Consider the following 144,179-nt stretch of genomic DNA (forward strand, 5'->3'; position numbering starts at 1 on the left):
GTCTATAACGATCCATATAGTCAGCTATTTTTCATCATTTTCATTTCATAAATGAGGAAGCTCAGAAAAAAGTGGCTTTTCTCAAAGTTTAGAAATTTAAATAGACTTTGTTACAGGGCAAAATTTGGTACAAGTCTGTACGGGCTTTATCCAAGAAGTGGGTTAGGGAGAATGGATTTCAGAATAAGAGGATCTTGATTACTAATGTCCTATGGCACAGGGTGTAGTGGAGTGAGCTTTAGAGCTAGAATTAAGACTCCAGGCCTGTCATATGCTAGAGGAGGAAATGTGGGCAAGTTAATGCTCATTCTCATTTTCCACATCTAAGAGATAATATGCCAGAGTATTAAATAATATAAAATAGTGCAGAGCTGCCTGACATGGTACATTATTCCCTTTCATACTACCTTGAACATGTGGATAGAAATAAAGAATCTCTCAGTAACTGTTTCATATTTTCCTCTGATTTTTAACAAATTTGGTTTCTACCTCCAACCTGACTAGAAATGGGCTAGTCAGGGTTCTTCTCTTTCAGTCAAAGGCTTAATTGGGGGTAGAGGAGTCAACTACTTGAAATTAAACCATGTAAAAGGAAATCTTTCTCATCTGCAGTCTAGCTGATAGGAGGACTACATATTCAGAGGGCAAAACATTGGCTTGTGATACAGAGGCAATCTACCTTTTCTAGGCTGACTGGCCCTGGGAGTTTTGCCCAGCGTGAGTGGCCTGGCATGGAGGTTTACTTAGCACGCTTGATTAAGCCTGGCCCTGGCTGGGAGGATTACGTTTCATCCAATACTGAAATCACTTGAAATTCCCCTCATTCATCCAAAGATGCAGAAAAGAAGTAACTCATGGTATTGCTGAGAAAAGAACTTTATTGTTAGCCATTCTTGCATCTTTTGTTTTCTATGTGTTGAAACCAGATTGATACAAACAATATCTTCTATGTTAAAAATCATAAGCACATGGATTTTATCTCACACCCAGACATTTCATCAAACTATCAAATTATCTTATTCTATCTTTATCTGTGGTCCTCAGAGCTCAACGGAAGCCAAGAAATAAAGTTTCTATTGCTCCTCGCTTTTTGAATGCACCCACATTCAGAGAGCTCATTCTTGGGTGGGTCTGATGCTTGCAGTGCAAGTGGGATGAGGCAGGAGGCCAAACCATTCTTTTTAAGGAATGTCCTGACCTAAACACATTAGTATCACACATACACACACACACACGCGCCTCGAAAGACAGAGAAATCAACTGAAGTGAAATCTAAATTCTACTTCCCCCCTCCTTTCCTCTTTACCAACCCCCTTTACCTCCTGGTGGAGGTCTTTCTGCTTCCTGTGTCTCTATTTCACCCCTTAACAGAGATGCTCAGGTATCTCATGAAGAGCTGAGGTTTCACAAACAAAATTCAATCTAAATAACTTTTTAGATATGTATTCCTGAAATATTTACTAGTCCTTTCCCTGTCTGACAAGTGATCACAACAATGAGTCATCCTTTGGTCATTAATCCACAGCAGCCTGCAATAACAGCAATACCAGAGCTATGACTTTATACTTTCCATTTGTATTAAAACTCTCACATCACTTAAACCTGATTATCTTAATGCTAATTTTATTCCATGCTTGGCCTTCAAGTTGTGCTAATTTGCAAGGCTTTTCCAAATCACTCTCTTACATGAATGCAAGAAAAATTTATCAATTCTCATCTGTGCAATTCCTTCACTCAGGAAAATGGAATCTCTCTACCCACGGAGAGGACTTTTCAGAAGTTCCTCTCTGAAAATAGATGGAAGAAATTGTTTTTACAAAATGAGTTAGGGCTAGAAACTAAATCTATGTACCTTAAACTATAAGTCAATATATATAGTTTTACCATACAAGACTTCCCAGAGATCTTATCTATATCAGATCTAAGAACCAAGAGAATAAAACCTAATGAACAAAATCTTGTGGTTCTACATCCTTAAAAAAACATAATTCCATAGTGTCATCATTATCCTCTTCTGTACTATAAGACACACACCTAGAATAATAATCCACTGTAAGTCCCTTATTCTACTTGATTTATCCATTTCACATTCAGATCTCATATATGCTGATTTTTGTTGCATGGTCTACTGCTCGTCTCCCCTTTATCTAAGAGCTTTCCCCACACTTCTTTCGGGTGCATATTGTATGCTTCTTCAAAGACAAATACACAGATTTTTTGCAAAGTGCTGAGAATGCACTTGGTAAAGACTTAGTGATTCTGTGACTTAATTGTGACTTACACATTGTTTCTATCTCCTCCCATCCAATGGTCAGTATTTGTGCCTTTTCTGTACCCTCTGCCACTTCAAATCCACCTCTTACACATACATATTCCTTCATATGCAACTCATGAGAGCTTAAGCCAAGCTCCACTGAGTTCTAAAATGTCAGCAGATGTCTGCTGGTATACTTGCTGAACATAAAACACTTGGAGAGGGGACACTTCTTTTTCAAAAACTTTTTTGGTGGAGGGAGTATGGGGGCAACATCTTTTTATTTTTTATTTAAAAAATTTCAAAATGTATTTTTACCTGCATAATTGATGGAGTAATTTTAGATCCTGCAGGTTCATAATCAGTTATTTCCCATTAAGAAGTTTTAGATATCCCTATTTCTCCACTGAACGAAAGTTCTCCAGATAGCTTTAAGAGTTTCACATTAATAAGCAGAAACTTTGTTATTTGAGAATGCTGCTGTTAAGCAGAAGAAATGATTAAGACAAGGCTTGAGTGGAATAAGACTATACATTCAGTGGGGAACTACATACCTGTACCCAAATTACAAATGACCAATTCTTCCCTTGTCTCATGACTTGTATTTTGTACCCAACCAGTACAGAGTATTTTGTAGTTTTGTATTAAGACATAATTCCTACCTCCTGCAGGAAACTGCTTTGGGCCCCCATTAATTTTCTTCCTTTAACTTCCTAACAAACCTGGGACTTACAAGTCTCTCTCTCTCTCTCTCTCTCTCTCTCTCTCTCTGTGTGTGTGTGTGTGTGTGTGTGTGTGTGTGTATGTACACAGAATTTCTGGCATCTCCAGTGAGAAGAGAGTGGGCCTCACCTTCTCCTCATGACTAACTCCAGAGAATGCGAGGTGAAGGAGTTCTGTGACTTTTTAACTTGAGTAGTATTCCACTCACTGTCCACAAATGCTTGGGTTACACTGTCTGCATCACTGATTACAGTAACAGTGTACATGTATGTATACACACACACAATTGTATTTCCAAAATGCATACTAGAAAGCAGGGCCTCACTTTCCCTGAACTGTTACAATGCCTAGCCCAGAGTACTCTGGTAATAGTTACTTCGTGGAGTTTGTACACACACCATGTAAGGATACAAGCCAAGTTACCCATCCCCACTTCATGAAACCTAAGGGAGCTAGCCCTGACTCTTGGCTCATTTAAGAAAACAGAAGCCTCAATTAATTAAACTAACCTGGGCCCCCAATCCATGATCTTGAGTTTTAACTGATAAGTATAAAATAAATGACACACTTGAAAATGTTTGGATTCACATTATACCACCAGGTACACAGCCACATTTAACAACCTTTCATACTATGTGTGATTCTTACAAGAAATTAAAGGCAGAGCCTGATTCTTTGTTGTGCAGCACAGAGGCTTTGCTGTATAGTTTCAGAGTCTCTGGCATCTCCAGTAGAAACAGAGTTGGCCTCACCCTCTCCTCATGACTAAGTAATTCGGTGACTTAACTTGAGTAGGATTCCACTCAATGTCCATAAATGCTTGGGTTACACTGCCTGCATTACTAATTATAGTAAAAGTGAGGTAACCTGGTACAAGTCGTGCCTAACCCAATATTCAAGAACACTTAGTGGGCACTTTAAAACCAGGCTGTATTACTATACAGCCCCAGCTTCCAAGGTTCAGAAGTTTGGTGGGCCTAATCATTTTCCAAAGTGGAATCTTAAGATCTCCAGCTGCCCTCTTCACTGCCAAGTATGAACAACAAATCCTGACTTTAATGCTAAAATTTGCAACTGACTTCTGAGGACATGTAATGGCAGCTGTTTTCCAGCAATGGGAATAGATTACATGGATGCATCTTCCAACATCCTGTGACAAAGAGGCACAGTGATTCATAATCAGGCCTCTAAAGTGAGAGGCACACAGGCTTTACAAGGAGAACAATCTGTGTTCAAACTTAGTGCGTCACTTGTTAGCTGGGTGAGCTTAACCAAATCTCTGTGGGCCTATTTTCTCATCTTCCAAATGGGAGTACCACCACCTTGCTCACAAGGTTGTAAAAGCTGTACATAATAAAGACCCTTGGCATATTGCCTCAATATAGTAGATAAAGTTAGCTATTATTTTTATTCTTTAAGCATTTAAATTGGCTAAAGAGTCTGATTTTAAATTGAGTCTTCTCAGATGAGCCATCCAGAACCAGAATTAACGTAAGTATATTCTGTCTGTAAGGCTGTTAAATGTCTGTAGAGGTTACTTAGTGTTAGAAAGGTTAGAACCCTGAAGTGGAAGGATGTTATCCCTGCTCCCACCCTCTTACACCTACAGCACGTACACACACCCACCCCAGACTAAATTTATATGCACATTTGTGCGTTGTCTCCAACCCTATTTAATGAAAATACCTGCAGTCCTTCAACAGGCTACAGGTGGTCAGGGAAAAAAGAAAAAAAATGCCTGTAGTCTTAATCATTTTCAGATATTTGAGATGGGAAAGTGAGGCCCCAGGGAACTATGTATATTCCATTAGAAAAGAAAATAAGGAAGAGAGAAGGGACCAACTGCTACATTTTCTTCTCCTTAGCAATATAATGGCTCCCATGTGCTGGGATCCCAGTCTGATGAGAAGAAATGACACGAAGGTCATGGATAGACCTCACTGTCCACTGTGAAAGCTCCTGCAGCACCTTTAGGCCCCACAGCTTCTTCTCAAAGAGACCACCATCTCCAACACCAATAGGCATCCCATCAGCCTCACTAGGGGGAATCTTGTATTCCAGGAGTACCATTAACTCCTCTATCTGGTAAGCAAAGGCAGCAACTTGGAGAAGAAGGGTATGTATAGCTTGATGGAAGTCACCTTCAGTTGGGGTAAAATGCACCTGCTGGTCTTCTAAAAGCCTGGCCAACAAAACATGGAAGGCACGATAAGCTTGAAGGTTCTCTTGGAGTCGCTCTGCCTCGGTCAGCTCACTCCACTGATCAGTGCTTGCCATTGGCACCCCATCCACAGAGTCCAGGTTGATGTTCTTGTTCAGGCCCTGATGCTTCACCTGGCCGAGGATACAGGAAAACACCACATCTTCTGTAATCATCCCAATGTCCTTAAAGCACCCCTAAATTTCATACAAAATCTCTCACCTCTCTGGCCAAGGATCCAAGTTGTAAAGTAAATAATATGCCTACAGTAGGAACTCTAATTTGGGCTCCGTGACTGGGCTTTAGAAAGACCCAATACTCCCTGAAATTGAGTACCTATGCATTTTTCTTGGAAGAATGTTCAGATTTCACTAAGTTCTAATGGTTGAAAACTACTGATTTAGAAGAATATTTCCTTCTCACTTCAAACTCTCTTGGAAACTGGAATATTTTAATATTAAAGTATTTTTAAACATACTTGTAGACACCAGCCACAACTTGGAAGCCCTGGAATATAGCCATTGTAGAATTTATCTAACTTCCCTCTCCCCATTGTACACTTCCAAAGAGTTTGATTTCTGTCTGGTTAGACTATACAAAGATGAATCAGTTCTCAGAGAGCCTGATTTCAGAACTCTCCACAGGGGCTGGAGTATTTCCACAGCAGATCTTAAGTGGAGACTGATGGGGATCTCCCTACTATTAGAAGACCAACCCGGAACTCCACAGTTAGCTCAAGAATTCGACACTTCCACAAGTCTCCAATGAATCTTCTAGATCTTTTTGATAGCTTACCTTTCTCTTTAGACACACTCTACTTTTGATGCAGAATACTAAAAGGTAGGTGGCTACATAGGAGAAATTGGTAGGATTTAGCAATTCCCCCAAGTTCATAGTACTCTTCCTCCCTATCCTATAAACCTTTCATTTGCATAGCTAAAAAATTCAGAACAATGGCTACAAAGAACCCAAATTCAAGAGGGCCCATGGCTAATCTGTTCTAGTAGTATTCAGAAAACATGCAAACAAAGCCTCCAAGACATATAAGCCAATTCTATCTAGAACCCCATATATATTTTCTCATTCAAGTAACATATCTCCTAAACAGCCTGAAAGAAGAAAATAAGGTAACATGGGTTTCCTCAAGGAAAGGGCCCATGTCAAATAACCTACATGAATGACTACAGGATGAGAGCTTTCACAATTGGTAACGGAGCTGCCACATGATGGTAAGTTGCTGGATCAGAAAGTACGAAAGGAAAACAGACAACAGCAAAACAGGCAACTTACATAAGATTCCGTTAGAGCAGTCAGGTCTGAACGAATCTTCCTTGCTAGCCAGATAGAGCGGCTACAGAGGTCCCGACGGTGAGGGGTCAGTGGTGAATGCTCTGCAAAAGCCATCTCCTAATTCAACTGTCCCAGGAAACAAGTGAGCTGGGTTTACTTCTGTCTACACTGGTCCAAATAAGAAATGTGACTCCCACAGACTAAACCCACTGGGCATTCTCTACTAATGGGATTGTGCACCCCACCCCCATGCGGGCCTGACTCAGAGGTAGTAGCAAATTCCTGGCTGTGGAATTTTTGTGCCTGTGGAATCAAAGGGCCCTTTTTAATCAGTCTTTTTTTTCCCCTGCAGCGTCTGCCTCCATCTCTCTCCTCCACTCAGTACTTAGCACACTTGTTTCTATGTCATTGTTTTGCTTTTGCACTTAGCAACAAGGTCACTATCATAATAATCCTCGTGGCACCCCTGCCTAATGTAATCTATCTCATACACACTTAGAATCAGTTAATTTTATCACCCTTCCTTATCCTCCCCATGTCCTTTTTTTGTAGGCTGGCGAAGGGTTCATTCAATAAAATTATTATTATTGATATAGCTGCCATTTATTAAGCATCTACCATGGGTCAGACACTGTGCTAAATGCTTTAAAGCAATCCCATTTGATCTTCAGAGTAATTCTGAGGTAAATGCCATTTCTCCCATATAAGAAACTGAAACTGCAAGAAATAACATGCACAAAATCCAACAACAAGGTTTGAATTTAAATGGAAGCCTTTGATTCTACATTTGTTTATCCCACTGACTTTCCAACTTTATTTTCTGTATAGGTAGTTCACATTTTGTTCAAGAAACAGAGGTTGTGTGAAATAAGTTCTTTAAAAACACAGCATTTTTTCATGGCCATTCTTAAGTATTTTTTAAAGGTAATTTAATTTATACTTAAAAATCAAGCAAAGGAGCATCTCTAATTTCAATCATGGTGCCTTCCTGGTAGCTACATAGGAGGAAGGTACTGTTTAGGCCTGTTCTCTTCCAAAGGACAGGAAATACCCAACGCTAACTTGGTAACATTTCTAAAGCAGTCTAACTCAAGTGACAACATGCTTTCCTTTTTTCTTCTCTACCCAGTCATATCACATGGTTCTTAAAATAAGAGAATGAGCTGGGCTTTGAAATGACGATAAAAGAGTTAAAAGGTATTTGGAGAGCTGTCAGTCTATACTGCATTTAACTTGGAGAATGACACTTATTGGGTAAGGGCTGAAAGTTTCATTCCTAAATGAATGAATTAGCTTTCATCATTTATATCATAGATATTGCCAATAAGCTGAAACATATGCCATCTTAGAAGCAAATTTACAAAAGTAAACAATAAATGGGAGATGTGAGAGAGCAGCCTGGGCAGCAGTTACAGTAGGACTTCTAAGAAGGCAGAAGGATCACAGTTTTTTCTTTTTTTAAAAAATCAGCACTTGATACATTCAGTTTTGAGAAAAAGTACTGATATCAAATGCTACCAAGGTTTTGTCACTATCAGGATAAAATTAACCTCACAGAATCCTTAATGTTCCATCTACTAGGTTAGTATGACCACTTTTCCTAGAAGGTAGTTGTCAAAACAGCAAGATTTCCAACTTTACTGAATGATAACAGAATCATGTATGTCATTTCAGCATTTTAAATCAAGAACTAAACAGTAAAACATTAACCACCTGATTCTCAACAAAAGCAAACAATAGTATGCCCACATAACACCTGTTCTGAGAGCATTTGGGTTTGCTTAGCAGCATCACGTTTCACCCCTAGGATAACTGTAACTCAGTACAACCAAGGAAGACAAGTTGCTTCCATGAAGACCACTTTTATTTTTCTTCTTTACATATTTATTTTTAATATACCTTACCTAGATTAAGAGAAAACAAAGATTTGAAAAGCAAAGTATCCCTTTTATTATAATTTCTTTTTACATAACCTTTTCAACCTATATTCAGGTAACTACCTGTCTCTCCCATGAAAGGAGAAGGGTCCTGCACATTACAACAGGCAAAAAAGGCTTTTAGGAAATAAAATATTTTAAATTGATCCATTACATTTGTTCAATTTTCTTGAGTACACTGGAAAGTGGGAAAACACAAAAGGAGAAAAAAATGGTATTTCAAACAACCAGACTATAATAACCTCAGTTAGATTGATAGTATACTCTTTATACTTTTTCCCCAAACAGGTACAAAGGAGGTTTAAGTGCTCTACGTGGATGCTTTTCTATACCTTAACATTTTTATTTTACTCCCAGTACTCCCATGGCCATGGCCAGTGTTTGCTCAAACTCTCTGAAGCATTATCAAGGAGTCTCAATTATGTAAAAGAACCCTGGGCAACCACAAACAAGAGGGTAGACATCCCCAAAAATATTAAATAGTTTTATCTCAACTACAGTTTCAGAATTTAGAACTGCCAATTCAAGATGGAAATATGCAGTGGGAAGAGTTATTAAAAAGGTAACAAAATTTGACTAAGAGTATGAAATGTAGAACTTTAAGATTAAAAGAGCTCCTTGGAAGGACAATGAGGCATATGGAGCAGTAAGGAAAGCAGGAAAAGGGCTGAGATAGTTTAATTACACCAACTCTTTTCTATGCAGCATCCCTTTATCAAAAGGAAAAATATAAAGTCCATAAAAAATATTTTAGTATTGCAAACTGCTGCAATAATTCATTGTACACAAATGGCAGCTATGAAGAGGGCCCTTGTCCCCTAAACGGAAAGGAAAAGTACAGCAAGTTTCTAATTAGCAGAACTCGTTTTTTTTGTGGGGAGGGGAGAGTGGTATAGGAAAGAATACATTTTTTCCCATCTGAGAAAGATCTTAAAAAATGCAGTTTGCTTTTGTGTAGGTGGCTAATATATCTGATGACTAACCACTGCAAATGAAACCTAAGGAGACAAAGGATAAGTGCGACAAGGAAAAAACTAAGAGTGGACTATAACTGCTAGCTAGTCAAACAGTATAAAAGGGATTGGAGATCAGAACAATGTTTTTGTAGACTCACCCAATCAATCTTGTATTTTCAAATCTACTCAATATACCAAAGTCAACTCCAAACCCTTATTGTTGGCAGGTAAGCATATTCTACATCCCTTCTATCTTTATTCCATTTTCTATCCCCATATTGGAGAAATGGCAAATCTGCAACACTCTGAAAAGAAACAATAGTGCATTTGAGACTGCTGATTGTAGGTGTCTCACTCCCTACTTCCTGGCATCCCAACTGCCGACACTAGTGGGTGTAAAGTAAGCCTCTGTCAGAAATGACATTTTGTTAATTCTCTTTTTGGGAAAAAAGTATTTAAAAAAAATTGATAAACCACGTTTGTGAAAAACAAGCTGTTCTTTCCCCCCCACCCCCCAGCAAAACCTCATTCTTTCCAATAGCCGTCATGCATTTCTGACAATAAACAATGAACAGGGTAAGCCTTCAATTCCAGCTTCTGAGGCACACAGGATAGGAACTGCCCTTTACCTAAAAATGAGCCAAAATAGGATTTTGGGCTTCTGGGGGTATGGCTTTGTACAAAAACACTAGCTTTTCTCTCCAGTGAACAGCAATAAGCAATCCATGCCCCAACAAAATCTCTATCCCAAGGAAATGATGATTCCCAGAATTTTAGGTGAAAGCCAAAGCAGTTATTATATAGAAGTATTAACTTTGGCTATTAAAATTTTTCCTATTCTGAAGTGTTACTGAAGGGGAAACAGAGCAGTTTTCTTTGACTTAAAACTTTAGGACTCATAGGCTTTGTTCCTTCACTAACAGCAGTGTCCTTCACTAATAGGGAGCTGGAATGAACTGATGATAAAGCAAAGCAAAAAAAACAAAAAGCAAGGAGCCAGAGTTGGGCCAACGAGGGAAATATAAGGAAATGGTAGGGATAACAAAAGAAACAAATTCGCAAAAATCTTCTATCTATAATTTAGATTCTGAACAACCCTCCTCATCCTCTAGAAATTCCTAAGTCTCAATGCTCTAAATATCTCAAAGAGCATACTAGTTACCACAAACCTAACATTCTTCCCTAAAAAGGCTTCCAAAAAAGCACTAGGCTATTGTAGTGATTTTGTTAGTGCTGAGGACCAGCTTTCTTTAAAGGCCACTGGAGAGCTATGATTTCAGAGGCTGGCTGTGCTTCTTCAACCCTATGTCTTGCCTTCAAAGTACCTGTTATGGAAGGGATCCCATGTCAAAATAATCTAATCTCTCTCTCTCCCAGCCCCACAAAATATAGCAACAAAGACTCAAAAAAAAAAAAAAAAAAAATCAGACTTTCTGTTAATAAATAAGGAATCTCAGGTTCCACAACACAAAAACACACATGTTCAAAGTGCAAATTTCCGCCATTAGCCCGGGACTTTTCTCATCGTCTCACTGATACAGAGCCCTGTCTTACAGTCAAAGAGACTGTGTAGAGGGCAGCCCCCTCCCTATTGGGAGCCTGCTTCCAGCAAGTGAGCACCATTGAGAGCCATATGGAGGGTTGGGAGGGGGGGACTGAGATTCTGGGATCGAAGAGGAGAGAGGTGGTCCCCATATATCCTTCCTTTCTGAAACCCAGTGGGGGAAAAGGAAGAGGGGATGAGAGATGTGTGCTGTTTTAACAGCTCACCCTGCTAAGGGGCCCTAAAGTGCCAAGTCAAGCTGCCAGCCTCTGGAGATTAGAATTCTACAGTATTTGAAAATGTGTGCCGCAATGGGAAGGAGCCAGAACCACAGGGCAGCAGTAGAGAAGGAGAAGGGATTTAGAAGACAGTAATATACTATTAAAAGCTGATCCAGAGCACATCAGAGTTACAGGTTGGAAGGGGGATCTGCCAAAAAGGAAGTCTGCTGATGGCTGGAACTGAGTATAAGAATAACCCTCACTTTAAGAGCTGCTGCTGCTTCTTTTTTGTCTACCTTTCTGGTAAAGACAACATCAATTTTATAAGGGGGGCAATAGAGGGAGAACAGGGAATGGGGGTTGGAGGGTGAATGTATGTGTGTGCTGTGATCCACAATGGAAAAAGCAGGCCCTTCGGTTATTTTACTAGATTTTAAATGCTTTAGATTTTTTTTTTGTCCTTTTAAACTCTTAAATACAAAGTCTGAGCTGTTCCATGCCCAAAGTCTTCCTTTCCACTAAGGTCCGGTAGAGTCTGAATCTTCAATCAGAACCTCTGTGGTAGCACCGAGTATGTCTGAGTTCATGACCAGCCCTTCAGTGCCCCCACTGCTGCCGCTGCCCACAAAGATCTTCCCATCAGCCATCAGGCTCACCCGTTCCGTCCCACTGCAGTATGACTTTGACATCCCTTCAGCTTCTAGCAGTAGGCACTCTCCAGAGGTTGAGTTTCCCAAGGGCTCAGGAAGAAGAGGAAGACCCTGACCATCTGAAGCCTGCGTCAGGGACTCTGGGTTAGTGCCCAAGATATCTGTGCTGGTGATAAGGGCGCCTGCATTGGCAGCCAGAGCTTCTGCAATCAGCACCTCAGGGTGGCTTTTTGCTTTGTGTGCCACTACGCTGTCCTTCTTCTCAAATTTTTTGCCACAGATATTGCAAGAAAACTGGTAGAAGGAGTCTGCATCATGCTTCTTCATGTGCCAATTAAGAGATGCCTTTTGTCGACAAGTAAATCCACAGATCTCACATCTAAGGAGAGTAGAAAAACAAATGGCTGATCCAACAGAGAAATAAAGAGTGCTCTTACTGAGGGTTAGAATTCAGAGCTCATATATAATACAACTGTCAGTAACATACTTCTTTTGAAGGATTAGGAAATGTTACTAGATGGAAAACTCTTCTGATTTTCTTCTGTTTGCTTGAAAAATAGAGGAAAACTAAGAAAAGGGCCACTAATGCCCCCAATCAACATCCACTCATTTATTTGATGAAAGTAAACAGCAGTAGCAACTAAAACGTTTGCAAAGCAGCAAACCTTCAAGTAGGACATATATCCTTCTCACCCAGATGTTCACTGGTAAATAATACTCACTGTAATGGCTTCTCGCCAGTGTGAATCATCCGGTGCACTGCGAGATTGTGGGAACTCTTGAAGGCCCGAGCACAATATTCACAGATATAATCCCTTTGATCTATGAAGAAAAATACTGTTGTTAGTGTTCTTTTTAGATACCCTGTAAGTATTTTCCCTACATTACAATAAGTAAGTAGATGATGGGGCAGGTAATTTAGAGTAAAAACAATGCTGCTTTCAATGTACAAACACTTTGGGTAAACAAAATTTAAAAACGAAAAATATTGCTTTTAAAAAAAATCCAAACATTCAGTAGCGTAAGAACCTGTTTAAAAAAAAAACTAGGTAAAAGTTGAAAACTGGAATCCTAATCTCAATTTTACTACTAATCCAGGTCTTGGACAAAGTGTTTAGCAAGTAAACAACCATATTTTCCATATATTTTATTCCTTAAAACAATTTTTTTTCACAGACCATGAAAACTGAATGCTTACACAGAAAGAATCTGGCATTCAAACAAAACAAAAACAAAAAACAAGAACTTGGCACTGTACAGAAACTGATCCAGAGGTAATCATACCCTGTTTCCAGTTTAAAAAATGTTACCCGGCTGGGCGCGGTGGCTCATGTCTATAATCCCAGCAGTTTGGGAGGCCGAGGCGGGTGGATCACGAGGTCAAGAGATCGAGACCATCCTGGTCAATAAGGTGAAACCCTGTCTCTACTAAAAAATACAAAAATTAGCTGGGCATGGTGGTACACGCCTGTAGTCCCAGCTACTCGGGAGGCTGAGGCAGGAGAATTGCTCGAACCCAGGAGGCGGAGGTTGCGGTGAGCCGAGATCGCACCATTGCACTCCAGCCTAGGTAACAAGAGCGAAACTCTGTCTCAAAAAAAAAAAAATGTTACCCAAGATAAACAAACTTTACTAAAAAGCCTGGAGATGCTGCTATCAAATAAATGTAAATAGTACCTGTACTTCTTCACCTTATTCTCCTACCCATCTTCTGCACCATTCAACTACCTCCCTTTGCCACTCACAACACCCTCCACCCCATTATACAGGATTTTTGATGAACGTGGTAACATGGTGTGGAATCTACGAGGCAAAGGAGCATTGTACTTATTCATTTCTTTGTCACTTGTTTGGGAAGCCCATGGACAAAGAGGTGCTCAATATATATATTTGCTAAATTAATGACACTACATTTTCTACTCCTTTTGCTTCAAATTACTAGAATTCATCAGAATGAAAACATGAATCTAAGTTACAAGGTGAACAGTATCCAATTTAATCCTATACTCCTTTCCAAACAGCTTAGACATCACCTGGATAGCTTATTAAATGTATATACTGATTCAGCAGGTGTGAAGCAGGGCCTGAGATTCTGTACCTCTAATAAGAACCCAACTGATGTCAATGCTGGTTGGTCTGTGTTCCATACTTTATATAGCAAGGTCTAAAAATGCACAGTTCTAACTTAGGAAACTCTTAGCATCTCCCAGGTCATGTCCACACTTCCAGTTCCGTAGCAGGACAAATCTGGGTGGGGCATCTATTTGCTAAATAAATTATATTTGCAAAAAAAGTCTGCATATACTAATTTGCAGAAGGAAAACAATATCATAAAACTGCAGTAACCAAATATAAATATTTAAAATAGACTGAATTTATACAAGTTTTTCATAGGCTTGTGATATTTAACTAAAACAACCTAAAGTAGTTGTCAGAAATGACTTTTCTATGGCATAAAACAGTATTAACAGGGAGCAGAAGGAACAGAGAAATTGTAGTACCTATCAAGAAACAGAAATAACTGTTTCTTGTGGAAATAACTCTGAAGAAACATGGTATAAGAAAACTAGACTTTGGAGTGATTAAGATTCAAGTTCAATCCTGGTATTGTGAAAAAGTCTACCATTTGCCACGCTCTGTGCAGTCAATAGCACTATATATTATCTCATTTCATCCTTACAATAACTGATACTGATATCCTTAATACACAGAGAAGGAAAAATGAAAAGCTGAGAAGTAACTTGCCTACAGTAAATGAAGGAGATAATACATTTATCAGCATAACCTTGGGCAGAAGACATACTTCTACAACTAGAATTCCTAGACTTACTCTCCAAGATTGTTGAGAAGGTATTATGTAATTATAAAGTGTCTGGCACATACTCAGTGGTATGTACCCAATTTGTTCCTATTAGGTACACTGCACTGAGATGGTCAGTGGTTACAAATAAACTGAATTTGAGTCTATTCTATAATACATATTGCATACACTCAGCATCTCTTTTTGACAGTTCCTGTGGGAGCCTACATGCAAATTCAATAGCTAGCCTTTACAGTTTCAATAGCAGCAAGAAAATTACACTTCTGCTAAAAACTGGCTATGTGACCATGGACAGGTTACTTAATCCTGCGAAGCTTCTGGTTTCTTAGCTGTAAAATAAGACCAATATAAACCAATTTAGTGGTGTTGAACAGACTGATTAGCAATAACATATATAAAGTATTTAGTCCACAGCTGACACAGAATAAATGCTCAATAAAAGATCATTATCCTGGTCATAGAAGTCCAAGAAGTCAAAGGATAAAAATTCAAAAGTCCTAGTATGTCCATCCTTTGTAAAATTTGTCTTACTACATTTTATTTTCATACCTTTCTTTCACATTTGACTACGGAATCTTTTAAAATTTATGTTAGAAAAACGTTATCATTACCAACATGCAAAACTAAAGTACAGTGCAATTATCTACTTGATAAAAACATTTTAAAAGTACCTGTATGATGTTTGGCATGTCGCAGAAGTTGCTTCTGGAGCCTGAAGAGCCGTCCACAGGAGGGATGGGGACATACGTATTTTTTCTTCAGCAAATGCTGGTATTTAATGTGGTGCTAAAACAGAGAAAGTAAAAGGGGCAAAAAAAAAAAAAAAAATTAAGGCTTTTTGAAAGTACTTGTCTTTGCTAAGTCAAAAATACTGAAGGAAAACCAAATACTTAGATTTCATACATGGATAGTGTGGGAGTATAATAAAATGACTAAGAACATAGGCCATGGACATATACAGACCTGGTTCCCAATCTGGGTCTGTCATTCACTAGCCTTTGTGATCTTAGGAGATAAATATTTCAAGCTCCAGTTCTCATGTGTAAAACAGAGATAACAATAACTACTCATAGTGTTGTTATGGTGATAAGAGATCATATATTGTACTGTGCTTTAGAGCATCAAATGACACACAGCAAAGGAGGAGCAGCTATTGTTGTAACTGAACCACAATCCAGAAGTAAGGCCCTAGTGTCATGTTTTATTTGCTGCTGAAGATCAAACAGATATTTCCTAAGCATTATTTTGCTTTCATGTTTCCTGCTGGACCTAAATATAAGCTGTACCTTTAACTCATTAATAATAGTAATAGTAATAATCTACTCAAGAAAAATAAAAACAAAACTTGATAAAACTCTTTTATTCATTCTACACAGAATCCAAGAAATCACAGGTTTGAGTTCTAATTTAACTTTTTTTCTAAATCACTTTAAAATGAAATCTGTTACTCTTGTCTTGGCATGCTGTTACAACCATCTCATATCAGAATTACTTACATTACATTGAGAATTATTGTAATATTGCAAGATTCTAAGAAAAGTCCTCTATTTGGGCTCAGATTCTTATTCACTTTTTTTTTTAAACAGAAGGTGCTATGAGTTTGAATGTGTTCACTACAGTTCATGTGTTGGAAATTTAATCCTCAGTGTGACAGTTTTAGAAGGTGGGACCTATAGGTCATAAGGGCTCTACCCTTATAAATGGATTTATATTATTAATGGAGAGGATGTTACAAAAGCAATTTCAGCCCATTCTTGCCCTTCCACCATGGGCTGACAGTTAAAAGGCCCTTGTGAGATGTGGGCACCATGCTCTGGGACTTTCCAGTCTCCAGAACCACAGGCTAATAAATAAATGTATGCTCTTCGTAAATTATCCAGTCTCCGGTACTCTATTATAGCAGCACAAATGGACTAACAGTGATTAACCCATTTATGCTGGAGGTTGCAAATGATTCTTCTGAAAAATCAGAACTTGGTGATGCTCTTGAGCAGTAGAATATAAATAAATTGCACAAGCTTAGTGTTCTAATAATGGAACACTAGGCATAAATGGGTTAACGTCATTTTACATTTAAAAAGACTTTTCTTGACATTACATGTCAATGATAAAGCCTACACAAGCCAACAAATTAAAGTCTCATGATGCAAGAACAAGTAATGGGATATAACCTGAAAGGCTCTTATATAACTGCACTAACCTGCAAATAGCGAGGGTGAGCAAGGACAGTTCCACATCCTTCCATCTCACAACGGACATATTGGATTGGAGGCTTTTTTCTATTATCAAAATGCAGAAGAAAAGTTAGCAAAAGAAAAGTGGCACTCTGCACAGTGGGCTTTGACTCAAACTGCTATAGGGAATAGCTATTTTATAGTAGGAAGCATTAAAATCTCTGAACTAGTATACATAGAATTTGTGTTAGAAGTAACCAATAATTACCAAATATTTGATAGAATTAAAAAGTAACACAAATAAACTAATAACCACACCCAAAAGGTAAATTATTAAGATTTTTAGAAATTTCAAGATCTTATAATGAAAATAAAAACATAATACTTGTACATCAAGGACACTAGTGAAGTTGTGGTGAAAGTTTTAAACAGCCATTCCTGAAGGATTATCATGAAGTCTAAATGTGTGAGTAAAGTGCCTGGTACTGGAATAAGGTGCAAAACAGTAGGGGTAAAAATTCCTCACCTCCTTTTGGGTAAACGTGGACTTTTGTCATCTTTTCGTCTTCTTCCTCTCCTATAATTGTCAAAAGAGTAATAGCAGACATATCCTGAATCAAAACTTACATAGTGAAGGCGGCTGAATACACACAGACACACAGACACACAGACACACAGACACACACACACACACACACACACACGGCCAAAGAACAGAGTAAAGGCTAGCTGAAGAGACACACACACACACACAAACACACACACACACGACCAAAGAACAAGTGGCAGATAACACACACACACACACACACACACACACACACACACGACCAAAGAACAAGTGGCAAAGGATAACCAAGAATACATAAAGTCAAAGACATATCTGGCAAATCAAACAAGATTTTACTCTTAATTTCACTTTCAAATCAGTCTGCATCCATCACAGATTAAATATATGCCTTCCATAAACTATGCAGTATTATGAAAGACTTAGATAAATCTTAATGTATTATTATAGAGTTGCTAACATGTATTATCTAAAAACTCTAAGAATATAAAATACATTCTCCTTGCAACAGAACTAAAAAACCTAAACATTTTTTACTAAGAGTCTCTTCTCCAGTGAAACTGTCAGCTGCTTGAGGCCAAATTTTTTTTAAGTTAAAAAAATACATATTTTGAAGCATGCATGTCAACATCCTTCCTCACACTCCCACCCTTTTTTCCACTTGTGGTTTCAAAATCTGTTAGATTTCCATTTTTAATAACTGCCTACTCACTTCCTTGGAGGTTCCTCATCCTCTCTAATTTCATTCTCCTCTTCTTTCACCTCCACCTCTACTTCCACTTTAATTTCCTTCTTCTCCTTCTCTTCTTTCACCTTCCCTGATTTTCTCCGTGGCTTTGGGGTTTCCCTGAAAACAGAAATGCATTTCAACACTAAACAAAAGGTCCTTTCAAGGAAGACTATGACAACAAATTAAAGCTTAGAGTTATCATTTATTTGTTATAAAACTACAATCCTCAGTTCATGAAATGTGATTTCTTACCAATCGTTCCTCACATGCATAGTAATAATCTAAATATATGTATATGATGCTCATGGAATGAACCTCCCCAGACTAAAGATGCCTGTAAATCAAATCTCACTATAATTGTAAAGAGAAATGAGACAGTAAGTTAAAAAATTCTAAGTATTCAGGCAATTCATGATACCCTGTTGAGATAAAAGATGCAGACTCATAAAAACTTGGATATAATCAAAATAAAGTTCTACAAATGGGAGAGAGGATTATATCGGGATATGGTAAGATGTTAGACTTACAAGTGCATAATTAATTACTCATTTAAAATTTATTCTATACCCATTAGCTTGGCAACAGAACAAATAAAAGTATTTAACAGTGTTTTCCTACTTCTATTTCACTGACGTGTCTGGAGTAAAATCTGAGACATGCCTTTCTAAGTGGGGTTTGTAGGTCTCATCTCTTGGATCATCTTTGAATGGTATCTCCTCTTCACTGATTAACATCTCTTCCTCCTCCTCCTCTTCCTCTTCGCTACTAAAAATAAGTAAATAGAAATGAGGCATTCTGGTTTTAAGGATTATATCTGAGGGGATTTTATTTGGTAATTAAGAGGTAGCCAAAAACTGAAAGTCATCTAGCATTTTCATCCTAATGACCTAACTGGACTGAAATCTAGCTGCTTTATCATAAAAAATAATAACTGAAACTAAAAATATATAAATCCTAGATATGCTATCACTTTATTAAATAAAGATAGGATGATAATGGCTCAATGGCATTGAAAGTTAAAAAACAACTGACTTTGTAATATTGTCTGGTGATCTGCTATATCGAAAGACCTAACAACAGATAAATCACAACTTAAGACAGGAGATTCTAATAAAATCTCAAAACCTTGGCCAGAACACCCGTATTTCACATTAGTGCCTTCCATGGAATAAGCCCAAATCTCAAGACATGATTTCTAAGCTGTATAACTAGATTACATGGTTTAAGTTCTAACCAAGATCAACATAGAATCTAAATGCAGTATCAAAAATGCAAGTTATTTTGTCTTACAGCTCAAAGTCATTTCAACTGGAAGTAACTTCTGAATCATTTACTATGACTATGCTATGTCCCCAAAGGTTTAAAAATGAAATCTTAATTTTTTTTTACCTATTGCCACCTGGAGACTGATGCTCTTCTCCAACATCTAGAAAAATAAAGCCAAAACAAAATTTTATTTCTGTAGATATGAGATATTTTCTCTCTGCAGTCAAGAAATGCAAATCAAATTATGGCATGGGGTAATTACACAAAAGTAGAATATCTGCAAATTGTTCAAAGAAATACTACCTACACCATCATACCTGTCCCTGACAGTTAAGCTGTTAAGACAAATGCTCAACACTACATTTAAAAAACAGCAACTAGTTAGTAAACAGGCATATTGTAGTTGTACTGTACCATAACCAAGTTGGTCTGTATTTGGTTCTGACTTGCAGATGAGCTGCAATGAACCGGTCTTGGACCGAGAGCTTCGAGTGTTCTCTGTATCACGATGGCGAGAAACAGATGTCCTACTACTACGCCAGCCCCGACTAGGTCTAGATGCAGCAATGGAAACTTCCTGAGGGAGGGCAGAATCCTCTTCTTCCTCTTTTTCTTCCTTGGGATCTAAATAAAAAGACATACCACTCTCTTTAAGTTTACAGTTAACCAACAACCATCCCTGTATATCTAATTGTAGATACAGTTACTTAGGGATAAATTAAATATTTTCAAAGAAAAAAAAACTAAGAGTTTTACTGAAATATTAGAAAAAAATGAGAGAAAAATTAGATAAAACTTATCCTTAATATCATCATGCTAAAGAAATTACTTCATGTTGCAAAATAGTAATTTTATGCTGCCTTATCTTCTAAAAATGCAATACTAACTATGCAAAATACATTTAAGTAACTGGATTCATGGAATTCTAGCTTTTAGATTTAAGTTTAAAAAAAAAAAAAACTAAATTAATTGGTTCCAAAAAGATGACCAGAACTAAAGAGGCACCAATAAGAAAGAACCATAGATCTAGATGTTATTTACAACCAAACAAGTCCATAACAAATTACTAAGGAAGAATTCCTAAACAGGAATGCTTTTCATCCTAATTGAGAGTTTTTCTTATAACCACACCATAAATTTGAGCTAATCTATACAGCAACTGTATGGTGAGGTCCAGCTCCGGTGCTATTCTGTTTTAGTTGTTCTACAAGACACTGTGTACAGGAGGACACACAAAATTTGTTATTGTTATCCTATATTTCGTCATGTTTTAAGAGTGAATGAAGTATGGTAGGTCATCCTCTCTTGAGCAGTTTAAGTAATAAAAAATTAACATCAGAAACTGGCTTTCATAGCTGGAATAACTACTTAGACCTATATAAACGTAGTACATTAGAAGTAAGCCCATTTTAACAATAGAAGATTCTTTAATAAACGTAGAATGGGAAAAGCCCAATAATAAAACAAAATTTCTGGCCGTAAGATACACATAAAAACCATTTTCCACATGGTAAAATCAACCATAAACAAAGTCTAACAACCCAAGAGAAAAATAGGAATAAACAGGGCAGGCAGCGTGGCTCATGCCTGTAATCCCAGCACCTTGGGAGGCTAAGGTGGGCAGATCACAAGGTCAGGAGTTCGAGACCAGCCTGGCCAATGTGGTGAAACCCTGTCTCTACTAAAAATACAAAAATTAGCTGGGTGTGATGGTGTGTACCTGTAATCCCAGCTACTGGAGAGGGTGAGGGAGGAGAATCGCTTGAACCCGGGAGGCAGAGGTTGCAGTGAGCCAAGATTGCGTCACTGAACTCCAGCCTGCGCGACAGGCAAGACTGTCTCAAAAAAAAAAAAAAAAGAAAAGAAAAGAAAAGAGAAATAGGGACAAACAACAAAAGGTCAATCCACTCAGAATGAGAGAGACTCTAATGGAAACAATAGCATGACACCATTTTTCATCGATCATATTGGGGATGATCAAAATATTTGACAACATACTATATTGGCAAGACTGTGGGAAAACAGATACTCTAATACACAGATAAGGTATGAGCAAAACCTCCATGAAGAACAATTGGACAATATATATCAAAATTATAAATATATACCTTTCCACATGAAGTTCAACTACTAGAAATTTATCCTACAAAATTGAAATTATATTTATAAAGGACTAACATATAGCAGTGTTTTTAAGTAGTAGAAGAGTAGAAAACTAAACATTCAAAGGGGGATTGGTTTCACCAATTATTTATTTGTGTATATATGTAAGATATATATATATATCTCTTACATACTATCATAACATTTCTGGAAAGATATACAAGAAATTTGTAAGTACTTCTAGGGAAGAAATTCATAAGTACTTCTAGGGAAGGTCCAAAAATATGTGTAGTAATTTTGCCTTTAAGTATATACCCTAGAAATATCAACTGGCACATGGAGATTAACTGTTTATAACAGCAAAGAACAGAAACAACCTAACCCTCTGTCAAAAGTAAAGTGCTTAAATAAACCATGATATCTTACTATGATGGAATACTATATACAGGTATCTGTTAAAAATGATATGGAATTATCAGCAAAGATATTGTTAAATGTATAAAAAAGACACAAAACTATATATAGTATGGCACCATTCTTACTTAACATTAAAAAACAGTTTACTATGTAGCAATGTGGTGAATGTAGGATATTTTAGCTTTACACTATTTTGAAAGTTGCATGAGAATATACTGAAGTAATGAAATTACTTTGAAACAGAGATAAATAGCAGTAAGAACAGTTCTAAATCATCATAATTATTCAATCAGTTGTGCATTTTCTTGCAGCTGTCTTTTCAATTCATTATTGCATCACCCTCCTATCTGAGCTATTTTAATAGAATAAAAAATAAAACATTAATACAGGTGAAAATACCTCAAAGACCATTCAATCTAAGTACAATCCAGTAAGTTTTACTCATAAAGTATCTAGAAGGTCAAAGAAGCTTATTCAAAATCACAAGGTTACATAAGGACATCTAGATTTAGAAATTAGGTTTTAAGATTAAGAATCAAGGACTTTTACATGTAGGTCATGACTACTTTTTAAAAAATTTCTTGAAAGAGAACAATTCAACACCACCTGTGAAGTATTACAACATTTAATAATAGAAACATCATTTTTTTCCTTAACCCAACTGTACTGAGTTGGACTCTGAACCCAGGTGTCTCATCTTTTGGCTTCTCTGGGCCACACTGGAAGACGACGACTTGTCTTGGGCCACACATAAAATACATTAGTGACAGCTGACAAGTTAAAAAATTTAAAAAATATCTCATAATGTTTTAAGAAAGTTTACAAATTTGTGTTGGGACACATTCAAAGTCATCCTGGGCTGCATGCAGACTGCGGGCCATAAATTGGATAAGTTTTCTTTAGATCCAAAGACACAAACTGGTTCAAAGTAAAAGAATGGGGGTAGAGAGAGAGATCCAAGATGGCTGATCACTAGCAGCTCGGGCTCCTAGCTCCCAGTGAAAACGCAGAGAACAACAGGACGCCACACTTTCAGACGAATTTTTGTTCCTCACGGACCAAGAGATTCTCAGCGGAGGAGCCCCACGGGTCGCCAGAGCGACTCTTGTGGCCGGCGTGGCAGTACTGCTGGCGCCTCAACGCGGCAGTTCTTGGTGCAGAGTCCGGAGATTCCTGGGCAGAAAAGCACCATCAGTCTTAACACCGCTGTTTCGGCCGGCGTAGTGGATTGCTCAGATTTCGGCGCTGGGAATCAACAAGTTGGACGTCTGCTCAGAGACTTACTTAGAAAGTCGGTAATTACAAAGATGACAGAGGGATAAATATATAATGAAGGGAAGAAACCAGCCTAAAAAGGCAGAGAATACTCAAAATCAGAATGCCTCTCCCTCTACAGGGGATCGCAATTCCTCATCAGTAACGGAACAAGGCTTAATGGAGAACGAGTGTGTTCCAACAACAGAAGCAAGTTTCAAAAGGTGGGTGTAAGAAACTTCTGTGAATTAAAAGAACTTGTTCTAACCCAATGCAAAGAAACTAAGAACCTTGAAAAAAGGTTTGACAAAATGTTAACAAGAATGGACAATTTAGAGAGGAATATAAGTGAACTGATGGAGCTGAAAAACACAACACAAGAACTTCGCGAAGTATGCACAAGTTTAAACAGTCGAATTGATCAAGCAGAAGAAAGGATATCAGAAGTCGAGGACTAGCTCAGTGAAATGAAACGAGAAGACAAGATTGGAGAAAAAAGGATAAAAAAGAATGAGCAAAGTCTCCAGGAAATATGGGACTATGTGAAAAGAGCTAATTTACGTTTGATAGGTGTACCTGAATGTGACGAAGAGAATGAATCCAAGTTGGAAAATACTCTTCAGGATATCATTCAGGAAAACTTTCCCAACCTGGCAAGGCAGGGTAATATTCAACTCCAGGTAATACAGAGAACACCACAAAGATATTCTTCAAGAAGACCAACCCCAAGACACATAATCGCCAGATTTATTAGGGTTGAAATGAAGGAGAAAATACTAAGGGCAGCCAGAGAGAAAGGTCAGGTTACCCATAAAGGGAAACCTATCAGACTTACAGCAGATCTCTCAGCAGAAACCCTACAAGCCAGAAAAGAGTGGGGACCAATATTTAACATTCTTAAAGAAAAGAACTTTCAACCCAGAATTTCATATCCAGCCAAACTAAGCTTTATGAGCGAAGGAAAAATTAAATCTTTTGCGAACAAACAAGTACTTAGAGACTTCACCACCACCAGGCCTGCTTTACAAGAGCTTCTGAAAGAAGCACTATACATATAAAGGAACAACCAATATCAGCCTTTCCAAAAATATATCAAAAAGCAAAGAGCATTAACATAATGAAAAATTTACACCAACTAATGGGCAAAACAGCCAGCTAGCATCAAATGCCAGTATTAAACTTATATATATTCTAATTGGATAAAAAGCCAAAACCCATTGGTATGCTGCATCCAGACCCATCATGGTCACATGCAACGATACACAAAGACTCAAAACAAAGAGGAGGAGGAAGATTTACCAACCAAACAGAGAGTGAAAATAAACAAAAAGCAGGAGATGCAATTCTCGCCTCTGATAAAGTAGACTTTAAAGCAACAAAGATCAAAAGAGGCAAAGAAGGACATTACAAAATGGCAAAAGGATCAATGTAACAAGAAGAGCTAACGATTCTATAGATCAACGAGACAGAAAATTAACAAGGACATCCAGGATTTGAACTCAGACCTGGAACAAGTAAACTTAATAAACATTTATAGAACTCTCCACTTCAAATACACAGAACACACATTCTTATCAGTACCATATCACACCTATTCCAAAAGTGACTACATAACTGGAAGTAAATCACTCCTCAGTAATCGCATAGCATTTCATAGGTTTAAATGAAATATTGGTTGGCTGCTTGTTTGTTATTTTCTTCCCTTATTCCTTCCTGTCTACATCATTAAGTATAATTATTGGTATAAAAGAGGTTTTCAATACCCATTACTAAACTGCATTCTAGCCTGGGCAAGAAAGCAATACTCCCATTCTCTCTCTCTCTTTCTCTTCCTTTTTCTTCCTCTTCTTCATTCTTTTTTTTTTTTCTTCCAAAAAAAAAAAAAAAAAGAATGGATTATGATATGACATGCAAATAGTAAGCAACAGAGAGCCGAAATAATTTATTAGTCTACCAGAGCTGCTGTACCAAATCACAACAAACGGGGATGTCTTCAAACAACAGAAATACATTCTCCCATGTTTCTGGAGCATAAAAGTTCAAAATCAATACAGTAACAGATCATACTCCCTCTGAGACTCTGGGAAGAATCATTCCTTGCCTCTTCCTAGGTTTTGGTGGTGGTGAACAAGTTGGCTTATAGCTGCTAAATTGAATTCTATCTCCATCATCACATGGTGCTTCCTCCTGTCCCATGTGTGTCTCTGGTTTTCCTCTGATTCTTATAATGACATCAGTCATAGTGGATTAGGGCCCTTTCTAATACAGAATAACTCCATCATGACTTGATTACATCTGCAAAGACCCTATTTCCAAATAAGTTCATATTCACAGGTACTAAGGGCTAGGACCTCAACACATTTTTGAGGGGATAAAACTCAACCCACAGTCTACACCTTCTACATCCCTAAAATTTATGTCCTTCCAGTGTGCAAAATACATTCACCTACACCCACCTCCCAGAGCCTTAACCCGTTCCAGTATCAAATCTAAATCCAAAACAATACCTAAAAATCATCAACTCAAAAGTTGTCAAATCTCATCATCTAGATCAGTTATGAATGAGACTGGGAGTATGGTACACTCTAAAGCAAAATTTTTCTCCGTCTGTGGAGCTGATTCCAAAAAAACAACGGTGGGCGAGTTATATTAGACATCTCAAGAAAATAGAAGTGGGGATAAAAGGGTCAGGTGTCCCAAGTAAGTCCAAAACCTAGCAAATAGCATTAGACTTTAAGCTCTAATGTGGATGATGATTTGTACTCTGAGCCCACTGGGGAAATGGCCCTGTCATCCTGGCCCCAGGAAGTCTAATACACCCAGGACCCAGCATTTGTGGCCCTACCCTCAGCATCAAGTCTTCTTTCATTCCATTCCATCTCTGTCCCATTCAGTCCAGCCTGGCCGTGTTTCTGCTGTTACAAAATTCTCAAAAACTCTGTCAATCTTTCATGAAATTCAGGTGGTCAAAGCCATCAAATGAAGGTCCTCCATAGATCTTTCCTGAAAAATTGCATCTCTATTCTGGGAACTGCTAAGATGGCTGACTGGATCCACAAGCTATATAGCAAATCTCTTTAGAGAACAGCTACCCAGTCACACCCTTGGTCCTGTCCCAGAATACACTATCTGGGCAGAATAAAAAACTTCCAAATTATCAAGTGCTGGCTCCTTTTTGGTAAACAACTCATTCCTCAATTTATAGCTTTCCTCTCACATATTAGTATATACAAGCAAGAAGAAACAAGGCTATACCTTCTACACATTGCCTGTAAATCTACTCAGCTAAATATCCAAGTTCACTGCTTACCTAATAATAGAACACAATTCAGTCAAGTTCTCTGCAACTTTATAATAAGGATCACCTTTTCTCTACCGTCCAATAACATCATTTCCTTCTAAGGCCTCACCAGAGTGCCTTTAACACTTGTATTTCTGTCAACCATCTCTTCTAGGCTGCTTTTTCTTTCTTTTTTTTTTTTTGACTTTTTTTTTTTTTTGAGAATTTCACACTTGTTGTCCAGGCTGGAGTACAATGGTGCGATCTCGGCTCACTGCAATCTCTGCCTCCTGGATTCAAGCGATTCTCCTGCCTCAGCCTCCAGAGTAGCTGGAATTACAGGCATGTGTCACACGTCAAAATACTCTAAGCCAATATCCATTACCCAATCTCAATGCTATGCCAACATTTTAGGTATTTTTTATAGCCAACTTCCAATACCATACATAACCAAGTACTTTCCTAGAGCTACCATAACAAATTACCACAAAAGTCTATTTACTGCAAAGACCCTATCTCCCAATGTTCCATTCACAGGTACCTGAGTTAAGACTTCAACATCTTCTGAGGAAAGCAATTCAACTAATAAAGGTGGTGCTACATATCAGGCAAAATACACTTCAATTCAACAACTGTTACAAAACACAAAGAACACTATACATTGATGAGAGGGTCAATCAATCTAGAAAATATAATATATATAAACCTATACATAGCTAATATAGGCCCCTCTCCCTCTCCCCCGCCTTGAAGTGTGTGTGTGTGTGTGTGTGTGTATACATACATATGACCAACACATAACATATATAGCAAAGATTTACAGAATTGAAAAAACTGGTAATACCACAATCACAAAAATGGAGACATCAGTACCCCACTTTCAATAACAGAACCAAACACCAGTCAGAAGTTTGATAAGGAAAGAACTCAAGCAGTATTTAAAAAATTAGACATATTAGACATATTATTAAAAAACAGACATACTGGGCCAGGCGCAGTGGCTCACGCCTATAATCCCAGCACTTTGAGAGGCTGAGATAAGAGGATCACCTGAAGTCAGGAGTTTGAAATCAGCCTGGCCAACATGGCAAAATCCCATCTCTACTAAAAATACAAAAATTACCCGGGTGTGATGGCATGCATCTGTAATCCCAGCTACTTGGGGAGGCTGAGGCAGGAGAATCACTTGAACCCAGGAGGCAGAGGCTGCAGTGAGCTGAGATCACACCACTTCACTCCAGCCTGGGCAACAGAGTGAGACTCCACCTTGGGACGGGGCCGGAGGGGAGCAGGACAGGACACAGACATATTGAAAAGTCTTAATAAATTCAAAATGGCTGCAGTCATATAAAGTTCATTCTCTGACCACAATGGAATGAAACTAGAAATCAGTATCAGGAGGAAAACTAGAAAACTCACAAACATGTGAAAATTAACACACTGTTAAACAACCAATTGATCAAAGAATAAATCACAAGGAAAATTATAAAATACTTAGAGATGACTGAAAATGAAAAAATATCCCAAAACTTAGGTAATGCAGTGCAAGCAGTTCTCAGAGGAAAATTTCTAGATATAAATGGCTACATTAAAATAGAAAAAAATCACATGCCCAAATCAATAACCTAACATCATACTCATGAGAGCTAGGAAAAAAGGAACAGAGTAAACCTAAAGCTAGCAGAATGAAGTAAGTAAGTTGGTTCTTTACAAGACAACAAAATCAATAAACTTTTAGCTAAACTAAGAGAAGACCCAAATTACTGAAAACAGAAATGAAAGTGGGACACTACCATTGAAATAAACATAAGAAAACACAATGAACAATAGTATGCCAACAAATTAAATAACATAGATGAAATCAACAACTTCTTAGACACAAATTACCAAAAACAATTCAACAAGAAATATTTCGAAAACATGAACATATCTTTAACAAGTAGACAACTGAATCAGTAAATAAAAAGCTCCCCAACAAAAGAGACAGAAGCCTACAGATGGTTTCACTGTTGAATTCTACCACACATTTAAAGAATTAACTCCAGTCTTTCTCAAACTCTTTTAAAAAATAGAAGATGGAACACTTCCCAACTCATCCTATAAACACAGTATTCTTCTGACACCAAAGCCAGACAAAGACAGCACAAAAAAAAAAAAAAAAAAAAGCCAATATCCCTTGCAAACCAAATATAGCATCATATTAAGAAGATTAGACATTATGATCAATTGGGACAGGTCCCAGGATTATAAGGGTGGTTCAACATTAAAAAAAATATATGTAATATGCCACATTAATAGAGGAAGAAACACATCATCATTTCAATTGATGCAGAAAGGAACCTGACAAAAAAACTTTCATGACAAGACCACACAAAAACTGGGACTAGAACTGAACTTCCTTAACTTGATAAACAGCACCTACAAAAACCCCAGGGCTCACATCATACCCAGTGGCAAAAGACAAAGCTTTCCTGCTAAAGATCAGGAACAAGACAAGGATGCCCTCTTTTTTAACTTTCATTAAACACTGTACTGGAAGTTCTAGCCAAGCAATTAGGCAAGAAAAAAAAGGGGACCCAAAGTGAAAAGGAAGCAGTAAAACTGTATCTCTATTTGCAGATGAAAATACCTTACATATAGAAAATCCTAAAGAAGTCACAAAAGAAAATTGTTAAAGGTAATAACACAAATTCAAAGTGCCAGAATATAAGACCAACACATAAAATTCATTAATTATATTAGCAATGAACAAAAAGGAAATTAAGAAAATGATGACCTTTACAATAGAATAAAAAAGAATAAAATACTGAAACACTGTTAAGATGACAATACTAATACTCTGAAAATAAACCCACAGATTAAATTTAATTCTTATCAAAACTCCAGCTTCCTTTTTGGTAGAAATTGACAACTTGATCCTGAAGTTCACAGGAAAATTCAAGGGATATAGACTAGCCAGAGCCATCTTGAAAACAGAGTTGGAAGATGCACTTTGTTCTTCTCAATTTCAAAAACAACAAAGCTTCAGTAATCGATAAAACATGTTACCGACATAAGGCTAATAATTAAATCAACTAACTGCATTAAAGGTCCAGATATAAATCTACACATCTATGGTCAACTGATTTTTAAGAAAGTGGCTAAAGACCATTTCATAGGAGAAAGCATAGTCTCCTCAACAAAATGGTGCTAAGAAAAATGAATATCCACATGCAAAGAATGAAGTTGTACTCCTTCTTCACACCATATATAAAAATCAACTCAAAATGGACCAAAGACCTAAACATAGGAGCCAGTACTAAAAATGCTTAGAAGTGAAGACAATCTACAGAATGGGAGGATATATTTCCAAGTCATATATCTGGCAAAAGTCTAATTATCTAAAATATATAAAGTCTTTCGATTTAACAAGAAAAAGAGAAACAACCCAATTAAAACATGGGCAAAGAATTTGAACAGATTATTTCTCCAGAGATAGACAAATGGCCAATAAGTACATGAAAGATACTTAACATCGGTCATTAATAAAATGCAAATCAAAACCACATGAGATTACCATTTCCCACATACTACAATGGCTACTAAAAATAAAAAAAAAAGAAAATAAGAAGTGTTGGTGAGAAGGTAGAGAAACTTGGAACCATTGTATATTGCCAGTGGACATGTACAATGAGGCAGCTAATGAGAAAAACATTAGTTATGGAAAACCTAAGAAAAATGTTAAGAAAAACTTAGACACAGAATTACCATATAATCCAGCAATTTCACTTCTAGGTACATACACCAAAAATTGAAAACAGCTATTCAAAGAAACACTTATCACATATGAACATTCATAGAAGCACAATTCTCAATAACCAAATTTGGAAACAACCCAAATATCCATTAACCAGCGAATGGATAAACAAAATGTCATATACACATACAGTGAAACTTTTATCCAGCCATAAAAAGGAATGAAGTATTAACACATTACAATATGAATGAACCTTAAAAGTATGTTATATGATCGATGCTAGAAACGAAAGCCACATATTGTATGATTCTAACTATATAAAATATCCAGAATAGGTAAATCCACAGAGACAGAAAGCAGATTAATTTTTGTTGCAACTGAACAGAGGGAAAGGGGAATAACTGCTTTTAATGGGTACAGGGGTCTTCTTTGGTGGTAGTGATAAAAATGTTTGGAACTAGATTGAAGTGATGGCTGTACAACACTGTAAATGTACTCAATGTCACTGAATTGTATGCTTTCAAACAATTTTTTATTACCATTTTGTTATGTGAATTTCACTTCAAAACACACATATGCGCTCACAAAAGTACTGCTGGGTTTCTGGAATAGAAACTGACAACTGAAGAAGAATCCATACATTAGCATAAACAATCATACACAGATAGGAAAAGAGCCAAGTTTCTTCTGTGTGGTACTTCAAAGACAATTTCCAGTTGTTTCTCACAAGAGCAGCTAACCTTGAGGAGGTTCCTTGATATGTAAATAATAAGAGAAAAAAGCCATACTAACTTAGGTAAAGAAGACATCATGCTAGTCACTGCATGAACAACAGGCAGGCACAGTGAATGTAACTACAGTTAATTAACCCTTGAACAACATAGGTTTGAACTGCATAGATCCACTCATATGCAGATTTTATTAAAAATGTAAGAAAATTTTTTGGAGATTTGTGACAAATTGAAAAAACCTGCAGACAAACTGTGTAGTCTAGAAATACTGAATAATTAAGGTATGTCACGAATGCATAAACTTTATGTAGGTGCCACTCTACCTGATGACATTACTATAAAATACACAATTATAAAAAGTTAAAATTCAACAAAACTTACACTCACAAAGTCTTAAGACTATATATGGCGTCAAAGTCTAGAGAAATGTAAAGAAACATAAAGATGTAGTATTGAATAACTGCATAAAATTAACTCAGTACATACTATACTACTCTAATAATTTCATAGCTATCTCCTGTTGCTATTGCAGTGAGCTCAACTGTTTCAAGCACCTGCTTAAACTATCGCGAGGATAATAATCGTAACCTAAGTGAATTTAGTGTCACAATAAAAGTGATCTCTCTCAGTTAACTCATTTTTCACTAGGTTTAGAGCAATACCTGAAACCTTCAATAACACTATGGGACCCACGAGTTGCCACTAGTGATACTGGAAGTGCTCCCAAGAGAGCAGAGAAAAGTCATGGTATTACAAGAAAAAGTTGGAATGTTTGATAAGCATAGAAGGTTGAGGTGTGTAGCTGCAGTTGCTCACCGTTTTAAGATAAATGAATCCAACATAAAAAGTACTGAAGAAAAGAAAATTTGTGAGGCCATCACTGCTCCAAAAATCTTGCAGGCTTTGCAAAATACTTTTATCTCACATTCAAAATGCAGCTTTTACGTGGGTACAGAATTGCCATAAGAAAGGCATACCTATAGACTCTAAGTCATCATATGACCACTTAAAGCAAAAGAAAGGTGAAGAATTCAACGCCAGCAAAGAATGGTTTGATAATTTCAAAAAAAGATTTGGCTTTAAAAATGTCAAGACAATAAAAGAAACAACTTCTACTGACTAAGAGGTGGCAGACAAGTTCCCAGACACCATTAAGAAAACCGTTGAGAAAGAGTATCTGCCTGAGTAAGTTTTTAATGCGAACTACCCTAGTCTGGAAAAAAAAGCCAGGAAGGACATTTATTAATAAGGAGGAGAAGCAAGCACCAGGATTTACAGCAGGGAAGGACAAGCTAACGCCACTGTTTTGTGTAAAAGCAGTTAGGTTTATAATGAGGGCTGCCCTTATTTATAAAGCTCCTAACTCTTGAGCCTTGAAGAGAAAAGCCAACAGTCTTTTGGTCGTACAACAAAAAAGCCAGGAAAACAAGAACTCATTTTCTAGATTGGTTCCACTGATGCTTTGTTCCTGAAGTGAGGAATTACACCTTGCCAGTAGGGGACTGTCTTTTACAGTTCTTTTGATATCGGACAATGCCCCTGGCCACCTCGTGAGTTTAACATCAAAGGTGTTGAAGTGGTCTACTTGCCTCATCAAACACAATGTCTCTAATTCACTTTCCAGATCAAGGGGTCATAAAAGCTTTAAGTCTCATTACACGACATTCTACGGAAAGGACTGTTAACTCTATGTAAGAAAATCCCAATAGAGAATATCATGAAAGTCAGTAAAGATCACATCACTGAAGATGCCAACATTGTTACAGAAAATCTCTGCTGGAGAAAATTGTGTCCAAATGTTGTGCATGACTTCACAGGATTTATGGCAGAGCCAATCAATGAAATCATGAAAGACATTGTGAATATGAAAAAAAAAAAAAGCGGTGGCAGGGTGGTGGTGGTGAAGAGTTTAAAAATATGCATCTTGGATAAATTCAAGTGCAGACACCACACAGGAGGAATTAACAGAAGATGACATGATGAAAATTAGTGCTTTTGAACAGGTGCTAGACGATGAGAAAGACAACATATAAGGAGCAATGCCAGAAAACAAACTAACATTTAAAACTTAGAAACTCTGCCAGAAAGGTTCCAACTATTCAAGATTGCTTTTGACTTCTTTTATGACAGGAACCCTTCTATAATACCTGCCCTGAAACTAAAGCAAATGGTTAAAGTGTAGAAACATTTGTAAGAAATGAAAATGCAAAAAAGAATTCAGGCAAAAATTGTATTTCTGTAAAGTTACACCAAGTGTTCCTGCCACTCCTTCTAACTCTGCCACACCTGATGTAAGAGTAACGCCTCTTCCTCCTCCTCCGTAGCCTACTCAATGTGAAGAAGACAGGATGAAGACCTTACAGACACTTAGTGAAAAGTAAATATATTCTCTTCCTTATGGTTTTTAAAATAACATTTTCTTTTCTCAAGCTTATTTTACTGTAAGAATACAGGATATAATACACATACAAAATATGAATTAGTTGACTTTATGTTATTGATGAAACTTGTGATCAATAGTAGGCTATTAGTAAGTTTTTGGGCAGTTAAATGCAGGTTTTTGTCTGTGAGGGGGAGTTGGGGCCCTAACCTCCATGTTGTTCAAGGGCCAACTGGACATTCTTGAAAGAAGGAGGTATGAAGTAAGAGTGGTTGATACTATGAATTGAGACAGTAAGAGATTAATACTAGGCCAGGCGCGGTGGCTCAAGTCTATACCCCGCACTTAGGAGGCGGAGGTGGGTAGATCACTTGAGGCCTGGAGTTCCAGACCAGCCTGGCCAACATGGAAAAACCCTGCCTCTACTAAAAATACAAAAATTAGCCAGATGTGGTGATGCACACCAGTCCCAGCTACTCAGGACGCCAAGACAAGAGGACTAACCGGGAGGCGGAAGGAGCCATGAGTCGAGAGTGAGTAGAGATCGTATCACTGCACTCCAGCCTGGGCAACAGAGTACAACCTCATCTCAAAACAAAAAAAAAAAAAAAAAAAAAAAAAAAAAAGAGAGAGAGATTGATACTACTGGCAGGAATGTTTTCTTCTAATTCTTCTAGATAGCAAACAATGAAATATGCAGGATTCATCTCAATCCTACAGCCAGAGATAACTACTAAAACAAGCCAAACCATCAAATTCCAAAAGATGAGAGCCACTTAGTCATAAAATGTTTTAAGTTAAAAGGGTCATTCTAACATAATCAATGCTAATATCTTATCGTAGGGTGAAACAGGGTGTGGTTGGTTGATAAGTTGGGAAGATACTAAAGGTAAAGGTCTTCACAACTCTCTTTAAATATTTAAATTTCTTCTGGGCAACTAACAAATCCTAAATATTAACTGCCAGGTAATATGTTTTCTTCATTTCTCAAAAATCAGTTATCATAACCCTGTCAAGTATTTATTATTCTTATCTTTAAGATAAAAAACCAAGTAACTGACTTTCTAAAGCTCACATACTAAAAGTTGTGGAGGGAAATGAACACAGGTATATCTAAGTCCAAAGTCTGTATTCTTTCTACTATACCACACCTAACCATATAAAAGAGAAACAGGAAAGCACCAGTGCAAGGGCTCAATCCACATTTGGCTCATTTCCACCCAGCCTTGGATTCAAGTGCCAAAAGAGGGCCCCATTTATATAATGTACTAACCCGAAAGACCTAAAGAATTATTCCACGAGTCAATTTTTAATCTAAAGCCAAATACTATATTTCCTTATGTTTCAAAATAAAACTAGAGAAATTTTATTGTGATTAAAAACCGAAAATAAATGAGATTTTTAAATTATATTTAAGAAATTAAAGAATGTTTACATTTCAAAATGGTTTACTCATTTTCAAATCAGCATTGTCTATTAATACTTAGATTTTCTTTCTTATTCTAGTCATCTCTCACTGTTACACCATCTACGTATGGTTTTTCCTGGGTTACCAATTTCAAAGCAGACATCAGCCACTGGTGCACTGACAGAAAGGATAATGTGAGGCTTTCACAGAATTTCTGCAGATATTATAAGTTTAGAGCAAAAAAAAAAATAGAATCATAAAGTAGTGTCATTAACTTTCAAAGTATCAGCATTAGGTGAATTAGTTCTTCCTCTTAAAAACATTAAGACTTTGCTCAGACATAAGTTTGAGAAGGTGAAAGAATGGTTTCTCTGAAAGCACAGCTCTTAAAACTAGCACTCGTTAACTTAATGATCTCTATAGCTAAGAATTAGCTCAACACTTAAGTTTAAATAAATATGGCTGAACTCTGAAAAATAAATAAGTGGTAACTAGCTGACAGAGAAGGCGAGTGAGAAACAAGAGTACATGCATATGTCTTGAGAACTGAAAGAAAGAAGATAAATATGACTGGAGCAGAGAAAACATGGTAACACCCATCATTTATGATGCTGAGGAGGCAGGAAAAAGTCTAACAAGGTCCTTCCAGAATCCTGGTTTTGGATCTTATCCTAATAGCCATAGAAAGAGTTTAAACAGAAAGGTGACATGATAAGATTTACATTTTTAACGTTCATGTTGGTTGTAGGCGAGACAATGAGCTAGGCAGAGGCAAGAGTAGATGCTAGGTGACCAGCTAAAAACCTACTGCAGTAGGCCAGGCAACAGATAATAATAGCTTTAAAGAGGGTAATACCACTGAGTATGGAAAGAATTAGAGATACAAGAAATAGGAAATAGACCAGACAGGACTATAGAGTGACTTATAAGGACAGAGGGAGACGTCAAGGATTTGGGATTCTAGATTTCTGACTTGAACAATTGGACTAATGATGAAAACACAGAAAAACATCAGGGTTTTTTGTTGCTTGTTTTGAAGAGACACTAGAGAGAAAATGTGTTCTGCTTTGACTAAGTCTGAGATTACTGCTGAGTAAAACATTAACAGGCCTGAAGTTCAAAGGAGAGAGTGGGCTACAAACATAAAACTGGGAATTGTCAGCACATAAAAAGAAACTATTATCATCTAGATTTAGCTTGGTTCATATAAAATGGATCATTTTCAATATTTATGAAATGTGTTGTTTTTGGCTATCCCCAACATTTGGCTTGCTCATTGACTTCTCTCTTCCAGCAGCAGTTTTGTATTACAAAATGAAAACAACCACAGTACAATCTGGTTCTGTTAATATCGCTTTTTCTGGGGCATGAAAGACATATACAAGTGTAGCACCAATATTGAGGACATGTTTAAGAAAAGGTAAGAGCAGAACAGCACTGCAAAAACAGAAAAGTTCAGAGATTTGGAGAACAGAAAATATTACAGGAAGAAATTTGGGGGTCTACCTAAAGAAAACTGAGCAACAAGACTAGAAAAGTATAATTCATCAACTTTGTAGAGACATTGTATTCAAGCCTAAGAAATCTGAAGTTAGTAGAGAATCTCTAAAAGAGTACAAGTTACATGACTTGATCTTAAGACTGCATGATTGCTGAGTATGGTGGCTCACGTCTGCAATCCCAACACTTTGGGATGTTAAGACAGGAGGATCACTTGAGCCCAGGAGTTCAAGACCAGCCTGGGCAACACAGCGAAATCCTGTCTCTACTGGAAAAAACAGAAAACAAAACAAAACAAAAAAAAAACCCCACTGGTTGTGACATGCCTATATTCCCAGCAATTTGGGAGGCTGAGGTGGGAGGATGACTTGAGCCCAGGAAGTAGAGGCTGCAGTGAACTATGATCATGCTTCTGCACTCTGGCCTGGACAACCAAGTGAGACCCTGTATCAAAAAAAGGAAAATGAACAAACAAAGACTGCATGAATGATTGGTAAGAAAAGAGAGTTGGTTTAAGACATGCAAATTAAGGAGACCAGCTGGAATATAACTATAGTAGTACACAGCTAATATCAATAAAGGCTTTATCTAAAAACTGTAATGAAATAAGGTTTATAGGTTCAAGTGGAGTGGGAACAAAACTGGCAGACTTTGATCATGGTAAGATGTAGAGATAAGAGATTTCATGTATTGCTTGGCTTCTGCTTTTAGCATTCCATTAAAATAGCTGTTGTTAAGGTTCCCAGTGTCTTCCATGTACAGTGTGACATTTTATTTAAGGATGGACATCCTATACGATGGTCATTTGGTTAAGATTACAATGGAGCTGAAAAATTCCTATCGCCTAGTGATGTTGTAATGCAACACATTACTAACCTGTGTGGTGATGCTGGTGCAAACAAGCCCACTGCACTGCCAGTATAATATAAAAATACAGCACATACAATTACGCAAAATACCTAATACTTCATAACTATGTTACGGTTTACATATTTATTACACTTTTATCATTTAGAATGTAATACTTCTTATTAAACTGTAAAATAGCCTCAGGAACATCCTTCAGAAGATATTTCAAAAGAATGCACTGTTACCATAGGAACACAGATGACAGACAGCTCCATGTGTGTTACTGCCCTAAAAACCAATGAGACAAGATAGTAAGTTTGAAGAGTTGAAGACAGTGATATTTATGATCTTGATCCTGTGTAGGTCTAGGCTAATGTGTTATGTCTCAGTTTTTAACAAAAAAAGTTTAAATGGTAAAAACAAAAATTAAAAATAAAATAGGCTTACAGAATAAGGATAAAAGACAGTATTTTTATATAGCTGTGTTTGCCAAGTGTGTAGTCAAAAAGATTTTTAAAAACTTAAAAGTTTATGAAATAAAAAGTTATAATAAGCTGCGATTAATTTATTACAGAAGAGAGAAAAATATCTGTGTATAAATTTATTGTAGCCTAAGTATACACTGTTCATAAAGGGACCCATGCAGTTGCATTGCCTGCTAGTGCTCTCTGAGCGTCTGGTGGCTGCTGGGGACAGATGGATAAATTTAATAAGAGTTTCATTCAAAACAACAGAACGTATCAACTCACCAACTTAGCAACTGAGAAATATGTAATACATTATTATTAACTGTGGTCATCATGCAGCGTGATTTAGTTCGGACGTTTGTCCTCTCCAAATCTCCGGCTGAAATGTGATCCCCAACATTGGATGTGGGGCCTAGCGGGAGATGTTTGCGTAATCGAGGTGGATCACTCATGAATGGCTTGGTGCCATCCCTGTGGTAATGGGTCAGTCTATTGGTTCATGTGAGACCTGGTTGTTTAAGACCCTAGCCCCTCGTCTCTTCTCTCTTGCTCTGGCTCTGTGACACACCTGCTTTCCACCTACACCTTCCACTGTGAGCAAAAGCCTCTGAAGCCCTCTCTAGAAGTATAGCCAATGCTGGCCATGCTTGTACAGCCTGCAGAACTATGAGTCAGATCAAACTCTTTTCTTTATAAATCAGTCTCACGTACTCCTTTCTAGTAACTCAAAAGAGACTAATACACAGTGCAATAGATCACTGCAACCTACTCTCCCAATTTAATTGAAAGTTTGTATGTACCTTTTCATCTCCATCTCCCCTCTTCTCAATCCACCTCCCAACCCCCCAGGCTCCAGTAACGTTTCTATGAGACACTTATTTAGATTACACATATAAGCGAAACTGTACAGTGTATCTTTCTGTGCTTGGTTCATTTCACTTAGCATAATGTCCTCTGGTTCCATCCACGTTGTCAGGAATGACAGAATTTCCTTCTTTTTAAAGATCATGTATTTGATACCTTAGAACATTCTGGCCAAAGTAATGATATAATGAAATTAGCTGGTTGCTCCTAATTAGAAAACACAAAGTGGATAAAAAAAAAGGATGCGTGGGCCAGGTGCAGTGGTTCACACCTGTAATCCCAGCACTTTGGGAGGCCAAGGCAGGCGGATCACCTGAGGTCAGCAGTTCAAGACCAGCCTGGTTAACATGGTGAAACCCCATCTCTACTAAAAAAAAAAATACAAAAAATTAGCTGGCTGTGGTGGTGCGCATCTGTAATCCCAGCTACTCAGGAGGCTGAGGCAGGAGAATCACTTGAACCTGGGAGGCAGAAGTTGCAGTGAGCCAGTATCCCGCCACTGCACTTCAGCCTGGGCAACAAGATGTCAAACTCCCTCTCAAAAAAAATAAAAAAGAAAAGAATGTGCTCAGGGGTTCAAATACCCAGCTCAAGCATCACAAAAATGACCTCAACATTTCTATGTCTTCCCTGAAAATATTACTATAGCTGCAAATCTAAGACTGCTGAAAACCAAATCTAGAGTGAGTTGTACCAAGGCTGACCTGGCTATAGCCACCGTTAAGTACCCAATGCGCCAGCAACAGAGACCAACATCAAGTCCCTGATATAGCACCATTCCCTGGGGTGATCAGCCAGCTCATCTGGGACAAGGTTCACTACAATGGACCACTTCCACCATGGAAGTGGCAATGCTTTGCCCTTACTGGAATAGACTCTGGATACAAATATGTCTTGCCTGCATGCAATGCTTCCTATATATAAACACAAACTGTATGTCTGAATCCATTTACACAAAATGTCCAGAAAAAAACAAATCTATACAGACAGAAAGTAATCACTAGTTGCCTAGGGTGGAGGGTAAGAATAAGGATTAACTATAAATAGACATGAAGGACATAATTAGGGTGAAGAAAAAGTCTAAAATTGTATTGTGATGATAGGTGTGCAATTCATAAAATGTACCCAGATCAATAAATTGTACATTTGAAACACATGAATTTTATAATATGTAAATTACGCCCCAATAACACTGTATTTTAAAAATATGCATCACAGTACTAGTCATAAAGACTAATAACTGAAAACTACCCAAATGTCCATCAACAGTAGAATAAACTGTAGTATATTCCCACAATGGAACACTATACAGCAACTAAAATTAACCATCTACCATCTATGACAAACACAACGCTTGTCACAAAATGACAACCAAAATAAGTCAGATACAAAAGAGTGCCTACTGTATTATTCCATTTATGTAAAATTTAAAAATTGGCAAAACTAATTTCTGCTATTTAAAGTCAAAATGGTGGTTACACATGGAGGCAGTTGACTTGAAGGGGCATAAGGGTGTTTCCAAAACACCAATTATGTTTTATTTCTTCAGCTCGGTAATGGTTACATGATTGGGCACACCCTGGGAATGGTCACAGTCTGCTCACTTAAAATACGTGCATTTCTGTATATGTATAGTATATTTTAATAGAATTTTTCTAAAAATCACCTGTAATCTCAGGGAAAAAAAATAAAAACAAAAACAAAAACAAGTATCAAATGCCCTTTAGTTAGGTAATGGTTAAATAATAGAATATAAATGTATAGTAGCCATGGCTGCATACCCACAAAGCATCCAGTCACCTCCTCTTTCTTAAAAAATCAATCCCACTCTTAAACACAGTGAGAATCCTGATTAATCTAAGCTAATAGCATCAAAAAATATTAAATACTTGGGGATAAATTGGATAAAAAATTTGAAAGACTTGTACACTGAAAAGTATAAAAACAATGCTGAGTGAAATTAAAGACCTAAGTAATGGAGCAGTATATCTTGTTTATGGGGTTGTAAATACTAACATCAATTTTCGGTTTTATAACTTCAATTTTCTATTGTTTGTTGCTAATATATAGAAATACAATTGATTTTTGTTAAACTATCTTTTATACTATGGGGATGGTTTCAAGACACCTTGCAGTTAATGGCTTCAGCATTGTGGAACACTGCCCTGCAACCACCATAATATAAAACAAGTCTGAACTGAATGACCAATGAGGAGTGGGGAATAGCCCAACCTATAAATAATAAATTGCTGCGTTTTAAGTCACTAAGTTTTTAGATGGTTTTGTTATAAAGCTAAAGAAGCCTTTGCCTGGATAGCATTAGATTGATCTGGCTGGTTTAAATTCAGAGAAGCGCCTTCCTTCTTGAACTTAAGAGCTGGCGGCAATTTCTTTTTGTCAGAAATTCTTATCCACTCAGGGTCATCTCAAAGTGAGGATTGGTTATGTCCTCACATAGAGACAAGTCTCTCTTAAAGGCTTTGGATTTATACTGGCTGAATATGGGTTTCCCCACCAACGATTTTAAGTTTCTTCTGCTGCAGTTTTCTTCTATCTAGGCATTCTGCTCTAACTCTCAAGTGGTCTTGGCAGGAAAAGGGATCTCAATGTAAAATAACAAATATAACAGAATAAACTTATAACTGTGTCGAAGATGGCTTTACGTTGAACTGTAATAGACAAATATTGTAAAGTTATGACTCATTTACCTAACAGACAATCACATAACTAAAAGCTGATGATCAAAGCTTTTTAAGCCTACATCACAATCCACATATATGATAAGTGACATGTATCTATTTGTAGGAAATTAACAATAGAAAGGAAGAACCAAAGGAGGTTTGGATGTCTGAAGTAGCAAAATGAATTAAAGGTTCTAGGCCATATCCAACACAGAACAAGATGTCTGAGTAAATTATTCTCATACTAAGACAAATAATTTACTTACTGCTACCTTAAGATAAAGGATCAGAAGAAAAGGACAAATAAAAATGCCTATCTAATGTATTTAGCCTCCGAGGCTTGAACATTATTATAATATTATCAGAAACTTGAGTTTCTGAAACCTAACTGAACTATTCTGTGTTATTTCTATCATTAGCTACACTTTGTTTTCCATAAATAATTAGTAAAGTCAGCTTTGAAATATTAGCCAATCTCAGTTTGTTGTATTGTTTTTAACTTACATTTAAATTTAGAACAGTATCATTTAATTTGTACAGGAGAATATTTCAGTTAAAACTAACAGGCCGGTGCAGTGGCTCATGCCTATAAATTCCAGCACTTTGAGAAGCCAAGGCAAGAGGACTGCTTGAGCCAGTTCCAGACCAGACTAGGCAACACAATGAGACCTTGTCTCTACAAAAAAAATTAAAAACAATTAGCTGGGCATGGTGGCACACTTCTGTAGTCCCAGCTACTTGAGAGGCTGAGGCAGGAGGATGGCTTGATCCCAGGAAATTAATATAGCAGTGACCCATGATCACACCACTGCACTCCAGCCTGGGCAACAGAGTGAGACCCTGTCTCAAAAACAAACAACAAAAAATCTAAAAGCCTATCTGAGGGTTAAGAACGGGGTTATATACACCCTTTCTCACCTACAGATTTTCCTTCCAGAACTCTTTTCTACTCAAAACCTACAAGATTTTATTTTGACTAAAAAAACTAGGTCATTAGCAATAAGATTTAAAATCTTTCAAGAAAGAATTGTGAAGACAATGTCCTCAGTATATCTTCGTATCTGCCTTTTGTATACAATGGTAAGAATTACAAAAGTTAGATTTTCTAACTGGACTGGAAAAAAAAGCATAAAAATGTGTCTTCTATATTTTCAGAAATAATAAAAATATTCTTTAAACTAGAAAGAAAGAAAAACCAACAAAAAAGTATACTATAAAAGAGACCCATCTGTAAAGGAAGTAGAAACAGTCAATGTTATGTCAGGGTTGCAAGCTGACAAGAGGCCAAGATGAACAGGATGCAAGAGACTGATTTGAGAGGATAAGATAATCAAAGACATTTCAATACAGGTAAAATAAAACTCTGTTGAAATCTATGAAAACTTAATAATAAATTAATTCTAATTTTAAAAAATGGAGCACAGAGGCATAATCTATAAATTAGACTAAATCAATGTAAGAAAAAAACTGAGGATGTCATTCAGACAGAAGAAAAAATTAAAAATAAACTAATATTTTAGTAGTAATTTTAGATAGTATGCTGATTATGATAAGCTAGATAAGGTGAATACTTAACAGTTAAGCTCCAAATAATCTAAGTAAATGCCTAGATCTGTTATGAATTTGATGACTTTTTTCTTTTCCTCTGACTACACACAAGTCAGAAACTCTCAGTAATCATTGTCAAACATCATTATTTCAGAAGAGCAACTGAAAAAGAGTAAAATGATTTTGAATAAAAGGTAAGTCCAGAGTTTCACACAATCAAATTTTCAAGCATGCAGTATTTCCAAGTATGTTTTCTATTAAACTCCAGTTTTATGAAATGTTCTTTAAAAAGGGGGTCTTATAAGTCAAATAGGTTCGGTAATCACTGCAAAATTGTTGGTATTTATACTGCACATAACTCAAAAATCAGAGTTTCTAAAAAGTTCTGCAATTAATAACTTATCTAATAATGACTTAAGCACTGCCCACATCCACTTGATTCTGCAGCATTTATTATCATTCCATTTAACACTTAAGACATATTTTAATAAACATTAAGGTATTCCAGTCTCCATTTTTATGATGCTTTATCTTGATGGCAGTTTTAACTACTATTCATCATTAAGGACACAAGGGATGGGAGAAAAAAACAACTAGGTTTCACAATATATCTAGTCAAAGGTTAGAAAGTGAAATAAATTAACATTGGGATAACTAAAAATTAGGTGTAGGTAGGCCATTCTTTTACTTTATAATTGTAAGTACAACACTGGTTCAAAAAACAGAGAAACAAAACATAAAGCCACGTTAAAAAGGAACTAGGCCTCCATCCCTTAAAATTTCAGTCAAAACTCTTGAAAACTCCACAATGATGAAGATAATCCTCTGGCAATGGTAAACTAAGCTTTTAAGTTTGAAGCTTTTTTTTCCTTTTTAACTTCTGTGTGGAATGCTCCTTGTCCAAATTAACTAACTGCATATTCAGGTGTAATTTCAAATGTCACCTCCAAAAGGTCTTCCCTTATCATTTCATTTAAACTTAGCTTTCCCAACTCCAACTTCATCAAACATTATTACACTCTTTTGACTTCTTCATTTCATGTATTTGATTACCAGTATAATCTAGTGCCTACAATAGTGCTAGACACATAGTGGATGCTCAACAATTACTTGTTGAATGAATTAATTAACATTTTAGCACAGTAGCTTTCCATTTGTTTTATATACCAATCAGGGTTAAAAAAGGGTAGCAAAAACAGAAACTAATACTGATGTTTCTGTTATTATTTCAGTTTGAAAAAAGTGAATGTAGCACTTTGCAACTTAATTTTAAAAAACATGTAAAGTTGCATACTCTGTGTGTGCAATATTGTTTATGTGTAAGTCATAGGTTCTTCTCTTCAACTCAAGGAAGGCATACAATTTCTAGATGGTTTCAGTAAGTAAGAGTAAAAACAATCCTGAAGACATCCTTTCAACATTAATACAACAGAGGGCAAGTCATACCTCTAAAAAATAAAACCTGTTTAAAGTTTTGAAAAACCCTTAACTTTTGAAATGAGCGTGAGTTATTCCAGTTAAAATTTAGCAGACTGAACATGAGGACTGTTCCAGAATAAGAGAGTAACTGAGAAGTTAAATGACCAGAAGAAGAGAAATAAGGTGAATTTTAAATACTAAACAGAACAGGAAAAAGTGACTACCCGAGCCTCCATTTCTTTCTTCATTCATCTTATATGAATGTAAGTTATAGTTCTTATATACCTATGTACTGTTCATAGAGCTGAACAGCTACCTTAACAGGTAAACTAATAGAGATGAAGACTGGCATTTCAGAGTATCTAGATCCAGGGCCTTTAAACAGTAGATTAAAGTGGGACTGATTTTTGGATCAAATTATCCAGAATGTAGTTTTAATCTCTCCACAGCTGCACAATCATGAAACATGCCAATATGCCAACTTCTAGTTTAAGACATCTACACATGAGGCAGGCGGATCACTTGAGGCCAGGAGTTCAAGACCAGCCTGGCTAAACACTGTCTCTACTTAATAAACTAAAAAAACCCCATCTACACAAAGGTCATCTACTTTTCTCCCCAAAACAGGCTCAAAATTTCCAACTTTCTTCAAGTTTGCTTCAAGGCAGCCAATCGTGACTTCTTTGGACACATAAGGTAATTTCAGCTCTTGACAAAGGCTGCTTTTCGTTTTAATCAGAATGCTTTAGACTTGTTACCTGTCATTACGTTTTCTTCACATTAGAAAATCTCCAAATTGATCTCTGAATAAAGAATGTGAGACCTTCAATTTTCGGCAGACATAATCTATTTTCTAAGTACCAACAACAGAAATAAAAAACTTGCTAGACAAAATAATCATGCAAAGCTTTTGACATAAAAAAAAATTCCAAATATGAAAAACTTCTGCCTGGTATACTATGAAATATTAGCCTTAGATTCCATAATTCAGAGAAACAAGAAACCTTAGCATTGAAACCTACTTATTTACAAAGCAGCCACCACCAATTCAAGTTATTGGTTCTTAATTACAGTATCATTCTTCCACATAGCACAAAATCCAGGCTTTAAACTTGCCTTATATGTTCTCGAATAATTCTTTATGAAGAACAGAAAAACTTCTTAAGATTCTCATGTACATATTATACACATATTGATATACAAAATGCATACACATATATTCTTTTATAGGAATAGTAGCAGGCTATAAGTAGACCTTAAAAACTAACCAGTCAACTCTCAGATATTAAGTGGATTCCAGGAGTTTGGAAACTGTCAGGACTGGGTGAAGATCACACACAATAAATGAAATGTACCTAAAAGCATGTTTGTTACAGTTTTAAGGAGGATGCTGTGTGTTTGAATTTAACATCAAGGAACAAAAATGAAAAGCAGCAGCAACTGGTCTAACATGTTAAAACAATTTTATTAACCTAATCTATAAAGCCAGAATCAAGTATTTTAAAAGGTATTGAAAACTGAACATTAGCTTCCCATCATAATCTAGGAAAACAGAAAACTATATTTAATACATACATCTGATGTGCACTCAAATTTAAAGAAAAATGACCTAATATTGACCTAATTTAATTATTCACCAGGCTAAATTCTTAGAACATTCAGCATTCTTCACCCTGCAATAATAATCTGGGTCTACACTAGCATAAAGACTTTTGCCTTCACTTCACTTTGTAGCCTGTTATTTCATTAAAAAAAAAGGCTTAAAAAAATTACAATAAATTACTATCAAACAATCTGATTTGTCATTAGGTTTCTAAATAATGCCAATATACGCTATTGTCCACAACTGCTGTCATCTAAATAGATTCTATTTTAACAACCGCAGTAATTTTTTTACCAAATAAAAGTTACTTTTAAATGAGAACTAATTTGAATCATAAGGCTATCTAACAGATCATAAAATAATCAACGTAATGTACACTAGAGGTATGAATGACCAAGTCTTACCTTTATCAGTTGTTACTTTTTCTATGCATCTGAAAGAAATAAGAATCAAACATTAATGAGCAATCTTGCACATTTTCTGAAAATATAAATATTTATCTCTTTCAGGTTCATCTTAAAAGTGATAAAGAAAGCATCTAGAACAGTGTTGTCCAACAGAATTTTCATCAGTGATGGAAGCATATCTGCACGGTCCAATATAGTACTTGCATGTGGCTACTGAGCACTTGAAACAGTTCATGTAATTATGAAAATGTATTTTTAATTTTGATTAATGTAAATTTAAATAGCCACATGTGGCTATCATAACTGATAGCACAGAGCTAGAATATCATTCAAAACAGCTGTTTTTAACTAAGATATTGATACAAAGAAAACATTACTAACTTTGTTATATTAAGTGGTTATATAAGAAAATGTTCTTATTTTACATAAATGTACTAACTAGAGATGAAATGACAATGTTAGGGATGTGCTTTAAAATACTTCTGCCAAAAGAGGGAATAGACATAGCAAGCATGGCAAAATCTCAATAACTATTGAATCTAAGTGATAAATACTGCGGTTTCATTATATTATTTTCCCTACTTTGTGTATTTCAATAATAAAAACTTAATTCACTTTTCGAAAGGCCCTAAAATTGATCAATCCAAATCAAAATCTACTTGTAAAAAGACCATAGATGAACCTCACAAGTAAATATAACTTGCACTTTACAAATTAAAAAGCAACAGTGAAGAGCTTAAAAATTATTATAGCCTAAAGATTTATTTTAAAACCCTAAACAATAACAACAACAAAAATCATATATATTCCCAGGTTTTTAATCTGGGAAAATTTCTCTCATACATAACCGGTGAGGACAGTATAATAAACTTCCCTATACTTACTACTAAAATTCAAAAGTCAACAGGTCCTGAATGTTTATCATATAGATACCACAGAGTATCTCTGAACAGTACAATGTTTTCTTTGTTGTTGCTTCATCCAAAAGTAAACCTAATATAGTAAAGAGTCTATTATGTTACAATATGTTATAAATGAACACCCAGGCAAATACAGAAGCCACAGTGTAATACAAAAATCTATTCTACTTAGAGAATAGCTATCATTGTTCCTTACCTTTTTTAAAAAAAGACTGGTATTATAATTTTATTTTAAATCATATTACCAATGTCCCAATTAACACACCATAACTGCTAATCATCCTATCTTAACTGCAAAAATAATTGCTAACTTTTTGAAAAATTATATAACAAACTTTCCCCAAAACCTTTAAAGTTGGTTCAATGTTACTATCATCATACTGATTACTCTAATATCCTCATCACTCAGGATTTCAGTCTTGTACAACTGAAGGCTTCTGCAACGGGCTATAAGTTTTTCCAATTCAGAACATTACCACCTCTTCATCCTCACTATCCATGACCTTCAAAAGGGAAAAAGCAAGGTCACCTAAAGGTTTATTACTGTTTTAATTTTAGCAAGAAAATATACAAAAAATGGAATTTCACACACCAGAAAATAAAAATACTTTCCTTAATCTGAATCTGAAGGAAGATATCTAAAAATACTCAGTATTTGCTAATATGGTTACTCAACAGCAAAATTAGAATTTTTAAAGAGTATTTGTCACTAGTTTTAGTTCTGAAATGCACAGGATAAATGAAGGACTATTATATGTAAGAATGAAACGAAGCCTTATGCATTTTAACCTAGCCTTACAAATTGTTTAATGCTATACTATACTAATGCTACTAGATTTCTTGTAGAGTGTATTTATTTCAAAATTTAAAGAGTATATAAACATGTGCACTTGAAATAACTGTAATTTACTGGCTAAAATACAGCAAATGATCAGTCAGTATGGATATATAAACTTTCTTCAAATTTTGTTTATTTTTCCTTTCTGTGCTTCAATTTATCATAATTCCAGCATTTAACTTTCTCTTAAGTACCTACAATGAAAAATTTATTTCCCCTCCATCCACAAATAACTTCTTCCCAATCACCCCCAAATATTTCATTGTGAAAAGAAGTTGTCATAAACACCAGATTATAAGAACTGTAAGCTAAATATCAAACTATGAAGCTCATCTCACAAATCCATAAAATATCAATTATAATGAAGCACATCTAAAGAGGTTAAGTGACTTGCTCAAGGTCACTTACTGCACAGTACAAAGCTGGAACACAAAACTTTCTGACTAAAATCCAATGCTTTATCCATTCTATTATTTTACCTTTCAATGGGAACACAGGTTTCAATCAATTGAAATCTATCTATTTCTTGATCTTTTAAACTATGACATACTTTACTATCACTTTAAGTAATGGAATCCAATGTAGATTAAACAGCTGATTACTAAGATTTTATAGGGGGAAAAGCTGGGATATGAAAAAAGAACGAGAGTGTACAAGTAATACAGAATAAATCTTCTTTTTAAAATTGTCAAAATGTCATTTGGAAAATAGAAAAGAATCAAAAGTCAAAAGATACTAGACCAGGGTTTGGACTCAAAAGCTCTCGAAATATCTTAAAGGATTAAATTAAGTAGAAAAATTAAGTCTTAAAATGAATTTTAAGACTGAAAATTTGTATGCCATGCATACATTTGACAAATCTCCACTAATAATGCAACTTTCCCTTACACTGCAAGGTCCTTGAAGATGAGGGTCATGTCTCATTTTTCTTTCTACCCCCTAGTTCAGCATAGTACCAGGTCCAGTTACTGATCAAACAAGTTTGCCAAGCTAAAATGCTTTAGCATTCCTTTGATTTCCAGATTATGAGGCAAGGTGAAAATGTGTTTAAAAAAAAAAAACCACAAACCTCTATTATGATGAAAATTTGTTTAACAACCTGATCAAAAACACAGTCAAGGGATAATTTTGGGGCTGAAAGAATAATACTATTGTCACTACTATTTTTTATGATATTGGATTGGGGGGGCACTAAGAATTCAGACTTATTTCTTTCTCCCCACAAGGAATATTGTGCAGAAAAAAATGAAGACATTTAATTAAATCATCTTCATCAAATTACCACAGTAACATTTATATAGAATTAAAGCATCACTAGTACTTTGTTACCAAGAGTTAGGGTAAAAATAAATCATGACAGCAGGTAAAACTACTATAACAGATAAAAATTATTTCTTTTCCTTCAAAAATTAAACAGCATGCCGGGTGTGGTGGCTCACGCCTGTAATCCTAGCCCTTTGTGAGGCTGAGGTGGGTGGATCACCTGAGGTCAAAAGTTTGAGACTAACCTGGCCAATATGGTGAAACCTCATCTCTACTAACATTACAAAAATTAGCCGGGCTTGGTGGCGGGCACCTGTAATGCCAGCTACTCAGGAGGCTGAGGCAAGAGAATCGCTTGTACCCCGGGGGCAGAGGCTGCAGTGAGCCGAGATCGAACCATTCATTGCACTCCAACCTGAGAGAGGGACCAAGACACCCATCTCAAAAAAAAAAAAAAAAAAAAAAATTAAATAACAGGTACTATTTTAGATATAATTATCTTGAGATATAGGTATATTTAACTTTCAAGTGGTAGGTGAGAATAAAAGGAAATTTTAAAGATATTTTAAGTATTACGCTATGTACAGTAAAATGAAAAAATCATATTTTGCATAATTTACATGAAAAACACTACAAACCGCTCACTGCTCTACCATCCCAACATTACTGAAAACAGCAACTTGTACTATTTACTATGTAACAGGCACTGTATCTAGTGCTTCACATGCTGTATTTAATTCTCAAAAACTCACGTTGTAGAGACTACCCTCCATAGTTAAGGAAACTAAAGAGTAGGTTAAGGAGTTTGCTCAAGGAATTCATATCCAAATGAGGCCAATGATATACATTTATCTTTTCAAATTTATGAGATTAAACAAATATAGAACTATAAAATTTTTGTAAGATGAAATGCATCTACCGCAATTAGAATTCTAATTGCAGCTGAATCTGTAAGTACAGATTTTTGCTGTCGACGGATTTGCAGTTTTTATAATAAATTCTCTAAATTATGTTTACTTAGTTGACATTCAAAAATCTGAAAGCAAATCTAATACCACAATATGATTACCTCTGAATTTTATACCTCTTTCTGAGAGGCTTCTAAGGCAAGCATGCCAAGACACAGACTTACCTCTTAATTTTGGACCAGTTCTGTTTCAAGTTTAAATCTATTAGCTCTGGTACAAGCCAAACCTTGGCACTAACTCTACTGGAGAAAAGGGAACACTTAAAACTGACTCCCCCTCACTCCAATTTTCTCTGTTTTTACCAGTTTGTTTTCACTCGAAAGTCAAAGGTCACTAATAAGGTTTTCAGTGTGAATCCAATAGTTAATGTAATATCTAGAATTTACAAACTTGTGTGCTTCAGTATTCTTGACATGTGAGTATTATTTTAACGAACAATTTAAAACAACGCTCCTGGCCACCTGTTCCTGTTTCCTCTATTACCTCTAGGTAACAAAGGAATTCCTTTCAGATGATACTAATTTTAAGGATGAAGTTCCTACATTTAAAAATACGAAACACAAAGATAAAACATATGCCACTTGGTAAAAACAAACACTGAAGAATACTTATAAAATTTTATATGAAAGACTGAAGACTTAAAATCGTGGCAGTACCACGTTTTTATCCTGACCATACATAAGCAATTTCTCCAAAGAAAGAAAAGTGCTGTGAAAATTTAGAAGAGTGAAAAAAAGCTACATAAACATACTAGTACAGCTGGCTCTTGGGCTAACGCGAAAAGGGGGGCACATTTTTGACGGCTATGATAGGGCTGTGGATTTCCTAACGGGCAAGTGATGTAATACTGGAGAGCCGCCTAAGGAAAAGCAATAGGTTGACAAAGAGGGTGCAGATGCCAGAGAGATGAGCCTGGGGCGGCAGGGAAGAGGTGGGTCACTAGCGAGCGCAGGGGTGTTTCCCGGGATGATTTCGGGGAGTGGGGAAGCAGCCCGACAGACTGGGATACGGGGGCGAGGGGAGGGTAGCGCAGAGAGGAGGGATGGAAGCTCCAGAGGAAACGGTGTGACATCTGGCGTGAGGAACCGGCAGGGGGCAGAGCAGGCAGGATGTCACGTGGAGCTGGCGCTACGGGAGCCGAGAGGGTTGCGTACGGGCAGAGGGGGGTCTTTCCCACCGCCTGAAAGACTGTTACTCACAGGAGTCGCGGACTCTTCTTGCCCTGAACTGGAGACGGGGACTTCGCGGCCTGAGGCTGCTGCCCGGGGACGTCGGGAGGCCTGGCGCTGGGGCTGCTCCTCCGCCGGCGGGGATACTCGGCCTTCCTCCGGCGGGACACAGCGGCGGCGGCGGCGGCCGCAGCGGCCCGGCCTCGGTCCCGACCTCCCCTCAGCACACGGCTGCTAGTGGTCCCTGCAGGCGCCGCCGCGGCCGCCTCAGGGGGCCGTTGTTGGGGCTCCTCCGGAGTCTCCTTGGCCGCCGCCGCCTCTCCCCCTTCCTGGTCTTGCTGCTCCGGGGGTCTCGGCTCTTCCGTCTCCCCCGGCATCGGGGCTTGTCCGTCCCCCACCCCCTAGTCCCAGGCGGCGGAGGGGGAGGCGGCGGTCTCCGCGCTGCTCCCCCCGCCCCCTCGCCTCCCGAAGCCTCCGGCTCACTCTCACCCTGCGCTCCTCTTTTCCCCCCTCCCCTCCGCCCGGCTCGGAGGGCGCCCCCCCCGCCCCCTGCCACTCAAGGTCCGCTGCCGCTGGCGGCGCGCGCGCGCCCGCCACTGACGCTCAGCGAGCCAATCGGAGAGGAAGACAGGCTTCCTCACCCCGCCCCTCACGGTCTTACACGCAGCGACGTTCCAGGTTCCCTCCCCCACTCCTTCCTAGAGCCAATCAGGAAACGGCTACAAGGGAGCGCGCGAGGTTTCCTTCCCCGCGCACCCGTTCTCACCGTTAAACGGCGGTGTCTCGCGACAATCCCAAAGTGACCTTTTTCCCCCCTCCGGAGTTCAATGCGCGCTAGGGGCAGTGAGAGGGATAGATCTCGCGAGGGAGGAGGGTGAGAAGAAATCGCACCTCTCTCCCCGCCTCATGCACACCCTAGGCTGGCTGCGCGCGCACCTGCCTCCCAAGAGCGCTTTCTGTCCTTCTTTAGGCCGCAGAAGTGGCCTGGGCGTTATTCCGCCTCCACCCTACCCCAGTTTCGTGTCTCTGGCCTTTCTGTCCCCAGCGCCGCCAGATCTTGCGGGGAGAAGGGGGTAGTATTTTGAGCTGTCGCTTCTCCTTTAAGAAAAAAAGCCCCGTCGGTTGCCGGATGAAAGTCTCTGAAAAAAATGGCGGCGGTAGAACGAAGGCGGGGTTGTGGGGGCAACGAGGGCCCACCTCCTGGCGCATGCGCATCGTTAACTTAACCAAGGGCATTGTGGGAGATGAAGTCCTATTTCGCCTAGGCTTTAGGAAAACAGATGGGAAACCAGAGGTGGAGAGGATGCTGGGAGGTTCTGACTGATTCACTCCGGGAAAGGTAGTTTACTTTCCACAGTCTTGAATTTACTTTTTTTTTTTTTTTTTTTAAACGAGACAGTGTTTCCGGGTTAGGTCGCGGTGCCTGCTGTACATCCGGGCTCAAGTGTTGAGCCAATTCCTAGTCCGATGGGAGGGTTTTTTCTACTTGTTCTTACTTTTTATTTGGGCGTTGGCGTAGCTTTCTCCGGTTGGCTGCCTAATTGCCCAGACTTAACGTTGGTTTGGTCAGATGACACTTCATCTGGGACTGGCTAGCTAGCGTTCATGTCTACAGTATTGATCTCGTCCTGTGTATGAGTCACCTGTGAACTCCTGGAGGTCAGGGGCTGAATATAGTTCCCTGGGGTCCTTGGGGCCCTAGCATAAGGCTCACTACTCAGTTGGCTCTTAATAAAATTTTCGAAACGAATTGTAAAGTTGCTTTTTTACTAGACCTTGTTCGGGCACCTAGAAGCTGGCGTCAGTTGCTTAACTTCGCTGCGGTGCCTGACCTGGAGGGAGGCAGAAAGGATTGTTACCACGACGTGACTCTGGTGACCTACACGGATAAGTTGAAGGTCTCTTAAGCTCTGCGGCCGGAAGCCATCTGTTTATACAATAGCAACTTAATCAGAAGTTACTTTTCTGCCCACTAGTGTGTGCCGTTAATTTATCTTCCTGATTGATCAAAGGGTGTTTCCGTTGTAGTTGGTGATGCATTGGGCCTCTCCCATTTCTTTCATCCATTACAATCAGGGAATGATTCGCAAGAACACCCTTTACCCCTGGAAAATAAAGCATCCGGGGCTAAAATCTCCAGAAGAAAGAAGATGGAAACAAGAGCCGGGGATTCAATTCTAAATTTCATATTAATCATTCAGTTAAACTGTGGACAAGTGCTGAAATACATTTTTCCTTCCAGTATTTTGACTCAGATGTAACTTCATATTGGACAAATGTTTTATATTCTCTACTGAGTATTTTGCCCTTTCATATGACTAATGTCATTTTCAATTGTAATAATTGTTTGGCATAGTGTCAATGGAAATTTTCAGATTGAGTTTGCAGTGAGCAGACTTTTGGAAGGAACAGTACTGACATCCAATGGATGCCCAAAGTAATACAGAGGAGAAGTACCCTTTAAAAAAATGTAGAGACAGTGGAATGGAGAATGAATTATTCCAAAAAAAAAAAAAAAAAAAGGGCCACAGTGGGCTGGATATGGTAGCTCACTCCCGAAATTCCAGCGCTTTGGGATGCCAAAGTGGGATGATCCCTTGAGCCCAGAGCTTCCAGACCAGCCTGAGCAACATAGGGAGACCACCCTCTCTAAAAAATAAAAATTTTTTTTAAATTTGAAAATAAAGTTTCTAAGCTAACCTAGTGGTGTGATGGCATGCACCTGCCATCCTAGCTACTCCAGAAGCTGAAAAGAGTAGATCGCTTGAGTCTAGGAGTTCTAGTTGGAGGTTTCACGAATGATAGCACCATTCCATGCAAGCCTGGGTCACAGAGAGAGAGAGAGAGAGAGCTTGTCTCTAAAAAAAAAATAAAAAATAAAACACTGTGTTTTAGAGGAAAGATCGCAGACTTTGAGATCTGTGATTATGGTAGCAAAGGTACCAATTAATTATCTTAGCAAGTTACTATTGCATGAACGTATTTCACCATTGGTAAAAACGGGGATAAAATCTATTTAACAGGGCCATAATTATAGTTCCTTTTTATAATAGGCCTTTTGTAAATGTTTCATTAAAGGTGAATAAAATCACAGTGGTAAAAATGGTGAAGAGTTAACCTCAGTATCACTTTCCAGAGAAATTGCTATAAAGCAGTGTATCTAGGCAGGGATTATGCTTAATTGAGATGTACACAGTTTAACATCTGGTATCAAACCTGGCTTCCTTCTTTGTGACCCCCCTACATTTTGAACTGCCGAGTAAGCCAGGCCCGGAGAATCCAAGCATGAATCCACTTCTGCCTTACTTTGAAGGATTTACAATCCATGCCGGAAAGCTGATAAGCATAATTTCTGAATAAGTACATTAAGACAACAAAATGGAATGGATACCTGATGGAATCCATTCTGATGGAAATTTTAAGAAGAAGACTATGCCTCTATGGTCCCCCAGCTTCACAGAAAAAAAAAAAAAAGGTAGATGCTCAGTGTGGGGTACCTACACTTGGAAAAAACACAAGTATGAATCTGCCATTCCCATGACTCCAAGATGAATCCTGGCACAGAGTAGGTGCTCAAATTTTGCAAAATTAATTTTGAATCTCTGTCACCCTGGCCAATGCACTACGGTAACTCGAATCTTACTATCTACCTTTCTATGTCAGTCTCATTTTTAAAATTGTGTAACCTATGAAAAAAAAAAAGAAAAAAAAACTCACCAAATCAAAAGAGAGGAAGTGGTAAGCAAATACAGGAACCAAAAAGGGTTATAGAGGCTGCCTTATGCTGTCTCATCCAGTTCCTTTGTGGTCCTCTTCTTCAGCACATGCCAAAGCTGTTCCTCACGGCCTGTGAAACAAGAGCATCTTGGATGTAGGACAATGGAAGAGTTAGGTGAGTGAGGAGCTTCTTGGAGCAGAAACTCTGAGGGAGTGAAGACTTGGCTGCCATCTACGTGTGTAGTGGGATATACTTCTGGCTAGACCAAGGGTAGTAATGGAAGATTTTATTTTCACTTCTGTTCTCAGCCCTGCCAAGAGGGAAGCATGAAGAACTATGATTGTTTTGGGGAACTATGGGTTCACTGTTTGCAGTGGCAAAATAGAGGGAGAGTTTGGTGCTAATCACAGGGTAAACTCTTGGCAAATACTTTTGGACTGGAATGTGATTGAAATTGTCGTTTTATTATGAGCATTTTGCCCCATGAGGTTCATTGGAGATCATAGGGTGGCCAAATAGCAAGGCAATGCAGAGATGTGATTTGAGGAGGAAAAGAAAGAGCAAAAAAGGAGTTGGGGTGCTATGAGGAAGAAAAAATGGACTTTAAGTATAAGAATGAGGGATCCGTAGAGGTTGGAAAAAGGCCAGAGTGGTTTCATTTGTTTCATGTTTTCATCTTAAATCAAAAAGGCATAGCACTCTAACTCAAGTAATTTTATTGCTGAGCTTTTTATTCAGAAGAATTCTAAAGGAAGAGATTACTATGGCCTGAAAATACGATACCTCCTTCCACTCCAAGGCAATTAAAACCAGCAGTGGAACTCTTAGTTGCATTATCCATCTGAAGAGATCCTGGATTTCAAACCTTTGGAGTAGTGTAACGTTTGTCATTCTTGGGACTCATTCCATAGCCTTTGCCAACATCTGTTGCCAGCATCTTAACTAACACTGAGTCACTAAACTTTACCCACTCTCCAAGCTGTATTAATTCCACAGTGTCCTGATTTGGGGTGTGTTTGGGGATGGGGTATGTCAAAAGTGCAAAAAACAACAAAAAATATCTTGCTTATTGTTACATTGTCTTAAAAAAATTGACATGTGATTTCAAAGTTGGAGAAACAGAGGAAAAGTAAAGGGCAAATTACCAGGAGGGAAGAGATGTTAATGAAGAGAAAAAGGTGTGTTTAGTAAATACCAAACTGCTTTGGAGGTTAAATCTATCTTGATACTGGGCTAGACTCTATTTTGGACTTGGGGTAGAATCCAAATTCTTATCCTCCCTGAGTGAAGAATGTGAATTTCTCCTTGAGTTCCACTAGGGCTAGGGCCTTTTTTCTTTTTCCTTTTTTTTCTTTTCCTTTTTTTATTTTTTATTTTTGGGAGGGGTGGGGACACCTAATGGCTTTCATGGCAAATAATTTAAAAGTAAACTAATATTTAGTGACTCAGGCAAAAACTAGACATTTTTACATATGTTGATAATTTTAGTGTCTGCAGCAACCCTCTGAAATAGGTATTTCAGAGGTATATCCACTTCTTTTTAAGATGAGAAAACTAAGAAAAACAAAATAACTTGTTAATGTCACTGCTGGGAACACCTGAAACCAAAACTAAGCAAAAAGGTGGTCTCCTGTTTTAGAAGTTTGTTAGTTCTGGTGTTGCAGCCAACAAAGTAACCCAGATTTAACCGACATTTATATTGTTTTGCATTTCCTGAGCAGGCTAGATGTTAGGTAAATCTTGTCCGGAAATACAGAAAGTACCAAGCAAGTAGCCTGGAAGCTAACATTTGTGCAGATTATCCGGTTGGCTACATCTCCACAGGCTGTTGATGGCTACACTTCAACAGTTTCTTCAAATTGTCAGCTGCCCAGTAACTACCCTTGAGACTTGGGGTGGACCTTTCTTCCTGCTGGCAGAGAAATGGCATCTAGGACAGGTTGGCTCAAGTGAGCAAATATTTCCAGTCTGCAGTAGTACCTCAGAGGCTAGCAGCTTATAAATCAGAAGGTTTTACCTAAGCCCTCATTACATAGGCATTAGGCATGATAGATAAAGAGGAACCAGGAGCAGACTCTGCCTTGAAATGAAATCCATACAACCCATAGAGACCCACTTTACTCGTTTCATGATAATATTGATATTATTTCATCTCCACAGGTAAAGGACCACAGATAATAATTATAGTCTTCAGTCTAGTACCCTCTCCTCCCACCCCCACTCTCCAGGAATCCCGTATTTGTCATACTGAAATGAGTCATCTTCAAATTACAAAATCTGGCAAAAGGCATAATAACCTCAGACTGTTGATGCACACTCATAAGAAACAGGAAGAAAAAAGCCTACATCTCATAACCCAGAAAGAAGGGTTTTGATAACTGTGGTTAGCTGGTGCTTCTGAGGGCAACTTCCCACTCTTAGTGGTCCGATTTCCTCTCTCTTATAACCTTTATTGTAAATGGCTTTTTATTTTGAGCTCAGGAGGATCTTTGGCTTCTAGTTAGAGCAAAGCTTAGAAAATAGAAAATCAAAGGACTGTAGCTTAATTGAGAGATGCAGAATAAATTCAAAATTCTCAAATTTGGAGTAAAAATCTGAGGCAAAAAGTTTTCTTTCTACCTTAGTTTTCTTTTTATTTTCTTTGTCCTTCTTTTTAAAAACCTTCTATTATAAAGAAATTTAAGTATGCAAAAGTAGAGAAAGTAGTTTAATGAATTCTAATATACGCATCAACCAGTTTAAACAATCAATTCTTCACCAGTCTTATTTCATATATATGCCCACCCATTCCTTTCACTTCTGTAATTATGTTAAAGCAATTTCAGATGTTATTTTATCTGTGAATATTTTAGCACTAATTTCTAAAATAAATAAATATGTTTATAATATAACCGTAATGCCATTGCCATACACACAACGGCCTTAGTAGTAATTCCTTAATATTGGAAAATACCATTATCACACCTAAAAACTTAACAGAATTACTTAATATTATCAAATATCATTATCACACCTAAAATAAACAGTACTTGTTTGATATTATTTAATATCCAGTCAGTGTTCAATAGTCTTGATTGTTTTATTTTTAAAGTAGATTTAGTGATCCAAAAATGTTCATACATTGAAATTAATTATAAGTCTCTTGACTTTTTAAAGCTATAGGTTCCACCTCATCTCTTTTTTCCCATTACAGTTATTTGTTTGCCCTAAAGTTTAGTTTGGTTTGCTTATCTCTGAAATGGTCCATAAAAGCCAACATTTTTGAGAAATGGATGATTATGAAAGATCTGTGGATTTCATTTGTTAAAAAAAAAAAAAGGATTAGAACTCTTCTAATGCCATTAAGAATAATTCATGCCTCCAAAATCTAAAATAAATGAAAATCTATTTTTTTAATACCTGTGAAGTTTGTTTTCCTTATCTGAGAAATTCAGAGGTAGGCAGGTCCTTAGAAATAATATAATTCTGTGTTTAAAGTTTGAAAACTATAACCTGTGGTAAGAAATCTGCTAGAGATCCACTAATGAGTATTGAGCTATAATTTGAAAAACACTATTCTAATCCACTTACCTCATTATGTAGATGAGGAAACTGCTTCAGAAAAGGACAGGACATGCTCAAGATAACCCAGAGAATCCGTGTAAGACAGGAGACTGGAACTTCTAACTCTCAATTAGTGCAGGGGCTAGGGATCAGATAGCCCAAATTCAAGTCCTAGTTCTCCACTCATGAGCTTAAGCAAATTATTTTTGTCTCTTTCTTGATCTACAAAATAAGGACAGTAATATCACCTGCCTCAAAGTGATAGGATGATTAAATGAAATGTGTAAATTCCTGAGCACAGTGCCTGGCATGTGTTAATTTTTTACTAATTATTATTTATTTCATTATAACAGACAGGTACTAGTATAATACTTTTCCAAACAAACAAACACAAAACTACAAGAGTAACAAATCCCAACTATTTGAATTGCAACATGTTACTTGATTTTGCAATATCTTAGTTTTCTCCCCAAGTCTTTTTTCTCTCCACACTCTAAAAGACAGAATACTTATACCTTGCTTTGAGAATTTTGTCATGTTCTCAGGATAATTGTTAAGATTTAGAAAAAAATCATTAGTATTAAGCATAAGTGTTATTTCCCTGGTATGTTTTGAAAAATAGTAATATTGCTTATATTTTTCTGATAGAAGAAAGCATTTAGTATTTCTTTCTTTCTTTTTTTTTTTCTTTTTTGGAGACAGGTTATCACTCCTGTGGCCCAGGCTGCTGGAGTGCAGTGGTGTGATCTTGGCTCACTGCAGGCTGACCTAGGCTCAGGTGATCCTCCCTCCTCAGCCTCCCGAGTAGCTGGAACCACAGGCATGAGTCACCACTCTGGGCTTATTTTTTTGTATTTTTAGTACAGACTAGGTTTTGCTATGTTGCCCTGGTCTGAAACTCCTAGGCTCAAGGGATCTTCCCTACTTGGCCTCCCAAAGTGCTGGGATCACAGGCATGAGCCACTACACCCAGCCCAGTTTTATTTTTTTCTAATTAGGGATATTTGTGGGCAATCTACCCCAAATATATGATGAAAATTAGTACTTGTGGTATAAAACATCAAATTAGAGTAAGACTATGAAATTGAATGCAACCATAGAAAATAAGAAAGAAGCCACACATTTATGGAGGCATTAAACATTTCTTGGTAAAATTCACCACATTATTGAAGTGAAATAAGGAATATTTGAAAATAGCCATAACTGAAGAAAAGAAAGAGATGAATGTGGGCACAGTGAAGATATTTCAGGAGAAAATGATTCTAGAGACTTCAATATTCTCTATCATGATTATCTTCTTATGATGTAGATGCCTTATTAGAGGAACTGGAACGCTCCACCCTTCAGGACAGTGATGAATATTCCAACCCAGCTTCTCTTCCCCCTGATCAGCATTCCAGAAAGGAGAGTAACCTTGGCGAGACTTCAGAGATCCTTTCTGTTCAGGATAACACAAGTCCCTTGCCGGTAACTTTTCATTTATTATAGTCCTTAAACATGGTCGTTTGAGTGCATTTCTGAAAATTAATTGTATCCCACATAAAATGATATGAAAGGAGAATCATATATCCGAGAAACAGAAAAATAATGCCTCAATGTTAATCTACAGATGTTTTTGGAAAGAGGAAGAGAATTGAGAAAATCATCACAGAGGAATGAGCTTTTGAGACCTAAATTTTTTCTAATGAATGCATGGTCACAGACAGTTTTGTCAGATTCACTTGGGATATTCTGATGTTACTGTCTGGGCATCAGAGATGGATGTTGCAGTTTGACTGAAATGGTACTCAAGCCAGAGATCACCTGAGGAAGGCCAGGTGGCAGCTTAGACAAGTCTTCTCAGGGTGACTTTTTAGGCTCACCACTTCCCAGGTCTTATTTTCTGCTGAATAGATTAGGAAATTCAAGTGTTAGTTTACACAGAGATTATGAAGCTATAGGGAACCAATTCAAACTAACCAAACTGACAAGCGATGATATGTATTTTTTAAAACCCAGGGCAAGTGCAGTAGCTCAGGCCTGTAATTTCGGCACTTTGGAAGGCTGAGGCAGGAGGATCACTTGAGACCAGGAATTTGAGACCAGCCTGGGCCACATGGTGAGACACCCATCTCTACAAAAAATTTAAAAATTAGCAGGGTGTGGTGGTGCGTGCCTGTGGTCCCCACCACTCAGGTGGCTGAAGCAGGAAGATCACTTGAGCCCAGGAAGTTGAGGCTGTAGTAAGCTATGATTGCGCCACTCCACCCCAGCCTTGGTGACAGAATGAGAACTCATCTCAAAAAACAAACAAAAACCAAAACCCAGAAATCAAATTTATTAATTTATGGTTACAGTTAAAGCTGTCAAGTAAAACAGCTGTTAGTATTTACTCATACATGCATTCTCTTTCTATGGATAAGTCCACATGGACGTACATTATAATTAAAAGGTTACTTGATGAGAATGGAATTAGTGTAAGATAAATTAAGTAGATCCTCTTCATAACTGGTAATTTTGCACTATGATATTTTGATTCATCATTGTATACTATATGAAATAACCAGAAGCACAGACCTGAAATTTGAGCTCAGGGGTAGTTTACCCCCAACTGTTCTTTCCTCCAGATACATACAGTTTTAAGGATACGAATTTCTCTCTCTACTAGGGAACTATTGTCTTTGTTCTCAGTGTTAGATTATAACTGTAGGCTCCTAAGTGGTCTCCTGCCCTTTTCCCCACTGAAGTCTATTCTCAAGCAGCCAGGGTCACCTTTAAAAACTAAAGTCAGACCCTGTTATTCTTTTACTCAAAACCCCACAATGATGCCCCATCTTATTTGGAGTAAAAGCGTTGATCTTTCTGGAGTGACCATATATCCTGGTTTATCTGAAAGATTCCTGGGTTTATTCTTGTTTTTTTTGTTTGTTTGTTTTTGTTTTGTATCTTACTAACTTTAACCTTTTACCCCAGATTTTCAATTTTATTTGAAGTTTTCTTATCAGTATTTGCATTACAGTAAGACAGTATGGCTTAACAGACCTCCCTCCAGCTTATTCTGTGGTCTCATCAGTGTACAAAACACATATTCCATGAACAGAGTTTTTTTTTTTTTCTTTTGAGATGGAGTCTCTCTCTGTCACCCAGGATGGAGTGCAGTGGCATGATCTTGGCTCACTGCAACTTCTGCCTCCCAGGTTCAAGTGATTCTCCTGACTCAGCATCCCGAGTATCTGGGACTACAGGGGTACACCACCATGCCCAGCTAATTTTTGTATTTTTAGTAGAGACAGGGTTTCACCTTGTTGACTAGGCTGGTCTTGAACTCTTGACCTGGTAGTTTGCCTGCCTCAGCCTCCCAAAGTGCTAGGATTACAGGCATGAGCCACTGCCCCCAGCCAAGTTCTGACTTTATTATGGCTAAATGCAAAAGATGGCTAATGATAACTTGTCTTTTTTCTTGAGTCCATGCAGACGAAACCTAGCTAGCAGCAACTTTTCAAGAATTATATGAAGGGTGCTGGTCGTTAAAGCAAAGAGCTCAAGCCCAAGTAGTCAAAGATAGCTAACTCTTCTTTTTTTTTTTAAAATTTATTTATTTTACTTTAGGTGCATACTATATCTGGCATTTCTCCCCATGTTATCCCTCCCCACCCTCCCCTCCCTCCCCACCCCCATTGTCTCTCCCCTACCCCCCTCAACTGTCCCCTGTGTGTGATGCTCCTCTCCCTGAGTCCACGTGTTCTCGTTGTTCAACACCCACCCATGAGTGAGAACACACGGTGTTTGGCTTTCTGTTCTTGTGTCAGTTTGCTGAGAATGATGGTTTCCAGATTCATCCAAGTCCCTACAAAGGACATGAACTCATCGTTTTTTATGGCTGCATAGTATTCCATGATGTATATGTACCACATTTTCTTTGTTCAGTCTATAATTGATGGGCATTTGGGTTGGTTCCAGGTCTTTGCTATTGTACACAAGGCTGCAATGAACATACGTGTGCATGTGTCTTTATAGTAGAACGATTTATAGTTCTTTGGGTATAGACCCAATAGTGGGATTGCTGGGTCAAATGGAATTTCTATTTCTAGATCCTTGAGAAATCGCCACACTGTCTTCCACAATGGTTGAACTAACTCTTCTGATCTTTGGTAGTAGCAGAAAAATTTCTGAGGCTTTTCCCCCTACTGGCCACTTGGTGAACCACACTCATGCCCTCCCATGATCTGCGTGGTGGTGGCCGTTGAGATGCATGGAACCTCCTCAGAGTCAATAGAAAATGGGAGAAACTGTAGCTTAATGTCATACAAATTATGTTTAGGAAATAGAGGCTAAGAAATTTTGCCATAGAGTATAGTGTAGTCTAATTGTTTTATTAAAGCAGTTTTGTTATTATTTGTTTGTATGAAGCTCAATTTGTTTTATTATATGTCAATGCCTTTTTGATTTTACGGTGAACCCTTTCAGCAGTTAGCTCAAAACAAAAACGAAACAAAACCCACATGTTTAATTGACTCAAGAAACCTGATAACGAATATTTGTCAATATTTACCATGTACCATGCAGGCAAGTAGAGAGATCACTGCCCCTTTGAAAACCAGAAGGTACAAACATGGTGAAGAAGCTTTGGCATCTATTTCCAAAGTTAATAATTTAAGAAGAATATGCTTTAAAATGACTTCAACACGCAGCTGCAGGAGGCCTGTGTACATGTCACTGTGAAGCACACCTTTCTATTAGGATCAAATTACTCATAAATTAGTTTTGCTCATTTTCAATTCCAAGTTTTCTTGTGCTTGTAAGTAAACTGGTCATAATTAATGAGTGATTTCCCTTCGAAAGCCATCAAATAATGTTTTTTAAGTTAAAGGTCTCAATTTGAAAATGTATTAATTCTGAAATGTTTCAATTTTATTTTTTATCTAATTCAAAGGGTCCAAATAAAATACGTGAAAATTTATTTCCTAGTCAAAAAGTGAAACATCTGACATTGTTAATGCCACTGTAAATTTAGTTGAAAAGCTCAACATTGAAGATAAACTATTGTTTCTGTTGTGAGAATATGAATACAAATGTTAATAGAGCACAGCATTATGATAAAAATGTTCTTACCAAGTTAACAAGCTATGGAGCAGAAATATACTTGGAATTGGTTGCAATGCAAACAAAATTTGTGACTACATCCAAACAAGCTGCAGTATTTTGTCAGTCAAAACAGAAACTGAAATTGTCAAAATTTATAGATTATAAATAAATATATATATATATACACACACACAGATTATATAAGTAATTGATCTACAAAACTTTTGTAACAGAAGCTGATATCGAACACTACCACACAAGGAAACATTTCAGAATGGCTATATGTATATTCATGTCTGTGTTGCATGTCATCAGTTGGATTTTGGGAATGCTTGAGCCTTTGAAAAACCACTTTGTAAAGCAACCCAAATTTAGATTGCATTATGGTCAAGACCAATTGGAAATTTTTAATCGATGTTATTCAATGAATGTAGCATGAAAATTCAGCTTTTGAAGCTTTTACCAAGTTACAGTTATATAAAAGAAGGCTTGCAAAAGAAGAAGCTCAAATTTCTAACTACAAAAGCCATGGAGGAATTGAATAAATCAAAAGATGAAAGCTGATATGGTTTAATTATCTAATTTGATGATTATGCTTCAGAAAAATCTTAACTTTGATGTATTTTGACTTCTAATTTTAATTGGATAAATTTTTATTCTTCACCAAAATGGAGAAGAATTTTGAAAGTCTATGATTTTGCAATATCTAGATTTGGTGAAATGTCAAAAAAAATCACAGATATAGACAACTTGAAAGTTTTATAAGGAAATTACTGAAGAAAGATCCTCTGAATGAAGGCAGAAAAACAGCCCCTATGATGATGTTGTCCTGAAGTATTTACATATTTTAATATAAAAAATTAGAAGATTCTTCATTTAGCAGAACTTACAGGTTCATCAGTATCTACAGAGAAAAATGTGTTCTCAGTTAAAAACATTACAGTCTACAGAGAAGCATCAACTAAAATTGTCTACAATTTCAGATATATTAACCATAAAGTGAAGCTTTGAAACAATTGCAATTTTATAAAAATAACACTGTTTAAAAACAAAAAACAAAAGAAAACATATGTTCCCCAAAAATGTCCACATCCCAATGCTAGAGACAATACTGTCTAAATAACAAATTAAGGTATGTGAATACATGTCAAGAATAATTGTGCCATTAAAAAATGTTCAGATTATATATATGTGTGTGTGTGTATATATATATACACACACACACACATATATATTTATTTATATATTTTTGAGATGGAATCTCATTCTGTTGCCCAGGCTGGAGTGCAGTTGCATGATCTTGGCTTACTGCAACCTTCGCCTCCCGGGTTAGTGATTCTTCTGTCTCAGCCTCCTGAATAATAGGGACTACAGGCACTCACCACCACGCCCAGCAAATTTTTTTGTAATTTTAGTAGAGACGGGGTTTTACCATGTTGGTCAAACTGGTCTTAAACTCTCCAGACCTCAAATGATCGGCCTGCCTTGGCCTTCCTAAGTTCTGGGATTACAGGTGTGAGCCACCGTGCCTGGCCAGTATTTTCTTAAAGATGCTTGAATGTTCATAACTTTTTTGTCACTTTAAGATATTTTAGGAAATTTTAATTTTGAAAATAAATTTTGAATAGAATTATCTTATAGGTCCACCAATATAAGAAGACCAAATTTGGGTCAATAAACACATGTTTTAAAAATGATATAATATGACTTATTTTTGGAACAACTTTTCATTCTAAAAAATATCCCAGTCTGAACATTTGGTGATATGGCCAACGCATCTACATGATCTGGCCCCTTTACTTGCTGTCCCTGTCTCCCTGGTTCACTCTGCTCAGACCACACTGTCCTCCTCGTGGTTCCACAAATGCTCCAGGTGCTTTCCCTGCTGGCTTTTTCACCTGTATCATGTGACCCCAGGTATTTGCTTTCTTTCCTTACCTCCTATGTAAGTCTTTGCTCAAGCGTCCTCTTCTCAGTGAGTCCCTCCCTGATCAGTGTATTTATAATTGCTGTCTCTCCCCTACATCCCAACTTCTTTCCAAAAGATTAATTTTAAATATTAATTTGTTTGTTATCTGTTTCACGCCACCAGAATGTAAGCTCCAGGGCTTACAGTTTTTATCTGATTACTTTGCTTTTTGGCTGCTACATCCACAGACCTGGCACATGACAGGCCCTCAATAAATATTTGTTCAATGAATAAATGAATTGCTGGCCAACAGCCTTTTAGATTCACATGTTATTTGTTTTCATATGTCAAGTTTAATAACATTATAGTCTCCCCCTAGGCACCATCCAGTTTAGTTAAAGGGGGATAGCTCCGACCCATTTTATTTGTTTTATGGTTCTTATCTAAGGAGGGTCAATTTCTCTATTTCAGTAGTTTTTAGCAAGGAAGGGCTGCCAGTATTTATTGACATGCCAACTACTCTTTTTAGAATTTGGCTTTTCTTTGTGGGACGGCTGGTAATTCCTCTGGCTTGTGAAAGAGGAGCTCAGAGATATGCCACTTGTTAGTCCCCTTTAAAAGCTACAAACATCTATTAAATGTGGGTATCATTAAGCCTCAACATTCTGATAACAAAAATTTATTCTTTGCTCTTCTCTTGTCACTTCTATGTCTTAGGCGCAGCTCGTGTATACTACCAAAATCCGGGAGCTCAATGTCTACAGGTATTTTTTTTTCTATTAAATGCTTTTGAAAATTAAAGTTAGTAGATAATTGTTATCAATCTTTGTTTGGGTGATAAATTGCTTTGCAGGTGTTTATTATTAGAACTCCTATATCATCCTCCTCTTTCCATAGTCTTTGAACATAGGTACAACTCTGCAAAGCTGACTTGACAACTTCTCAAGTTGCCTGGCATCTGGAGGGGTTGTCTAGGCTGGTGGTCCATGCTATGTCCGTTACCAACTAAAAAAGTGTAAATACTCCCAGAATCAACACAGGTGTTTTGTCCAAGCTAGTCCAGATGTTATGCTCCAGTTTCCTGAAAAAGAAAACACACCTGAAGAAACTTCAGCAAGATTCTAGCAATGTCAGAGCTAGGATGAGGGTTAAACTAAGCTAGTGGGTCTCATAGCCAACTGATGAGTATTTACTTTTTCTTTCAATATTAGCTCAAGATTTATGTAGTGGGTGGAGGGATTTCCTTTTATGAGAAATTACATATTGAAACAGATACACTTACTAAGTCATTTCTCCTGGCTAAAGTGGAATTGGCAATCTGAAAAAAAAATAAAAAGACCAATTTAGTTATTCTCTCCTTGGTTATAGCTTGCAATTTTTAACAACAGACAACTTTTTGGAAAACAGATTAAAGGGCATAAAGTATAGATAGTAAAGATTCAAGCTTGGGAAAGAGTACTAGACCACACCTTATTTGGTTTCAGGATTGCAGTCAGTAGTGCACACGTGCAAGGAAAAAATAAGGGAAGAAATGTGCTACAAGAAGTTTTCTTAAAACTTCCCTCTTAAGGATACTTTTCACTTTGGTGAAAGTGAGGCCAATTTATTAATACATATTGCCAGTTTATTCTAGTTCCAAGGATGTTGCCAGGTGAGAATTCCTCCTAGTCCTTTCCCAGTCCCTGAAACCCCAATGAAAAAATAAAAACAACAACAAAACAGTGACTGGCACACAGTAGGTTCTCAGTAAATATTTGGTTTCTTAAATCTAGGAAACCAAGACTCCAACAGAAATGCAAGTGAATGCATGAACATATAACATGAAACCTAGCCCAACCAACAGCCGGTATATCTGGCACTGTGATTAATTGATGACACTCCAATACTAACTTACTGACACACTCTTCTTCATAGTATGGGCCTCTCTGGCTTATTTCCCATCATTTCCTCCTTTTTCTCTTGCTCTATGTTCTAGGGGAGCTGATCCTTGGGTTTTCCAGGCTCCAGGATCAGTCGGTCCTCACTGTCTTCAACCAATAGGGGGGCACTGTGGAGAGACTGCAGGGTAAAAAGCCGTGAAATCCAGGGCATTTCCCCCCAACGCGCTCTGTTTCCACAGAATCTCTGTCAGCAGCTTTATCTTCTTTATGGCTTCAGCTGGAGCACAACAAGTTTGCTGTGGTTTCAGCTTCTGCCTGTTGACTTGGGCCCCTAGCTCTGGTAACTTTTCCTGTTTTCTTAGTCCCTTTGGCTTAGGGGTAATAGTGATTTCTGGGTTACTCAGTGTCTTCTGTTTTGCTTCTTAGTTCTCCCTCACCTGTGTAATCAGGTTTCTGGACTAAATTCTTTCTGTGTACTCATGTAGTTTATGTTTTCCTGACTGGACTTTGATGTACTCTCCATTACTGAATGCCTCTGAGGGAGAGTGACATAAAATCCAGGTGACCTAGTAAATATGCAATAGATGGATGCACATCCCTGAGACTGGTATAACTCTGAGCTGGGAGGGCTAGCATGTAAATAGAATATTAGACATAAAAATTAGATTCCTGCATTCTGTTTCTGCTGTTTACTCTGGCTTGCTTAAATGAACTAAACATTGCTTTTAACCTACCTTGAAAGTATTTTCAATACTAGCTGTGAATATAACATTGGAATAACATTTCTAGTATAGTTATGTATCAATAGCAACATGAGCAATAATTTATAAATGTATCTTTTACAAGAACAAAAATAATTCTGGTAATAATAGAGAGGAACAAGTCATAAAAATATAACAGAGAAATAAGTAAGGAAAAAACAACAGCACAATGAAGCTCCTTACTTAAGTCTGGATTCTTTTAGATGCATCTTTTGTGATTCGTATCACTGAAATCTCTGAGCACTGAAGTAAGTTGCTGCTGATGACATAGCCAGGCATCTTTACTATCTTCAAAAGGTCAGGGAACAAATCAAAGGCTCTTCTCTTTTCAGGAACATTTCCTGAAGTGATCACTTTAATTAGTAATCATTAACTCTTCAAGGTCTGTCATTTCTTATCTAGAATTTTATATTGTTGACTCAATAACTATTGGAGTGTTACAACAATGATCTATTTCCCTTTCTACACTGCACTAGGACTTTAGTTAAAAATCAGTGGGAATTCTTTGAATAAGCACAAATTTGCCCCAACTGTAAGATGGGAAGGTTTTTAGGAATATACAAGCCCTGATAAGAAACTGAATTTATTCTATATTTGGGCGTAGGACAGAAGAATGTGTTCACAGTCCTGCTGCCTTTTGTATTCCCAAGGCATTTGTCTGTGGTGGCAGTTACTAAGGGATTATGACTGATGGAGCTGTGAGAAAAAGCTCCACTGTGCCTTCTTGGAAACCTCCAAGATGGATTGAATCAATTACTTGCATACTTGATCATTTTTGCTCTCAGATTAAAACAAAAAATCTTGCATCTAGTAGAGGGCCTGTTGTTAAATGATCAAAAATAAGTCAACATGAGACATGTCGTATCCAATAGACAGTGTTCTCAAGAGAGAAAAGTTTCTACTTTTCTTCTATCTTTTTCCTGGCTGGTAAATACATAAAGATAAGTAGTAAGTGTATGTTTTCATTTTTGAAAATATATTTAGTGAAAGACAGAATATTTACTTGTATTTATGGCTTTGTATCTTTGTGCAGATAAGAGAAAGAGAGAGAGAGATAAAAATGTTTGAGTGGTTGTGAGGCAGAGTTTTGGTTTGGTGGGTTGTTAGCTAAGCTCTCTTAATCAATGTTGATTACAAACATGATTTCATAGTCAGTTACCTTTTTGTACCTTTTGACCCAGTGATTTCACTTTTTAAAATTCACTCTATGTAAATGATCAAACATGGGTGCAAATATTTGTTTAGCAGTATTGATTAAAATAGGAAAAGTTAGAAAACAATCTAGGTGGCCAGCAATAAATTATTGGTTTAACAAATTATATAGTACATTATATATTTGAAAACCATATAGCCTTTAAACATTATTTTGGCAGATAATTCAGTAAAGACAGCACAAACTTAGCAGTTTGCAGGCCTAAACTCTTTGTTACTGGCCAACTGTATTATGTACAAAAAAGTTTTGAACTTCTCTAAGCCCTAGTTTTTTCATTTGGAGGTAACAGTACCTACCTCTTAAGGTTGTTATTTTAGAAGATTTAAAGAGGACATGTATAAAGCTCTGTATGGAGGGTCAGGCATAGTGTAGACAGACATTCAATAAATGTTATCTATTATGGTTGCAGAAGACAGAAAGCTATATGCATAAGAGTAGGAAAAAGTATAATTTTAGTTTTCTAAAATTACACACAATCATAGTTAAGCATAATGGTATCAGCCAAAATGTCCAGAATAATTGCCTCCTGAAAAGGAGATTATGTGTGTTTTAAATTTTTTCTTTATATTTTTCTGTAGTTTTTAAATTTTCTATGCTTAACATGTATTAATATACTTTAAAAGAATTTTAAATAGAAACCTCTACATTGTGACTGTGTAATTTATTGAAGGTTGTTTATAGAACCATTATATGTTAGTGTGTGTGTGTGTGTATAATAACTGAGATATATAAGTGAATTGCACTACTGATGTCTCATGGGCCACCTCCACCAACTTATCTCTTGATCATGTGTGTTAGCTATTTTCCTAGTATAGATGACCTATGTTTTATTTTGTTTTAAAAACATAGCTTAAGATACAAAATTATTTCATAAACTCATGAGCGTAAAAAGCGAAAGAATTTGGAAATATATAGATAGGGTGACAAGCGAGACCACCCCACTTAGAGTCTTTCCTCTCACCAACTCACTACCGGTTCCACGGGTAACTGCTGTTAGGTTGTTCTCCTTACAGACTTAAGTGTGTGCATATTTACACTTATGTATATGTGCTTATAAATTTATATAAATGGAAGTATAATTTTTTCTTTCTTTTTCTCAAATTTTGAAAGAGGGTCTCTCTCTGTTTCCCAGGATGGAGTGCAGTGGCGTTACCTCTGCTCACTGCAGCCTTGACCTCCTGGGCTCAAGCTGTCTTCTCATCTCAGCCACCCAAGTAGCTGGGACCACAGGCAGGTGCCACCACACCCAGCTAAATTTAAAGTTTTTCATAGAGATAGAGTCTCCCTATGTTGCCCAGGCTGGTCTTGGACTCCTGGGCTCAAGCAGTCCTCCTACCTCAGCCTCCTGACGTGCTAGGATTATAGGCATGAGTGACTGCACTGGGCTGGAAGTATAGTTTTTATATTTTCTGGGCTTTTCATTTTTATGTTAACAATAAATGTTGGAAGTCTTTCTTCATTCATATAAATCTATGTCTGCTCAGCAGTTGCATGTTATTCTATAGAACGGATGAACCATAATTTATTTTACTTTAGCTCCATTGGTTTATTTCCAATTTGCTCATAGAAACTGTACCTTAATAAATGTCCTTGCACATATATTTGTATATATATGTCCAATTTCTCTGTAGGATATTTTCTTAGTAGCAAAATGACTGAATCAAGTGGTATATGCATCTGAAATGTTGATAGATACTGCCTTGCAAAAGTTTTTATAAATTTACCTACCTATGAGATATATATATATAATTCATATTTTGCCAACATTGCATATTATCCCTCTTTTAAAATTTTGAGTAATAGGTAAATATTGGTATCTCATTGCTTTAAATTGCAAATTTAAAGATTAATGAGGTTGAGGGTGTTTTTATATAGTAATAAACATTTTAGTTTCTTTTTCTGAAACCTGCTTTTTAAAAGAATCTGTAGCTCAGGTTTCTGTTTTTTAATTATTTATAGATTTCTTTAAAAACTTGAATATTATATTTTAAATATTTGTATGTAAGTTTTGTGAGTTTAGCTGTGTCAATATATTTTTCATTTTTGATGTCACTTCAGAATTTTATGTCCATCTTAGGAAAGCCTTCATTACCCCAAATTGTAAAATATATTTTTCATTTTTCTATTATCTTATATTTAAGAATATTTATATCTATCTTTAATGTGTCTTAAATTTATTCATGTATATGGTGTGTTGGGGATCCATATTTATTTTGTCCAAAATAGGTTATTATTCATTGAGTTGAATAGTCTGTTTTGGATGATTTGAAATGCCACATTGATCATATATGAAGTTCTTATAGGTGCAGGAGCCTGTTTCTGGGTTTTCTAATCTACTCCTTCGACCTATTTGTTTTTTCTTTTTCTTTTTCTCTTCCCTTTTCTTTTCCCTCCCTCCTTCCCTCCTTTACTTCCTTCCCTCCCTTCCTTCCCTCCTTCCCTTCCCTTCCCTCTCTTCCTTCCCTTCCTCCCTCCTTCTCTCCCTCTCTCCTTCTCTCCCTCCCTTCCTTCCCTTCCCTTCTTCCTTCCTCTCCTCTCCCTTTTCCTTTCCCTTCTCCTGCCCTCCCCTCCCCACACCCTTCCCCTCTTCTGCTCCCCCCACCCCACCCCCTTCCCCTCTCCCATCCTCTCCCATCCTCTCCCCTCCTATCTCCTCCCCTCCTCTCCTCTCCCTTCCCTTCTCCTCTTTTGTTTTTTGACAAGGTCTCATTCTGTTTCTGTTGTCTAAGCTGGCATGCAATAGTGTGATCACAACTTACTGCAGCCTTGGCCTTTTGGGCCAAAGTGGTCCTCCTGACCCAGCCTCCTGAGTAGCTGAGATGACAGGGATGTGCCACCACATCTGACTGACTTTGTAATTTTTATAGAGACAGGGTCTCCCTGTGTTGCCCAGGCTGGTCTCAAACTCCTGGGCTCAAGCAGTCCTGCTGCCTCAGCTTCCTAAAGGAATCACAGGTGTGAACCATTGCACCCAGCCCTATCTATTTTTTTTACCAGTGTCATACAAATTTAATTATTGTTACTCTATAAGGCACATCTATCAAGACAAGTCTTCCCTCTTTTTTTTTTTTCCTTAAAACTTTTAGTTTTTATAGAGACCAGGTCTCTTTCATGTTTCCCAGGTTGTTCTCAAACTTCAGATCCCAAGTGATCTTCTCACCTGGACCTTCCAAAATGCTGGGACCAAGGTGTGAGTCACCACAGCCCCCCTCCTTTTTTTTTTTTTTTTTTGAGACGGAGTTTCGCTCTTGTTACCCAGGCTGGAGTGCAATGGCACGATCTCGGCTCACCGCAACCTCTGCCTCCTGGGTTCAGGCAATTCTCCTGCCTCAGCCTCCCGAGTAGCTGGGATTACAGGCACTCACCACCATGCCCAGCTAACTTTTTGTATTTTTAGTAGAGACAGGGTTTCACCATGTAGACCAGGATGGTCTCGATCTCTTGACCTCGTGATCCACCCGCCTCGGCCTCCCAAAGTGCTGGGATTACAGGCGTGAGCCACCGCGCCCGGCGCCCCCCTCCTTTTTTTTTTCAGAATTGTCTTGAGAGTTCTATCCCATAAATTTTAACATCAACTTATTAATTAGCTTGAATAATTCTATCAGAATTTTTATTTGAATTACATTTAATTTACAATTTAATTAGGGGAAACTGACATTATAACATTTATCTCCATTTATGTAGGCCTTTTCTAAAATATACATTTTATTGTGCATATTTGAAGAGTACAATATGATTTTATGGGATATGAATAGTTAGTAAAATGGTTACTATAGTGAGGTAAATTAACATATTTATTATCTCACGTAGTTACACATTTTTGTTTGTTTCTGTGGTAAGAACAGGCAAAATTTACTAGTTTAGCAGGAATACTAAATCCAATACAATTTTATTACCTGTAGTTCTTATGTTGTGCATTAGATCTCTAGGCTTATCTTACATATCTGCTGCTTCATATCCTCTAACCTACATGTCCCCATTTTCACCCCCTTTCCTGCCCCTCATCACCATTACCTCTACATATTTGATATTATTTTTTAAAAAAGATTCCACCTATAAGTGAGATCGTGGAATATTTTTCTTTATTATTTCACTTGTATAGTATCCTTCAGATTCATCAGTGCTATGACAAATAACGGGATCTCCTTTTTTTTTTTTAAGGCTGAATGATAATCTATCGTGTGTGTGCATATTTCACAATATCTTTATTCCGTTGATGTCCATCCATTGATGGACACTTAAGTTGTTTCCACCTCTTGGCTATAGTGAATAGTGAATAGTAAATAGTGCTGCAATGAAATTAAGAGTGAAGATCTTTACGAAGTGGTAATTTCATTTATTTTGTGTATGTCCAGAAGAAGGATTCCTGTGTCATGTGGTATTTCTATTTTCAATTCCTTTAGAAACCTCCATACTATTTTCTGTAATGGCTGTAACAGTCTACATTCCCACCAACAGTGAATAAGGGTTCTTTTTTGTCCATACCCTGGCCAACATTTGCCATCTTTTGACTTTTTGAGAATAGCCATCTGTTTGGGAGTGGTATCTCATAATAGTTTCATTTGCATTTCCCTGATGATTAATGGTGTTGAATACCTTTTCATATACCTTTTGGCCATTTTTATTTCTTTGGAGAAACATCTATTCAGGTCCTTTGCCCATTGTTTAATTGGATATGTGGATCTTCCTTTATGTCTGCCAATGGTTTTTTTTCATAGAATTCTTACATATTTCTTGTTAAATGTATTCTTTGATATTTTATTTTATTTTAATTAAAAAAATTTTTTTTGAGACAGAGTCTCATTCTGTCGCCAGGCGCCAGGCTGGAGTGCAGTGATGCGATCTCGGATCACTGCAACCTCCGCCTCCCGTGATGAAGCATTTTTCCTGCCTCAGCCTCCCAAGTAGCTGGGACTACAGACGTGCACCACTATGCCCAGCTAATTTTTATATTTTAGTAGAGACAGGGTTTCACTCTGTTGGCCAGGATGGTCTCGATCTCTTGACCTCATGATCCGCCTGCCTCGGCCTCCCAAAACACTGGGATTACAGGCATGAGCCACCGCGTGAGCCACCGCGCCCGGCCTCTTTGATATTTTATAACTTTTGTTAGAATTGTGAACAGTTTCTTTTTTTCTCATTGAATTTTTAAATTGCTTATTGATGATCACAGGAAAGAGACGGTTTCATTTTATTCTTGTATCTAATCACCACCCTGATCTTTTTTATTCATTCCAATGGTTGTTCAGTCATTTATCTTACATTTTCTTGGGAAATGATTATACTGTCTATTTTAAAAGAAAGAATGAGGGTGCACTGCCTTTATTTCAAATATATAATTCTCTTATTTTACTTTAAAATGCATTTGACAATGTATTCTAGAATAACATTGAAGATTGGCAATGGTAGTAGGATCTATGTCCAACTTTCTCTTAATTAAAAATGTGCTTAATTATGAATTAATTAATGAATTAATTAATTCATTAAAAATGAATTAGTTATGAGGCTTGTTATAGATTTCTTTTGGACACATTTTATCAGTTTATAGACTTTTTCTTCTTTTTCTTGATATACAACAACAGAAATGGTTGTTAAATTTGTCTTCTACTGCTTTTTCAGCACCTATCAATGTGTTTATAAAGCTTTTCTCCTATTTGTTAATGAATTATATTAATCTTTTTCCTAATTTTGAACTATTTTTGAATGACCAGTATAAACACAAACTAGCCATGATTTTTTTATTTTTTGTGATTTAAAAAAAAAACATTTCAACTAATTTAACCTCTCTCCACACATGCCCATAGTTTTTTCTTTAATTTTAAAAAGTTTCTGTGCTATTTATAGGAAGAATTAGATAATTTTCCATGTTTTCCTATGTATTTGATAATTTTATACAATGATCCCCCAAAACTGTCAGTTTTTTTTAATTGTAATTTAGGTTCTGGGGTATGTGTGCAGATCATGCCGGATTGTTGCATAGGTACACATATGGCAATGTGGTTTGCTGCCTGCATCCTCCCATCACCTACATCTGGCATTTCTCCCCATGTTATCCCTTCCCTACCTCCCCACCCCCTGGCTGTCCCTCCCTTGGCCCCCCGAGTGTGTGATGCTCCCCTCCCTGTGTCCATGTGTTCTCATTGTTCATCACCTGCCTATAAGTGAGAACATGTAGTGTTTGATTTTCTGTACTTGTGTCAGTTTGCTGAGAATTATGGTTTCCAGATTCATCCATGTCCCTACAAAAGACACGAACTCATCATTTTTTATGGCTGCATAGTATTCCATGGTGTATATGTGCCACATTTTCCTTGTCCAGTCTATCATCGATGGGCATTTGGGTTGGTGCCAGGTCTTTGCTATTGTAAACAGTGCTGCTATGAACATACGTGTACATGTGTCTTTATAATAGAATGATTTATAATCCTTTGGATATATACCCAGTAATGGGATTGCTGTGTCAAATGGAATATCTATTTCTAGGTCCTTGAGGAAGCACTACACTGTCTTCCACAATGGTTGAACTAGGTTTTGTTTTATTTCTTGTTTTCTGTTTCATTAATTTATGCTTTCATTCCTTCTGTTCAATTATTTTATATTTTTCTGAGACTCTTGACTTGGAAGTTTTGTTTATTTCTTATCTTTCTCATTTTTCAATATCACACTTGAGTCTATTTATATACTTCCCTCTCAATAACATTTAGCTTTCAACTCCCAAAAGCATGTGTGTGTGTGTGCATGTGTGTTAGTGTGTGTGCTATTTCTAACTGGTTTGATAACTCAGTTTAATTTTTTTATCCCATGAATTATTTAGAAGTACTTTGTTTTTTCTTAAGTGGATAGTTTTTATGATTAATTTATACTTCTATTTACTGCAATCTAAGAATATAGTCTATATGATGTACTTTAAAATTTATTGAGCTTTAATTTATATCCTCATACATGGTTAATTTTACTAATGATTATGCAGATACTTGAATAGAATCTCTATTCTGTTTATCAGGTCCAAAGTTTTATTTATTTAAAATTTACTTACAATTATATGAATATGAAACCATTATCATATATATTATCTAAACTTTCTGCACCAGAGGTTGGCAGACTTGTTTTGCAAAGAGGCAGATAGTTAGTTAGGTTTTGTGGACTCTAAGGTCTTTGTAGCAACTAATCGCTCTGAAGAAAAGCAGCTATAGACAGCAGGTAAATGAATGGACATGGCCAGATTTGACCCAAGGACCCCCGATCTATATTCTAGTTTATTTTTATTTTTTGGCAATAACTGACAGGAGATATAATACTTTTTATAACTTAGATGACTACGGAGAAATAGAGACAAAAGGCAGTGAGAACTTGTTTAGATTTTTGGTCTAGTACATATTATTTTAAAAAAATACCTTCTATCTCTGATTTTAGCTTTATATCCAAGGGATTCGTTATTAAAATTGCATTTTCAGTACTTTATATGTGGCTTAACATTTATTTGAGTGTGATTTGTTTGTATGACTTTTTTGTTTTCCTTCTATAGTGAACCCCAAGAGCCAAAGGTGTCACCACCACCTTCTAAAACCTCAGCAGCTGCTCAGTTGGATGAACTCATGGCTCAACTGAGTGAGATGCAGGCCAAAGTGAGTACAGTCCAGATGATGAACAGGGCCCATGGGGTCACCAGTTTATCTTTGTGAAACTCAGCTCTGCATTCTCCCACTTAGGAATTTTCCTAAGTTGTCATTGCTTTTTCTGGACTAAATGTAATTCTGCGAATTAACCCATCTTTGTACTATGTGTTATTTGGACATCAAAAAATCGTATATAATACAGACTTTGATCTCAAGGAGCTAGAGTGTGCTTGGCAAAATGAGGCATAAGTTTCTGTAACATTTATAGAATAAAAGCCAGGTGGTTTGCAAAAAGATGTGGAGCAAACGTTAGGGATGTAGAGAGATTATGGAGATTTAATCAGGGAGGTGGAGTTGAGACTTAGGATGGACTCTGAAGAACAGGCAGAGTTTGGACATAAAGAGATGGAAGGAAAGGTGGTTTTAGTTGCAATGACCCCTGAGGGCAGAGGTATCTAAGGCTTGATGATGTGGAAGGACTGTTAAAGAGACCTGACTAAGCAGGACAGAGGAGACCAGTGAGCAAGCTGAGACACAGAAAGGAGATCAAAGTGTGGCTCTGACAGTAGGAAGGGTGAGAAGTCCCAAGCCCATATTGAGATAAAATCTGCCTCTTTGTTCAGAGTGGTGAGCTCAGGTCTGACATGGAATAGAAATCTCAGATAAATGAGCTTAAAGATTTACTGAAGGTAATATAATCCAGAATCCTTAAGGCAGAGAATCCAACCATTTTAAATCTGGTTGGAGGATTTGATAGATACTCATGAGGTGACTATGAAATAATTTCAAAGCAGTATATAAAAATGTGTGTGATTGGAGAGGGCAGGGACCTTATCTTTATCGCTTATCTTGGGAATCCCAATGCTCAGCACAGGGCCTGATACATCGTGAGCAACACATATTTATTAGAGAGATGAATAGATAAACATCACAAACAAGTTTTCCTTAATGACTAACATCCTTTGGTGGGCTAATCAATGTCTACAGTAAAGCTGGGTAGATTGGCTCATTGTGCTGTATATCTGAAAATACTAGAAAAAAATTACAGTGGATTTAATTGTGTTGTATTTATAATTGATTTAGCATGTGCTTTAGGTGTCTTGGTTTATTTAAATTTTTAATTTATAATGCCATCTTTTTTTTGTATGGTAACAGAGACTTGCTTGGTCACCCAGGCTGGAGCACAGCTGCGTGATCTCTGCTTACTACAACTTCTGCCTCCTGGGTTCAAGTGATTATCGTGCCTCAGCCTCCTGAGTAGCTGGGATTACAGGCATGAGCCACCACACCCAGCTAATTTTTGTATTTTTAGTAGAGACAGGGTTCCACCATGTTGTCCAGGCTGGTCTCAAACTTCTGAGCTCAGGTGATCCATCCACCTCGGCCTCCCAAAGTACTAGGATTACAGACATGAGCCACCCTGCCCAGCCCCATTTATCTTTTGAATAAGCTGTACATTCACATTGTACAAAAATCAAAAGAACAAAAAGCTTACACTGAACTGTTTCCTTCTCAGCTCTGTACCCTAGCTGTCCAGTTCTGTCCCACTAGAGATAAGCAGAATTTCCTGTCTCTTCTATATCTGTTCAGAAGTATTCTGAAATATGTAAGTGAATAGATAGAGATGTAGATATAGATATATTGTTGTATTTTTACTTATTTTTCATAATTAATGTCAGTCACCCTTTCAGACCTTTCAGACACTAACCTTCTGAACACTAAACTTTTGAACATTAACTAACATGTGTTAGAGGAGGAAGGAAATCTGTTAGATGATCAAAATGTCTTGAAGGAAAATGAGCATTTTGATTGGTGCTAATGTGATGTTATAACAGGCAGTAAAAGTAAGATAAGTGGAGGTCTTAAGGCAGACAGTAACAGATCACATTCAGGAGACTGAAGGGCCCAGCTGGCCTGGAACAATGGAGACCTTTTACAGCATAGTTTTAATAAAAGATGAGATTGGGAAAGATAAAAGCGAGGGCAGTGGATGGGAGGCTTTGAATGTCTGTCTGATGAGTGCAGACTTGATGTGGAGGCAACGGAGAGCCATTGTAGTTTTCTGATGAGTGAAGTTTTCGGTAGATAGATGGTAGCAGTAGCACAGCTGGAAAGGAGTAGAGAGAGCCGGAATGAGGACATGAAGTGATGAAGGGTAAGTTAGCCCCCCCTTTTTTTTTTTTTTTTTGTAATTTGAGGATCTTTCTTTGAATGGTTTGTAATAATTTTGGGCTTTTGCTTCAATAATTCCAATCCATCAGCAAGTCTTATCTGACCACTTCTCACCACCTTCTCCTATAACACTGATCTAAGTCATTATCTGATCATCTCCCTGTATTCACTCTTGCTTGTCAACACTTAATTCTCCACTCAGCTACCACAGGGATCCTCCAGATTCCTTCACTCCTGTGCTTGAAATCCTGCAGTGGCACCATCACCTTGTAATAAAACCCAAGCATTTGCCATGAAGTCCCTATGGAATCTTTGCCTCTCTCTCTGTCACCTTCTCCTACTGTGTTCAATCTCACTCCCTCTGCTCTAGCCCCACTGACGTCTTTGACTTTTCTTCTAGTGTGCCAAGTTATTTTCCTCCTCAGGGCCTTCCCTCCCGCTAGAATGCATTTCCCATAAATGTCAATATTTCTGAGTCCCAAATATCTACTGAAATATTACTTCCTTAGAGGGGCCTTTTTGATTACCACCTCCATCTAAATCAATTCTTCTCACCATCTTGCTGTGTCACTTTGATCTCCCCAAATAACTTATCTCTATCTGACATTACAGCATATATTTATTTGTTTAATTATTTATTGTCTATCACCCACAGAATGCAATTTCAAGAGGCCAGACACTTGGTCTGTCTTATCCGTTGCTTTAATCCAAGTACTTAGAGCAGTGATTGGCACAAACACAGGTAGTCAACAAATATTGCAGAATAAATGAGTAAAAGAGGGATGTGACTAATTTTTGAACTGGAGTCATCCTAAGATTTTCAAAGGGTGTCATCTTTATTTACTAAATTTTCTACATTAAGAAAAAATTTACAAATAGAAGATTAGTCAGATTTCATTTGGCCTGAAGAGTTTAGAATGAAAGGGAGATGAAAATATTTTTATTGGTGTTAAAATTTTAGATTCTTCCAATGCCTTGTAGGAAAATTGGGGAAAGGCTAAGAGATCAGTCAGTAGAGGTGAATGTATAGAGTCATAAGAAGATGCTAGTGAGAATAAAACCTCTTCTTGGTTTTTCCCCTGGGCTAGGTTGCAGTGACAGCAGATGCTGGCAAGAAACACTTACCAGACAAGCAGGATCACAAAGCCTCCCTGGACTCAATGCTTGAGGGTCTGGAGCAGGAACTGCAGGACCTTGGCATTGCCACAGTGCCCAAGGGCCATTGTGCATCCTGTCAGAAACCGATTGCTGGGAAGGTGAGATGGGCTGAAATTTTGGTCCTACAGCCCTCTGTGTCTCTCTCTGTCTCATTAAGGATTGCTCTTGCTCCTTATATTTTAAGATATTTTAGTTATCATTAATAATTACTAACCACTTACAGTGCTCTGGCCACTGAGCTAAGTGCTTTACAAGTATTTCCTCATTGAATGGTCACATCAGCCCTTCAAGAAGAATGATTGTTCCCTTTGTAAAGATAAGGAAACTGAGGGCTCAGAGATGTTAATGGACGTACCCAAGGCCTAGTAAGAGGTAGAGGTAAGATCTGAAACCAGGAGACTCCCTCCTGAGTTTGAATTCTTAACCGCTTTTTTGTACGGCCTTTACTGAGATGACCTTTCTCACTGCTCCCTTTGTTCAAACATTCCCAGTCTAAATTGATTGATTACAATTTCCAGCCGAACTCAGCTCCAAGTCACAGCTGCAAACTCCTGTTCTGCATCATCCTTCACCAAAGCTATGATAAAAGGCTTTGAGACCTAACTGCATGGGGCATGGAATAAAGTGTTCAAACTAGAGGAATAAAAACTGTCATTTGGCCTTTTCCTCTTCCAGGAGTGCCTTCCACGCCATGACTACAGTTACGGCTTATTTTTCATCAATGTGCTCTAAGTTGTTTCTGCCACCCTCTGTGGTAGTGGAGTGGTAGTGAACGTTTACAGGCTTTCATCACAGTAATCAGTCAGGAAAGTGGGCATCCTTTTATCATCACTCTGTAAAGCACAGACAACAGATTGCCTCGGTGGAACCTAGGTCTAGGCTTCAGTGTTGTGTAACTCCAGAGGGTGTTGTCTCTAAGGGATACAGTGTGAAGAGTGTCCCCTAGAGTTATGCAACCTACAGGCCATAGAGCACTCATCTGGGCTCCTGTGTCAGGCTTCGTTTCACTCCACAGGTGATCCATGCTCTGGGGCAATCATGGCATCCTGAGCATTTTATCTGTACTCATTGCAAAGAAGAGATTGGCTCCAGTCCTTTCTTTGAGCGGAGTGGCTTGGCCTACTGCCCCAACGATTACCACCACCTTTTTTCTCCACGCTGTGCTTACTGTGCTGCTCCCATCCTGGATGTAAGTGAATCCCCACTCCCCTCCAGCTTTTAATCACTTGTTTAGAACCAGGGTCATGCGTTACAACTCCTCATCGTTGTAATATCTGTGTGTTCCTTTTCCAGAAAGTGCTGACAGCAATGAACCAGACATGGCACCCAGAGCACTTTTTCTGCGCTCACTGTGGGGAGGTGTTTGGTGCAGAAGGTATGACCCCACCTGAGAGGCTGCCTCCCACACCACAGTGGGAGTTATAAGACCAGCAACACTTTTCCTGGTAGTCACGGGAGTCCTAGTTCCTATCACTACTATCGAAGTACCCATTTCAGTACTAGATGCCATCCTTCCCTGCCTTTCTCCAACATTTATAAATGAACGTTGGAGAAAGGTAGGGAGTCCCTTTCTCTTGGGGATAAAGTCCCTTTCTCATCCCCAAATACAGTTCTCCTTTCCAAATTCTTTGAACTGTTTATTCTGTTATTTACTTAAGTGTTTTAAATCATAACTTCTATTGTTAGGAATTGTTTTTTTTTTTAGTTTTAACCATTATATATTGACTGTCTAGCAGGGAAGATGAAATTTAGAAATGTTGTTATTACCCCACTCACTCCCAAAAAACTTTCCCTTTCCTGTTTTTTCAGTGTATAATTATATCATAATTACAGGTTAGATCAGGATTCAGTGTGTATATGTTGACAATCATAGACTACCACTCACAAGTAAGCCACGTAGCAAACTGCCTACAGTAGAGTCTGGGTTTTGGAGTCAGACTCCCTGGTTCAAATCTGGGTTGTGGTATTTATTAACTATACGATGTCGTTCGAGTCATTTAACATCTCTGTACCTCACTTTCCTCATCAGTAAAATCGGCCTGATGAGATTGCCTACCTTATACAGTTGTTACGAGGATTTAGAGACAATACAAGGATAGTATTTAGAACAGTGCCAAGCACATGGAGGTATAGTAATGTTAATTTATTATCACAGTGTCCTTTTTGTATACATTCATGTTTTCCTAAAGTTAACATTTGAATCCTTTTTAAAATTAGCTTGGTTTTCTTTGTATTTATCACTAAGTTAGTAACAGAACTGCAAAATTGTTTTCAAAATGTCCAACTACATCTGGCAATAAGTCAGTTTCTTTTCTTTTCTTTCTTTCTTTCTTTTTTTTTTTTTTTACTGGAGATATCCCTCCAGGTGACTTTCCTCCTCCTGATTCAACATGAAATGATTTCTTCCTGCTGAGTAGCAGTCATTCTGGTTCATTAACTTAGGATTATAGCTAGAAATTACTCTTGGGAATTTTTTTTGTTACTTTCTTCTTTGAATCCTCTCTTTCCTGGATCCCATGTCTTTGTTTTATATGTGTTACCACTTTTATTTTGGTGGGTCACATCCTATAGTAGCTTTCTGAGAATGAATTTTTGAGAATTTGAATATCTGAAAATGTTTTTATTCTGTCATTGCCCTTAAGTTGCCTGGGCATAGAATTCTAAATGGAAACGCTCTTCCATCATAATTCTGAAGACATTGCTTCACTGTCTTTCAGCTACCATGGTTGGCATGTTTTTATTAAGAATTTTTTATCCTTGATCCTTTCTATATGACCCATTCTTTCCCCTTTGTATGTTTTTTATGTGTTTTCTGAATCATCTTTTTTATTTTTTATTTTTATGTTTATTTTGAACAAATACGGAATCTGAAAGCTGCTTTACTTTGTCTTTTCCTGTCCTTTTATAATAAACTCAGTGGGGAAGGTTTTCTCCTTTCTCATAAATAAAAACTTGGCCAGTCCTCTTTCTTTTCTAATTACTCTTAAAAAACAATTCTAAATATAAAATCAATTTAAGAAACAAAACACAAAAACTAAGCCCTTAGGTAATTCAGTCTGTGTCATAGTTAAGGCTTCTAACTCTTTAAGTGACAGCCACTCCTTCTCCCTTTTAGGGCCTTCAAGCTGCAGGAGGTGAGGATAGGGGTATGGCCTTTCATCTCTGCTGACCCACACTTGGCATCCACCACCTTCACCCTTATTGCCAGTCTTGACACCTGCCTGCTCTAGGGTTGAAACACTAGGGAGGATGGAGATGAGAATGGAAGGCAGGATGGTCTAACTTGTCTAAGATTGTTGTTAAATTGGCTTTATGATCTCCAGGCCTGGCCAATGTTTAACTCTGACTTTCTTCCCTGAATTCTTTTGTGGATTAAGACAGGTCCAACAGTGAACTCTTGATTGCCCTTTACGTGTCTTGAATGGCTCTTCTCTCCTTATCATGCTTCATTGAGGATTTGTTTTGTAAAGATTCTTTTTTCAAGGGGCTTTCATTGTTCCCTCCTAGTGACCCCTTACAAATTATTAACATGCTTCCAGATCATCTCTTCCTCTCATATTTTCATAGAAGGACCATGGGTAACTTGCTGTTTTCTCTGACAGTCAGTGGAATTACAATTAATTTTTAGCTACATCTTTCTATTCAGCTGCCATAGGCTCTTTCAGCCGGACTCGCCTATGGACTTTTTCCAGGGATGACTGATACCATCAACTGCGTCTCACTAATGCCAAGGCACACATATCCAGCTCTCTGGGTGGTTCCACTGAAGTCCTTCTTTTGGCCTGAGATTATCAAGAACTATACCACATCTTTCTTGGTGGTGATGGGGCACTCATAACACAGTTTTCTTCAAAGGAATCCCTCTCTCAGTTTTTCTTTTTCTTTACCTGTTTTATATTCTGAGCAAGAGTGAGGAATTTCAGAATTGTACAAATAGTCTTTGGCTACCTATTTGGAGGGATGTTTTGCAGTTCAGTTTGGAATTTGATATATATTACATCTTGGTGCCTTATGGTTATTTACACTGGTCTTTGCAAATGCTGCTGATTCATGGTTGTCTGTTACTATTTAATAATGAGACATTAAAATGCTAATTGCAAGCTCCGTGGATATGGACAGAAATTGTTGACTGGTGGACTTGACTGTATGGTACTCAGGTAAGATGCTCTGGCCATTTTGTTCAGTGACCCCTGAATATGATAATCTTATGTCTTTTCTGTTGAGTCAATTATACTAAAGAGATGTTCTCTTTGCCAACATTCTGAGATTGAAAAAGAGGATGGGGGAATGGGCTTTTCGCCATTCAGCATGTCAGCTTTTACCTAATTCCCATTTTTCAGTAGAGAGCTTGACTCCTTTCCTCATGGTGTCCAGTATCTCTGATAATTGAGACTCTTGTTAATATTTACAGAAATAATCACTGTATCTTATGGTAAGATAGGGCATCTGACCTTCTAATGGCTCTTTAGACTTTCAACCAGTCCTGTTTCTAGCCTTGAAGAACACCTCATGAATTCAGTTCCTGAGCCCCTCTGATGTTATGGCATTCAAGATGGCTTGATTTTTATTGGTGTCTCCTATCTGTAGACATAAGTTCGGTTTTCTTATTTATGTTAAGCCAGTTGCCACTCTTATAATCTACTTTAAATTCTTGAAAATTTAGTTAATATCTCATCTGGTGGCATATCCTTTACTTTTTTCTCTTTCCTTATGGCTCTTTATAATTTACATAATTCCTTAACTGTCATGTTAATGATGTTTCAGGAGGGAGTAAAGAAAATCCCATGTGTTCAGGCCCTTTACTAATATGGAGACTTTCCTAAATATCAGGTATACTATTATGTATATTGTTAAAAATAATTTATTTAATGCCACCTCAGTCTTGTGAGAGCAAGTTTATTCCACATTTTACCTAGTTATAGACGAAAATAGTGAGTTTCAGGTAGATAATGTGATTTTCTTAAAGTTGTACAGTGAGAAAGTTGAAGAGGTGGGATTTCAATTTGGGTATCATTTCTGCCCAAGTTTCAGTCAAAAGGCAGCTGTGATGTTTTATAAAAAACATGGAACTTGTTTTTTATAAAACATCACAGCTGCCTTTTGCCTGAAACTCAATTCTTCTGCTGTTGGATCTGTTTACTTTCATGGTACCTGGCAATAGACGCAGATACAGTGGCACTGACAGAATCCACTAGCAAAGTGCTTTGTAGTAATTTGCTTGTTCACTGGAGCTTGCTCAATGCTTTTTCACAAATCATTAGGTATTTCATTTCTAGATGGCATTTTACCTAAGCAGCATTTTTCATTGAGACTTAATCCAAATCATATTAAAATGTGTCACAGTAAATTTATATTGTACTGGTATTCATAAAAGTCTGAGAATTAGTTGAGTAGAACAGTCAGCAAGTCAATACTGCCCATGGATTAATTTGATAGAGAAGTCCCCTGAAAGCAAAACAATAGGACATAGGCACATTTAAAGTAGAGACATAAGTTAGATACACACACACACAAATACCCAATCCATTGGATGACCAGAAAGCACCATGAAGGTAGCTAGTTCTCATTTTCTTGACTTAGGCGCCTTCTAAACAGACAGGGCTGATGTGGTCATTTAAGGCTTTATAGAAACAGGAAACAACACTTAAGACATATTTATACATAGAGTCACATGACCAAAAGTGACATTTATGAATCAGAAGCTCCACTTAGGTTGTATTTTCCTTTATATGCCTGGCTTTCTGTAAACCAGGTCTCCTGCCATATGTTCAGTCCATTAATTAGGTGGCATCCTGCCTCACTCCAAGTTACATAGTCACAAAGAATTTCTATAATGACAGTTTAACCTCTGAGCCTCCTGGGAAATTAAATTCATCTGCATTTATTCATCAGCTCAGAGAATTCCTCTTTATGGCTCAAGTCACTGGGGCTTAGAATCCTCCCGCAGGGATGAGCCCTTCAATGTCTACGTGTGTTTCTTTTTAATTGTTCATTATCCAGCCCATGCAGGTGCTCTCTAATTTCCCTTGTGGCTAAGAGCCTCACCAGAGTATAAACACTCTCCCTCTGTCTGTGGCACTTTTAATTGTCAGTATTTCTCATTCTTCCTCTAGAGGTAATTGGCCGCAGAGAGATCCTCCAAGAAAGCAAGAGCTGAAACTTTCTTAATGTATTAGATTAGGAAATGCAGGGTTATCACAGCAAGTTTAGCTGATGATTGCTTTTGATTCCTCTCCTGAGAGTCACCCAAGTTAAAATAGAGGCTGTTACTTCGCTGCTATTCCACTCTCGAGACCAGCTGTCCTGCAGATGCCTAGATGAGGGTCATTTCTAGGATAGTTGGCATGTCTTACAGTTTTCTCAAGTGATACCCACCTATAGGAAAGCTCAGTTTTGTGTCATTTGCTTTATGCAACATCAGCATCACCTGGGAACTTGTTAGAAATGCAAAATCTTGGGCCCCATCCTATGCCTATTGAATCAAAAACGCGGGGTGGAAGACCCAGCAATCTGCATTTTGTCAAGTTCCCAGATGAATAATGCACACTATTTGAGAAACACTGTTATGCTACACAAAATTGAGACGGGTGGTTGCAGGTATTTGTTTTTCTTAAACAGTAGGACTTAAACGATATTCAGTTTCCCTTGAATAGATTCTAGGCATCCTTTGACAGAGTAAATAAGAAGTAAAGTGAACTCTTCTATGTCTCAGGGGTTTAAAGGAAGAACACAGGACAGCATATAAAATTACTAGTTTAGATTCAGATATGTAGGCCTCAGAATTCTGATAAATTGTCTGCTTTTTAAAGAAAGCAAAGTTGAACAAAGCAAGGCATGTGAAAAAATAGCAAGGTAATGGAAAAACTGCAGCTACATGGTTTGGGTCTGAACACCTAGCTGCTTCTATTGCTGTTTTGTGATCTGGCTGCTATTATCAAAGCTGATTTCTAGAAATAGTGTTTTCTAGGTAGTCTGCTTTACACAGCACTGTGCATGCTTTGCTTACATTCTGTCTTAGTGGGTAAGAGGTAGAAGTCTCATATTTACAAGAACTATTGGGCTATGACATTTGTGCTCTGCTGATACTGTCAGTTCTCACAGAGAGGTCAAAAGTCAAGATGCATTTAAGTTAGGAGTATTACATTGAAGTTAGGCTTTGAAGTTAAGCCTAGATTTGAATCTCAGCTCCTCTACGGACTGCTCAGGTGTAAATTCTCTAAGTTGTCTTTTCTCATTTGTTAAAGTAGGCTAAAGCCTACTTCAGAAGGTTGCTCTGAAAAATCTCATTTTAATTTAGTACTATAGGTAGAGCCTTCAGTGGAACCAGTACAATGCAGGTGCTCCATAAATGGGATTTCCCGTAATACCATCTTCATTTTAGGTGCCTCTCTAGGTAAATACCAAGCAGGATTTCTTATATAAAAGTTAATCTATTTATACATATTCTAGTCACTGCTGAAGTGAGACTCTAAACTACAATATAATTCTGGAGCAGATGATCTCAGTTTTGTTATTGTTATATTGTTCTTATGTCTGCCCATAAGAATAAATATTTGTTGAGCAACTACTATATATGTGTCAGATATTGTTCTAAGTACTAGTGATATATAGTGACAAAAAGGAAAGTGTAAGGGTTATTGCCGAGTTTAAAATGAGGAAACTGAGACCAGCACAAGAAGATCCAATGCGAATTTATTCAGCTCCCGGGCGAGGTTCTGCGGTCTGACAGGAGGGGCCAGAGAAGTCGCACGGACTCCTCTCAGATGTGGGGTTTTATAGGGAGTGGAGGCGTTCCGATTGGCTGTGGGAGAGCAGGACGTGGGCAGGGCAAGCTGCCATTGGCAGGTAAGCGGGATGCACAATGCTATTGGGCAGATTTATAAGGCTTCTTTTGCATTTTGGCGGGGTTTTCCAACGGCTGGCTAGGTGCTGAGTGCAAAGCCTAGTGCCAAGTGCAGAAGTGGGCGCAGGGTTATGATGTAGCTTCTAGGCGCAGAGAGGGATGGGCTTGTCTGAGCTCCCAGAGGGGGAGGCGTGTCTGAGCTCCCGGAGGGGTAGTGGGCGTGTCTGAGCTCCCGGCGAGGCAACTGGCCTTACAGAAAGTTCTTGCTGTCATGATTAATGTATTCTGGTGGAGGAGACAAACAGTAATCAAACTAGCCAACTGACTACTTCTTACTCTGCATGGTGAGAGAGAGAGAGAGAGAGAGAGAGATAGAGAGAGAGAGTGTGTGATTAGGTACTATTTGAGACACAGTAGTTGAGTCACTTGTTCTTTTAAGCTGACCCCTGAGGTAAGCAAAGGACTAAGCCATTTAGGTATCTCAGGAAAAGGAGTTTCAAAACAGAGCAAATATGTCACTTGGATAAGTGCTTAAGGATTAGTTAGTTAAATGTTTTTTGTAAGTGTAAAGACCATAAAAAGATCTTGCAGAAACTTTTGTTTTTAACTTAGTATGCTGTTAACCTAAAGCAATACAAAATTTTTTTCTACCTATGTTTTTCTACATTTATTCATATATGTGCATACATAAGTTATTGTGTGCCTAAAATTCTTTTTGATACTTCAGCATTTCTCCATGTTGTTTCATAATAATTTCATAATAGTTTTATAATAATTTTAATAATATTAATTATTTCATTAGGGATTTATGTAAATAAACAAAAAATCAAATCTTATATGACTAAAGATTTTCACTGAAGCATTATTATAGTTCCAAATATTGGAAACAACTTAATGTGTTAACAATAGTATCATATTTAGATTACTTCTTGTGTTTAGTAGTGCTACAATGAATATCATTAAACATGTTTCCTTTGTATTAATTCTCAAGACTTAGACATCTACATCTTTTTTTAAAAAAAACCTTGATATACATTATCAAGTGACTCTCCCAAAGGATAATAACAGTTAATATTATTACCAGGAATATATGAATATATGGATCACTCCATATATTTTCTAGCATTGAATATATTTATTTAACACTGTTTTTACTGCTTAGCTAAAATTAGAAATTCAACTACTAATTAGCAAATATTACAACTTCATTTTCTTTTGAGTTTCCTGACTTACTCACATGTTCAACATATTATTATTAAAAGTATTTATTTGGGGGCTATTTTTTGATTTGTGAGGTATACTTGTTTTAAAAGGTTTTGAAAAACAATCACCATGAGTTTCTCATTCTCAATGTAGTTCCATTATCTGGACATGGGACCAGTAAGACTCAAGCCAAGAATTTTCTAACATGTGTCTAACAGTGAAAATTTCATGTATTAAAGAGAATGTCCTTATTCCTCAACAAAATGCTTTTAAAATGTTTTTATTACAGTACATTCTAAACACAAAAGTGCTTTCTTACTAGCTTCAATAAGTATAAATGTTTTGCCAAGCAGATTCTTCTATTAACCTTCACCCATCCATCCACATTTTTTCTTGCTGGAATATTAAGAAGCAAGTTTAGAAGTCATGTAATCTCATCATTAAATGCTTCAGCATGCATCACTTTTAGCTGAGAAGGTCTTTTTAAAAACTACCTTTATGCTTAACAAAATTAACAATTCCTTATCATTTGCAACTCCTATTCAAATTTCTAAGAAAATGTTACAGACTTGGTTTGCTTGAATCAGGATCTCAACAAGGTCTATGCATTGCATTTGGCTGTTTTGTCTCTCAAATTTTGAAAATTTATTATCAGTCCTCTCTTTGCTGCTTTTTTATACCATTGATTTGTTATGAAGCCAGAACATATATCCCATAAAATGTCCCATATTCTTGATTTGACTGGCTGCTTCCTCATGATACTGTTTAACTTACTTGCTCTACTCCTGCCCCATCTCCCGTATTTTCCTTAAATTATTCATTTAGACCTAGCGATGACTAGGTTTAGGTTCAGTTTTGGGGGATTTGCGTGGCAAGAATAGATTTCAGGTGGTGGGTGCAGTATACTTCTTGTGGAATCACATCAAGAGGTATATAATGACTGGTTGACCACTTTTATTGATACTAAGATTGACCACTAGATTTAAGCAGCGTCATCCTGACCCCTCTGTTTTAAAGTTTCTCATTGGTGACTATTGCCTAAAATCCAATGGACTAGGTGGTAAAATGCTGAATTTTCTGTTATTCCTTCTATATTTATTAGCTGGGTTCTACAAAAACTTTCTATCATCAATTATTGGGTTATCTTGAAATATACCTCATACACGGGCTTTCTCCTGTATATCTCCTCTATGAGCTTTCCTTATACAGGAAAGGTGAGATAAGTGTTTGACACTCTCTGTTAATAAGAGTAATTGTAAGAGTAATTATAAGGGTAATGAATGGGTTCATTAATAATACCCAATAGAGACTAATAAGTTTTTATTTAAAAAAAATCATTGTGAACTTATGGAGTTATATATATGCTTGATATAATTTGATCTATTGCAGTAGTATTTTTTTTAATGCTTGAATTGTTTTATCTGAGGTCAGAGGTAGCCCCTTCAATTTGGTTACTGTATCTTTCTGACATGATCCCAGTAATCTTCCTATTTCCTTGGCACAGCAAGATATATCAGGCCTATCTTCTCAACCCTGCCACATACTTCATCCATTTCTCCAAAAAGATTGCTTCAGTGAGGGTATTTAAAAATTAAGAGTGTTCATTATTTCTAGGATGTCATTTCTTCTAGGTTTTTCAGTGGACGGAGCTTCAGATCTACTTTTTAAGGTTTTTAAACTTATAGAGACAGGGTCTCATGCTGTTGCCTAGGCTGGAGTGCAGAGGTGCTATCATAGCTTGCTACACAGGCTTGAACTCCTGGACTCAAGCAATTCTTCCAAGTCAGCCATCCAAGTTGCTGAGACTACAGATGTGTACCACCAGACCTGGCTAATTAAAAAAAATTTTTGTAGAGAATGGGTCTCACTATGTTGCCCAGGGCTGGTCTCAAACTCCAGGCGTCAACCAATCCTCCCCCTTGAGTCTCCCAAAGTGCTGGGATTACAGGCAGGAGCCACTGCACCTAGACAGAATCTGTTTTTTGTTTTTGTTTTTTTTTTTTTTTAAAGAAAAATAAGTCATGAGTCCATACTGATCTATTTGATATAGTGTAAGAATACAGTTTTTTATTTGATTTGTTTGATTACTTGCATCTTTTTTAATGCTGGAAATCTTGCTTTCCAAAAGCATTAATATAATTATTTGTTTTATTATACAATCTACCTATAATAATTTCAAGAAAAATATCTAAGTATTGTAAATAACTCTATTATTTTTATTGTGTGTATATATACATATATGTAGTATTATATTATTTTATTGTATATCTTTAAGGTACACAACATGATATTTTGATATATACAATGAAGTATTTACTGCAGTTAGGCAAATTAACATATCCATCTTCTATCATAGTAATCATTCTCATGTGTATGTGGTAAGAGCATCAGAATCTACTCTCAGCAAATTTCCAGTATATATGAAAACAGTTAAAGATTTCTTTGCTGTTCTTTTTGTCTTTAGAATAGGACTGTACACTCTAAACACTATTAAAGTAACTTGAATGAATTATTTATTTTATTGCTCATGTCATGAGTTTGATATACAGTTAATTTGCTTCAACTTGATTCAATTTTGGGGGGATTCATGTTGTCCTATTTTAATGTTTTCACTTTTTAATTTTATATAGCAATAATTGAAACCATACATATACTTAGGAGCTCTTCATATTAGCTATATTTTTCTGGAATATAATCAGCAAATATTTTCTTCAGATTGTCTTTTGTCTTTGCTTATGGTGCTTTTTTGACATGTGTAAGTCATTCAGATATATTTTTTGTGTAGCTAAATTTATTAATATTTAACTTGCTTTTGGAATTTGAGCCTTATTTATGACAGTTTTCCTATTTCCAGATTAAAGAGGAATACATCATTAATGATGAGATATGAAATGAAATGCACACATTAAAAAAAAACCCTAAGTGTCATTAGCCTTTAGGGAAATACAAATCAAAACTACCATCAGATAACATTGTACAAATAGATAAATCCATTTGACTGATTAAAAAGGAAATATCTGGAGATATCAAGTGATGTAAAGACTGGGGAGGAACTGAGATTTTCATCACTGCTGGTAAACGATAAAAATAATATACCCATATGCAAAAAAATAAAGAGGAATGCATCTACTTTTAATTCATATATATGGTATGAGTCATTGTGTTTAGCTCTTGCATCCATTTGGAAATTATTATTTAGTAGTATTTTCTTTTAAAATATTTGACAGTTTTTTTTCCCAGATGCTGTTTTAGATATTGGAGGTGCAATGGTGACAAGATCAACAATATGTAGTTTCTCTTAGAGCTAATGTTGCAGGAAGGGGAGACAGACCACAAAGATAATTTCAGATAATGGCAAATGCTATAAAGACAGTGAAAAAAGATGATGTGACAGGAGGAACTGAAGAGATGTCTCTCTGATAAGATGATATTTCAGTGATTCCTGCATCACCTGAAGAGACCAACTATATCAAGCTCTGGAACAGAACTGTCCAAGCCAAGGGAATACTTCGTACAAAGACACTGAGGAGGAATAGCCCTAACACTTATTAAATGCTTACTATGAACCAGACACAATGCCAAAATACTTCACCTGCTTTATCTCATTTGTTTCTTACAACTACCCTTTGAATTAGGTATCAATAATCATCCTATTTTGAATATAAGAACACTGAGGTTGAAAGGGGTTAGATCAAGGGCCTTCTCTCAGTCTCCAGTGTAGCTTTCAGGGATCAACTTGCGACAGTGAATTCCTGATTTTTATTTCTCCAGGCTTTCATGAGAAGGACAAGAAGCCATATTGCCGAAAGGATTTCTTAGCCCTGTTTTCACCCAAGTGTGGTGGCTGCAATCGCCCAGTGTTGGAAAACTACCTTTCAGCCATGGACACCGTCTGGCACCCAGAGTGCTTTGTTTGTGGGGTCTGTACAATCACTTTTCTTTTGGACTTAGGGAAAATCAAGGGTTTTTCTCCCTGAGAGGAAGAGCTGTAATTAGTAAAAGGGTTCACAGTCCTGAATGAGGAATGGATGTGGGCATCCTAAAGAAGAAATGAGATACAAATCCATTGTGGGCATTTGCTTGTCTGTTTTGCAAGCAGGCAATCTAGCTTCCATTTGTCAAGAAGCTGAGTGAAATTTCTGTAGCTGGCAGGGAATTGGCAGGAATTTCAAGGCTGAAGATTTTACTTTTCTGACATTTTACCACTTGACATCTGCATTCTTTGTCTCTCTCTTCTCTCCACCCCTAGGACTGCTTCAGCAGTTTTTCTACTGGCTCTTTCTTTGAACTGGATGGACGTCCATTCTGTGAGCTCCATTACCATCACCGCCGGGGAGCTCTCTGCCGTGGATGTGGGCAGCCCATCACTGGCCGTTGCATCAGTGCCATGGGGCACAAGTTCCATCCTGAGCACTTCGTGTGTGCTTTCTGCCAGACACAGTTGTCGAAGGGCATTTTCAGGGAGCAGAATGACAAGACCTATTGTCAACCCTGCTTCAATAAGCTCTTCCCACTGTAATGCCAACTGATCGACAGCCTTTTCAGATTCCTTATAAAATTTAAACCAAGAGAGGGGAGGAAAGGGTAAATTTGCTGTTACTGACCTTCTGCTTAATATCTTATAGAAAAAGAAAAAGTGATGAGTAAATAAGAGAACTTCTAGACTTTACATGACTAGGCTGCTAATCTTATTTTTTAGGCTATAAATTCTCTTTCTCTCTTTCTTTCTTTCTTTCTCCAATCGGGTACTTGAAGTTAGATCTAGGTCCTTCTATCTAGTCCCTCTACAGATGCATTTTCCACTTGCATAATTCATTCCAACACTGGTTTTCTTAGGTTTTTTCCATTTTCACTTCTACTGATGGCCCTACTAAGCTCTTCTCTAATTTGGTCCTCATACTTGTTACTTTTCAAGTTTTCCCATTTCCCTGTGGCTCACTGTCTTACAATCGCTGCTGTGGAATCATGATACCAATCCTAGCTCTTTGCATCTTCCTTCATTGTATTTTTGTTTTTCAAGAGGAAGTAGATTTTAACTGGACAACTTTGAGTACTGATATCATAGATAAATAAAATGGCTTGTGGTTTTAATAACTCATTGTCATATTTGTTTGGGAGATAAGCTTTCTGTTTCCTATGTTATATAATAGGCACTATGTGCAATTAAAATTATATCATACATCTTGTTTCCTTCCATCCAATGGGCACTTTAAAAATTTTAATCAGAGGAAATGAAAAGGAGGGACTCCTATTCATTAACTTTTTTCTTTCGTTTGGTCCCATAACCATTTTATTTTCTGGACTTAGATGATTGAATCATTTTTAAAAATGGCAAAGCTTCTTAAGATTTTTTTTCATTATGCTGTTTACAGAAGGAGAAACTCTGGCTCTCCATTAGATATCTTACAAATTCATTTCTAAAGTAAAAATGAAACACACAGTTTCACATTTGCTTCCTGAAGACAAATGAGATGGCTGTTCTTAGAGCATCTCTGAAGAAAGATGCTATAAAGCTCAAATGATCATTATCTACAATTAGGAAAGCCAAGCCTCAAAGAAAAATTCCTCCTAAGCATTTGTTCATCTCAAAATATTATAAATAAATGTGTAGAAAAGCTTGCCAGGTTATCAGAGAATCTAAATTTCTTATGTCCTATGAGTTTACTGTCCTGCAGTTTACTTTTTATGAAAGTAAGCTTCACAAGGACTCATCCTTCTGCAAAAGAGATACTGAGAAGATCAGTACTGTATCTTTCTCACCATGGTCTTAAAAATAATTGTGTGATTATTTGTTATAACAAAAACCAGACTCAGAATCCTTGATTCTGAAATAAGTTACTGGCGAAAACTTCTTCACAGGAGGTATTTTTAAAAATAGGACACAATTCGATGTCTTCAGCTTGATAGAGGACTAGTACTACTTGGGAGAGCTGAAATGGATTGAATGTTTCTTGCCAAACTTTATTATATCTATGTCCTTTGCTGGAACGGATAATAAAGGGGTTTTGAGAGTTAAAAAAATTGGCAACAGTTAATTCTATAAAATAGGAACTCCAAATGCATGTAAGATATGTGGGAGGCCACACAGACATGGAACCATCTGGCCTCTACCCTGTTTGGCTGTCTGAGAGCGCCAGACTATACAGAACACACATTCAACTTTTAAACATCCTCTTTGCGAAGCCTTGCACTCAACGATGTCACATGCAGGTGTTAATATGGCAATGTTCTTGGTTGCCTTGGCAATTTGACTAAAGGATAAATTTGGAGTTTTAGCCCTTAAAAAGAAATGTTCAGGTGCTAAAACTTTTTTATAAAGATTAGCTATTTTGAGATTTCAATAGAATTTAACTATTTTTAAATGTCAAAGAAACTTCAGAGTTCATTAAGATGCAATTAAGAAGTGAAAACATTTTCTTCCTACATTGAATGGAAGTGGTTTTATTTGCTCAAAAAGAGATACCGACTTCAGGATCAAAGTTTTAGCAATAAGTAAACTACTCACAAGTAAAAAGTTCTGCTTTTTAAAAACCATGGAAACACCATTACTAAAATTGATCACTTACCTATTTTGGTTTTGAGTAACTTCTAGGGTATTTAAAAAATAAAACCCACCCTCAGACAGGGCTTTGCCACCAGTGAATATAGACGTATAAAAAGGAATATGCTCTACAGATGGCACCCTGTTCTCAAAGATGAGCCTCTCAATTAGTTTGGTCAGTTTTTCTTTGAAGTAAATCTAGTCTCTTCCCAGGTGATACTTTGATAAAGACAGCAATTACTTTTCCATCCAAGTTCTATCTATCAGGCGCTTTTGGAGTTGCCGGATGGTTGCCAGCCGCATGCTTCTGTTTTCATAACCAGTAGGGGGAGCAAGAGTGCTTTTACCAAGCATTTTCAAGCAAAAGTTCTGGGATTCATCCTCATTGGTCTAGCCTAGGTCACATATTAGTAACTTTTGCTGGGGGAATGAATTCTGCAGCTTGGCTTGAACCATACTGAATTATTTCCAAATTTAGAAGCAGGACTAAGTTTCCCGAAAACACAAGGACTTTGTGGAGGAGATGTGAATACTTTAAAAGCTGGATATTGGTAAGAAGGGGGAAGGGGGCAATGAATCTTGAATTCGTATGTTCAAAAGTGAAAATATTGGCGTTTCCGAGTTTCAAGGTAATGGAGAAGGTAGGCAAGCTGGCATTGTCAAGATCCTGAGGGATCATGTCCAAGAACTTTACAGAACCCAAAAGCAGAGGTGAGCCAGGAATGCTGGTGTCCTAAGGAACATGCGGCAGAGACACTGCTCTTCCAGGGCCCCTAGGGTCGCACCACTGAGAAGCATCAAAAGCAGCTTCAGTTTGGCAATCTGAAAAAGGAGATCTTCCAGCTGGAATAAAGGTAAGAAAGAGTAGCAACTTCCTTTAGAGGCGAGTGTCTTAGGCATAAGCAGGTCCTCAACAAGGCAATGGCAGCAGCCACTGAAATATGAGCTGAAAAAGAGAGTGCCTGCCCCCCAAATATTGTGGAGGTTGTGTTACTAGATAAAACTTACCATCTGTGCAGCACATAAGTGCTGGGAACACAGAGCTCAATTGGGAAATGGAAACCCACTGGGATCCACCGGATAAAAAAGAAATCTCAGGTAAAAGCTGGTGCTTGGGTTGTACTTGTTGCAAATTTATAACTTTGCCAGAAGGCGGTGGTGTCTCAAATTTATTCTGTAGGAAAGGAGACAGTTTATGTAGCATGTTCCTCTACCCCAGATATAGTCAATGTGTAGTGCCTAAATTAATTTTCCATGGGGAGATGTCTCCTAATTGTGTTTAGGTTCATAGACCATGGATTCTGGACAATTGCATAGACTTCCTGGCATCCTATTGAGAGCCATCTTTCTTCCTTTCCTATTTTGGATCTCATCAAATCACAACAAATACTGTATTATAGGAATAACATTTTTCCTGGGGTAAGTTGCTCATTTCTAGTGAGAGATATCTCAGATCACAGGTAACACTGGAAAAACTCCTATAGCTGAAAATGAACAGACCAAGAAATCAAAGGAAGTTTACTTTCTCTAAGCTTTAACTTAGAAAATTTGACTTTGGATATTAATGTTTTTGGACTTTGATATGCTGTGTTGAATAATATTAGTGTATATAATTGGGGATGGGACGTGAAATGAAAGGGCAGTAAATTTCTCAGCTTTTTTACCCTATAGTCCAGTTTCTCCACAAAGAACTGCATCTCCCATTCTTGGTCCGTGTTTTCAGGCGAGGCTGACTTTAACCTCAGCCTCCGAAATGGGCACAGTCCCAGGTCTGACCAATGAAAGTACTTCCTTGTTTTGAAGAAAGGTGATTGGATCAGGGGCAGACATGCGACCCCAGCAAAGCCAATTGTATTGCTCCCCAGGACCTTTGCTAGATATATTCAGAAAGAATATTCCCATTCGTTGGGATTCTAGTTATGAGGATAATAAAAAGCCATTGCTGCTGAGAAATATTTTTGTCATCATTTAGGAGAAGGCTGTTTGAGAAAGAGGCCAGCACAGAGGAACATACAACCGAGTAACGGAGAGGCTGTGTTTTCTTTTTTTGAGCCACTCAGTTCTACTATATCAGCATCTTAACCATAGACTAGGAAATTATGAGCAAATACATTATCTTTTTTGTTTACATTGAACAAATAAACTCGATGTTGGTACAGAACGCACATTGTATATCATCATGAAAAACTAATCCACAAAAACAGCGTTTGATCACTTCTTGATGCTTTTTACTCGTGTAGAATGAAACTCTGTAGTTTAAGGTTAGGTCATCCTGTGGCTAGCTCGTATATTTAAAGTACAAACTTGCTCCTGTCCAATTTTGCAGTATCTGCCACTATGACAAAGGGGAAGAAAAAGGTTGGGAGGGTGTTATCATCCTCTAAGATTTAAAACTCTTTTGGGGCCGGGCGCGGTGGCTCAAGCCTGTAATCCCAGCACTTTGGGAGGCCGAGGCGGGTGGATCACGAGGTCGAGAGATCGAGACCATCCTGGTCAACATTGTGAAACCCCGTCTCTATTAATACAAAAAAAAATTAGCTGGGCACGGTGGCGCGTGCCTGTAATCCCAGCTACTCAGGAGGCTGAGGCAGGAGAATTGCCTGAACCCAGGAGGCGGAGGTTGCGGTGAGCCGAGATCGCGCCATTGCACTCCAGCCTGGGTAACAAGAGCGAGACTCCGTCTCAAAAAAAAAAAAAAAAAAAAAACTCTTTTGGAAATCATTGTATTCATGCTGCTTTGTTTAATTATCATCCAGAGAGAACTATTGAATATTTGATATTACTGCAATACTCTTTATAGTGAAAAACAGTTTTAAAACATCCGGATATCTCATTTGCAAACAAAAAAGAAAGAAAAATTTGGCAATTATAAGAGAAATAAATTTAGATTTATCCTGTGTCTTAGTCTGCTCAGCTCCCATAACAGAATACCATAAACTGGGTGTCTTGAACCACAGAAATTTATTTTTTCATAGATCTGGAGATGAGAAGTCTCAGATCAAAGTCTGCAGGGTTGGTTTCTGGTGAGGGCTCTGTTTTTGCCTTGCAGATAGCTGCCTTCTTGCTTTGTCCTCACAGGGTGAAAAGAGAGGAGAAAGAGAGGAGGGGAGAGAGAGACCACAGGAGAGTTGGTGTCTCTTCTTGTAAGGACACCAATCTTATCAGATCAGGATCCAACCATTATGATTTCATTTAATTTTAATTACTTCCTTACTTTAAATACAGCCACATTGGGGGTTAGGCCTTCAACATATTTTGGAAGGACACATGTATTCAGTCTGTAACATCTTGAAAAGTTCTACTTAAAGAAAATTGGGTTTATATAAAGTTGAGGAAGAAAAATAAGACATTTATAGTGATTCTGAAAGGGGACCTTAGGGATATTTTTCAATGCTTTGGAGGTTGGAAGTGGTTATTTTCATTACGTTCAATGACACTTAGAAAATATGACTTTCCATCTCTAGGTGCTCTCTTCAGACACAAGTCAGAAAATATTGGAGGCTCAAAAATAAAATGAAGAACTGAGAGGGAGATTTTCCCAAGATAATCTGAAAATTTTGAAAGGGAGGAAAAGTAGGATGAAAGAAACTTACAGGATATATGAGAGAATTTGTGGATTGGACTAGGTGAAATTTTCAGAGCTTTCCGTAAAGGAGGCAACATGGGCCTTATAACACACTCTCTGTGACAAAAAGAAAGACAAAGTGGGGGGACTTGTCACTCCGTTCCCTTACACAAACTACCTGGTGAAGCTGCTACTTATCCTGGATTGTCTTACAGTTTTGGGTTTTTCTAGAAGTGGATGCTGAGGCTAGGACTTGTGTGCAGTTCTCTCTTTAGGAGGCAATTTCTAGATGTACAAGCAGGAGAGCCAAAAGTGAGACAGAAAAGGCAAGGAGGCCAACTCAGTGAGCATTAATGAACAGGTTACTGTTTTGGGAAGTTGGAACTCAATACTTAGAGGACCCCTGGGATTCATGGTAGAGTACAAGGGGTGGTCCACCAACCCTTACACCCGACTCTGTCTTCCTTGTACTCAAGCTGCATGTGCTGTGAGGCCAAAGAAAGCCCTTCTTCTAAGTCACAGTCACTTTGAGTAGGAAGCAGCAGTGTGCACCTAGCAGTAAGTGCCAACAGATAGGGGTGGGAACTGATGCCATTTGTCGGGGAAAGTTATGGAGGGGTAAGGTTAAAAGGAAAAAAATCATGGCAAAGATCTTCATATCACCGGCAATCACAAGACTGAATTTGTAGTAAGCCATGCATTTGCAAAGTTTTGTAACATTCCCGGGTCTATGAAGCTTAATGTATTTTTATCTAAGGTAGTATTAGTAGAGGGGATAACAGAAGGGAGAAAGTGGGTGAGGATTTCTATTTACCTCTGGAAGAAGCAGTTGATTACATGAATAGGTCAAGGTGACTTGATTCAGAAACAGCAGAAAAGTTTGTTAATTCCTTGTCTGGGATGCTTTCTTTTAGGCTGTATATCAACAATGTAAAGTGCCCATGAGGTGAATTTTCAAGGAACAAGCAAGGGCACTAGGGCGTCGAAGTGATCTGCTCTAGGCTACACTGTTTTGGTTATATTGGCAAGAATAGCAGCCATGGCATCAGACAAACCAAAATTTAAACGTTGAATTTGCCACTTGCAAACTGTGAGTGAATTTCCCACTTGTAAACCTTGGTTAAGCCACTTATCTTCTCCAAATTTAGTTTTCATAATATGTTAAACATGGGCAATAATACTTCCCATGTGGGTTTGCTGTGGGGATTAACTGAGATAATAAGTGAGAAATGGCTTTGTAAACTGCCAGGTACCATACATAAAAGGCATTAACAAAATAGTCCAAGAGATATGTGAAGAAGACAACACAGGATCCATTCCTAGCATTTCCATGGAGACCGTGAAACCATAGCAGGCTTTTGGTTGTTTCTGCATGATTTTAGAAATCTTTTTTAAGGCTCAGGATGAAAGCTGATGGAATTGAAAATGCTAGGAGATTAGGAGAAGAGCTTGAGTTTGAGCTCATAATCTTCCTTTGCAGCAACATATTGACAAAGTAATACTCAGGAGTGAATGATTTCCATGGCACAGGAAATCTATCTAGTTAGCTACTTCCCATAGATAGAAAATAGCTCACCCAGGTCAAGGAAGCATAGCGATGAGAAAAGAGCTCAGGAGCCTTCCAGGGCCAAGATTTTCCACTGCCTGCCACAGGTCTAACTATAATCCAAGGGCAATTTCTAGGAAAACCTTTGTTATCACTATTACTTAAAATAATTCAGCTTGGCAAAGACAGAATTCCATATGCCTTCTGATCAACATCTTGGTGATGGATGGTACTCTGTTAGCCAATCCCAAACTCAGTGACGGGAAAATTGTGGTCTTTTAGTATGGGGATCATTTGAGACTGATGCAATCGAGTTGCAGTTAAAAGGTGGGGAGGACTTTAGGTTGTGGGTCTTGACTTCAGGTTTGAGTTTCCATCCTGGCTCCACCACTTACTTGTTCTATTCCCTCATGAATGTCTCTTGGTTTTTGAGCATTTATTCATTCACTCAGGGAAAAGAAAGTTGAGTTAGAAGTCTAGCTCCAAGGAGATCGGACTTGAGAAGCGATTTTTGGATCCAACTGGACAGAGATTGCAGAGATGGTAATATTGGTGATTTAAGTGATGTAAGGTGACATAACTAAACCAGATTCTAAAGGACACAGATGATATGGAGGCAGGAGCCCAGATGAGAGTTATCCTTAGGAAAAAGAGTGTTCCATCTTCTATGTGTTTACATATGCGAGTGTTTTGTAACATAGCAGACGGATGCGGTTTCCTTTTCAAATGTGGGAGAAAGATGTATTTCAAGATATACCAGTTTAAACTGTTTTCACTAGCAAATAGCCCCAGGGTTTATCAATTTACAAATCAATACTTTTCCGTGTTTGTTCATAATGAGAAGCATACAGTGCTACTTTAAACTACCACATCTAGTGATCTAAAAGCTAGTTTGGTGAGATAAGGACAAATAAATTTCCCGGAGGTAGACTCCTCAATTGATATATCTGAGCCTTCTCAAATTTATTAAATCGAGAATCCTATGGAATTTGCATAATTCAGTAGGTCCTTACTGTCCAAAGGCACTGTTCTAGGTTCCAGAAGAAAGCTAAGATGAGTAAGGCATAGTCTACCTTCAGAAAATTTACAGCAGAGGAAGGACCCCACATTCAGTCTGTAATATAAGTTTGTTCATACTGGATGGTTTCTGGACAATATTGTGTAATAGGTAGGAATACAGGAGTGGGAGGAGCTAAAGTATTGTGTTCTGTTAAAAGAAGCAAAAAAAGACATAATGTACAGGAGTAAGTAACACAGGGCAATTTGAAAAAACTGTTATAAAGAGGACACACATATTGTTTAAAACTTCAGAGAAAAACTTCACTTCGGAGATGGCATTAATTTGAGCCTACTAGTAAAAGTGATTTAAAAAGGCAATAAAACTAGGGCATTTCAAACTAAGGGAACAGCATGGAGTCAGCCAAAGGGGGACAGCATGCATGGTGTGGTGAGCGAAGGTAGGAGCCAGTTCATTAAGCATCCATGGTGTGCCAAACGCTGCGGTGTGGACACTTTGGGGTCTATGTGGATAGAAAGTGGGATGCTTGGTGGCTCTCAAGAGAAATAAAAACTGGAAAGACTATTCAGGCTTAGGGTGCTTTGAATGTCAGGCTTGAGAAGCGGGACATCATCTTGTAGGCAACAGTCATCAACCGTGTTGACTGCAGTGGATCAAGGGGAGAATGGGAGGTGGCAGAAGCTGTGACCACTCATGAGCTGAGGTTCCGAGTTTTCTGTGTATGCCCTGTTGTCCCATTGGACTTTACCTACAAAATGCAAATTCAAAGATAACATTTTGAATAATTTGAAGATGAAAATCACGAGACATTAGTCTCTAAGGATGGGACGTTTCTGAGCACCGGGTCTTATGTGACTGACTGCACTGTTTTGCACATCTGTGAAGCTGGTATTGGAGAAACCTTCAAGAATATTGTTTCAGCTAGACAAGAGAAATAAGTGTTGCGCTTTATGGCATATCAGGGTGGCTACAGTCAATCATAATATGTCAAAATAACTTACAGAGTAAATTTCAAATGTATCATCACAAAAAATATCAAGAGGTGATGACTATATTAGCTTGATTTAATTACTTCACATTGTATATACATATCAAAACATTACATCATACTCCATAAACACAATACAATTATGATTTGGCAATTAAAAATAATATAAATATACAAAAGAAAAAAGAATATTATTTCAACAGAATGGAGTAGAAGCAGTTGAAGCTACAATACAGTGGATTAGGAGAGAATGGAAGATGCTGTGGACCACTTTTGATCATTTCAATGGTAGAAGGAAGGATACTGGTATAGCACAAGAGTATATTAGGATGGGAGAAAGATTTTCGAGCATTTTTGGGGAAGGGATGGGTGACTTTAGAATGTCTGTGGACAAATGGGGTAGGAGTGAGTAAGAAAGGATGGAGGGACAGGGAGTAATTGCCATAGTACAGTCTCTCCAAAGTGAGTGGACATGGATCCATGGCATAGATGAAGGGGCAGCCTGCTACAGAAGAGGGGGAAATTCTGAGGTAGAAAGGCAGAGGAGGACAGGATGGATTTGGATGGAGAGATTGTGATGAAATTAATATTAGATGGCCTTAATTTGGTAAAGGAGATGAAGGAAAACACATCCATAGAGAGTGCATTTACCTGCATGGGGCTGCGGAGTATGCAGACACTCAGAAAATTCTGAGAAATTGATGGATTAGAAATAAGTCTGCAAGTCAGCAAGCACTGAAATTAGGCCAATTAATAACCATACCATGGAGTCTAAATATTCAATAGAAAGAAAGAGTTGCATATCTCTCACTTTAAATCAAAAGCTAGAAATGATTAAACTCAGTGAGGAAGGCATGTCAAAAGCTGAGATAGGGCAGATGCTAGGCTTCTTGTGTCACACAGTTGTCCCAGTTGTGAAAGCAAAGAAAAAGTTGTTGAAAGAAATTAAAAGTGCTACTCCAGAGAAGACCTGAAAGATAATAAAGTGAAATATTCTTATTGCTGATACGGAAAAAATTTAGTGGTCTGGATAGAAGATCAAACCAGCCACAACATTTCCTTAAGCCAAAGCCTAATAGAGAAGCCTCTAACTCTCTTCAGTTATGTGAAGGCTGAGAAAGGTGAGGAAGCTGCAGAAGAAAAATTGGAAGCTATCAGAGGCTGGTTCATGAAGTTTGAGAAAAGAAGCCATCTCCAGAACATAAAAGTGCAAAGTGAAGCAGCAGTTGCTAAGGCAGAAGCTACACCAAGCTATCCAAAAGATTTACCTAAGATAACTGATGGAAGTTACTACACTAAACTATATCTATCTATATCTGTCTATCTATCTATCTACATTTATTTGAGACAGGGCCTTGCTCTGTCACCCAGGCTGGAGTGCCATGGTGAGATCTCAGCTCACTGGAGCCTCCACCTCCTAGATTCAAGCGATTCTTGCCTCAGTCTCTTGAGTAGCTGGGATTACAGAAGTGCACCACCACACCCAGCTAATTTTTGTATTTTGTATTTTTTTTTTTTTTTTGTAGGGACGGATTTTCACCATGTTGCCCAGGCTGGTCTTGAACTCCTAACCTCAGGTGATCCACCCACCTCTGCCTCAGAAAATGCTGGAATTACAGGCATGAGCCACCATGCCTGGCCTAACAATAAATTTTTAATGCAGACAAAACATGATTATATTGAAAGAAATGCCATCTAGGACTTTCATAGCTAGAAAGGAGAAATCAATGCCTGGCTTCAAAGCTTCCACGGACAGGCTGACTCTATTGTTAGGGGCTAGCAAAGCTGATGAGTTTAAATTGAAGCCAATTCTATTTATCATTTTGCAAATTCTAAGGCCCTTAAGAATTACGCTAAATCTACTCTGTGTGTGCTCTATAAACAGAATAACAAAGACTGGATTATAGCATGGTTTATTGAATATTTTAAGCTCACTATTGAGACCTACTACTTAGAAAAATACATATATTTTTCAAAATATTACTGCTCACTGACAACGTACCTGGTCACCCAAGAGCTTTTATGGAGATGAACAAAGAGATTAATGTGGTTTTCATGCCTGCTAATACAACAACCATTCTGCAGCCCATGATTCAAGGATTAATTTTGACTTTCAAGTCTTATTATTTATAAAATACATTTTGTAAGGCTATAGCTGCAATAGATTGTGATTCCTCTGATGGATCTGGGTGAAGTAAATTGAAAACCTCTGGAAGGATTCACCATTCTAGATACCATTAAGAACATTCCTGATTCATGAATTCATGTTATTAACATCAGCAAGAGTTTGGGAGAAATTGATTCCAACTCTCATGGATGACTTTGAAGGGTTCAAGACCCTAGTGGAGGGAGTAACTGCAAATGTGGTGGAAATAGCAAGAGAACTAGAATTAGAAGTGAAGCTTGAAGATGTGATTGAATTGCTACAATCTCATGACAAAATTTGAACAGATGAGGAATTCTTATGAATGAGAAAATAAAGTGGTATCTTGAGATAGAATCTACTCTGGGGGAAGATGCTCTGAACATTGTTAAATGACAACAAAGGATTTCAAACATTCCATAAAGTTATCTGAGAAAGCACTGGCAAGGTTTGAGAGGATTTACTACAACTTTGAAAGAAGTTCTACCGTAGGTAAAATGCTATCAAACAACAGTTCATGCTACAGAGACATTTTTCATAAAAGAAAGTCAATCAGCTGGGCATGATGGCTGATGCTTGTAATCCCAGCACTTTGGGAGGCTGAGGCGGGTGGATCACTTGAGGTCAGGAGATCCAGACCAGCCTGGCCAACATCGTGAAACACCGTCTCTAATAAAAATACAAAAACTAGCCAGACGTGGTGGTGCGTGCCTGTAATCCCAGCTACTCAGGGGGCTGAGGCATGAGAATCGCTTGAATCCGGGAGGTAGAGATGGCCGTGAGTCAAGATCACGCCACTACACTCAAGCGTGGGTGACAGAGAGGGACTCTGCCAAAAAAAAAAAAAAAAAAAAAAGTCAATCGATGCAGCAATCTTCGCTGTTGTTTTATTTTAGGAGATTGTCACAATCATCCCAACCTTCAGCAAGCATCACCCTGATCAGTCAGCAGCCATCAAGGCCCCCAACCAGCAAAAAATAATTACAACTCACTGAAGGCTCAGGTGATTATCATCATTTTTTAGCAATAAAGTATTTTAAATTAAACATATTTTGGACATAATGCTAGCAGACACAATATAGTGTAAACACAACTTTTATATGCACTAGGAAGCAAAAACAAAATTGCTGACTTGCTGTACTGTGATATTCATTTTATTGGAGTGTTCTGAAACTAAATCCCCAGTATTTCTGAAGTTTATTTGTACTTTATGTTGATTAACTTTGATTTTCAACAGCCCCATAATGAGAAGGAGAGCAATGGAGAGACTAAGTGACTTGTAAGAGCCCTCCAGGAACTGGGAGGGAGAGTTGGAATTTGAACCGATGCATTTGGCTCTAACTGCAATTGTCAGCCGTGGGCTGTGGTGGCTGTGATCTCCAAGGTCCTAAGAGGTGCTAACATTCTATGTGGCCGTGAAATTACCCTTTTAGGCAGAGGGTAGTTTCTTGATTCTTCTTGTAATTCCAAAGCATTTTCCTGTATGAGCTTAACTGGCCAGTGCTGCGAGGAAGACGAGTCCTCATTTTCCCAGCCCCACCACTGGGAACGGCTCATCAGGTGAAAAGCTTGAGACGGCCTCAAGGTGGCAGCATTAACTCAAATATGGATGGACGGAACCCGGTACGTGGCCTTGAAGTAATCCCAAAGTCAGAATTGGCCCTTCCTGCGTTTTACTTTTTCTAAAACCCCAAGGTGTAACTATTTGGAGGTGAAGAGTCAAACTGATCTCGTGAGGAGACCAAACAGTGAAGACGCTGGAGATATTAAAGTGGAAAAGCAGAAGTATTTCCCAGGAATTAAGAGTCTTTGGAGGGAAAAGAAAGAGGATATATTCAGCGCCATGAAGAACTGATGAGGTTCAAAAAGATTCATGATTCATCTGTTATCCGTTCATAAGTGGCTGATTCTAGGCCTCTTACTTGCCAAAACCCAGAATCACCCCACTTGATCATGTTAATGGTCTTCATTTTTATCTGTTTGATTTTTTAGAATATTAAACACTGATAAAGGAGAGTACTGAACTATTTTATAAAGTCAGACATATAGGCTAGATTGTCTCAGTTGTTAATGTTGAACTTACAGGTGAAGTTTCTCTTCTTTTCTCGTCTTCCTCCTCTCCCTTTCTTCCTCTTCTCTCCCCTTCCCTCCCCTCCTTCTTTTCTTTGCTTTCTCTCTTTATCTGTCTTCCCCCATTTTTCCCTCTTTCTTTCTCTAGTTTTTTTCCTTGGTTGTTATATTGGTCAAATAAATAATGAGGAAGAAACCCAAGTCTTTAGAGATGGACTTGTGGGTCAGGTGATTAGATGCTACAAAATTCCAGGAGTATGCAAAAATATCCTTGGACTCCTATCACCTGGCTTTCCACTTGCTTGGCCACTTTATGTGTCTTCTTTTGTTTAAAAAGAGTATTCGAACAGTGGGCTTTTTCTTGGAAATGTTTTCATGAGAGCAAAGAAAAAGTGAGTAAATAAGCTCTACTTTTGTAACTGACTGAAGTGGAACATGGATTTGTGAGAACCTAAGAAAACATCGTTTTCTAGATTCTGAGAGCATCTCTGCTTTTCCACATTTATTCCCAAGAGAAGCAGTAGAGCACAGTGTAAAAATATACAGAATTTGGGTCAGACAGACTTGAGCATTTCCTCACTTTCTGGAACTATAAGATGCTCCAGGTTTCTCTGGTATATTCCCTGCTCCAGTGCTAGAACCAGCCATTCCTCTAAGCAGCCTTGGTTTCTTTTACTAGAGAATAATATTAGAAAAAGATCTAACTGCTAGGTATGTGTAGAAGTTTTCACATCTGTAAAATTGGAAAGATAATATATTTCTCATAGAGTTATATCAACATTAAGTGAAATAACACAAGTATATACTGAACAAAGGGCTTGAAATGTAGGAAGCTGTATTATATATTATAATATATAAATATATAACATGTATAATATATAAATATATATTTTTTACATATAAATTTAGTAGAGGCTGAAATAGAGAAATCCTTTGCTTCTCGTAAGCTCCATGTTAAAATTTATTTAAAACCAAGTTGATTGGGAAAAAAAGAATTCCTGGAAGTGTTTTGATTCACAGAGCTCTTTGGAACTTTGAGTTCTGTAGACGGAGCTGGGTTTGGGAAAATGGAAATTCTGATAAATTTATCATTTATACTCTGACATTTTGAAAATGTCTCCCCATTTAGTCTTAGATAAAGGGCCAGCTCCCAATACTCACAGGAAATCTGTGGGCTGAGTGTGCAGCGGGGCTGGATCCTCAAGCTCCTTTGAAAGCATTTTTTTGACAGAATTTTCTCATCAGTAATCTTAGCCTGTGATTAGAAGAACCAAGACTCCCCTGTGGCCCCTAAGGGATCTTTGAGGTGCCTCCATATCATAATAATGTTTCAGTTCCCTCAGGAAAGTGGTGTTATAATTGCTTGTTTGTATGTTGCTGAGCCCTGGATTGGAAGTGAGACCTTAGGGAACCTGGGAACCTGGGAACCCCGCTTCAGAGGCTCCTAAATCTACAAAGGCACCAGCTTCTAGCTGATCTCAGACTTCTCACATAGTTTGGTATGGCTCACTTAGGGTCTCAAGTAAACTGCAGCAGCAGCTGAACTGCCTTTACACTTTTATCACATAGCCTCAGGAAATCTTTTACTATTTGAAATCCAAGGTCCTCAGAGACCAACAACTCTTCTTTTCTTTTCTTTTTTCAGACTTCAAAAAGTCCAGTGTTGAAGCAGTTCTGAATTGAGATCTCATAATTCCCAAGGACATAGGTATGTTTTCCCTGACCTTTTTAAATAGAAGTATTCTTCACACCGTGGGTAGAAATAATGGATTTGTCTAAAAGAAAGAGGCTCAGAAGTAGGTATATAAAAAGACTCTTAATTCAATTTTCCCCAACCTCCTCTGCTGCATTTCACAAGAATAGAGACAGAAGTTTCCCACAGGTAATTCTGAGTCACCTTTACTTAGATAGCCATTGCCATAGTCATTGCTAGAAGGGGTGTTGCTACCAAATGGTATTAATAAAACCTGGGAAATAAGATCACACATTTGGCCTACAATTTAACAAAAAGATTGATTAATTAGTTTCTGTTAAGCACCTGCTAGAGGCCACACACTAGCTGGGTTTTCTTTTGTCTGCAAAGGAAAATTGACTTGCTTATAGTCCCAAAGCAAGTGAGCATTAAAGCTCTTATTCTAACTCGACTGCTGATATTCTAATTCACTCAACCACTTAACAAATAGTTGAGTCTACTCTGCTGCTGCCTCAAATGTAGTGGCGGATAATAATGCATAAAACAGTGACAAACAATACAGACCTTGTCTCTTCCCTTATGGAATTTATTCCTTTGAGAATCTTCTTTAGAACTCCCCAAATGGGGCTGTGATGACTGGGGGTGATGCTTCAAACCCCTTTAGAAGCAATTTTCATGGAACTTTTTCTTTCCAAGCTATCTTAATCGCTTAGACTTCTTCTTCTCTCTTTATAACAATAATAATTCCTTAAATTTTAGTTTTAAACTTAATGTTTTAACCTTAGATATTTCGGTATTCAACCTTAGATATTTTAAAAATATTTTTTCTCTTTCAAGACTCCTTCCGAAATTTATTTTAGGCCCGTGCAGAAAAGCCTGGGTTTTTCAGGACTGGAGTGGGAGGAGATGCAGCAGCAGCAGCAGCAGCAGCAGGATTTGAACTCAGGCCTTGCAGGCTTCCAGGGTTGGTGCTGTGTAAATGGGCCTTTTCTCTCTGCCCTGACTCCAGATTTCTCCCTGCTGCTCTGGATCTCAACACATGTATTAACAGCAACTGCAATGCATAATGAAAAGGGTTGCCCATCAAGGGAACACAGAAAGTACCTTGAATATTAATTGCTGATAGATGAAGATGGCGGTCCAGGGCAGTTCAATAAGGGGGATGTGTAATGGCTCTTAGAAACTGAACTTACAGCTTAAGTGAATAGACTCCTGTGGTCAATATTAACCAAGGACCTTGGTCTAATAAGCATTTGAGAAGGTATTTTGGAAAATAATTCAGAATCTACCCTAAGTCAGCTGCATTTTATTATTGGAGTTTTTCCAGGTTTTCATCCTACCTTGTGTCTAGGAAAAGGTTGGTGTAGATATATGAGGGCTAATATCTCTTTAGTTAAAGGACCACAGTACTTAGCAAGCAGTTATCCCTTCCTGGGTCCCTCTACCAATAAGCAGTAATATTTGGCCAGAGTTCTAGACCTTAAACCAGTCACTTCACCTCGCTGAGCCTCAGTTTCTTCATGTCTATATCTGTTTATCTATCTATCTATCTATCTATCTATCTATCTATCTATCTAGTCATGCAATAATTAAATTAAGAAGTGAATGCAAAAAGAGTTTTATAAACTTTAGAACCACTGTTTTTTATAAACTTTAGAACAGTGGTTCTCAATCAGGGGGAATGTTACTCTTCAGGGGACGTTTGGCAGCATCTGGAGACATTTTTCACTGTTGCAAATGAGAGGTGGTGGTGTTACTGGAATCTAGTAGGTAGAGAGAGGACAGGGAAACTGCTAAATATCTTATAATGCACAGGACGGCACTCCCCCACCCCCACCACACCCTGCACCAAAGAACCGTCCAGCTCATAATGTCAACAGTGCTGAGGCTGGAAAATCAGGCTCTGGAATGGTACAGATTTTACAGTTAAGTAGTTGTGTGACCTTGAGGGACACCACATCCTTCTGTTTCCTAATATGTAAGATCAGAACACTGCCTGTCATAGATTACAGGATATTGTGTCTGCTGAATTAGAGAGTATACACACATGTCAAAAGTCAAAAGAAAAAAAAGTCAAAAAGGCTGGATAAATATAATGGAAAATGCTACTGGTCAAAAAGTCAATTGGTACATAACCGGGTAGTAATGTACCAAGCTGACTGAGCCAGTTCTTATGAAACTAGCCACGTCATGTGTGTGTCATAGCCATCCAAAATGACAGGCTATGCTATCCCTTTCTTTTTGTGCCACCAATCCGATTGCTACTGTTACTCTCCAAGATAAGCTAAAGTTTAGCAGAGCTGAAGCATTTCCTTCTTCTAATTCCTCTTTTCTTTTCCCCCTTTCCCTCCTCTCTTCCCACATTTTCTCTCTCACTTCTTCTGAGTCTGCTCCCATTCACTCTGCTACTAGGAGTGGGAAAAGCCCTGAACACCTCAGGTTGAAGAACAAAAATAGGAGAGAAAGAGTGCTCTAAATTAAGGACACAAGCCTGTCTCCAGCCCTGACCATCTGCAAACTCACTGTTACCCCTGAATATTTTTCATATGACAAGTCTAAGCTAATATTTTGTCCCAAAGCACAAGCCCAGGGAGACAAGAGGACAACAGCCTGTTCGTTGTGGAATAGAGCATGAGAAATATTTAGACACTTTCCTATTGATGTTCTGTTTGATTCACCAAATATTGATATATGTGTATGAGGGGCCATGGCAGGGTGGGTGGACCAGAAAGGATGAAGACAGTTACTGTCCCAAGGGGCTTAGAGCTAGTTGAAGAGTGAGTGGTTGCCCAACTCATTGTGCAATAATCAGCCAAGACTCAAGTGCTTTGAGGATGCAGAGAAGGGAGGACTTAACTGTAATTAGGGTCTACAACAAAGACTTCTGATAAGGGGTAAAAAAAATATATATGCATATACACAGATAAACAAAAACATTTGTATATATTAAATTCATAGTTTTATACTAAACATATATAAATACATACTCATATTTACATATACCATACTCCCTTTCGGTTGAACTACTGTTTAGGGAATAATTTATAAAGGCATCAAAAGTTGTGGTTGAGATCTTTGGATTTAGTATCGAACAGACCTTTTCCTGCCAACACCTTGATTTTGGCCCAGTGAAACTGATTTGAGACTTCTGGCCTCCAGAACTTTGAGAGAATAAATTTGTATTGTTTTAAGGAAAAAAATTTAGAAAATCTTTAGTGAGGCTATACTATTGGAAGTAAAATGTGGAAGACAATGAGTGATGGATTTTTTTTAATGTTTAATAATTAAATACATACAAAGTTATATCCGTATCATAATTTGACTTTATATGATGTAAATATGTTGAAGAATTCAAACTGAATGTATGGACTTTGGATTCAGAAATATAAAGGGGTGAACTTTGATTCTGACCCCTAAATAGACTATCTTGTTCAGTATTCAGCTCCCTGAGCCTTAACTTTCTTATCTGTAAGATGGGCATAATAGCACCTATCTCATATGAGTTAACAGCTATAATATACCAGAAGATTCTACCATGAATCTGACACACAGTACCTTCTCTCTATACATTAGTTTTTACCTTTATCATCCCATAATCCCCCCTCATACTTTCATTTGAATTTTGTTGTCACCTCTTCTTTAATCATCAGGCTAATTCAAATTTGTCACAATGGATAATAGCACAGAAGTCACAGAATTTATCCTCTTGGGATTAACAGATGACCCCAATCTTCAGATACCCCTCCTCCTGGCATTTTTATTCATCTACCTCATCACGCTGGTTGGGAACGGGGGAATGATGGTGATCATCCACTCAGACTCCCATCTCCATACTCCAATGTACTTCTTCCTCAGTAACCTCTCCTTTGTAGACTTGGGTTACTCATCAGCTGTAGCCCCCAAAACAATGGATGTATTGCAGTCAGGGGACAAGGTCATCTCCTACAATGGATGTGCAGCTCAGTTCTTCTTCTTCGTGGGGTTTGCCACTGTTGAGTGCTACCTTCTGGCCTCCATGGCCTATGACCGCCATGCAGCGGTATGTAGGCCCCTTCATTACACCACCACCATGACAGCAGGTGTGTGTGCCCTCCTTGCTATTGGTTCCTATGTCTCTGGCTTCCTCAATGCCTCTATCCATGCAGCAGGCACCTTCAGACTCTCCTTCTGTGGTTCTAATGAGATTAATCATTTCTTCTGTGACATTCCCCCACTCCTGTCTCTCTCATGCTCCAACACACGCATCAGCAAGTTGGTGGTCTTCTTTGTGGTGGGCTTCAATGTCTTCTTCACCCTCCTGGTCATCCTCGTTTCTTACTTCTTCATATGCGTCACCATTCAAAGGATGCGTTCTGCTGAAGGGCGGAAGAAAGCCTTCTCCACCTGTGCTTCCCACCTCACCGCTGTGTCCATCTTCTATGGCACAATCATCTTCATGTACTTACAGCCCAACTCCAGCCAGTCCATGGACACAAACAAAATAGCCTCTGTGTTTTACACTGTGGTGATTCCCATGCTGAATCCCTTGATCTACAGCCTTAGGAACAAAGAAGTGAAAAGTGCTCTCTGGAAAATACTCAACAAACTTTACCCCCAATATTAAGTGTGAGTGGGAAGTAGGCAAGCAATTAAGGGATAAACTTTCTCTCACTCCTAAATGCCATCAGGACTTTTAAAGTTTGGCTGGTTTCAGTTCTTTTTCCCCAAGAACAGTGGTTACTTCTGCTATCAGGAGAAGATGTAAAAAGCAGCGCATTGAAAAGTCTTACTCACAAAGATAATCTTGTATTTAGTGAACAGCAACATGAGACAGTTAAGCTTTTCTTGATTTAGTTTTTTGATGTGGTTCAAAGCAGAAGATGGAAGCATACAACTGAATGTGCTGAATTTTCCTAACCATATTTTTAACTGTAAGAACTTTTCATTCACTATTAAACTTGGTGTAGAGATCCCACTTTCATTTATAGTATTTATCAACTAAACATGCAGTATTGTTTTTTATTCCTTTGTTCTGTGAGTTTGAAAGTTGGACTTTCTAATGTAGACAAAGGATGTTTCAATACTTTAAATGATATTTCAGAGAAAGTTGTAATTTAAAGGACAGGGCACTAAATCAAGAGTCAGGTGGCCGAAGATTAAATCCTTCCAACCTCATACTCTCCCTTCCCTACCCTTACTCACTGGTCATGTGCCTTTGAAATTGCCATTGCCATTCCCTTTTGCTCAGGTGTTGGGGATACAATCAACCTTGTTGTATACAGACGTATGGAAACATTTTAATAGATGAATGACTTAAACTTTAACCTTTCTTCGGAGAGCCTACACTATCTTCTGTGTTTCTTGTTTCTAACATAATTACCAAAACTTCCAGAAGGTTTAGAGAAAAAAAGTTATTTTCCCTAGAGCTATGAAAAAATATATTTGTCTTCTGAATTAAATGCTTGCATTTCTTAGCACCCTTAAGTGTGGTGAATCCATTAGTGAAGATATGTAATAGCTTTCTGGGCCGTCTTTGCTTTTATTTTTTCAATAATTCAGCTCACCTCTGGGTCTCCATTGCATTCTGGTGTTCTGTAATTAGATGCTGCAAGAATAAAAAAGCCTGCCTGGAAATTTGCTTCTTAAGATAGGAACAGCACGACGACGCACAGTGCTAGTCCACCTTCGGGTCTTGTTTCATGTGCTAGATGGTTTGAGCAAATGTGTGTGCTTGGGAAGGGAGTGGTGATTAATTCCACTTCTCACTTATCAACTGCTGGATGGTGTTTATAATTACAATTAATCTAAGTCACCACAATGGGTCATGATTTCAAAATCTCCCCAAAAAACTCAATAAATTAATTTTTACTTTATAGATGAAAACCAGAAATCTTGGTTGGCTAACTCAGGTGGTTTAAAACATCAATTTAGTTTTGAGATTATTCAACTCCATTATGCACAGGGCAGCCTCTGAGGAGGATAAATCATAAGTCTTCTGGGAAAAAGAGCAAAGAAGGTGTCATGGAGCATGAGGAACATGAGGATGGCTTTCTCTGGCACATGGTTGCCATCACCTGAAAAGATTAGGAGGTTCTGAGCCCAAGGCCTGTAAAACCTATATCTGCCCAATTCACCCTCCTCCCTCCCCTCTTCTTTAGCAATAAGGCCCATCCAGCAACACACAAGGAAGAACAGACTTTACAGGCTAGGATCCACTACATATAGGAATCTTTCTCATTGAAATTTACAGAGCTCAAGAGTGCCTGCGTTTGGAGAAGAGCCTGGGAAACAGCTATTCAAGCACTGGGTGCATTCTAATCCCAGCTACAGTTTTCCTACTTGATATAATTGACTTTTTTTCCTCCTCTTCCTGCTCCTCCTTCTTTACTTCCTTCCTTTCTTTCTTCTTCTCCTCTTTTTCCTTCCCAACTTCTTTCTATGCCCAGCCCAAGCAAGAACTTTTCTCACCAATAGGCCTTATAGAGCTCTATAAAAAATTAAAGTCTAGAGACTATATAACTATTCCAGCATATATTAAGATGTGTATCCGTGCATGTTTCTTTCTTTTATAATTTTAATTTTAATTTCAATAGTTTTTGGGGGTACAGGTGGTTTTTGGTTACATGGATAAGTTCTTTAGTTACATGGATACATGGATAAGTTCCTGCAAGGAGATTTTAGTGAGCCCATCACCGGAGCAGTGTGCCCAATATATAGTCTTCTATTCCTTCCCTCTCTCCCAATCTTCCCTCATCGAGACCCCAAAGTCCATTTTATCATTCTTATGGACATATATCTTTATGCCTCTATACCTCAGTTTAGGCAGGAAAAGTGTGGGTCTCCTAACAGTCAAGGGCCCAATGCTTACATATTTATATTTTATGTTGAAATCACCTCAAACAAGTGTTCCATCTGACTATAAATAGGTATAAAAGAGTAGTATCAAAAGCTGGATGAAAATTCTAACTATTCTTCATCAGTTGTATGACCTCAAGAAAGTCATTTAGTTTCACTGCGCCCAATGTATAGGATAAAGTGTGAGGGTAACATGAAATTAAGTATGTAGATGTGCCCATGATAATGAATGTGTATTTCATACCATTGAGATTCCTATATTAGCTCTTTACCTAGCTGTCCTTGGACTTCTCATTTTGGCTCTTAAGCTGCCTGAGCAAAAATGGCAAGGAGAGCTAGGTGAAGCTCGTCCCATCCAAGTCCTAGCTTTTATTTTCATTCCTTGTGTAACTTCCTGCCCTCCAGGTTCCCAGCTCTACAGCAGACACATTTCAGGCTGACATTACACGGGTATTCATTTATAGAAGCTACTCAGAAGGAGATGTCTTGTCAGCAGCAAGACATCAATTCACAAACTACACATTACTGTGGGGAGCTCTTCCTTTCCACATAGGAAATCTGTCAGATGGAGACTAAATGCACATTTGGTTAATAACAACACCCACCCTCTCCCTGCAGGAATGGTCTGATGAATGAGAGACACTGTGTGTAGGGCCTGCAGCTCAATGCAGTGTAATAAAGGCACAGGGACTTCCTACCTGAAATGTTCAAAAGAGAATGTGAAAACTCATAAATCAGCACAGTTATTTATATCAGGCTAGATTATTCTTTTAAAAATGGATTATGATTGAATTATTCAAAATAGGATGTTCCCTTTGTGCATTAGAGGACTCGTTGAGGTTTATGTATTGGGAATGAAAAATTAAAATGTTAGGATTCCTTGGCAATTGAAGCTGGAATTTCAGAGTCATAGACTCTTTAGCCAAAGGCTGAAAGAATTTAAAAATTATCTAAACCAATCCTCTCATTTCACAATTGAGAACCCTGATTTTTACAGTTTAACTTAAACTCACCAAGGACCAAATCTGGTTTGACAGTTCTTCATATTTTATAAAGTTCTTGTTGTATAAAAAGACATTTGATACTTTTATTTGTTCACCATGATATAGTTATTTGTGCTTTAGTTTTGCAGTGAAGGAAATCAAAACTTTGAGAAATTACCTTACCTGTCTCCTGTTAAAAGGAGAAACTGAGATCTGAAACTGAGTCTTGCCTTCCCTGACCAAGGCTCTGAAAAAATAAATTACCATGTATGTTAGTAAATTTCAATGGAGGTCTTATTTCCTGTATAAATCACTTATAATCTTTCATGATGAGTCCTTGCCACGTGGAAGGCACTCTGAAGAATACAAACAAGCACAACTATAAGATGTAATTCCTACTTCCAAAGAATAAAGCCCCCTGAGTATATATTGACTGATGTAATGCACTTTGCAATAATTTTTTTGAAAAATATATATTTTATTGTGTTTTAGGTTTTTGGGTACATGTGCAGAACATGCAAGATTGTTGCATAGGTACATACATGGCAATGTAATTTGCTGCCTTTCTCCCCATCACCTATATCTGGCATTTCTCCCCATGTTATCCCTCCCCAACTCCTCACCCCCCGCTGTCCCTCCCCTAGTTCTCCCCGACAGACCCCAGTATGTGATGTTCCCCTCACTGTGTCCATGTGTTCTCATTGTTCAGCACCCGCCTATGAGTGAGAACATGCGGTGTTTGATTTTCTGTTCTTGTGTCAGTTTGCTGAGAATGATGGTTTCCAGGTTCATCTATGCTTTGCAATAACTTTACCAGCAGGAATTTTTCCAGTATTCCACAAGGCATGAATGGATCAGGGCATATTTCTTTTCAGTCCTGTTACATAGAGTCAGCTCTTTGAGTAATGCAGCCCACAGTGATAGCCAAGCCTCAGCCAATGTTAACTGGACACAATTTGCAGAAAAGACATGGTGTGAAGTTGATGAAGAAGCCAATCGATATTCAATATTGTTCCTGCTTCAGGAGAAACTTACAAATAATGTAGTGGAACAGAGCCTATACCTCTAGGTAGATGATAGTTCAAGGTATTTGTGGCCATTATCAAATGAGTAGAATAGAAAACAATAATTAGAACTCATCAGGGACAAGGAAGAATCCTGTGCGAAGGGGAAGATCCTCAGAGGAGGTGAGACTTGAGCCCAGCTCTGAAAGAATAATGTAGATAGAAACCAGAATTTCAAGATTCCAATCTTATTTTCCAGTCAAAACTCTACAAATTGCCAGTGGTGAAGCTGGTATAAGCCACTTTTCTCTGAGCTAATTTTCTTATCATCAAAGTAAAGATGATAGCACAGCCATACCTTCCTTAGGGTGTTTTGAGGGCCAAAGGAGATAATGGGTAAGAAAGCATCTTCAAAATTGCTACCCTCTTTTTAACTACAGTGTTGCTGTTGGTAATAATATTATAAGCAGCGCTGAATGGTGAGTTCCTAATCAACCATCAGAACTCAGGTATGGAGGTAGGATTGCTCATGCCATGTTGGCAGGAGCTGGTAAGAAAGTCGACCATTCAGATCAGAAGGGGGGAACCACTAATGTCTCAGTCCATTACTTCTACAGGCAATTGGAACTTTTTGTCATCAAACAAGGTGAAGAGACTGGGCCTTTGAGAGTAATTGCATCCCTATAGAGAAATCATACTTTTACAGAAAAATTCCTATAGGATCTCACCAATCAGGTATCTAGATCCAAGCTCGAGAATTCTGCCTTCTGTTCATAACATAGAATTGCTCAGTTGTTAGTTTGTGATTATTTCACCAAACGTGCATGGGGGATAAGATACTTGTAGCATATTTAATTAAGGAAAAAAGTTATTGTACGTGCATATACATACACATGTGTGTGCATATATATGTGCTTATATATATACACATATGTGTGTGTATGTGTGTATTTTAAACTTTCCAGATACTGGTAAGAAAAAGACAGATAACCCAATAGAACATACAAAATTTAATTATCCAATCTATTTTTTCAGGTTCATTTATATGGCCTATCTACAGTTTGGGGTAGTGACGAATTATGCCGATGGGAACGTTTTGGTCATGCATCTTGGTGCACAAATGTATTAATTTTTCTAGGCTAAATATACCTGGAAGTAGAATTGCTGAATTGTATAGAGTTTATTCATTTTCAACTTTTGTAAATAATGTGACAGTATTTTCCAAAGTAGTTATACCAGTTTTTACTCCTATGAACAGTGTGTGAGAGTTCTCACTGCCAGTACTTAGTATTACTGGAGTTATAAATTTTGCTAGTTTGGTTAGAGAATAGTGTCTTTGATTGTTGTCTTAATTTGTACTATCTTGATTACTGCTGAAGTTCAGCACAATTTTGTATTTTTTCCCCAAATCTTTCACATTTTTATTTGTGTAAAAATGAACCGCAAATAAATACAAACAAAATAAATGAAAATGAATATATGGGGAATTAATTCCTAACCAGATGATAGAAATATTGGTATTTGCTTGGTGACCGTTGTTAAACTGAACCTAGAATTTTTTTTTTATATTTGAAAGAGCTTTTATTTTTAAAATACACCTATAATAATAAGAATTTAGTGGTAATTTTACAGTGTGGAAGGTATGAGGTCTAGTAAAAGAACATTGTGTTCTCTGAAATTAAAAAAAGAAAACTAGGTTTATGTGCTGCTATCATCTACTCTCTGGACACTCTGCAAGCTTCACTTTCCTAATCTGTAAAAGACAACAATAAATTCCCAGAAAGCTACTGGGAGTAATAAATTAGTTAAGGTATGTAAAGTATCTAGCAAACATGGACTAAATAAATATCAGTTCCCTTCCCTCTTCCCCCAACCCTCACTTATTTAAACAGTATTCACCGAGTACCCACAGTGGGCTATTTCTTTAACACAGGTAGCCTACGAATCAAGCAAATATAATTAGCACATACTTCGGATCCTAGGTCAAAATATATATGCTAGCTTTGAAGTAGGGATGGACAATGGAGTGAAATAAAGAGCTCAGAAGCAACCCCACATTTATATATACATACATATGTGTGTGTGTGTGTGTGTGTGTGTGTGCGCGCGCGCGCGTGCGCACACGCTGAGTCCTGGCACAGTGATTCATGACTGTAATCCCAGCACTTTGGGAGGCTGAGGCCAGCAGATCACCTGAGGTCAGGAGATCACCTGAGGTCAGGAGTTTGAGACCAGGCTGGCCAATATGGTGAAACCTCGTCTCTACTAAAAATATAAAAATTAGCCAGGCATGGCAGTAGGTGCCTGTAATCCCAGCTACTCAGGAGGCTAAGATAGGAGAATTACTTGAACCTGGGAGGTGGAGGTTGCAGTAGCTGGGATTGCACCACTGTACTCCAGCATGGGCAATAGAGCTATCTATATCTATATCTATATCTATATCTATATCTATATATCTATATCTATATCTTTATCTATCCATAATCTATATCTATATCTGTATCTAGCTTACATATGTATGCTGCATCCTTGGGCCAACATTAGTGAAGTCTATATCAGTTAAAGGAATATCTTGGATTTTGCCTGATTGGTTAAAAACAATTGTGATGACATGGTCAGAAATAGCAAAGAAGTGCCAGTTTGGTGTAAAAGGTGAGAATTTTGTCCCATAATATGTTGTATTTTAGATGCTAACATGTCTCATATCTGGGATGTGCCTCAATACTTAGAAACCCGAACTGGGAGCTCAGAAGAAAGGTGGAAGTTGAGACTGGGTAGATAAGGAAACCAAATCAACCTATGTATTTTATGGCATACCAAATTATATATATACACACGCACACACATATATATATATAAAATTTGTATTATATATATTTATATACACACATACAAGCATTATGTATACATGTATGTATAAATAATTTATATATATATACACACACCAAAATATACATCACAGTAAAAATGTTAAAAATAACTAACTTTCTGTTATAAACTTTTCTGTATACATTTCACACTTCAAATGTTTAGAAACAGATAGACCCAACAGAGCTCCTGTATTATAAGAAAAGAAACAAAAGGGGAGACAAGACCTATACATAAGTAATTTTAATTCTGTGTAGAAAATAATAGAAACCAACAAGAGATGCATATAAAATGCTATAATAATAGATGAAGGGTAGATTCTAGGGTTGGGAATTGAGGAAGATAACTGCCCTGGACAAGAAAGAGAGATACACTAAAATAGAAAAGATATCATGCAGATGCATTTAGCAAACAGTGTCTGTTTGGCTGGAGTGTATCTGTGGAGAGAAGCAATGGAAAATAAGTTTGGAATGGTACGTTGGTGCCCAACAGTAGGGATGTTATCTTTCAAATTGAGGTTTTCAAATTTAAGCTATAGATTCAAACTTCACTAAAGAAATTCTGGATATCGTACAGATTGATGTCGGAGTTAAGGCAGAGTCTCAACTACTGTAGAATATTTAAAACAGCTTTCCTTATGCACCTGTGTTAAAGTAAAGCACTTGTTTGCTTTAGAGGAAATTTTCAGCATTTTACGTATGAGCACATATCCACCTAAAATATTGTTTGAGCACCTGCTCTAGCAAATATTGGTATTTTGTGTACCCAGAATCCATTTTCCTGCTTAAAATATCCTGACTTTCTTGGAGAATAATCTTTTTCTTGAAGAATAGATTGGTGGGAGAATAATGTCTAGTTCCTTTACCCTCTCCACCCACAAGTCTATGGAAGCTGAGGCAAGGATAACCTTTCCTTCCCTGTCCCCTAAGGGAGAGAAATCTGTACAGAGAGATTCATGGAAGTACATAGAGAGGAAGGCATGAGTCCTAAGCTCAGCCAATAAAAAGTTATAATTCCCATGAGTTTTAATCTGCAAGAGATGGAAAGATAGCATCAAGGCTTGGAGCTCATTTGATTTAGCAAGGAAATTCTGGTGGGGCCGTTCTAGACATGACATGGTTCTTTGCTTCTGAATTCTGTTCCTCCGCCCTCTGAAATGCTTCTGATTCCTGCATTTTGCCCAGTTTCTCCTTGCTTTTGCAAACCTCTTGATATCCTTTCAGTTACTTCTTTTTCCCCTTTAAGTTAGCCTCAGCTGGTGTCTATAATGAAACAAAACTGATACTTCTAGATTGTGAGAGTTCCATGGACAGTACAGTAAACAAGAGAGAAGTCACTTACTGAGAATAATGGTTTCCGGTTTACAGAAAACCAAATACCGCATGTACTTTGTTCAACACTGCTTGTGTTGAGCAATGGGAACACACGGACACAGGGAGGGGAACATCACACACTGGGGCCTGGGGGGTGGGGGGCTAGGGAAGGAATAATGGGGGGTTGGGGAGATTGGGGAGGGATAGCATTAGGAGAAATACCTAATGTAGATGACGCAGTGATGGATGCAGGAAACCACTACCATGGCACGTGTATACCTATGTAACAAAACTGCACTGTCTGCACATGTACCCCAGAACTTAAAGTATAATAAATAAATAAATACATACATAAATAAATAAATAAATGAACATAGCAGAAAATGGAGTAATTACCAAGGCATCCATTTTGTAATTATTTTCCTTCTTGCTAAGAATGGTAATAAAGATCTGGAAATATTGGTACATAGGATGAAAGAGATCTTAGGGCTGTTTTTGTTCCACTGTTGCAGGCTACTGACTAGGAGGTTGAGGCCTGGGTTGGAGAATTGGCCTCTGAATTGTGGCCTCTGAATTCTCACATCCAGGAAGTGACAGAGTGAGACTTTGTACAGCATTCTAACTCTGCATACCACCTCATACACCACAGCTGCTCTGGCTGGTGGCCACAGAAACATTTTTCTTATAAACATATTCGTCCTTATAAACACATTACTGATTCTTTGTTTAGATAATGGTCATGTTCTATCTGACTAATAGATGAGCCTGGCTAAAACTGGACAATGTTGTGTCCAGGAGCCAGTATGCTGACTTTCAAGTTAACTGCAACAACCACTTCTTTTTAGGTGCCTCGTTGGCTGCTCTTCAGATTTCTCTCTTCAATTCCAAGCACGTCTTATGTAAATAATAGTGTCCCTTACAGTGAATACCATAGTGTGCTACTTGGATCTCATAGCTGAACTCCTTCCAAGAATTGCCTTAAGTCGATGGGAGCCACCTCCCTGAGTTTATGGCTCCAGGTGAAGATTAAACAGCTGTAGAAGTGTCACCCAAGATTGGCCAGTGAGTAGTACAAAGGCCTGCTTCCCTGGTCCCATTTCCTTGGCACAGCTCGTAAGGGCCATCTCAGCTCCCGAGTACCCTGAAGGACTAGCTGAGGCCATTGTTGAGACTGCATTGCAGCCCAATTTCTCCCTCTGTCTGATGCTGCTGCCATCTCTCCCTTACAGATGCTGTTCCTGAGAGTCCTTGCTGGACAGCCAAGATCTGCACACAGATCTGTCTCAGAGTCTATTTCCCAGTGAAACCAATCTGAAAGATCTCCTCACTCACTCCTTTTTTCACATATGAAATAGTTATTTTGTTGTACTTTATTTTATTAAGTTTAGCAGTACATGTGCAGGTGTGTTATATAGGTAAGCTGCGTGTCATGGGGGTTTGGTGTACAAATTATTTTGTCACCCAGGTAATAAGCATAGTACCTGATAGGTAGCTTTTTAGCCCTCTTCCTCCTTCTCATCCTCTAGTTTCAAGTAAGCCCTGGTGTCCTTTGTTCCATTCCTTGTATTCAAATGTTTAGCTCTCACAAGTAATAACATGCAATATTTGGTTTTCTGTTCCTGTGTTTATTCACTTAGGATAATGGCCCCCAGCTCCATCCATGTTGTTGCAAAGAACATGATCTTGTTACTTTTTATGATTGCATAGTATCCCATGATATATATGTATCACATTCTCAGTATCCAGTCTACTATTGATAGGCATTTAGGTTGATTCCATGTCTTTGCTCTTGCGAATAGTGCTGCAGTGAACATATGAGTGTATGTGTCTTTATGACAGAACTATTTCTATTCATCTTGGTATATCCCCAGTGATAGGATTTCTGGGTCAAATGCTAATTCTGTTTTAAGTTATTTGAGAAATTGCCATACTGTTTTCCACAATGGCTGAACTAATTTGCATTCCCCCCACAGTGTATAAGCATTCTCTTTTCTCTGCAACCTCACAAGCATCTGCCATTTTTTGACTTTTTAGTAGTAGTCATTCTGACTGGTGTGAGATGGAATTTCATTGTGGTTTTGATTTTCTTTTCTCTGATGGTCAGTGATATTGGGCATCTTCTCGTATGCTTGTTCTCTGTATGTCTTGTTTTGAAAAGTGTTAATGTCTTTTGTCCACTTTTTAATGGGGGTTGTTTGTTTTTTGCCTGTTAATTTAAGTCCCTTATAGATTCTGGATATTAGACCTTTGCTGGACGCATAGTTTGCAAATATTTTCTCCCAGTCTGTAGGTTGCCCTTTTTACTCTATTTGTTTCTTTTGCTATCCTCACCCACTCTTAATTCTATGATAATTTCTGATGGCCAAATGATGTTTTACTTTTTTTAAGATTGCGATTTGTGTTGCTAAGAACATCTGAGATAAAACTCTAAATCTTTAGACTTGTTTCTTGGAGTAAACAGAAAACAGTGGCTGGTGTGCACAAAATTCACATTTCCTAGAGACGTAAAGAGCCTTAGAAGCTGTTCCCTCCTCAAATACTTCCTGAGGGTTTTCCATGTGCTATGAGCGGTGGAAATTGTCACCTTTCTGGTTGACATTGTCACCTTTCTGGTGGGCATTGTCACCTTTGTCGTTTCTCACAATTACCCTGTTAACATTTAGTTTATTATCCTAGTTTTATAGTTGATAAAACCAAGGTCCAAAAATGTGAAGCAACCTATCAAGGATTAAGCAGATGAAGAATTGTCATCATTTTCTGCTAAATGATAACCTGTGACTTATGAATCCAATTTCCCATTTTACAGATGGTTTAACTGAGGCTCAGAAACACAGATACTAAGTGATAGATCCAGGATACTAATCCACTCTTTTGCTGGCTCTATAAGCCTTTTACTCTATTCTTAGCCCCCCATCATGTTCTACTTTTTTCAGATGAGAAAACTAAGGCAAAAAAAAAAAAAATGGCTTTTCCCATGCCATATAGCTAGACTGGTGGTGTTGAGTCTAGACTCCAGATTTTCTATCTCCCACTCCACACCACCAGCTAGCTCTCATGCTCAGCGTGCTCAGGATCTGTAGGACTCCAGCTGCCTTTTCCAAACACGGTCAGTGCAGTGGCATTCTCACTTTGACTGCAAAACTCCTCACCAAATATAAAACTGAAAATGTAGGCCACCTGTCCATGTGATTGTATTTCATAACTTAGAGCTAAAAATAGCTCTCAGCTTGCTTGGCCTGTATATAACATATTAAAAGCTCAAATTCAGATTCACTCGCTTCTTGGATTAATGTTAGGATTATGACTTTCCAGACTTCTTTCTCTCACATTCTATCTCACCCAGCAGGGAATGGATTGTGCTTGTCCACATTATTTTCTATGTGAATTCCTGAGCTCTTATTTTCAAAGATGAATTGCATGACCTTATGCTCTTTACTGTACCTGCAGAATTCGTTTTTGAGGGCACAGACTCTAGAACCAGTCAGTGGCGAAAGGCTGTGTATCTGTGGGTAAGGCGTGAAACCTTTGTCTTAATTTCCTCATCTGTGAAATGGAGATAAAATCACATATTTTCTGAGGCTGTTTTGAGAAGTAAACAAACTAATTCATGGCCAGTGTTTAGGTACATTTTGGACACACACAGAGAGTGCACAAATAGGATAACTAAAAACAAAAATCAACAAAATAAAAGATCGCCACCACATAGCATAACCAATTTGTCCTAGTTTGCCTGGGACAATCTGTTTTATTATTGAAAGCCCCAAATCTCAGGAAATTTCTTAATTCTGGGCAAATTGGAACTGTTGTTTATTCTATTCACCATCAATGAAACGAACAAAAGGTTCTAAGTAATTCACTTATTCAAGAAGTGTTTATTTGTAACTAATAAATTCTAGATAGTTTGATGGTATTTTAAAGGTAAACACGACAAAAATGTATTCTCATGGAACACTCAAGCTAATGAGAATTATGAAAATTAGCCAATTGTGTATGTGCTGCCCTGAAAATTAGCATGAAATGGACAAAGAGTATAACTCTAAGATGCATTGTATCCAGAGGGACACAATCCAGGAATTTCATGGATTACACACTTCTGTCTAATACTGGCATTTTTTTTCCCCCAAGCACAAATGCTATGGGAAGTTAACAGGGTTGCAAAGGAAAAAGTTTTCTATAAGCAGGTAAATTAAACAGCTTGCTGTTACATTACTACAGTACTTCTCAGCATCTTTAGTAGCCTAATGAACACTTAAATCTCTCAAATGGGGATGTTTTAAGTATTGTTTCCAAACTTTTCAGACTTTTCAACAACATAGAATTATTTTAAAACTCATGTGATGGTACCAATATTCCATAGGGCTTTGACAGAAGAAAAATCTAAGTGGTATTTGGAATTGAACATAGAAAGTTCAAAGTAGGAAGAAAAGTGCCAAACCCCAACTCCTCATAAAAAGGGACAGTAGTCACCCTTCTGCCATCAGAGCCAGAGTTGTGGTTCTTAACCTTTTTTCTTTTGGTTCATGAACCTCCTTTCAGAATTTAGTGAGCACATGGATGCATAGAGGATAAGAAGCTTCAATCCAGAGCCTTGAACTTTACAGAGCATGCTGAAGAGATGCTGAGTCTTTTTAGGAACTGAAAAATCTTCTCTAAGTGAATTTTGATCCTTCCTATTAGCAGAGATGGAAAAAACCTGCAGACTGAAATAAATACTAACACAAGAAAGAAATTCCAAGTGTGGACTAGCATGGGATAATAGTGTAGAATGCATAGAAGCAGGACTTAGACAAAATATAGTCACTTTCATATATAGACTGCTTACTATTACATGCTTTATCTTACTTAAGAGATATTTATCATGGTATTTAGGCTGTGGCTTCTGAAATCAGACTTCTTGGTTTTGAATATTGTTTTTGCCATTACTAAAATATAATTACTAAAATATCTCTAAGTCTTATCATTCCCATCTATAAAGCAGCAATCATAAGACAGTAGTCTCTTTTCCATCAGGCTTGTAGAGGTTACATGACATAATTATTGCAACCTGATTTCTAACTCATAGCAAAGTTCAGTAAACATTACCTAATATTATTCATGTTATTATTAGGTGGGCATTATCCTTAGCATTTTCATTTCATGGAAGAGGTAATTGAGAACAGGAGTGATCTACAACAGATGCTTCCTATCAGCCCCATTTAGGGGTTCATTATTGACGAGAAGCTGGAAAGCAGTGTTATATATTTCAGCCTCATTTTTTTTCTCAGAAGAAATTATGTTAATAAAATAATGTTCTTGGCCTCTTTCTAAATTATATTTCTCTGAGTCACCCTTTATGCAAGTGATATTTATATCTTTGTGAATCACACCCAGACTTGTGTGGGTTCTCTACTTGGGTCATATATACTTTAAGTGTGTCTTTACATTTTAGGGACACTGGGAGATTTTTTCTTTTTTACAACAGATCTATAACCTTAAGATACTCTCTTCTGATTTAGGAGGGACCCTCATATCCCCAGGACCTGCTGCAGAAGTCATTTCTCACAGGCTTAAGTTGCCTCTGATCTGTCCACTGTCCCACTTAGAGAGCAGAAGTAAAAAGGAGAGAGAGAGAAGCCACTGAAACAAAAACATTCTGTATTTTAAAGTCAGAAGCAAATATCTTTATATCCTTTTTCTTTTTTTAAGATTTTGATAAGAACACAACATGAGATCTATCCTCTTCATAAATTTGTAATAAATAAATAATTATTTACTTATATTTTATTTATATATAATATATACTATTTATTTATTTATAAATACTCTTCATAAATTTGTAACAATACAGTATTGTTAACTATAGATAAAATGTTGTATAGCAGATCTTGCATAACTGAAGTTTTTTTTTTTGAGACAGAATCTCACTCTGTCCCCCAGGCTGAAGTGCAGCAGTGCTATCATAGCTCACTGTAACCTTGAACTTCTGGGATAAAGAGATCCTTCCACCTCAACCTCTCAAAGAACTGGGATTGCAAGTGTGACTGTAACTAGCAACATAATGGAGACTTTATACCCTTTGAACAACCCACCGTTGACCCCTCCCCCTGCCCCTAGCAACCACCGTTCACTCTCTATTTCTGTGAGTTTGGCTATTTTAGATACTGTATAAAACTGGAATCAAGTGTATTTGTCCTTCTGTGATTGGCTTGTTTCACTGAGCATAATATCCTCCAGGTTCATCCATGTTGTTGCATATGGCAGAGTTTTCTTCTTAAAGGCAGATAGTATTCTAACAGGTTTCAGCTTCTGATTTTCCCTCTGTCCAGCCTATGCAACAGAGCAAGAGAAAGGGAGAGGAAGAGGAAAAGAGAGAGGAGCCAATGAAACATAAACGTTCTGTGACTATTTTTAAGTCAAGAGTGAATGTTTTTATTTGTTTTTAAATAAAACAGAGAAACACCTCTAAAACCCTTGGAAGCTTCATGATTATCTGCCGACCAGTGTTTGTTTCATTCATGAAGTATTTAACTAAGTCCACATTCAAGAGAAATCTTTAAAGGGCACTCCAGAATGTGTGTAACTCTGCCACGAGAGGGCTAGTTTGACTTGGCCAGGCAGCCACTTGAATTACATCATTCATTGATTGATAGGCTTATTATTTCAATATACATTTGTGAGGCACCTACTATATGCTAGACCCTAGCAAGCATATTGACTGGCTCATAGTGTACATACTGGTGGCTGGATATGAAGGGTGAATTTTATTCTCTATGCAGTCACAGATGTCATTTTGTCATTTCTGTCTTTCCCTATACATCCTGCTTTGCCATCTCTCTGGTGCTCCATGCCACAGGAGGCTCACTTTAGATCATCTGGACTCTCTTTCCTTGTGGCTTCATGGATTTGGCCAGTTGGTGATTAAAATCCAGGAGGAAAGACATTGAAGTCTTTATTCCTTCAACTCTCTGCTTGCTGGGCCAGAGATTGCTAGTAGCTGAATTTTTCTACTGAAACTCACACCCCTGCCAGGCTGCCCCTTTCTTATGGCTACCTTTTGCTGCATGAGAAATAATGTTATTTCTATATAGATGGTTATAAGTATTTGAACTTCTTTATATCACATATAAATCTACTAAGATTGCAAATAAGATTTTCTATTGGCATGTGATTTAAATTACAGGATAAATATTTTTTAACTGTTGCTTTTTTTGTTACAAGAAACATTAACACTAAAATGGAAACTTAATTGTGAATTCCTTATTTCTTAACTGTTTACTTCATGATTTTTGTCACTTTAGATATAGTTGAAGGCACAATATTAGTAATAAGGTCAAATGTATAACTATAAATAATAATATGTTTTAAAATCTTATTTTTAATTGAAGAATAATAATTGCATGTATATATGAGGCAAAATGTGATGTTTTGATATATGTTTACAATATGGAATGATTAAATTAGGCTAATTAACACATCTAGAACTCACATACTTACTATCTTGTGGTAAAAATATTCAAAATTGACTTAACAATTTTAAAATATGAAATGCATTATTGTTTATGATAGTCACCATTCTATGCAATAGTTCACTAAACCTTATTCCTCTTCCTTAACTGAAACTTTGTACCCTTTGATCAATATCTCCCCTTTTCCCATTCACTTCTGTCCCTCCTCAAACTCTGATAACCTTCGTTCTACTTTCTACTTGTATGAATTCAATTCTTTTTTTGATTCCACATGTAAGTGATCATATGATATTTGTCTTTCTGTGCCTGGATTATTTCATTTAGCATGATGCCCTTCAGGTTAATCCAAGTTGTCACAAATAAACAGGATTTCCGCCCTTTTAAGGTTGAATAGTATTCCATTGGATATATAATTATCAAAAAGATGAGTGGTAATGTGTTGGTGAGGGTGCAAAGAAAAGGGAACCATGGTGCACTGTTGGTAACAATGTAAGATAATTTGTAAAATCTTCTGGAAACAGTATAGGAGTTCCTCAGAATATGAAAAATGGAATTACCACATAACAATAGGTTTTAAATTCTATATTTACCATGTTCTGAGTCCCGCCATTTGTGAGTTAATCATTTTCTTTCTGATGGGTTTCAGTGGCTGTCTCTCTATTTTAAGTATCATGATCATATATCTGTTTACATTAATTGATCTCCTCATCCTCTCACCCGACGCATAATTGCAGAAGGACTATTCTACATGTGCTTCCAACTTCACTGTAGTGTAGTGAAGGTTAGGATCATCCTCCTCCTGTCTTTACAGCTCAGAGGCAGCCCTTCCATGGACACAGACAAAATTACATTCCTACTTTGCCATAGTCATTCCTAGCCTGTACCCTCTGCCATAGCCTAAAGAATAGGGAAGGTCAAAGTGCCCTCAGGAAAGTTCTTGGGAAAGCAAAATCTCAATTAAGGTCAGCTTTCTGAGCACATAACAACCAGAATATATTTTATTTCACTTTTTCATATCTGCAATGGCACATTCTTCAAGATTCACACGCCATTTCTTCAACTGCTGGGGAGAGCCTGAGAAGGTCACATTTGCTGAGCATTGACTCTGGCCAGGCGTTTTTAATTTTATTTAATTTTTATAAAATCTATGTTAAGTTTGTGCTATAATTCTTATTATTTAAATGAGGAATCTAAAACTTAAAGGGACCAAAAGCCTTGCTAAACAGCTGATAGAGGCAGATTCAACATCCAAACGTGTTGTCTGACTTCAAAGTGTATTTTTTGAAAACTATATTCTTCTAGTTTTGCTTTTTTAGGGGTGGGCTTTTTATTTTTAAATTTTTTATTCTTTATTATTATGTATCCATTATTATGGGTACATAACAATATATATTTTTGATATTTTGATACCGGCATACAATGTGTAATGATCAAATCAGTGTAATTAGGGTATCCATCATCTTAAGCACTTATCATTTCTTTGGCCATTGCCATCTGACAATATAAGTTCTTGAGGTCAGAAACAGTGCAGTTCATCTCTCCATCTCTAGCACCTAGCTGGATGAAGATGGTGAGTAAGTGTTGGAATGGATGTATGCAGTCATGTACCAGTTTGGACAGTATCAGTTCTCAGTTGAAAGGTTTTGGAGCATTCACTTTGCCTGATCCACTGATGTCTCCCAAGGCACATATCTGTGGCTGCTTCTGTTAATGTATTTCTGTAGTGTAAGCAAACCCTGAATTTAGAAAAAATGCCTGAGAGATGAAGAAAACCTCACCAGAATTTTCTATTGGATTTTTCTCTTTCTGGATGACATGGATGAACATTCAATGGAATATCATGGCTGAGTTGAACCTATGTTGAAGTATTCCTTTCATATCTGCTGTCTTATTTATCTTGGGCTGACTTACTTTTGTTGGAGGAAAGAAACATTTGTTTCTTGTCTGTCATTTGAACTGCATTCTATAAGGTATTCCATCTATTTTTTTGGAGAGAAATGCTGTTTACTCAAATAATTATGTGGTATGTGTGCTCATCTATTTATTGTCAAACCCTGTTGTAAAACAGTAAGCTCTCAATACTTTCTGGTGGCTGAGTATCGCGATTGATTGCTTGAGTTTTGCATGCTAGGCAGAGTAATGATAATTCAGAGATGAAGCTAACGTGGTAGACTGAGGTTGAATCAATCTTCAACAAAGGCCTGCACTTTGAGGAGATGGAAAACACAGGTTCATAAAGTGGAGTTTGTTATACTCCATGGTTTATTTAGATGGGTATTTGTGATGATTAATCCTGAGCGTCAACTTGATTGGATTGAAGGATACAAAGTATTGTTCTGGGTGGGTCTGTGAGGGTGTTGCCAAAGGAGATTAACATTTGAGTCAGTGGACTGGGAGAGGCAGACTCAACCTCAATTTGGGTGGGCACCGTCTAATCATCTCCCAGCATGGCTAGAATACAGAGGGAGAAGAAATTGGCAAGACTAGACTTGCTGGGTCTTTCAGCCTTCATCGTTCTCCCATGCTGGATGCTTCCTGCCCTCGAACATCAGACTCTAAGTCCTTCAGCTTTTGGACTCTTGAACTTACACCAGTGATCTGCCAGGGACTCTCGGGCCTTCGGCCACAGACTGAAGGCTGCATTGTCTATTGGCTTCCCTACTTTTGAGGTTTTGGGACTCGGATGGCTTCCTTGCTCCTCAGCTTGCCACCTATTTTGGGACTTCAGCCTTCTGTGATTGTGTGAGTCAATACTCCTTAATAAACTCTCGTTCATATATACATCTATCCTCTTAATCCTTTCCTTCTAGAGAATTCTGACTAACACAGGCATTTAAGAGGTACAAGTAGAAAACTCAGTATCTTATTAAGGAACCATGTTTCTTGGCCCTCAGCTAATCTAGACTACCATTCTCCATTCTTTCTTTTTTGGCCTCAACTACTTTTTATCTCTTCAGAGATTTCATAGAGTTTTTATATTATGTTCTAGAATCTATCAATTTCCTTATCACTCTTCTAGTATCTCCAGGACTGGTTTCGGGAGAGAAAAGCAGCAGGTACTTGCTGTTTGACTTTTGGCCTTAAGGTATACTTTAATATTTTCTGTAATAAGTTTATTTTGGGTTAATGAATGGCACAGTGATGTTTGAGCACACAATTTTTTTGTTAAGTGGCGACTATAAAATAAGAAGCTATTTTAATTAGGTTAAAAGTATTTGTGTGTAATATATTTATGTTACAGATGTTTCTTATATTTCAAATAGTAAGGTAGGAAAAATTAATTTTCCAATTAGAGAAATGTGGAGCCCTGTGTAAAGTTCTCTTTGAGCTTGTAGGTGGTCTTGGAGAAGTCATTGGGAATTTATGACCATTGGTCAAGGCATGTTTGGGAATGCCTGGTTGCTGGCAAAAATGTTTTTCTGCTTTCAAGGTAAGGCCATTTGAGTCATGCCCAGGACCTAGAAGAAAACCCACAAAACTTCAGAAAACAATTTTCTTTATCCAGTTGGAGTAGCAGTTAAGGGAACTTGTTCTCTATTAAGCTGCCATTAAAAGGGATGACTCCAGACAAACAAAACAAAGATATCTAGCCAAAGAAGATCAATGGACAATCAATAAGTGGCTGGAAAGTTTGAAAACAGAATATAGAAGACCAAATGCCAACTCTATCTGACAGGGCACCAGCCAATGTTTTAGGATGGTTATGTTTGATGCAGCCTCCCAATAACTCTAACTATTTAAGACATTGTGCATAGAACTCATCAGGCCTATTAGGATTTTCCTAATAAGATACTCAATTTTCACCACAGAGTGAGTGTCAAAATAATTCGATTAACTCAATAATTTTTGTTGAGTACTGTTATTAGTCCATTCTCAAACTGCTATAAAGACATACCTGAAACTGTGTAATTTATGGAGAAAATAGGTTTAATTAACTCACAGTTCTGCAAGCTGTATAGGAGGCATGGCTGGGGAGCCCTCAGGAAAATTACAATCATGGCAGAAAGTGCAAGGGAAGCAGGCACAATCTTTACATGGCAGGGCAGGAGGAAGAGAGAGCAAAGGGGGAAGTGCTACACACTTTTAAGCAACCAGATCTTGTAAGAGTTCATTCACTACCACAAGAACAGCATGGGGAAATCCACTCCCGTGATCCAATCACCTCCCTCCAGGCCCCTCTTCCAATATATGGGGATTACAATTCAAAATGAGATTTGGGTGGGGACACAGAGCCAACTCATATCAAATACTTATTGCATGCACTGTTTAAGGGTGCTGACAACACAATAGCAGACAAAATAATAAATACACCTGCTCTTATGGAGTTTATGTTCTAGCAGTAGGAGAAAGACAAAACAAATAAAAAATGTTTGTGAGAATGTTATGCATACTATGGAAGTCAATAAAGAAGGAAGGGTAGGGGGTGCTCGTTGGTGATGGATTTTCAATTTCAACTTGATTGTAGTAAAACTATAGAGCTACGTGAACTGATGCTAAAGGGAATGCTTTTAACATTTTAACTTTATGTATGATATTTGCTATAGGATTTTGTAGATACATTTTAGCAGATTTAGGATATTTTTCTTTTTTCCTTGTTTAATGCTTTAAAAAAACGCACAAATAGATGTTGAGTTTTACCCAGTGATTTTTGTTTTCATCTATTGAGATGATCATAATGTTTTTATACTGTTAATGTGGTAAATTATATTGATTGATTTTCTAATGTTAAACCAAGAAAGAGCATTTATGGAAATAGTCCAATGTGTGTGTGGTATTTTATCAATTTTTTTATATCGATGGGATTTGTTTGATAATATTTTATTTAGAATTTTAACCTCCAGTTTTATAAGAAAGATTGACCTGTATTTTTCCTTTCTTATAACATCCTTATTGGGTCTTGTTTTCAAGGCATGTTGGCCTTATAAAATTAGTCGAGAAATATTTATTCATTTTTATTCACTAAAATGCTTTTTATGAAATTGGAATTATTTCTTCTTTTCATAACAGCTTTACTGAGATATGCTTTATATATCACACAATTTATCTCTTTAAAGTGGACAATTCAATTTTTTAGTATATTCATAAAGCTGTAAAATAATCACCACAGTTTAAAAACATTTTCATCGTATTCTAATGAAAAGAAATCCTATACATTTAAGTTATCATCCTATCCCCACTCCTCACATCTTCCCCCTATTCCTACCCCTAGGCAACCACTAATCTACCTTCTCTATATATTTGCCTATTCTGGAGATTTCCTATGAATGGTATCATATAACAAATGGTCTTTTGCTACTGGCTTCTTTTGCTTAACATAACTTTTTAAAAGTTCACCCACACTGTAGCATGTGTCAGTACTTCTTTTTATGGCAGAATAATATTCCATTCCATAGATTTGTGTACTACGTTTTGTTTACAACATTCATAAACTGATGGAAATGATGGAAATTTGGGCTATTTATACTTCTGGGTTTTCATGAATAATGATACTATAAACATTTGTGTATATGTTTATATATATATAGACACACACACACACAGACACACACACACACACACACACACACACACATATATGTGCCTCATTTTCCTTGTCCAGTCTATCGTTGATGGGCATTTGGGTTGGTTCCAGGTCTTTGCTATTGTAAACAGTGCTGCTTTGAACATAAGTGTGCATGACTCTTCATAATAGAATGATTTACAATCCTTTGGGTATATACCCAGTAGTGGGATTGCTGGGTCAAATGGAATTTCTATTTCTCAGTCCTTGAGGAATCGCCACACTGTCTTCCACAGTGTTTGAACTAGTTTTTACTCCCACCAACAGTGTATAAGTGTTCCTATTTGTCCATGTCCTCTCTAGCATCTGTTGTCTCCAGATTTTTTAATGATCGCCATTCTAAGTGGTGTGAGGTGGTATCTCAATGTGGTTTTGATTTGTGTTTCTCTAATAATCAGCAATGATGAGCATCTTTTCATGTGTTTGTTGGCTGCATAAATGTCTTCTTTTGAAAAATGCCTGTTCATACCCTTCTCCCACTTTGCGATTTTTTTTTCTTGTAAATCTGTTTTAGTTCTTTGTAGATTCTGAATATTAGCCCTTTGTGAGATGGGTGGATTGCAAAAATTTTTTCCCATTCTGTTGGTTGCCAGTTCACTCTAATGATTGTTTCTTTTGCTGTACAGAAACTCTGGAGTTTAATTAGGTATGATTTGTCTATTTTGGCTTTTGTTGCCAATGCTTTTGGTGTTTTAGTCATGAAGTCCTTGCCTATGCCTATGTCCTGAATGGTTTTGCCTAGGTTTTCTTCTAGGGTTTTGATGGTGTTAGGTCTTATGTTTAAGTCTTTAATCCATCTGAAGTTAATTTTAGTGTAAGGTGTCAGAAAGGGGTCCAGTTTTTGCTTTCTGCACATTGCTAGCCAGTTTTTCCAACACCATTTATTAAACAGGGGATCCTTTACCCATTGCTTGTTTTTGTCAGGTTTGTCAAAGATCAGATGGTTGTAGATGTGTGGCGTTGCCTCCAAGGCCTCTGTTCTGTTCCATTGGTCTATATCTCTGTTTTGGTACCAGTACAGTGCTGTTTTGATTACTGTAGGCTTGTAGTATAGTTTGAAATCAGGCAGCATGACGCCTCCAGCTTTGTTCTTTTGTATTAGGATTATCTTGACTATGCGGGCTCTCTTTTGGTTCCATATGAAGTTTAAAGTGGTTTTTTCCAGTTCTGTGAAGAAGGTCATTGGTAGCTTGATGGGAATAGCATTGAATCTGTAAATTACTTTGGGCAGTATGGCCATTTTCATGATATTGATCATTCCTAACCGTGAGCATGGAATGTTTCTCATTTGTTTGTGTCCTCTTTTATTTCATTGAGCAGTGGTTTGTAGTTCTCCTTGAAGAGATCCTTTACATCCTTTGTTAATTGTATTCCTAGGTGTTTTATTCTTTTTGTAGCAATTGTGAATGGGAGTTCCCTCTTGATTTGGCTCTCTGTTAGTCTGTTATTGGTGTATAGAAATGCTTGTGATTTCTGTACATTGATTTTGTATACTGAGACTTTGCTGAAGTTGCTTATCAGTTTAAGGAGATTTTGGGCTGACATGATAGGGTCTTCTAAATATACAATCATGTCATCTGCAAATAGAGACAATTTGACTTTCTCCTTTCCTAATTGAATACTCTTTATTTTTTTTCTTGCCTGATTACTCTGGCTAGAACTTCCAATACTATATTGAATAGGAGTGGTGACAGAGGGCATCCTTGTCTAATGCCAGATTTCAAAGGGAATGCTTCCAGTTTTTGCCCATTCAGTAGGATGTTGGCTGTGGGTTTGTCATAAATAAATTTTATTATTTTGAGATATGTTCCGTTGATACCTAGTTTATTGAGAGCTTTTAGCATAAAGGGCTGTTGAATGGACTTTCGTGTGTTTCTTAATCCTGAGTTCTAATTTGATTGCACTGTGGTCTGAGAGACTGTTTGTTTGTTATGATTTCCATTCTTTTGCATTTGCTGAGGAGGGATTTACTTCCAATTATGTGGTCAATTTTAGAGTAGGTGCAATGCAGTGCTGAGAAGAATGTATATTCTGTGGATTTGGGGTGGAGAGTTCTGTAGATGTCTATTAGGTCCACTTGTTCCAGATCTGCATTCAAGTCCTGGATATCCTTATTGATTTTCCATCTCATTGATCTGTCTAATATTGGCAGTGGTGTGTTAAAGTCTCCCACTCTTATTGTGCGGGAGTCTAAGTCTCTTTGTAGGTCATAAGAACTTGCTTTATGTATCTGGGTACTCCTGTATTTTTTAAAAGATCAACAAAATAGACAGATGGCTAGCCAGATTAATGAAAAAGAAAAGAGAGAAGAATCAAATAGATGCAATAAAAAAGATAAAGGGGACATCACCACTGACTCCATGGAAATACAAACTACCATCAGAGATTACTACAAACAACTCTATGCACGTAAACCAGTAAACCTAGAAGAAGTGGATAAATGCCTGGACACTTGCACCCTCCCAAGCCTAAACCAAGAAGAAGTTGAAAACCTGAATAGACCAATAACAAGGGCTGAAGTTGAGGCATCAATTAATAGTCTGCCAACTTAAAAAAGTCCAGGTCCAGATGGGTTCACAGCCAAATTCTACCAGATGTACAAAGAGGAGCTGGTACCATTCCTTCTGAAACTATTCCAAACAATACAAAAAGAGGGAATCCTCCCTAACTCATTTTATGAGACTAACATCATCTTGATACAAAAACCAGGCAGAGACTCAACAAAAAAAGAAAACTTCAGGCAAATATCCATGATGAACATAGATGCAAAAATCTTCAATAAAATACTGAAAAACCAATTGCAACAGCACATGAAAAAGCTTATCCATCATGACCAAGTAGGCTTCATCCTGGGGATTCAAGTCTGGTTCAACGTACACAAGTCTATAAATGTAATCCATCCCATAAATAGAACCAAAGACAAAAGCCACATGATTATCTCAATAGAATCAGAGAAAGCCTTCGACAAAGTTCAACAGCTCTTTATGCTAAAACCTCTCAATAAACTAGGTATCGATGGAGCATATCACACAATAATTAAAATGGAATGTATATCAAACCCACAGCCATTATCCTACTGAATGGGCAAAAACTGGAAGCATTCTCTTTGAAATCTGGCACTAGTTAAGGATGATCTCTCTCACCACTCCTATTCAATATAGTATTGGAAGTTCTAGCCAGAGCAATCAGGCAAGAAAAAGAAATAAAGAATATTCAATTAGGAAAGGAGAAAGTCAAATTGTCTCTATTTGCAGATGACATGATTGCATAATTAGAAGACCCCATCGTCTCAGCCCCAAATCTCCTTAAACTGATAAGCAACTTCAGCAAAGTCTCAGTATACAAAATCAATGTGCAGAAATCACAAGCATTCCTATACACCAATAGCAGACTAACAGAGAGCCAAATCAAGAGGGAACTCCCATTCACAATTGCTACAAAGAGAATAAAATACCTAGGAATAGAACTAACAAAGAATGTAAAGTACCTCTTTAAGGAGAACTACAAACCACTGCTCAAGGAAATAAGAGAGGACACAAACAGATGGAGAAATAGTCCATGCTCATGGTTAGGAAGAATCAATATCATAAAAATGGCCACACTGCCCAAAGTAATTTATTGATTCAGTGCTATCCCCATCAAACTACCAATGGCCTCATTCACAGAACTGGAAAAAACCACTTTAAACTTCATATGGAACCAAAAGATCCTGCATAGCCAAGACAATCCTAAGCAAAAAGAACAAAGCGGGAGGCATCACACTGCCTCACTTCAAACTATACTACAAGGCAACAGTAATCAAAACAGTACTGTACTGGTACCAAAATAGAAATAAAGACCAATGGAACATAACAGAGGCCTTGGAGGCAACGCCACACATCTACAACCATCTGATCTTTGACAAACCTGACAAAAACAAGCAATGGGTAAAGGATCCCCTGTTTAACAAATGGTGTCGGAAAAACTGGCTAGCAATGTGCAGAGGGCAGAACCTGGACCCCTTCCTGACACCTTACACTAAAATTAACTCCAGATGGATTAAAAAGTTAAACATAAGACCTAACACCATAAAAACCCTAGAAGAAAACCTAGGCAAAACCATTCAGAACATAGGAATAGGCAAGGACTTCATAACTAAAACACCAAAAGCATTGGCAACAAAAGCCAAAATAGGCAAATGGGATGTAATTAAACTCCACAGTTTCTGTACAGCAAAAGAAACAATTATTAGAGTGAACCAGCAACCAACAGCATGGGAAAAAAATTTTGCCATCTACCCATCTCACAAAGGGCTAATATCCAGAATCTACAAAGAACTAAAACAGATTTATAAGAAAAAAACCAAGCAAACCCATCCAAAAGTGGGAGAAGGATATGAACACTTTTCAAAAGAAGACATATATGAAGCCAACAAACATATGAAAAAATGCTCATCACTGATTATTAGAGAAATGCAAAACAAAACCACATTAAGATACCATCTCATGCCACTTAGAATGGAGATCATTAATCTGGAGACAACAGATGCTGGAGAGGATGTGGAGAAATAGGAACACTTTTACACTGTTGGTGGGAGTGTAAATTAGTTCAACCATTGCGGAAGACAGTGTGGCAATTCCTCAAGGACTGAGAAATAGAAATTCCATTTGACCCAGCAATCCCACTACTGGGTATATACCCAAAGGACTATAAATCGTTCTATTATAAAGATACTTGCACACATATGTTCATTGTGTCACTGTTTACAATAGCAAAGACCTGGAACCAACCCAAATGCCCATCAATGACAGACCGGACAAAGAAAATGTGGCACATATATACCATGGAATACTACGCAGCCATAAAAAATGATGAATATGTCCTTTGTAGTGACATGGATGATTCTGGAAACCATCATTCTCAGCAAACTGACACAAAAACAGAAATTCAAACACAGTGTGTTCTCACTGATAGGTGGGTGTTGAACAGTGAGAACACGTGGACACAGGGAGGGAAGCGTCACACACTGGAGTCTGTTAGGAGGATAGGATGGGACAGTTGGGGGTGGGGAGGGATAATGTGGGGAGAAATGCCAGGTATAGGTGATGAGGAGATGGAGGCAGCAAACCACTTGCCATGTATGTACCTATTAAACAATCGGGCATGATCTGCACATGTACCCCAGAACCTAAAGTACAATTAAAAAAAAGAGAAATAGAAAACATTATTGTGGTACAGTGGTGCCACAGGAGTTGTGATTTGACTCTATGACCATTTAAAATTAAAAAAATTTTTTTTTTTTGAGACAGGGTCTGACTCTGCCACCCAGGCTGGAGTGTAGTGGTACAATCACCGCTCACTACAGCCTCAACCTCTTGGGCCCAGGTGATTCTTCTTCCTCAACCTCCTTGGTAGCTGGGACTACAGGCATGTAAGAAAGTTGCATTTCTTAGACACTACATGGAAATGAACCACAACAAAAGGTACACAATTCACCTGTAGTTGTAATAAGTCCAAGATATAAAATTTCATATGAAGTTGTGCAATATACAGTGCAGGAAAGAGAGCAAAGATTAATATTCAAAGAGCATAAAGTGGGAGTACCAGCCATGTGCCAGATTTTAGTTATCAGTCAGGTGATGGCTTCAGAAGCCAAGGGACACAATCTAACAATCAACACATACAAAAAGTTGATTTGCAAAAAGAAAGAAGAAAAGTCCCACCTGACATGGAAATTATATTGTCTAAAGTCTTAGTGACTATTTGAAAGTCCCAGACTATGTTCCTTACACTGTTTCAGTGACCACATCCATTGCTGCCAAGAAAATTAATAGTCTCTTTTTCTTTATTTTTCAGAACAGATAGGCATACTGGATTAGAAATAACAATTCACATACCCGTGACTTTCCTTAGCAAATTTCTTTGGAACTTGGTCCCTACAGGCAACATTTAAATTAAAATATTCAGTACATGAGACATGGAGCTGTGGATGTGTTCCCAGGACATATTGTCTCCTAAGATTTCCATGTCTGTATAATTCCCTTTAAGACATAAATCACCAGACCCTTAAATCTCGATCTCGCTTTATTCAAGCTCACTGTAGTGGGAACAACCTGGTGTCTGAGCAAACTTGTTTACTTGATTTTTTTTTTTTTTTTTTTTATCGCATCTTAGGTTTTGGGGTACCTGTGAAAAACATACAAGGTTGTTGCATACGTGCATACGTGGCAGTATGATTTGCTGCCTCCCTCCCCTTCACCTATAGCTGGCATTTCTCCCCATGCTATCCCCCCCCAACTCCCCACATCCCCGCTATCCCCCCTCCCCCCAACAGACCCCCGTGTATAGTGCTCCCCTCCCTGTGTCCATGTGTTCTCCTTGTTCAACACCCGCCTATGAGTGAGAACATGTGGTGTTTGATTTTGTGTTCTTGTGTCAGTTTGCTGAGAATGATGTTTTCCAGGTTCATCCATGTCCCTACGAAGGATGTGAACTCCTCCTTTTTAATGGCTGCATAATATTCCATGGTGTATATGTGCCACATTTTTCCTGTCCAGTCTATCATCGATGGGCATTTGGGCTGGTTCCAGGTCTTTGCTATTGTAAACTGTGCTGCAATGAACATTCGTGTGCATGTGTCCTTATAGTAGAACGATTTATAATCCTTTGGATATATGCCCAGTAATGGGATTGCTGGGTCAAATGGAATTTCTATTTCTAGGTCCTTGAGGAATCGCCACACTGTTTTCCACAGTGGTTGAACTAATTTACACTCCCACCAACAGTGTAAAAGTGTTCCTATTTCTCCACATCCTCTCCAGCATCTGTTTTCTCCAGATTTTTAAATGATCGCCATTCTAACTGGCGTGAGATGGTATCTCAATGTAGTTTTGATTTACATTTCTCTAATGACCAGTGATGATGAGCATTTTTTCATGTTTGTTGGCCTCATGTATGTCTTCTTTTGTAAAGTATCTGTTCATATCCTTTGCCCATTTTTGAATGGGCTTGTTTGTTTTTTTCTTGTAAATCTTTTTTAGCTCATTGTAAATTCTGGATATCAGCCCTTTGTCAGACCGGTAGGCTGCAAAATTTTTTTCCCATTCTGTTGGTTGCCAATTCACTCTATTGACTGTTTCTTTTGCCGTGCAAAAGCTGTGGAGTTTGATTAGGTCCCATTTGTCTATTTTGGCTTTTGTTGCCAATGCTTTTGGTGTTTTGGTCATAAAGTCCTTGCCTACGCCTATGTCCTGAATGGTTTTGCCTAGGTTTCCTTCTAGTATTTTTATGGTGTTACGTCTTACGTTTAAGTCTTTAATCCATCTGGAGTCAATTTTAGTGTAAGGTGTCAGGAAGGGGTCGAGTTTCTGCTTTCTGCATATGGCTAGCCAGTTTTCCCAACACCACTTATTGAACAGGGAATCCTTTCCCCATTGCTTGTTTTTTTCAGGTTTGTCAAAGATCGGGTGGTTGTAGATAAGTCGTGTCGCCTCCGATGCCTCTGTTCTGTTCCATTGGTCTATATCTCTGTTTTGGTACCAGTACCATGCTGTTTTGATTACTGTAGCCTTGTAGTAGAGTTTGATGTCCGGTAGTGTGATGCCTCCCACTTTGTTCTTTTTGCTTAGAATTGACTTGGCTATGCGGGCTCTCTTTTGGTTCCATATGAAGTTTAAGGTGGTTTTTTCCAGTTCTGTGAGGAAGGTCATTGGTAGCTTGATGGGGATAGCGTTGAATCTGTAAATTACTTTGGGCAGTATGGCCATTTTCATGATATTAATTCTTCCTAACCATGAACATGGAATGTTTCTCCATCTGTTTGTGTCCTCTCTTATTTCGTTGAGCAGTGATTTGTAGTTCTCCTTGAAGAAGTCTTTTACGTTCCTTGTTAGTTGTATTCCTAGGTATTTTATTCTCTTTGTAGCAATTGTGAATGGCAGTTTGTTCTTGATTTGGCTCTCTTTAAGTCTGTTATTGGTGTATAGGAATGCTTGTGATTTTTGCACATTGATTTTGTATCCTGAGACTTTGCTGAAGTTGCTTATCAGTTTCAGGAGATTTTGGGCTGAGGTGATAGGGTCTTCTAGATATACAATCATGTCGTCTGCAAATAGAGACAATTTGACTTCCTCCTTTCCTAATCGAATACCCTTTATTTCTTTTTCTTGCCTGATTGCTCTGGCTAGAACTTCCAGTACTATATTGAATAGGAGTGGTGAGAGAGGGCATCCTTGTCTAGTGCCAGATTTCAAAGGGAATGCTTGATTTGTTTTTATTTTAACGAGGTCTTTGAGGGCTTCCCTACTGGGGGCCTTTGCCCTCTTAGTGATATTGCTACATTGCTTTAGTCAGAATTATCTCAGCTAATACTCTGTGATAATAAGAGTGATGCTTTTAAGTAGGTTGAGTGCTTTGCCAAATTTTGGTCAAGAGCAATAAAATGCTAGTGGTTTAAGTAAGACAGAAGATTATTTCTCTTTTACATAGAAGAAAATCTGATCTGTCCGGCCTTTATCTTGGTTTCTGGCATGGAGCATCCGAAATCCTTTGAATTTCCCAAATGATAAAAGGGTCTTTGTTATTCATGATCCCTTCAGATCCACTTGACTTTATGCTAATGAGATCATTGAAGATGAGGGCTGGTCATCAGAAAGACCACCCATGTGATTAGAAAGCTGGGGCCTCCAGCCATCCTGCCTCCAGTGAGAGAAGTGGGACTGGAAATTGAGCTTAATTGTATGGCTGAAATAAAATTAATTATGCTTATACCATGAAATCTCAATAAAAACTTAGAATGCCAAAACCTAGTAAAGCACCGTGATTGGTGAACACATTCATGTGCTGGAGTGTGTCATGAGAAGAAGCTATGTTTGGGACCTTCTCAGACCTCACACTTTGTATCTTTTCCTTTAGCTGGTCCTGATCTATATTCTTTATAATAAAACTGTAATCATGAGCACAGTGCTTTCTTGAGTTCCATGAGTCATTCCAGTGAATTATTAAACCTTATAGTATTATGGAACCCCCTGAATTTATTAGCCAGTCAAAAGTGTGAGTGATCTGGGGTGATCTGATGTGCTTCTGACATCTGAAGTGAGGGCAGTCTTGTGGAGGACTGAGCCCTGAACTTGTGGGATCTGCACTAACTCCATATTGGATCTGCAGTAACTCCAGGATTGAAGTACACCAGTTAGTGACAGAATATATGGCATCATCAAGAAAAAATTAAGGACTAAAATTCTTTTCAGGTCTCTGCCCTACATCTCTGTTTCTCATCCTATGGTTTAAAATGGTTGCCATTGCTCCAGTTAATAGATCAACATTCCAGGATAAAATTTAAAATGAATAACCTCTCCCTCTTGAAAATAATTTTTAAACCCAGAATTTAATAGGCTTTCTGAAGTCACAGTG

At 37.7% G+C, this 144,179-nt stretch overlaps 4 protein-coding genes across 5 annotated transcripts; 2 read left to right on the forward strand and 2 right to left on the reverse strand.

Annotated features, from left to right (window-relative positions):
- Positions 1-576: 576 nt before the first annotated feature.
- CNTF (ciliary neurotrophic factor) lies at positions 577-8,215 on the reverse strand. The gene is made up of 2 exons (XM_012471444.3): positions 6,468-8,215; positions 577-5,311 (listed from the first exon to the last, which is right to left on the reverse strand). Exons 1-2 carry the CDS (start codon positions 6,579-6,581, stop codon positions 4,823-4,825), a joined length of 603 nt encoding a protein of 200 aa, XP_012326867.1. The 5' UTR covers positions 6,582-8,215; the 3' UTR covers positions 577-4,822.
- A 178-nt stretch (positions 8,216-8,393) lies between these two features.
- On the reverse strand, positions 8,394-51,736 carry ZFP91 (ZFP91 zinc finger protein, atypical E3 ubiquitin ligase). 2 transcript variants are annotated; one of them, XM_012471443.3, is made up of 11 exons: positions 51,169-51,736; positions 45,978-46,006; positions 19,748-19,957; positions 19,457-19,493; positions 18,728-18,829; positions 18,050-18,184; positions 17,296-17,346; positions 16,796-16,874; positions 15,267-15,381; positions 12,497-12,596; positions 8,394-12,153 (listed from the first exon to the last, which is right to left on the reverse strand). In XM_012471443.3, exons 1-11 carry the CDS (start codon positions 51,513-51,515, stop codon positions 11,643-11,645), a joined length of 1,716 nt encoding a protein of 571 aa, XP_012326866.2. In that variant the 5' UTR covers positions 51,516-51,736; the 3' UTR covers positions 8,394-11,642. The 2 variants fall into 2 exon arrangements, with proteins under 2 accessions (XP_012326866.2, XP_012326865.2); XM_012471442.3 differs by having other exon boundaries at positions 18,728-18,832.
- A 3,164-nt stretch (positions 51,737-54,900) lies between these two features.
- On the forward strand, positions 54,901-94,312 carry LPXN (leupaxin). The gene is made up of 9 exons (XM_012471446.2): positions 54,901-55,030; positions 59,709-59,866; positions 66,090-66,136; positions 76,752-76,851; positions 80,103-80,270; positions 81,188-81,361; positions 81,466-81,547; positions 92,990-93,138; positions 93,468-94,312. The coding sequence occupies exons 1-9, from the start codon at positions 55,018-55,020 to the stop codon at positions 93,735-93,737; spliced, it is 1,161 nt and encodes a 386-aa protein (XP_012326869.1). The 5' UTR covers positions 54,901-55,017; the 3' UTR covers positions 93,738-94,312.
- An 18,140-nt stretch (positions 94,313-112,452) lies between these two features.
- On the forward strand, positions 112,453-113,764 carry LOC105730297 (olfactory receptor 5B21). Its single transcript, XM_012471396.2, has one exon. It carries the CDS (start codon positions 112,453-112,455, stop codon positions 113,383-113,385), a length of 933 nt encoding a protein of 310 aa, XP_012326819.2. The 3' UTR covers positions 113,386-113,764.
- Positions 113,765-144,179: the final 30,415 nt, after the last annotated feature.

Source organism: Aotus nancymaae, unplaced genomic scaffold, assembly GCF_030222135.1.
Source record: "Aotus nancymaae isolate 86718 unplaced genomic scaffold, 86718_ANA_hifiasm-v0.15.2.pri h1tg000059l, whole genome shotgun sequence".
Classification (NCBI taxonomy): domain Eukaryota; kingdom Metazoa; phylum Chordata; class Mammalia; order Primates; family Aotidae; genus Aotus; species Aotus nancymaae.

Excerpts from the sequence above, each read along its gene's own strand:
- ZFP91 (XM_012471442.3), bottom strand. The coding sequence starts at position 51,515 with ATGCCGGGGGAGACGGAAGAGCCGAGACCCCCGGAGCAGCAAGACCAG. Across the intron at positions 19,958-45,977 it reads AAAAGTAACAACTGATAAAG|ATCCCAAGGAAGAAAAAGAG; the intron begins GTAAGACTTGGT and ends CTTTTTATTTAG. Across the intron at positions 16,875-17,295 it reads CCACGTTTACCCAAAAGGAG|AAAAAAGCCTCCAATCCAAT; the intron begins GTGAGGAATTTT and ends TTTTGATAATAG.
- LPXN (XM_012471446.2), top strand. Across the intron at positions 59,867-66,089 it reads ATAACACAAGTCCCTTGCCG|GCGCAGCTCGTGTATACTAC; the intron begins GTAACTTTTCAT and ends TCTATGTCTTAG. Across the intron at positions 93,139-93,467 it reads CAGAGTGCTTTGTTTGTGGG|GACTGCTTCAGCAGTTTTTC; the intron begins GTCTGTACAATC and ends CTCCACCCCTAG.
- CNTF (XM_012471444.3), bottom strand. The coding sequence starts at position 6,581 with ATGGCTTTTGCAGAGCATTCACCACTGACCCCTCACCGTCGGGACCTC. Across the intron at positions 5,312-6,467 it reads CTGCTCTAACGGAATCTTAT|GTGAAGCATCAGGGCCTGAA; the intron begins GTAAGTTGCCTG and ends ATCCTCGGCCAG.
- LOC105730297 (XM_012471396.2), top strand. The coding sequence starts at position 112,453 with ATGGATAATAGCACAGAAGTCACAGAATTTATCCTCTTGGGATTAACA.